Source organism: Chrysemys picta, chromosome 2 (genome assembly GCF_011386835.1).
Source record: "Chrysemys picta bellii isolate R12L10 chromosome 2, ASM1138683v2, whole genome shotgun sequence".
NCBI classification, from domain to species: Eukaryota; Metazoa; Chordata; order Testudines; family Emydidae; genus Chrysemys; species Chrysemys picta.
In genome coordinates, this window is record NC_088792.1 from 211,671,225 (window position 1) to 211,815,403 (window position 144,179).

The 144,179-nt window shown below is 43.8% G+C and overlaps 2 protein-coding genes and 1 long non-coding RNA gene across 4 annotated transcripts; 2 read left to right on the forward strand and 1 right to left on the reverse strand.

Annotated features, from left to right (window-relative positions):
- The first annotated feature begins 20,215 nt into the window (after positions 1 to 20,215).
- LOC135972063 (uncharacterized) lies at positions 20,216 to 26,031 on the forward strand. Its single transcript, XM_042854853.2, has 2 exons — positions 20,216 to 21,080; positions 24,204 to 26,031. Exons 1-2 carry the CDS (start codon positions 20,552 to 20,554, stop codon positions 24,716 to 24,718), a joined length of 1,044 nt encoding a protein of 347 aa, XP_042710787.2. The 5' UTR covers positions 20,216 to 20,551; the 3' UTR covers positions 24,719 to 26,031.
- Positions 26,032 to 32,111: 6,080 nt separating this feature from the next.
- LOC135981155 (uncharacterized) lies at positions 32,112 to 81,670 on the reverse strand. Of its 2 annotated transcripts, none has more exons than XR_010598118.1 (5): positions 81,578 to 81,649; positions 63,466 to 63,593; positions 61,771 to 61,922; positions 36,109 to 36,434; positions 32,112 to 34,014 (listed from the first exon to the last, which is right to left on the reverse strand). It is a non-coding gene; the product is annotated as an uncharacterized LOC135981155 (long non-coding RNA). The 2 variants fall into 2 exon arrangements; XR_010598117.1 differs by having other exon boundaries at positions 32,113 to 34,014; positions 63,466 to 63,571; positions 81,578 to 81,670.
- Positions 70,212 to 72,294, forward strand: LOC135981154 (uncharacterized). Its single transcript, XM_065582426.1, has 2 exons — positions 70,212 to 70,705; positions 71,690 to 72,294. The coding sequence occupies exons 1-2, from the start codon at positions 70,303 to 70,305 to the stop codon at positions 72,163 to 72,165; spliced, it is 879 nt and encodes a 292-aa protein (XP_065438498.1). The 5' UTR covers positions 70,212 to 70,302; the 3' UTR covers positions 72,166 to 72,294.
- Positions 81,671 to 144,179: the final 62,509 nt, after the last annotated feature.

Genomic DNA, 144,179 nt, shown 5'->3' on the forward strand with positions numbered 1-144,179 from the left:
CTCTGTTCTTAATGTGTGTGTTAATGTGTGTCTGCCCTCGCCAAAGGGATGTGGTTCTGCCACTTTGAAGGTACTTCCAAGAAACATTAAGAGACAATGGGAATGCATTTACATTAAAAGTAAACTAAACTAAAAAGGAGAGAAGCTAACCACTGAGCATCATGGCAGGGGGAGGAGATTGCAGGAACCAGTCAGTTTGCATTTTAGCAAACACCAGAAGAGGGAGAAACCAGCATGAAACTTCCTTCACCACGAGACTCCATGTATCCTTCCTTACAGCTTGAATGAGCTTTACTTTGGGGGAGGGATAACCTTCAGAAGAATCCATTTCAAAGGTCACTGGACTATAAAAGAGAGGGCCGACGAACCCCGAGTTATCTTTCACCTATAAAGACAAAGAAACCAAGTACTTTGGACTTTGTGGGAGATCCTGACCATGGGGGTGGTCAGCCATTTTGCTGGAAAGTAGTGTGGTAAGAATCTTACCTTGAACCTTTTGTTAAGTCTTAGTCTCTAGAAAGTATCAGAGGGGTAGCCGTGTTAGTCTGAATCTGTAAAAAGCAACAGAGGGTCCTGTGGCACCTTTAAGACTAACAGAAGTATTGGGAGCATAAGCTTTCGTGGGTAAGAACCTCACTTCTTCAGATGCAAGTACTGATTACTTGCATCTGAAGAAGTGAGGTTCTTACCCACGAAAGCTTATGCTCCCAATACTTCTGTTAGTCTGAAAGGTGCCACAGGACCCTCTGTTGCTTTTTACAGTCTCTAGAAAGTGTTTTTCACGTTTATTTGCTTGTAACTGTTGGGTGTGTTTTGTTATAGTGTTATTGTCTGTTAAAATATGTATATATTAAATCCAATATGTAGTTTGTAAATATATAGCAGCAATCCAAGATGGAGTTTGAACTGCCATCTTGTGACCGCCATCTTGTTGTTTACTGTTATCATGGCCCAGTCATAACTGGATCCAACTGGTTTTTCTCGCCACTGGCAACGCCAAGGACAATTTTACCTCAGACTGTTTCTCGCATTTGCTGGGACTGTACCATATTTTCCTGCCATTAAAGGCATGAAGGGACTGAACCCACTGAAAAGTGGCGCAGTCCATCCCAGTGACTGTCCATGAGTGGTTCAGGCCTTCACAGCACCAGTGTATCGTTGAAGGGCACCACCGTTCCTGAAGTGAAGAGAAAGGGAAGAAGACGTTCCATCTTACCTGCTCCTGTTCCTGGATACAACACTACCAGAGGGTTGCGGTTCACTTCTTCCTCCCTGAGACATCGAGGGACTCTCCAGTGCTCCTCCTGTGCGGGTTCCAATTACCCAACGAGTGTAGGTCCTGGATTTCACCGCCGCCATAGACGTGCTGACAAAATAGTGAGATAAATAGGGTTTTCTCAGTTGGGGGGTTATATGTGTTATTGCCAGGGTGATTTGTATTTTGAGCCTGAGCTTCATGCTCCTGTTTTAAGGCTGCTGTTTCACTGTTTTTGTATTGCTTACCTAGTTACAGTTCATTTACATTTACCCCTTTCCCTGATTTTGTCAATTTATCCCCCCCAATACACTTACCTGTTGTTTTTACCTTTACCTATTGCCAGTTTTTATTATTTGCACTACACATAGGGAAGAGGGAGGGAGACCAGGTACACCAGCCACCGGTGACAGACACGGCAGAGGGTGGGTCTGCTCTTCTAAGTAAAAGGGGCTTGTTTTACATCTTGATACCTACCTTATTATACATCTAGAGTTACCTTGGCTCCCCTTTGAGCTCACATAACCATTTCTATCTCTAGCCTTTATACCGGAATTCACTTAAAATCCTAACTCCTTTTGTTAATGAACTTGTTTTATTTTTAAACTGAACCACACCAATGCTGAGCTTGAACTGAAGTGATTGTTAATGCCAGTTAAAGTGATAAACTGTGTATTTTGTCTCTTTAGAGGAGCAAACGAACATTTCAATTACTCTGAAGGGCCCTGAAAAGGGCTGGGCACTGCAGAGCACACGGTTCTGGGAAAATTCAGGACAGGAGGGGTGTTCGGGTCATCTTGCTAGATCTAACCAAGGCTAGTGGAGGCCAGAGCATAGCTGTGGTGTAACAAGCAGGCTGCTGGAGTCAGAGTTGCTGGTCCAGAGCTACTTATTACATGTACATTCAGTGCATGCTGGTATGCTGGCAGGGAGCACCCAGACAAGGAAGCTATACCAGCACAGCATTTTAAGGCACCCAGGGTTACAAGGCAGGTGATGACAGAACCCCTCACTGGTCTGAATTGCACCCCAGACTGTGACACTGCCAATTTACCTTTCAGTTGGATAATACATGTTGAATATCCTACTATAAGCTTTCCTGGTGTCTCTTGAACACCGTTGAGAATTAGCATGTTTCACACCAGAGGTGGCTGCCTTTCTGAGGTGGATGACGTGAGCCATCTGTGTAGCTTGTATATTAGCTTTAGGGTCTGGTCCTGAGATATGCACTTGCAATGCTCATTAACTTCATTGAGAGTTGCAGGTGCTTAGCACCTTTTCTGATCAGTCCTTAAGCTGTACTTTGAGATGGAAGGTGCTATATAAAATGTATTAATTTGTGTGTGGAACAAATCCATTGAAATAAAGGAAAAGTCTGTGTAAAAATCTATGGCAGGATATAGTCCAAAGTTTGTAAAGCACCTTGAGAGTTTCCTCTCTGAAGAGTATCAGAGGGGTAGCCGTGTTAGTCTGAATCTGTAAACAGCAACAGAGGGTCCTGTGGCACCTTTAAGACTAACAGAAGTATTGGGAGCATAAGCTTTCGTGGGTAAGAACCTCACTTCTTCAGATGCAAGTAATGGAAATCTCCAGAGGCAGGTATAAATCAGTATGGAGATAACAAGGTTAGTTCAATCAGGGAGGATGAGGTGCTCTGCTAGCAGTTGAGGTGTGAACACCAAGGGAGGAGAAACTGCTTCTGTAGTTGGATAGCCATTCACAGTCTTTGTTTAATCCTGATCTGATGGTGTCAAATTTGCAAATGAACTGGAGCTCAGCAGTTTCTCTTTGGAGTCTGGTCCTGAAGTTTTTTTTGCTGTAAGATGGCTACCTTTACATCTGCTATTGTGTGGCCTGGGAGGTTCAGAGGGCTTAGAATAGAAATTGTAGGCACAGACACTGTGATGGAAACCCTGAGGAATGGACACTGGGACTGACTAAGTGAGGAGAATGGGACTGAGACAAAGGCAAGGAGTGGGGAAGAGGCAGGACTGGGACAGGGGCAGGTTGGAGAAGAATGGGCAGAAGGGGTCATGCTTGTAGGGAATGGACAGGAGAATCTGTGCCCACTAGCGCACACACCCCTCCAGAGCCTAGAATGGAGACCAAGATTCCTGAGTCTCACCATTCCCCTGCTATCAATAAATATTTGTGAAACCCACTGGCAAAGTGTCCCGTCCCCCTCTAGTGTGTTCGCATAAAGTATTACAACCTACTACTGCTATCAGTTACTCCGTTAGCTGTACCAGACATCTGGGTGGTGGATCTAATGGTCCCAAGCCTACTGATGACCCATGTGGATGTCAATATGATGACACATGATGAAATTTGTATTTTTTCTTTTTTTCCACACACACAAACTATGTTAAAAGAATGTTATTAAGGTTGCGAAGTCAAGCATCCAAAAATTAGGAAACACCAGAATTAAGGTTGTGTGTGAGCATTATGATAAACTGTTTAATTACATGATCACATTCTATTTTCCCACAGGATCCCTTCCTGATTCAGTGCACAGGATGCACCTGCTCTGGGAATGAATTGGGGTTGTGTAGTGAAAGAAGGCTGTGCTCTGTAGTACCCCCTACTTTATTTGTTGCTGAAATGTGAAAGCATGTAGTGAATGAGGCAAGGGACTGAAGGAAGAGAAGGGAGAATCTCATGGTTATGACAATTGAATGCTGCTCTGGAAAATTAGATTCTATCCCTGCCTCTGCCAGATTGTTCTATTTGATGTTGGGCAAGTCACTTAGCACCAGACTTTTCACAGGTGGTAACTGATTGTGTGTTCCTCATTTTCTGGGCGCCAATTTGAGATCCCAAGCGCTCACACCGGAGCTGTGCTTTGAACATATAAAATGCTATCTTTCTGTGCCTCAGTTGCCCCTCTGTAAAATGGGGATAATACCATCCCCCCTTCCCAACCTCGCCGGGGTGTTGGGAAGATAAATTAATTAATATCTGTGAAGCACTCAGCTACTGTAATGATAAGTACAATAGAAAAGCCCAGGCGTAAATAAATTCTGTCTTCAGAGCAAGATTTAAATAGTGTGCAGTAAATAAAATATGGGGCCACACACCGAACAACAAGAAGAAAACAAAATATGGAATAGCTGCTCAGTAATAGAGCACGGTACATTCTGTGCACTGAATGACCCTAGGGTCCTGTGGAAAAATAAACGTAATCATGTAGTTACAGACTGTTTCATAATGTATACACAGAAGTGCGGACAAGTTTAGGTTGCACAGGTGCTTTAACTGGCATTTCCTATCTTTTGAGTGCTTGACTCTGCATCTTTAATAATGGTCTTTTAATATGTGTGTCTGTGTACTTCAGTAATGTGCCGTATGTTGTGGGGGTGGGGGAGAGAAAGGATCTAGAATGCAAACGGCAATTTCTGTATCCAAGTGCAGTTCATCAGTCCTGTAAAAGTTGTGCCATCCCATTTCTACTGAAAACATATTCAAATGCAATGAACATACTTCTAAAGTTATGTCAATATAAGGCAACCTTAATACAGGTGATATCTACAAGCATCACAATGAAAGAAAAATATGGGGAATTTAAGAGACAAGGGGGGAAAAAACAGAAAATGATGAACACAAATCCATGCAACCTGAAAAGGGAAATCATGAAATAGCTTGCAAAAAGTATGCCAATGAAGTACTAATCTAGCCAGGCACAGGGCTGAGAGAAGCTATTGAACAATTTCATTATGTCATCCTTTTCAAAGGGAGAAGAATCCTGCTTTCCTATTTCATGATAATTGTATGAAGAAATGTGGGTGGAAGCCCAATTCATTTCAGAGGTTGATGAATTATTTACTAATTAAGGAGAAGAGCAGAGAATAGTGTATGCTATATTACTTTCATATGAATGTTCCTTTTATTATATTATTTATACACAAGAAAATGTTGCTTTTATTAACTAAGAGGTTAATCACTGGAATGGGTTGCTTTGCATTCTTTGCAATCACATACACTGGCAAATCGGCTAATTTTATGTGAAGAAAATAACCAGGCAATTTTTTGAATACTTATCTGTACGGTGCAGTTTAATATCATTTGCACTGTATAAAATGAATAAACCAGCTGGCCTGACATTTTGGCAGTTGCACGGCATATTGTAGGATGACAGACTCTCAGGTTCAGGAGCTGCTTCAGGGCTTGGATGAATTGCAGAGGTGACAAAACTGAGTGGAAGAAGGTGAGCTGAAGGGATGGTGACTTACTGCAGCTCCAGCCGGACTGGTTAAGGAGCAATCTTGAGGATGACCTCAAAGAAGGCCACCCAGTTGTCCTCCCAACTTATAGTGGAATCGCGCAGTGGCACTGCATATTACTGGGTGAAATCAAAATTACTTGACTGTGTGTCATAAACCCAAGTAGTGCAACAGCCAAAGAAAATTCGTCATGTCCTCAATGGGTAAGGACTTGAACTTCTGGAGAGGAAGAATTTGAGTTCTGTCCTGATTGCTGCTATGATGTCCTGTGTGGCCTAAGTGCACAGTGTAGTGATAACCACGAAGCTGGCCACAGAATATTAAATGTTAATGACAGATTAATTAAAATGACAATCCCTTTATAAGTTACTCTGCTGTGAGGTTGCTCAACCAAGCACATTCATAGAATATTAGGGTTGGAAGAGACCTCAGGAGGTCATCTAGTCCAATCCCCTGCTCAAAGCAGGACCAACACCAACTAAATCATCCCAGCCAGGGCTTTGTCAAGCCGGGCCTTAAAAACCTCTAAGGGTGGAGATTCCACCACCTCCCTAGGTTACCCGCTCCAGTGCTTCACATTCAGTTGTTTACACTTTCTTCAGACATCAACATCTAGTAGAATCAGCGCTGTCCACACAGGATCAGAATAGTGGAATTGTGTGCCAGAAGGATAATAATTTTTTATTTGGAATCTCTACACATCTACCCAAACTACAAAAGAGCCTGTACCATAACAGTGCATACCATTTAGAAGTGCATTGGTTTTTCTTTCATTCAGATTGTTACAAAACATATGTTCCCTAACCAGAAACACCTACCTCTATTATATATGTATACATAAAAAGGAATCCCTTTCTATAAATGAGTCTGTTTAGATTCCCCTCATGTGCAAACCTCCCATTCTCCCCCCATTCATGTGAAGCCGTAGATATATGTAAACTCCTGTCACCAGACATTAAAAAGGAATAAATTCCTTCAGAACAAGGCTTGGGTTGATGATGTAATAAACCATTTAATGATTTGTATAGATTTCATGAAAATGTATCATTGCCTATCCGATTTTTTTGAAGTAAAGGGTTTTGTTTAGGTAGAATTAATACAGTTTTTGAAATGTTAATGGGATTTTTGCTTTAATCGTAACCACCTGGGATTTTATTAGATAGAGACAAGCCCAGCCAGCCAGAGTACATCATATCTTCACAACAAAGAGCACAAGCCAGCCAAATGGAGCCTTATGACTGCAGTTTATAGAAGCTCTGGGAACTATCTGGGCTCCACAGCTAGGGAGGCTGTTTCTTGATTTTGAGGAGTAAGTAGCATCTCTAGCATAATCATTCCACAGACTCCCCCTTTCTGGAGCACCATAGCCCAGTCCATTACTCTGTCCAGCATGATCATCATCTATGCAAAGCCAGCTCTTGAGAATGTTATCAGGGACTCAGATTAACTTGATCAGGAAAACCCCAATATCCAAAGGCAGTGGATGCATTATTTAGGTTCTATAGCCTGAGTTTATTGACCTTTCCCTTAGGTTGGCAGCTCTGTTCCAAAGTTCAGCCACGGAAAAGTAGCAAAGGGCTCTACGGTCCAAAGGTTAAAATCCAACCTGTCTAAAATGTGCAAATTAAAGGGAAAGGCTGGGGAACCCAAGCAAAACCAACACGATGGTAGTGGAAGAGAGGTCTTCTCTGCACTTCCCCAGTGATCGTGAGAAGACTTGCTCTATTGCATTTATGGGTTATTGAGCTTTTAATTGTTATGAGAGCTGGTTGGAAGATGGAATTTCCATTCTATGGGAATATGACATTTTGGGGGGAAAAATCATTCCAAGTTGCAACAAAAAGTCAATTTTTGAAAATTCTCAAGTAATGAAAATTCAAAAATATGTTGATTCAGAAACATTGAAACATTTTGATATTGTGAAGTTATTTTGATAATGTCAAAACATAATATATTATGTAATACAATGTTAAAATATTAGATCAAAGTTGAAACAAAATGAATTGAAGTATTTGTATCTTTCTGAAATGAAGTGTTTCAACATCATAACAAAAGAAGAAAATCCAAATAATTTGTTTAAACTTTTTCCTGTCTAAAACTTCATTGAAATTAACAGGGTCATGTGAAATGTTCTGTTTTCAACAAAACTTCATTTTCAAATGGAAAATTGTTCTGTCAAAAAAAAAAAAACTGACCAACTCTAAGCATTATTTTGTTTAAAATCTAACCCAGAAGCCTCCATCCCCTCTACATGGTGCTACATAGGGGAATGATTCCAGGCTGTGTGGGGTATAGAACACCCCCAAAAATAAGCACTGTAAAGTGCAGATAACAGGGAGGTCATCTGCAGGTCCCCCACAGCTGCAGATCACTTCCACAAAGCTTTTCTCTGGTTTGATTTGGGGCATCAGTAGCAGCAGTTTATTGTTTGAGTCCAGACTCCTGACCCACACATTGAAGATTGCTGGATTTCTTCTACACCACAGTTACACGTAGCTCATCTTAATGTTTACCTTTTTAGCATCTAAAAGAAATAATACTTTGCAATTAAATATCACTCTTCAGAGAACAGCAACAGAGGGTCCTGTGGCACCTTTAAGACTAACAGAAGTATTGGGAGCATAAGCTTTCGTGGGTAAGAACCTCACTTCTTCAGATGCAAGTAATGGAAATCTCCAGAGGCAGGTACGAATCAGTATGGAGATAACGAGGTTAGTTCAATCAGGGAGGATGAGGTGCTCTGCTAGCAGTTGAGGTGTGAACACCAAGGGAGGAGAAACTGCTTCTGTAGTTGGCTAGCCATTCACAGTCTTTGTTTAATCCTGATCTGATGGTGTCAAATTTGCAAATGAACTGGAGCTCAGCAGTTTCTCTTTGGAATCTGGTCCTGAAGTTTTTTTGCTGTAAGATGGCTACCTTTACATCTGCTATTGTGTGGCCTGGGAGGTTCAAGTGTTCTCCTACAGGTTTTTGTATATTGCCATTCCTGATATCTGACTTGTGTCCATTTATCCTCTTGCGTAGTGACTGTCCAGTTTGGCCAATGTACATAGCAGAGGGGCATTGCTGGCATATGATGGCATATATAACATTGGTGGACGTGCAGGTGAATGAGCCGGTGATGTTGTAGCTGATCTGGTTAGGTCCTGTGATGGTGTTGCTGGTGTAGATATGTGGGCAGAGTTGGCATGGAGGTTTGTTGCATGGGTTGGTTCCTGAGTTAGAGTTGTTATGGTGCAGTGTGTGGTTTCTGGTGAGAACCCCAATCCCAGTCCCAGTTGTCCCCCTCCTGTTTCCTCATCTGATCTGCCACTCTCTCCCACCCAGCCTCCATTTGCACTTCCTGCCCTCCACACATTCTCCATCCCCACTTAGTCTCAGTCCCAATTTTCCGCCGAAGGATCCTTGTCCAGTCTACTTGTCCCAGGCTCTTTTTCCAGACAGTCCTACTTCTACCCCTGCACCTCGGCTCCTTGTCAGGTATGTTTCCCCTTCTCCCCTCTGCCAAATTTCAAGTCCCTGCTCCAAAGCAGGGAGGCTCTTGAGTTTTTCATAGAAAAAGTCACAAGAATGTTTTACTTGGGCAAAACAACTTATTTTCTCCTAGCCTTATTCTAGAAAATGGCGGAACTGAAATTCAAAAAAAAATATTCAGCCTAAAGCAGACATCCAGCATGGAAAAATTCAACCCAAACATTTAAAGTTTGTCAAGGTTATAAGTAGGGCTGTCGATTAATCACAGTTAACTCACACAATTAACTCAAAAAAGGTAATCACAATTAAAAAAATTCATTGCAATTAATCACACTTTTAAATGCACTGTTAAACAATAGAATACCATCAGAGATCCAGTAACCACCCCAAACATACCAAGAAATCTGTCATCAATAGCCAGGCACTCAGAAACCACAGAATATGCTCTGAGGAGAAAGTCAGGGATACACATTTTAACACTTAAAACGCCTTCACCAAACAAGGACACTTCATCAGAGAAGTAGATCTCATCACGGAATGGGCCACCCAAATACTCCAAGAGAACCTGCTTCAATACAGAGGGAAAAAAGCCTTTGACTGTACACCCCTAGTTGTCACCTGCCACCCTACACTGGAACCCATAGGAGGTTTCTTTAAACAATTATTTCTTTAAGGATGTAGTTGCCATCATCTTTTCTGAACTCCCTCTTCCGAACTTCAAACAATCCGCCAACGTCACCAAGCTCATCATCAGAAGCAAGCTCCACACAGACCAGGACACACCAACTCAAAGCAGCACCAGACCCTGCCAGAACAACTGATGCAAAACCTGTAGACATCTCTCTGCTGCTATGATGATCAGTATCCCCCACAACATGGGTCCTTCACATGCTTATCACAACATGTGGTGTACCTTGTCCAGTGCACTAAATGCCCAGTAACAACTATGTGGGTGAAACCAGACAATCACTATGCTCTCAGATGAACTCATATACAAAAATGATAAAAGATTAAAAACACCCTATCACCTGTGGGCAAACACTTTTCACAAAACAATCAGTCCATATCTGACCTTGCAGTCCTTGTCCTCAAAGGAAACTGCACAACTTCTTCAAAAGACAAGTCTTGGAGCTTAAATTCATAACTTTGCTAGACACTAAAAATCATGGTCTTAATAAAGACACTCCATTTGTGGCTTATAACAGCAATCTGTAACCCACTAACCCCCCCTTTTTTGTCCTATGACAGGAGAGATGTTAACTGCCACATCACCTCTCTTACAATATGTGTTAACTACTTATGCTAAACAATCTGTTCCACCTTGTATTTAGCTGTGACACTTTGAGTACCTTTTCCAGGCCTGAAGAAGAGCTTGGTGTAGCTGGAAAGTTTGTCTGTTTCACAAACAGAAGCTGGTCCAATAAAAGATATTACCTCACCATCAGGAAGCAAATTTGCAACAGAATGTCACAACACTCATATAACATTTTTGCTGGCTATAATACCACGTTAGGGAACTTCAATGGTCCTGTATCAGCGCAAGTCTGCACATTTCAAGAGATGTAGTAAAAACCCTATGTTTTCAGAACCAGTCAATGGAGCCTCTGGAATATCTAGTTGCAAATTCCCTTGATTTTGAGACTCTACAGGCAACAAGACTGATCTCAGCTTTCACTTTTTTTTTTTTTTTTTAAAGATATGTCTAGTCCTTTTTGTTGTCAAGAACCTTGTCAGTGTAAACGGGGCATTAGGACTGAAGGTTTGTGGCTGTGATTTCCCCTAAAAATAATGGATTATTAATGGGTACCCACAAGAGCCTAGAACTGGCCTTGGGCACCCAAGAAAATCCACAGGCATGGTTTTCTTGATTTGGGGTATGAGAGATTCAAGGCAAATTCTCAAAAAATGAAAACTGAAATTCTCACTTAATAACATGATTCCAGGAGCAGGGCTTTAAGAAAGACACCAAATATTGCAAGATTCAGCAGAGTTAGCAACACCGCGAGGAGTCAGTTTTAGTCTGGGGGGGTCCCAGAAAATTATTTTGCAAGCCCAGCGTAACATGTGAAGGCCAGCTCTGGATTGGGTCCAAGAAAACAAATTGTAGAAGGTGTCATATAGTCACTCAGATTAGAAATAATTAAACCAAGTTGTACACTGGGTGGCAAGATGCACTTTTTCCATGTATTAAAAAGGAAAGGGGGCATTATCTTTCAGTGCTACCTGTGATAGGACATTATTCTTAAACAGTCAGATTTTCAATTGCCAAATGCTGTAAAAAGCCACTGAAGAATTGGTCTCAGCCCTCCATTCAGCAATTATGGGGATGCAGAATAAGGTAAGCATGATATAAAATTTTATATTTGCTCTGTCAATAGTTAATTGCAGTAATCATTTTGATCCCACAGCACACAACATCAGTTTCCAATCTCACTCATTAGGCAAGACAGCCTTGTTTGTTATGGTTCCATATATTTAATGTGAGTAGAACCAGACGGTGTGCTGAAGGAAGAGTCTTTCTGAGCACTCAACTAGTTGGACACATTTAGTTATCTCCTCTTTTCCCACATAAAAGGATAGTGGCATCATTAATATCAAAGCACAAATAAAATGATTATTTTCAAAATAAAAAATGACATTGTGAGAGATTATTTACCCTGAACCCTTAATAGGAGAGAAAAACGGATATTAAAAGCTACATTGTTAATGGGTATGTGGCCCCCCCAAAATACTTGGACCTAATACCCAATGAATCAAAGTTATATACCCAGCAGACAAGCAAAATCTTTGGTCAAAGAATTTAGAGGTATTAATTAGCTAACAGAGGGAGTCCATGCAGACTCATGAATGTAATAGGAGAAACCTCTGAAAACCAAGAAACAGAAATTAATTGAAAAATGTTATATAAGTGCTACAGAATTCATACAAAGTATATCCTGTTTGATATCAAAATCCATGTATAAGCAAATTCCAGGGCCAGAAGTCTAAATTGTATTCTGTTTTGATGATTAATCATGGAAAGGAGAAGAATTTCCCAATATGCTTTTCCTGTAATTAACTCACCTGTCAAAATAATTGGAATCCCTTAACATGTAGTGGACATAGTACAAAAAAAGGGGGGGGGGGTCGGGAGCTACTGGATGAAGCTTAAATGATGGCTCACTTTGTTTAGACAATCATGCGAGATAATCTCTTCTGAACTGGATTTCTCTTTACTGGGTTCCTAACTGGGACAAGAGAGACAGTTTCAGAGAACACCAACAGACAGCATTTTATTTAAACAGCTTATTCTTTAAAAGGCCCTATTTGTAGCTAAAGGAAACACCTCAGGCTCTCTCTCTCTCCTTAATTCACACACCAACTGCCTGGTCTTGCTTTCTTTTCCTCTGCAGAGATTTATGCAAAATAGTCTTATTAGTTAAGGAAGAGGATGTCATTCTGAAGATGCTTCATCTAGATGAATGAGCAGGGGACTGCAAATCAGGAACTCCTGCATTCTAATTCCAGCTCTGTCACTTGATCACTGTGTTGCCCTGGGCAAGTTACTTAGCATCTCTGCCTCAGTTTCCTCATCTGTAAAATGCAGATACTAACTCCTGCTTGTCTCACAAAGACACTAAGAGGGTTTGTTGGCATAGTATGCAATGCTTTGAAGATGTTAGGTGTTAGCAGTAGACACTAAACATTTGGGATGCTTTTCTGATGAACTTCTACTGAGATTTATTTCCCAACAGTTTCCTAGTTACTGTAATTCCTTCTCCACACACAATCTCCTAACACACAGCAGCCCTCTCTGCTGCAGTAGTGTTTCTAGCTCTGGAATGATTGAACACACTCACACTGGGGAGCTTGTTTTCAGCATCTGTTTTAATAATATTAATAAGAGTCCTGGAGTCACATGTTTTTTTCCTGACACTATAATTTTGCCACAAAGGCAAATATGGATTCTCCCACTACCTAGGCTGCCCATCTGAATGTGACTTTCTTTTGTGCTGGAAGTACTCACTCCATATGACCATGGTTGTGTCCTAGTCACCATGGTCCCCTGGCCCAATCTTCTGCAGAGTTTCATAAATGTCCTGCACTGCAGACCAAACCAAATTTAAGAGAGGCTCACTGATGTCTTAGGTTTGTCCACTCAAGTGACTGCAACATTAAATTGGAAGCCTTTTCTCCATTTTCGCAACCACTGAGTGACGCTGGTTTGGTCTCCTGACAAATCAAATGGTTGAATGATACTTAAACCCAGTCCTTATTGCCAGTGCAGTAAGTAGAGATGAAGTCCATGAACCAGGAGAGTAAAGCTGGCTGTACACCATTATGCACCCCCTAGACTCTGGGCTAGGCTAGGCATTGGCATAGCCCTTGGTGTAAGTTAGAGCAGCCCTGGAGCTGCTCTAAATACACCTGTTGCCATCAGCTCCTTATGGAGCCATTCTTCATCCCAGAGTAGCCAGAAGTTAGAGCCATCCATCCATACACCAGTCTCACCTCAACCATCCCACTATGCTGCAAGGGGACATGGTTTAGGGCTAGGCTGTTCTTTTGGACCTATGCTGCCCAGGAAACCCCCTGAATTAACTAGGGGAATTCCCATTTGGGGGTCATCTAGCTGAGTTATAGCCCCAGTATGATGCTCACACAGCATAAATGGGCTGGAACATGGGCCAGGATCAGGGCTGTAGTGTCCATAGCTCAGGAAAGACTTGATGAGCATGCACAGAGCCCCAGGCTTTTTCAGCGTCTGCTGCATTGTCTTTGTCTGATTGCAGCCTTTAGTGCAAACTGAGTGTGGCTGAGGCAGGGAGGAAAATTGTTGTTGAGTTAGGGATCGGGTTACAAGAGCAATACTCTGTAGCTGCAGACTGCTCCCTTACCTTATCAGATTTTCAGCAGCTGCTTTGCTGCGCCCTGGCGCTCACGGAGAGTCGATAACAATACTTTTAAAAAACCACAAACATTCTTAGGACCACCCTCTTGCAAGAAAGCGGTCTCCTTGCTGTCTCTTCTCCAGTTGGCTACCCCTTCCGCCCCTTCCTTTCTCTGTCAGGTCCGGAATACACTGTATGGCAAAATACACAATATATATTGAGAGTTTTCAGGTCCCAAATGAGAGGCTACTGGTGCTCCAGTACTAATAACTAACAGCTAAACACAGGGAGATTTTGGGAGAAGACAACTTTTCTTGGAACCGATTCAAACTTTTGAAAAAGTACCAGGCATGGTTTTAGTTCAGATCAAGGATCCATTTGACCATCAGAGAGTGGGAGGAGCTAGAGTACAATACAGTCATAGATTTATCATTTTCAGTGGCAAGTTGTATTGGCATCTCCTTTTATGTCCTGCCAAATTTTGCCAAATTAAAAAGTTGACTCAGCAATTATTAATTTGTATATGTGCATTAATTACAGCAATGAAACCTTTAGTCATTTCAGCTGCTAAAATCCTTCTGGGCATGGATTTGGATTAGAAGAAAGAGGATCCATGAAAAGATGAAACAGAAATAGGGCCATAGGGAAAATTCATAGAGGAATACTAATTCCTTTTGGACACACACTGGAAGAAAGTTTACTTAAAGATCCAACAAACAGACCACTAGAGCTCAGGCAGGGGATGGGAAAATGAAACACATCATATGCGCCATGCTTTACTTGCAATGGTAACAAAATATCCACTACTGCATTCCAAGGAATAAAAGGGCATAGTCCCGCAGTTCTTCGGGCAATGTCCCCTTGAATTCAATAGGAACTTCGCCTGAATAAGGGCTGCAAGACTGCAATCCTTCCTCCTCCACATATTGGTTTTCCTTTAGATATACCATTTCAGCTGCATGAATCTGATGAAACCTAATGAATTTCCTTTCAGAAGCAGAGATTTTACTCCTCTGTCGTAGATAAGGGCAGTGGGTCTCAAACTTTTGTGCTGGTGACCCTTTTCACACAACAAGTCTCTGAGTGCAACCCCCGTTATAAATTAAAACCACTATTTTTTATATTAAAAACCATTATAAATGCTGGAGGCGAAGCGGAGTTTGGGGGTGGAGTCTGACAGCTTGTGACCCCCATGTAATAACATCGTGATCCCCCTGAGGTGTCATGAACCCCAGTTCGATAACCCTTGGAGTAGGAGATTCAAAACTGGTTCCTGGCATCGTGGTATCACAACCAATAAAGGCTAAAAAGCCAAAGGGAACTTGTTTTTGAGGGACTAGACAACAATATTTAATAAAAAAAACATATTGTATCTTTTCTTCAGTTATTGTTCTGATTATCTTTTACGATGGCAGTGCCTAGAAGACACCCCAAGTGAGATCACCGCATGGCACTAGGCACTGTACAAAAATTCTGAGAGACGGTCCTTGCCTTAAAGAGCTCACAGTCTACTCTAAACCAACAAGACAGACAAAACAGGCATGAGGGACAAGAGGCACTGACAGGTGAAATGACTTGTCCAAGGTCATAGATATGGTTCATCAGGGCTGAGGTGGAAATAGAGCCCAAGTCTCCTGAGGCCCAGTCCAGCACCACTAGGGCGCTTTTTTTATGAGACCCTCTCCTGAAAGAAACCTGTCTTTCAAACTTAATATTTCTCTTTCACTCTAACCAGACACCTCTTCTCCCACTGGCTGTTGTCAGCTCCACTTTTGGTGAAACCCTGCTCTCACCTTTGCCACTTCTCTCCTTGTCCTCAAGGAGTTAACTATGAGAAATACAATTTAGTACTTCTAAAATTTCCTAGTATGGTACTTGCTTTACTCATAGGACAGGGGTTCTCAAACTGGGGGTCGGGACCCCTCAGGGGGTCACGAGATTATTACATGGGGTTCACGAGCTGTCAGCCTCCACCCCAATTCCCGCTTTGCCTCCAGCATTTATAATGCTGTTAAATATCTAAAAAAGTGTTTTTAATGTATAAAGGGGGGGGGTCGCACTCAGAGGCTTTCTGAGTGAAAGGGGTCACCAGTACAAAAGTCTGAGAACCCTGTCATAGGAACATGAAAATGAACAGACCACTAACAGTAAATGGTTGCTGATTATACCAACCTCTGTATTTTAGGGAACATTTGGAGATATGTGGCATAATCAGAAATAAACAATCCCAAACAATTGCTTTTTTGAGCTATTGCACAGCCTTAGAACCTATGCTCACAGGAGAGCTGGTTTACTAAAATCAGACAACCATAATATGAAAAATATATACAGTATAATTAAAAACAAAGGCACATGACTTTGGGTTAGATAAACATGTAGACATAGCGGGGTTAAGAATAATTAATGGGACCAGCCCCTGCTACTCCTCTCATAGCTTCAGTGCCAGTCTACAGATGGAATAGTACCACAAGTTCTTCCACACTAGGGGTGCAAGAGATTTGAAGCCACTGGATCAGCAGAAGTGCAGATCTGTTGCCCTTCCCCATACTCCGTTCCTTTGTGGTCTTCCATGGCCGATTATACAAGCATAGAAAGTTAATAATTGCTTAGAACATCTCTAGAAAAGGGTTAAAAGTGATTTACTGACTATTATGCACTTCAAATATAGACCACCCTAGGAAAATGGGGAAAAGGTTTCATTTCCTGGACAGCTAGAATAGTGAGGATTAAAATGAACCTCCCCCTAAGGCTGTCTCTCCTACTTCACTCAATTCCAACCAGTTTCCAGTTAGGCCTTGGCTACACTTACCAGCTAGTTCGACGGCTGGAAATCGAAGTTCTGGGTTCGACTTATCGCGTCTAGTCTGGACGCGATAAGTCGAACCCGGAAGTGCTTGCCGTCGACTGCGGTACTCCAGCTCGGCGAGAGGAGTACCGCGGAGTCGACGGGGGAGCCTGCCTGCCGAGTGTGGACCAAGGTAAGTTCGAACTAAGGTACTTCGACTTCAGCTACGTTATTCACGTAGCTGAAGTTGCGTACCTTAGTTCGAATTAGGGGGGTAGTGTAGACCAAGCCTTAGTGAGACAGATTTGTTGTAGGTATAGTCTAGATAGCATGTCCTTTAAGAGATTAAGTAAAACTTGCCTATGGAGGTGTAGATGATACCCTTCTGTGCAAGCAAAGCCCCACTGTGATGCATGGGGATTTACTCCAAGAAAAGACAGGCACTGTCCTCTCTCTGTTTCCCTCTGACCAGCAGAGCTCCACTGGCAGAAGACACAGATGGAAAGTGCTGAAGCAATAAACTGCAATTTTGTACAAACGCCTTGTAATAAGGAGCTTCTCTGATTCTTGTAATCCACTGCTGTGTGATTTCTGCAACCTAAAAAGAATATGCACTATGTATATATAGACAATAACATTAGATCTCTGCCATTCTCTCCATAGGCTGCAATATGTGTGTGTGTGTATATAGCATCTTGTTAGTCTTCTTTTGGTTACTATATATGTAAGTTTTTAAAAGATGGGTTGATTGCTAATTAGACACCTAGTATTGTATAATTCCTGCATTGAAGATATGCAGAGGCTTTGGAGGAATAATCAAATACTTAAATCAGGTGCATCTGATTACTACCCTGATTTAAAGTTAAAAGAAGACTAAAACAACAATAGACCATCCAGCTACAAAGGCATGGTTTAATGGCAAAGAAGGATTTGGACATCATTTGCCTCCCTTAACTGCTGGTAGCATGGCTATTGAGTCAGAAGCAGGTAGCAGTTATCTGATGCCAGTACATCTTTATGCACTGTTCACATTCCATTGCATCATGTCACATTTGATATGGTATAATGCAATGTGACTAATTTAATCAGACGTGAAGTGCACGACAGCAACATGCCAAGGCAGAAAATTTGAAGAAAAAAGCTTTTTGCCAAACCATGGCTGGATTATTTTTCTCAGCTGGAGGGCTCCAGTTTCAGAACTTGGGTTTTTCTATGCTGACCTTCCAGCCAAGGGCATGTGTCAAGGGGGCTCTTAATTCCCAAAGGCAGTGACACAGTATATTAGGTCATAGGAGCTAGAGAGGGCTGCCAACATTATATTTCAAAAATAAGGGACTGTTTTTTTAGCAACCCCACCCCACCCTTCCTCCCAATATTATTAATAAATAAAATAATTAATAAGCAGTACTCACCTACATTCACCAGGGGTATTTCTTGCTGCATTTTGCAGCACTCAGACACTCCTGATCTCGTTGTACAGAGATGAAAAAATAAGGAATGCCTCATGTAGTAAGGGACTGTTGGCAACCCTAGGATCATCAGACATTCACCCACCCTGAGTTCTGGGCCACTATCCTGCACCCACTCCCTCCTCCTCCTCCTCAAGCAGTAACTCCTGGTATGATGCCCTGGTCTCTCACAGAAAAGGAAGTGCAAGAAGCATTTTGCTGCTGAACGCATACATAGCTGAAGTCAAACAACCGAGCAAGCTAGCTGTGGTCTAACATTATTCATTTAAATAGGTCTGCGTTCAATTAGCTGCTTGTGAAATATCACGAGAAGGAACAAACACAAGATTTGCCAGGACAGATGCATTTCTAGCTCAAAGCTTTTTGTTGGTGATTATTAGTGCATGTATCAAAATAACCAGTCTATACCAAAAAGTTTGGCCATAGGAGCCAGTAAGTGTGAACAAATAAACCACACACACATTTTGGATTTTCTCTCAACCTGTGGGTCTGTGTATAACACACCCACACTACTATCTAACACAAAGTGATACTTGTCTTTCTTCTATTCTGGCCTTTGTTTGAACTTCATCAAGGTAGGGCCTGTGCCTTCTTTTCTGCTTCTACAGTGCCTAGCACATTGGGGCACGATGGAAAACCACATGCACACTCTCCCATTCACTCTCTAGGAGGACGTGAAGAGAACAACTGCTCCAGTCTATGTAGTAGCATCTTGAACTTGAACAAATGTATTAGATCAATGTAAAATTATATAATAAAACATTTTTTCCATAGAGAAGTGAGAAAGCACAAAGGTGATTTAAAGCCACATTTGTGCGTCCCCGCCCCTTGAGTTCCTACAGTAAGTGTAAGCGAAGGAATGATCCCACTATTGTGGGGAACTTTCCTGGCTTATACACTACCCCAGTGAAATGGACTTGCAAAAGGATCTGAGTCCTCGCTCCCACTTCCTTTACCTAGAGGCCTGCCTGATCTCAGAGGCTCCCTTTCCACTCTCCTGTGTGGCAGAGTCCTTGTTATCCCAACAAGACTGGGCCCAGGATTCCTGGGGGACTCAACCCCCAACCTTGTCATGGTCACTTAGGGCAGCGGCTAGGGTGTTTTCACTCTGGGGTGTTCTCTCTGCACTGGATGCTTCCCTGACCCACTGCTCATTACATACAGTTCAAAGCAAATACAATTTATTAAACAGCAATCAATTTTAAAACATAAGGAAAAATGGGAAAAGTTAAAGGAAAACACATAACCCCGCTCTGGCACGGGGACATCACAACCAGCGTCTCTGGAATGTCAGGGCAGTCCAGTCTGTTCCTCACAAGTCCCAAGCCCCCTTCTCAGACCCTGGCTGTGCTGCAGGGATGCTGCGGGTCGAACACTTGCTCTGGCCACATGCCCTCAGGCTTTAGATGGCAGGACCCTGTCAGGGTTACGATCTCCTTCCAAGTCTGGCCTGCAGAGCCTCTTGGGTGGGGGCATCTCCCTGTGCTGGGCCCGCAGCCCAGGGTCCCCCTCGCTCACCCCAACTGCTCACTGCACCCAGCTCCAGACTGCTCCAGCTCCAGCTCCAGCTCCAGCTCCACTCTGTGTCAGCACTGCTGCTGCTCTGCCTCCAGCTCCCTGGGCTGCTTCTCTGGCTCTGGTTGCTGCAGATCTCTTCCCAGCACACATCTGCTCTTTGGGCTGCTTCTGTGACTCTACTCCCAGCACTGACCTGCTTCTTGGACTGCTTCTCTGGCTGGCACAGCTCTGCTCCCCAGCCCAGCGTAGGCCCCTGCGTGCTCCTTAGCTCGGCCCCACTCTGTCTGACCCAGGCAATTCCAGGTCACACAGAGGGCAGGACCCTCCTGGCCTCCTGACTAGCCTGCCCATCCTGTCAATCATGCTGACCTGGGGCATTGGCCTCTCCCCATTGCTGTCAGTCTCAGGGTCCTGATTTCCCATCAACCCTTCCCCTTTCTTTTGGTTCTGGAAGCTAGCCAACCAAAATACCCCCCACTGAGTTTTAATAAGGGGACAACAGTCTCATAACTCAGCTGGTACAAAAATTCTGATTCAGGTCCACTGTCTCTTTAAGAACCAAACAGCCTTTTTTTTTTTTTTTTTTTTTGCTGTGCCTTCTTTAAGACCTAGCTTTTTGATCTAACCAACCATGTGATTCAGCCTTACTGGCTGGGCCCCCCTCCTAATCCCCAGGGACTGCCAGCAGCCCTCCCGAGCAGCCTAGCGGATTGTATGCTGCTGGTGTTAATTGCTCACTCAATGATCCAGCTGCAGTGCTAGCTCCTTTCCTGCCCAGCTGCTCCTGGCTGGAGTAGTTGTGGATGGATTATCTCATTTTTCTGGCTCATCCTAGCCCTGAACTGTCTGAAAGGGCTAGGCAGCCCCTTTATTCTTTCCTAAAACAAAGGGAGGGTTGCAGGGAGATTGACCTTTTAGTCACCCCGTCTCACTGGCAGGACTTAAGGTGAATCCTTGAAATGCCCAGAAAGTGCCGTTCCAAGCTTCGGGCTCCGTTAGCATTGCAGCCTGCAACTCCTTTCTTCCCAATAAGTTCAGCTGCTGGAGGAAATGTGTTACCTTTGCTACAATTGGATGGGGCTTCTCATGCAGCTTCTGGAGCAAGGCCTCCACCCTCACGTGGGAGACATAGCCCTCCGAAAGGGCTTACTGCAGCCACAGCCACTATTGCCCCTACGCTGTGTGCTCAGGCTGGGCCTCAGCCAAATGCTAAGGTGGTTCCAAATCCTGAGGCTTCCCCTGTGACCACAGTGTGGCATCCCATGAACTTTCCAAAGTTATTTCCCTCTGATCAGGGAAGTGGGGCACCAGGAGGTCAGATCAAGCAGGTCCCAAGACCCCAGCTAACAGTGGAGGAGCCAGAGTTGGTGACGGAGGATTCAGAGAGGAATGCAGACAACCAACTGCCCTCTGCAGAGGAGGAAGCAGAGCCAGGGCCTTCTAAGAGGCCCACCACCAAGAGGAAGGTGGCAGTATCACCAGGTGATGGTGAGTTGGTGTTTGTCCTAGTGAAGTGGTCATAAGCCTGCTGGCAGTCTATAAGAAAGGAAGTCTGGGGCTCTTTCCTGGGTAGGGTCGTTCTCTTGTTCCTCCAACTTCTTCCCCTAGCCTTCCCCCCTGCACTGAGTGTTGTGGGGTGGGGAGATGGTATGGGCTATATAAAGCAGTGGTTCTCAAACATTTGTACTGGTGACCCCTTTCACATAGCAAGCCTCTGAGTGTGACCCATCTTATAAATTAAAAACACTTTTTTATATATTTAACACCGTTATAATGCTGGAAGCAAAGTGGGTTTGGGGTGGAGGCTGACAGCTCGCAACCCCCCATGTAATAACCTTGTGAGCCCCTGAGGGGTCCCAACCCCCAGTTTGAGAACCCCTGATATAAAGTTTGCTGCCTTGTAGACAGTCGGGGGTACTGTACAAGCAGGATCACAAGTGAAAGCTGAAGTTCCTGGTTCTTTGTTCTTGAATCAGAATTCAAATCTTTCCCAATTTCACCTATAGAAAAGGGATTGACTTGTTATATAATTACAATCATGGTTTTAAGAATACTCTTTTCTGAGACCCTGGCAAAGTTCCCATTCCATGCTGTGTATGACACCCTTAATTTGAACTAGTAACTGGGGTTTGAGGATGTGTAAATGACATATTCCTGCTTGGGTCACCCCAAGTTACACTACACTCCCCTTCCTGTGGCTGTTAGTTCTGAAGAGCTCGGGATGCATCACTCCTTCACCTTTATTTCTGCACAAAATGCCGCTCCATGTCACCCTCCTTACTTCCCTGCATCCCCATCACTGCACACCGTGGCATAGGAATATGCATAGGAAAATGTATTTTTAAACATAACAAATGCTGTTACAATTCATAGAACTGGAAGGGACTTCGAGAGGTCATCTAGTCCAGTTCCCTGCATTTGTGGCAGGACTAATTATCTAGACCATTCCTGACAGGTGTTTGTCTAACCTTAAAAGTCTCCAATGATGGAGATTCCACAACTTCCCTAGGTAATTTATTCCAGTGCTTAACCACCCTGACAGTTAGGAAGTTTTTCCTAATATCCAACTTAAACCTCCCTTGCTGCAATTTAAGCCCATTGCTTCTTGTCCTATCCTCAGAGGTTAAGAAAAACAATTTTTCTTCCTCCTCCTTGTAACAACCTTTTACATACTTGAAAATTGTTATCATGTCCCTTCTCAGTCTTCTCTTTTTCAGACTAAACAAACCCAAATTTTTTCAATCTTCCCTCATAGGTCATGTTTTCTAGACCTTTAATCATTTTTGTTGCTCTTCTCTGGACTCTCTCCCATTTGTCCACATCCTTCCTGAAATGTGGTGCCCAGAACTGGACCTAATACTCCAGTTGAGGTCTAATCAGTGCGGAGTAGAGCGGAAGAATTACTTCTCATGCCTTGCTTACAACACTTCTGATAATACATACCAGAATGATATTTGCTCTTTTTGCAACAGCGTTACACTGTTGATTCATATTTAGCTTGTGATCCACTATGACCCCCAGATCCCTTTCCGCAGTACTCCTTCCTAGGCAGTCATTTCCCATTTTGTAGGTGTGCAACTGATTGTTCCTTCCTAAATGGAGTACTTTGCATTTGTCCTTATTGAATTTCATCCTATTTACTTCAGACCATTTCTCCAGTTTGTCCAGATCATTTTGAATGTTAATCCTATCCTCCGAAGCACTTGCAATTCAGTCTCAGTTCCCTGGCTGAAATATGTGCAAATGTAAAACTAGAATCATGAGACTTTTAAAACAACTTTTGCCCTTGAGTAAGGAACTGGGAACCCATTGCAGCCTCTCTGAGAGGAATCACAAGAGGCAGCCACTGAGGTTGGGGAGTTATCATTGGCAGTGACAGTACAGGAAAGGGCTGGATGTCATCCCGCCCAGCAGGTGCACAAGACCTGTTAGGTTTGCATCTGTCCAGTGCTATTAAAGAAAAGATATGGAAGGAAGTATGTATTGATTCCCCACCCCCATGTTTAAGGGTTCTCCTCTCATGGAGCCCCAGTGTTGCTGTGTAGGAGGAGACTGCAGGAAGCCTCCCATCCCCATGCCTCATCTCCAGCAGGTTGTAAGCCTTTTGAGAGCACAAGAGCAACATAGGCACAAGGCAACTGGTGCACTGTATGACCTTGCTGAAATATGCACATATTTTACAAGGGCATCCAGAACAAATTCATGGCTCAGCTATGTTGAGCACTTTTGACACAGGTGGTGGTAGTGCTGCTTAAACTATGGGAGATTCTCACAACATCACTATGGTTGCTACATATGACTCCCATTCAGTCAGCCTTCTAGAAGCCTTCTGGCACCAGCAATGCAGAGTCTGCTGGGGAGGATAGACTGAGTTGCTGGGCATTCTGAAGCCTCCATGCACAGATCAGCGAAGGATCCCAGTTCACAGGTCAGCACAGGAGCAACAACTACCAACAAGGGAAGAACTCCAGGGGGAAGAAGGGGGAGGAAATAAATGCAGAGAAAGATAGTTGAATTGCAAAGTGAGAATTCTGAAAGAAGTAAATAAATATGAGACACCACTGCCCCCACCTGTCAGGCTGCTGAACTCAAGTGTGAAATGAAGCATTGAGTCTGGCTCAGGAAGGTATTGGGTTAAATTTTATTCCTCTCAAACTTTCATGCCTCTGCTCTTCCACTTTCAGCCCCAGTCAAAACCAGTAAGCACTTTAATGCTGCAAGGAAAGCTCCTGTAATATGTGTGATTAGATGGGGTCAGGGAATAGCAGAAATCTCTTGAGTCTGTTCTCACTAGACTTCCAGCTCTAGTTCTAGGCCAATCATTTCAAATCAACTGATCTCTGTATTGTTATGAGAGAGGCAGGAAGGATTGCCTAGTGGGTAGGGTAAGAGACCGGGATTCAGGAAACCTGAGTTGAATTTCTGGCTCAGCCACAGATTTCCTATGGGAAAACTACTTTACTGTCTCAAAGGACTGTGAAGAGCATAAAATTAATCAATGATTCTGCGATGTTCAGATACTATGGAGATAAGGGCCATATACATTGAGAAACAAATTTGCTTTTAAAGAAAAAAAAAGTATGGGTTATGCATCTGACTCTGTGTCTTTAGTTTGCAGATTTAGAAACAAGTTGTATCCTGGGCTGGAATTGCCAAGTTACACCACAGTTACTCTCCGAGACAACAGTGACGAAGACTTTGAGGGACCCTCTAGGACTCCTTTGTCTGTTGAGACTGGAAACATTGTGAAAATGCTGGCAGATTCTACCAATTTTTCACCACTACTTAAACCCAGATGTGGAGCCAGGGGCAGTACTAGGCCATGCTCGTCTACAAAAGAAGACCACATCCCCTTACAGCTCACACTTGGTCGGAAAGGAGCACAAGTCTCAGATCAGGAGGAGCGTTCAAGCCCCCTGAAGGGAGAGGAATGTCTTCCCCGGGACATAGATTGTGACAGCAGTGTCCCAGATACTAGGGCTACTAGCTTCTTGGCATCTGTTGCCAATGAGTGGGTTCCAAGGGGGCTTGCATTGGAGTATTTACTGACTCCATTAAATACTCTAAAGAAATATTCCTCTCAGAATTTCAACCAGCAGGTAGAAAACTATTTTAAGAGGGTATAAGAGTCCTGAGAGACTCAATGAAACCAAACCTGTTAGAAATGCAAACTCCAGTTTGCATGTTTACAACTTGTAACAAAACAGACTTCTGTTTATAGTAGAGCAAGAATGGTTCAGATAACTTCAAGCCAGTAAATATCAAGTATAAAACTTACTCTTGGACTGGCAAGCAGTTCTAGAAACAGGAAACAATAGGCTTGCTGCATTCTTGAGAGGCTGAACATTCGTAGTACTGATATTGCATTAAAAATTGGAGAAAGGGTGTTTCAGTCCAATTTGGGGTGACTATAATCCCTTTTGAAAGCCTAGAGATGTACTAAGATAGGACTCCTACAGAAAAATATGAGAAAATGTGTCATAGAAGCCAGTGGTTTCTAATACCCACTACTTGTTAGATCAGCTAAACTCAAAACCTGTTTACATATCAGTAATTCTCTTTGCTGGCTGCTGATTTTGGTTTTTGGATCCAGGTTTCTAAGTTCTATTCCCAGTGTTACAGATATTTGGCTAGCTCACAATGATGTCTTTATATATGCAGCCACAGATTGTTATGTGCACAACATGAGACAGCTAGAGCACCTTGTCTACTTAATCCCTTCAACAGTATTAAAAAAGCTCCCAGTCACCGGTAAAAACTGCAGTGCAATTGAGAGTGTTCACGTTGCCTTTTTTTCAGAATACTTTTTTCAATTCTCTCATCCTGTTTTTGCGACACTGTGTGTGGTAGAATGCAAATCAAAATGTGAATGCCTCAGACTGGAACATTTCCTTTACTTAGCCACTGGCAAACCAGTTTTTTAAAAAAAGGATTATGATTCCTGGATTTTGGATTCAGATATAGCCCAGCCTGATCATGTGAACACAATTTCTGAAAATAAATTCCTAGAGAGCGGGATCTTCAGGAGACAGATTAATCATCTTTTCTGTGCCTATTGGTATTTGGAAATGCCTCTTGTTGGCATGATGTCAGGCACTCTCTAGCCTATTTTGGCTATGTCCTCTTAGTGAAGCTAAATAAATGAGCTATTACCAGTGGAACAGATTTTCAGTTTCCAAGATAATATTGGAGACATTTAAAAGAAACAAGGTGGAGTTTGGAAATAAAAAGGGAAAAAAACCCTTAGTCTTTTGAAGTAAAGTTTTGCTTAGTGCTGGATTTCCCTCTGACCCTACAGCTAGAGAATTGTGTGTATTCCTATACAGTTATTATTGACTATCTGATTTGAGTAGCACCTGTTGTAAACCTCCATTTGTGTAATGATTTCACATGTTTGTGTTACATTATTTGACAAGTTACATAAAAAGTTAACAATCTTTACAAGCAAATGAAGTAGTTTTGCAGCTTCATTTCTTAGAATAATATTTTGGTCTTGCTCCTATTATTATTATTTATTACTGTAGTGCCTAGGAGTTCCAATCAGGGTCAAGGCTCCACTGTTTTAGGCACCCTACAGACAGAAAAAGAGACAAACTATGCCCCAAAGAGCTTATATTTCCAGTTATTTGTTTTGTTTAGAGGCCTTTGCACAATGACTGAACACTAATGCCCTGACGCAGTAAGCGCTTAAGCACATGCTTAACTTTAAGCACCAGAATAGGCTCCTTGACTTAAACTGAACAACTTGTGCTTAAAATAAAGCATGTACTTAAGTACCTTACTGAATCAGGGCTTTAGCCTCTAGTCCTGCAGAGATTTATACACGTGCTGAACTGAGTAGTTCTACTGAAGTCAGTGTGTTAAGCTCAGCACGTATGTAAGCCTTTGCTGGACTGCTGCCTTAGTGAGACTGTATGGAGTCTTCAAGCTGAGGTCTTTATAGAGAACTGCTAAATGGGTCAAATCACTGTCACTTTGATCTATTTATTTTAAGGAATGGTGAACACTATTGGCTCCTAGTTTTGTCTCCTTGTTTCAGAATATTTCTTCTTCTTTCCAGTGGTTCTTTCTAGCTGAGCATTCATAAAAAGCACAAGAGCAAGGGTTTCATTGGCATATTCGTAAACACAGTGGATAACTCTCCTACGACTTCCCTTATGCTAACGTCGACTTTGTCTTGTGAGTCCCTGCTGCATTGCAATTCATAACCGCAGGTGATGGTTGGTTTGTTTTTTGTTTTTGTGGTAGTGGGATTCCTCTTTCTGTCCCTTTTTAGTGTCCTCTTTACCCTTCCTTCCAAGCATTTCTGTACTCCCCATACCCTTGTTTCTGCTTTCCTCCAATGTCTCTGCTGTCCTCTCTCTCACTGTTTCACCATCAAAAGGGAAAGTGATGCTTGGAGAAGGAAGAGAACCTCAAGTTACTTGTCCTCTGCAGCTACGGGCTTAAGTGCTGCATAGGTCAGCGGGGCCAATTAACTGCTGTTTACTTTCACTTCACAGTCCCATTTTTCCAGAAATGGTGGTGGGAGACATTTTATTCTGGAGCAAACCACAAAACTGGACTCCCCAGAACACACTTCAGTTTGTGTATGCATGTACACAACAAAGAGTGCTGGTAAATTAAGGGGAGTGGTTCCAGTTGAATTTATGACATAGTGTCCTGGCTGCTCATACATACCAATCCAGCCCTGGGCTAGTGCAGGGTTGTAATAGCAACCTCTGCAGTCAATGGATACGAACTCCAGCCCGTCGACAGGGAACAGCCCTTGGAACTTTGTTCCATTTTATGTGACTGAGGTTTGCAAAAAGGACCATTCTCCTATGAGCACTCTACAGTGCTGCCAACTCACATATTAGAAGTTTTACTGGCCCTGGATCATGGAGTCATGTGATTACGTGAGAATCCCAACTTTCATAGAATATCAGGGTTGGAAGGGACCTCAGGAGGTCATCTAGTCCAACCCTCTGCTCAAAGCAGGACCAATCCCCAACTTAATCATCCCAGCCACGGCTTTGTCAAGCCTGACCTTAAAAACCTCTAAGGAAGGCAATTCCACCACCTCCCTAGGTAACCCATTCCAGTGTTTCACCACCCTCCTAGTGAAAAAGTTTTTCCTAATATCCAACCTAAACCTCCCCCACTGCAACTTGAGACCATTACTCCTTGTTCTGTCATCTGGTAAAACTGAGAACAGTCTAGATCCATCCTCTTTGGAACCCCCTTTCAGGTAGTTGAAAGTAGCTATCAAATCTCCCCTCAATCTTCTCTTCTGCAGACTAAATAATCCCAGTTCCCTCAGCCTCTCCTCGTAAGTCATGTGCTCCAGCCCCCTAATCATTTTTGTTGCCCTCCCCTGGACTCTTTCCAATATTTCCACATCCTTCTTGTAGTGTGGGGCCCAAAACTGGACACAGTACTCCAGCTGAGGCCTCACCAATGCCGAATAGAGGGGAATGATCACGTCCCTCTATCTGCTGGCAATGCTCCTACTTATACAGCCCAAAATGCCGTTAGTCTTCTTGGCAACAAGGGCACACTGTTGACTCTCATCCAGCTTCTCGTCACCCCTATGTCCTTTTCTGCAGAACTGCTGCCTACCTACTCGGTCCCTAGTCTGTAGCAGTGCATGGGATTCTTCCATCCTAAGTGCAGGACTCTGCACTTGTCCTTGTTGAACCTAATCAGATTTCTTTTGGCCCAATCCTCAATTTGTCTAGGTCCCTCTGTATCCTATCCCTACCCTCCAGCATATCTACCATTCCTCCCAGTTTAGTATCATCTGCAAACTTGCTGAGGGTGCAAACCACGCCATCCTCCAGATCATTAATGAAGATATTGAACAAAACCGGCCCCAGGACTGACCCTTGGGGCACTCCGCTTGATACCGGCTGCCAAATAGACATGGAGCCATTGATCACTACCCGTTGAGCCTGATGTTCTAGCCAGCTTTCTATCCACCTTTTGGTCCATTCATCCAGCCCATACTTCTTTAACTTGCTGGCAAGAATACTGTGGGAGACCATATCAAAAGCTTTGCTCAAGTCAAGGAATAACACCTCTACTGCTTTCCCCTCATCCACAGAGCCAGTTATCTCATCATAGAAGGCAATTAGGCTAGTCAGGCATGACTTGCCCTGGGTGAATCCATGTGACTGTTTGATCACTTTCCTCTCCTCTAAGTGTTTCAAAATTGATTTCTTGAGGACCTGCTCCATGATTTTTCCAGGGATTGAGGTGAGGCTGACTAGCCTGTAGTTCCCCAGATCCTCCTTCTTCCCCTTTTTAAAGATGGGTACTACATTAGCCTTTTTCCAGTCATCCGGGCCCTCCCCCAATCGCCATGAGTTTTCAAAGATAATGGCCAATGGCTCTGCAATCACATCCACCAACTCCTTTAGCACTCTCAGATGCAGTGCATCCGGCCCCATGGACTTGTGCTCATCCAGCTTTTCTAAATAGTCCTGAACCACTACTTTCTTCACAAAGGGCTGGTCACCTCCTCCCATACTGTGCTGCTCAGTGCAGTAGTCTGGGAGCTGACCTTGTTCGTGAAGACAGTGGCAAAAAAAGCATTGACTACATTAGCTTTTTCCACATCCTCTGTCACTAGGTTGTCACCCCCATTCAGTAAGGGGCCCACCCTTCCCTTGACCTTCTTCTTGTTGCTCTTAACATCCCTTGTTAGCTGCAACTCCAAGTGTGATTTGGCCTTCCTGATTTCACTCCTGCATGCCTGAGCAATATTTTTATACTCCATGGTCATTTGTCCAATCTTCCACTTCTTGTAAGCTTCTTTTTTGTGTGTAAAATCAGCAAGGATTTCACTGTTAAGCCAAGCTGGTCGCCTGCCATATTTACTATTCTTTCTACACATTGGGATGGTTTGTTCCTGCATCCTCAATAAGGATTCTTTAAAATACAGCCAGCTCTCCTGGACTCCTTTCCCCCTCACGTTATTCTCTCAGGGATCCTGCCCATCTGTTCCCTGAGGGAGTCAGTCTGCTTTCTGAAGTCCAGGGTCCGTATTCTGCTGCTGTCCTTTCTTCCTTGTGTCAGGATCCTGAACTCGACCATCTCATGGTCACTGCCTGCCAGGTTCCCATCCACTTTTGCTTCCCCTACTAATTCTTCCCTGTTTGTGAGCCACAGGTCAAGAAGCTCTGCCCCTAGTTGGTTCCTCCAGCACTTGCACCAGGAAATTGTCCCCTACACTTTCCAAAAACTTCCTGGATTGTCTGTGCACCACTGTATTGCTCTCCCAGCAGATATCCAGGTGATTGAAGTCCCCCATGAGAACCAGGGCCTGTTTCCTTTGTCTCGTCCGGTTTCCCTTCCCATAGAACTGTTCTGAGCAGTAGCCAGGGCAGCTTTGGAATCTGCTGCTCTTCTCCTACTAGAGCAGTGATTGGCCGAAGCACAAAGAAGGGGTGAAGAGGAGGACCCCACTCAGCCTGGTCTCCTTATGCCCTGGATTCTCCCTTTTGGGGAACACAGAAAATAAGGGTAGCACTGAGATTTTTATACAGACCCTGCAGAAACTTTAGGGCTTAATCTTATATGGTGCTGGGCACTGCTGTGATGTGCTGAGTGCCTTCAATTGCATCAGGAGTTGAGGCTGCTCATTTTGGATCTGTTTTCTACCATCAGTGATATTGCTGTTGCCTGTTGTAGTAGACCAGGCTTAGGTTTTTCACCCCTATGTCTAAAGGTCTGGTCTGAAATCTTGCTTGCAGTGGGGTTTCATCACTCTCTCTCATCTATGTATTTATAAAGTCTCCATCATCCTGGTATCATGAAACAGTGCTGAATATGCTGGAGCCCAGTCTACACTAGTGCTTACACCAGTGCTAGCAGTTCTCTGTGGAAAATAGCAATGAAATGTTGTAGCATAGATAAAGCCATATTGATTCTCTCAGGCTGTGCCATGTTGCATCATCACATTGGTTCTACCAAAGTTGTGGCCTGGCCTAAGCATTCCTGTCAATAACTGCTGAATGGGGGACAAAGAAAGAGGTAGCATGTGGGAATGAGCCTCCTGGCTGGAGGAGCAATGGTAAAAAGGACTGTGTGTGTTAGGCAGTATTACATTTTAAAGATATTTTCAGCCCATCTCTACTAAAAGTGAGCAACGGAGAGCCTCAAAAGCTTTGTTTTGGATGTTTCACTGAACGTTGACCAAATGATCCCAGCTTCTCTGCTAGGTAAAAATGGATTGTCGACTTCTTCAGAACAGAATCTCCTCCATGGGAGTTCTAGAATTTCCTTCTTTTGGTCTGAAGATTCCATGAAAACAGCCTCCCTTAGGCAAACCTAGCAGTGCTCCTTCTCGTCCTGCCATAGCTTAGATATGCAGAGATATGTCTGTGGTTTATTTTATTTATTTTTTAAATGAGGATAGGGAGAAGGGAGAGAGTTAGCCCAAGCCAGTGAAACTCTGATGGTAGCAGAGCCGTTCCCTGGGTATGGCAAATCGGGGCAACCGCACCCGGTCCCGTGCTTCAGTGTGCATGTGGCAGGCGCTAGGCCGGCCCGGGGGTGAGCCTGGGGGGGCCAGGCTGGCCCGGGGGGGGGAGGGGGATGGTGGTAACGGTTGGGAGGTTGTCAGGGGGCCTGGCACCGGCAGCGGGGGTCAGGCCCGCATTCACCGGCGGGAAGTGTGTGTTGTATTTCTTTTTCTTGTGCAACATCATGGGGCTCGGACTCAGTCTCTGGCAGTTACCACAGCCCTCCCTGCTCCGCCCCGCTGGCTCCCAGCATCACACCGGCACCAGCATCCTAGCGCCGTTGGAACATGCCAGCGCCAGGCTGACTCCATCCATTGTCCTTCCGCCCCACACCCCTCCCTTTCCTGGGACCCCCCAGCACAAGTGCCACCCTGTGACTCTCCATCATCCCTTGACCCCCCCAGCACTGCTGTCCCCTCCCCACACCAGATTTCACCTGTATAAAAAATGTTAAGGGGGATCCATACAGGCTGATTGTCCTGGGCCCCACACCCCCCCAAGGATGGCCCTGGATGTTAGTTTGCAATCTGTTTAGGAGAGGGCTGTCTTTTTTTTTTTTTTGTTCTGATTGTAGAGTGCCTAGCACAAAGGGGCCCTGATCTGTGCTTGGGGCCCTAAGGCGCCACAGTAATACAAATGATAAATAATATTCAGATCCAGATTTCCCAGCTCAGAAAAAAGTATGGTTCAACCTTTTAGGGAAAGGTTCAAGAAAGTTTTATCCAAACCAGCTTGTTCATCCCTACTAAAAGCAAATGTGAAGAGCCTGTGGCAAAGTGATAGTTGAAGTGCTACAAATAGCATTGTACTCTCTTCTCCCCAAAATAATTCTATTGTTCTTACAAATCTGCAGCATTCCAGCTGTGAGATGACAAGAGCCCTGACAACTGCAAGAGCCGAATCATAACAGAAATGTTCTTGTTCTCTGAATTATCTTACACAGCTAAATTTAATACTTTTTTTTTTGTTTTTCATTCTGGCAGACGTTTAAGTTGCAAATTAGAAATGTATTGCATTAGCCTTCAAGCCTTGCAAATGCTGTCAAAGGCTGACTGTAATGATGTGACTTTGATATCAAACAGATTATTGCTTATGTACAGCGGCACTTACAAACATGTGCATACTTGTAAGTCTTGGCCTTTGTGCAGCTATGCAGCCAGCAGGTCATTAATGTACAGTACAAACAGGACAGAACCCGGTGGAACTCAGAATAGAAATGGCTGAAAGGAAGAGTCAGAGTTTCCAATAATCACTTTCAGTTGGCAGAATTGTGATTGGAACCATGTGACCGTTTCAGGCAATGGACCACAGGCAGCCAATTTATTACATATGGCAATATGATTAATGGTATCAAATGCTTAAAAAAAATTCAAGAATATGACAGCAGCCAATTGCACGGTGTCCAAGACAGTGCAAATCTGTTCCATGAATTTAAAGTCAGGCAGATGAGGTTAAATGAAAGAGGGACAGAAGCCAAGACAATGATTACAAAGTAAGTTGTTTCAAAAAGCCGAATGTTTTAAATGAGTTCATGAGCAACAGTCTCCGTTCTCTTCAATGTTACAGCCCTAATGAATACAGTCTGGAGCAAGTTTCTGCCTTTTACTCTGTTCAAACCCTGTTCTGCATTACAAAGAGCAGTGAATGGTTTCCAACAAAGCCTCCAGGCCCAGAGCAAGCAGCAGGTTTAAGGGATAGAGTAGAGTAGAACTGGTCGGGGTTTTTCCATCTGGAAAAATGTCGATTTGCCAAAACCAAAACTTTTCACTGGAATGTACCAGTTCTGAAAAAGGTTTCATAGATCCAGCATGGCATTTTTGAGAGAGAAAGAACAGGCAACAGCTCAACAGTTATGGATGTGGGAGACCCAAGTTCAAGTCTCTGCTGTGCCCGTTTCCCAACCAGCCCTAGAATGAAGCATCATTTTGATGCAGGCTGTTTCTTTCCTTACAGCTAGCCATATAACAAACACCCCCACCCCATCCATGCACACTCACATTCATATTCATGTGCCAATGACTACATTAATACAGTGTTATCGCTGTACAGTTAAAACACAAACATTCAGTAAATGCAAAAATTAAGGTTCCAACAATACCATTCACTTGCATTGGAGGTCTTGTAATTTTTATGTGCATATCATGCACTGAGCTCCATTATTAGCCTGGAAAATGTTAGAGGATACTACCTATGTGCAATGCTGCCAAGCTACTATAGCTGTTGGAATCGATAATTTAGAGGTCATTAAACATCTTGTTTTGAATTTATTTCCCTTATTTTGCTAAAAGTAAAAGAAGGGCGGAGGTGGGAAGGGAAAGACTGCCTGTGCTTAATAAAGTTAGAATTATTATAATATCCATATTATTTTGATGTTATTTACACTTCATTATTATTAATTATAATACAGTAGCACTTAGAAGCACCAGAGAGCAGGGCCTTATTGTACAGATACATAGTAAGAGATGGTCCCGCCTCTAAAGAGCTAACAAGCCAAATAAACAAGACAGACAAAGGGTGGGAAGTATTATTATTCTCATTGAAATCAATCAGTTACACACCTAACTACCTTTGAAGATCTCGGGCTAAGTGACTTGTCCAAGATCATACAAGATGACTGTGACAGAGCTGGAAACTGAGTCCACATCTTGAGTCCCAACTTTGTCTTTCTTCTTATTTCATCGAGGAAAATTGTGATGGAGAGGGTATGGGTTTCCTGCTGCTGCTATTGTTAAACTAGAATCTGTTTTCCCTAAGATGGGTAATAGCACATGTATGTACATTAGGCCAAATCCCAAGAGCTACCAAACTCCTGAAGCTCCTGTCGAAGTCAATGGGAATTGCAGCTGTTCAACACCTCTCAGAGTTGACCCAATTGTGCTTATGATAGCTTCACGATTGAAGAAGGCAGGAACTTCCTTTAAAACAAACAACCAAAAAAACCCCCCCTTAATTTGCAGATTATTGCAAAATACAGTAAAAATGAAAGAGAAACCCTAAGCATCTAACCCCAAAACCACTGAAGTCAACAGAAAGGACCCCCATTAACTTCAGAGTCCTTTGGATCAAACCCTAAAATAATAAAATCTGCAATGTTTTGCATGCACGTAGCTTTATCCTAGTTCTGTTAAGGCAGGGGCTTTTGCGGGGAAACTCTTGCCTTGAACAAGACATTTACAAACTCCCTTGTGTAAACTGTTTGAGCAGCAGCCTCTGTTACTGGTCAAGGTTGGGCAGGAGAATCTTCAGTGACAGCAAGAAGGAACAGGTCTTCTTTAGGCTGTGCTTCTAAATAAAATAGCAGGTGCCTAGAAATTACTTTTCTGATTGCTTCATTTTTAAAACCTCACTCTCTTGCCATACCAACCACAAGGCTGTATTGCCACAGCCCTTATTGATCCATGCAAGGAAGTAAAAGGGAATACGTTCCTTTTTTCTCCCTTTTTTGGCCTGGACAGATTGCAACTCTAGCCAAGGTGGAGAGAGCAGAGAGTCATTTGAAACTCCTTGCTATGAGAAAATGGGTTATGGGGGAGGTGCTGAGAGGTGGAAAGTGGGAGGAGTCCTGGCTCTACTCTCCTAATCCTATTTGATGGTCAGTATAGCTGGTCTGGTGCACAAGGGGCATGAAGAGGGTAAGCTAACTTCTCCTCAAAGGAAGGGGGACTCTGAGTCACAATCATTCTCTGCTCTGCTTGGGTGGTGCAGATGCTAGAGCTGGCTGAAAGTAGTTTGATGGAACAGTTTTCCATCAAAATGCAGTTTTATCAAAATTGAAACATTCTGATGCAGGAAAAGGCCAAAGAGTTCATTTCATTTTGTTAGTGTCAACAGGCAGATGTGGAGTTTTATATTATTTTAACACGAATATTTTAATAAGTCAAGATGAAACATTTGGTGGTCCCATATTAAAAATAATTCTGCTTTTCATTCTGATTCAGAACATTCTCCTCCTCCCACCCAACCCCCCCCAAACCCATGAGTTTCCCACAGAATGGGAATTCCAGTTCCTGAACAGTTCTAACAGCTACACGCTGCCCCGTACTCAGCACAGCTTGTAAAGTAACAATCAGTCCAAAGGTGCTAGTCCTCAACAAGCATGACAGACATAATTTTCAAACTTGGGGGCCAACTGTTAGGCATCTAAATAAAAATGGCCATATTTTCAGAGGCGCAAGGCTCCCATTGACTTCAAATATGGAGTACTCAAGTTGGATGAAAACTTGTTCTCTTTTATTTATAGAAAGGTAAAATTAAATGCACATATCTTGAGCACCGCAGTACTATTGACAATGGTGCAGGCTGGTTGTTAATACCCAAGACTCCTCTGATAGAGTGTTATACACTGAAGATGCAGAACTGGTGGTCATAAGTAGAGATGTTTTTATATACATCAGTCTGCATACTTCCATTGACTTTCAGCACTTCTGATTAAGTACAATGGCACACCTTATATGTGCAAGTATTTTTTTAACAGTATATAGCAACCTCTGTTCAAATTACCACAAAACTCTTGGCTAATAATAATGTCGGCTGCACTAGGTGACCCTCATACAGACAGAAAGGGAGAAACAAAATGTAGCACAAAGACAGAACAAAATAGAAGAGCTGGCTTGGAACTCTGATCCTTAGGCACTCTTCGTGTGTTACAGTAACAAAGAGTGTGACTTGTGAGGATCACGGACCTACTCGTGTACTCCAAAATTCCAGCAATAATTTCTACTGAACCCTACAGCATGTGGAGTCCTTTTGCTTTTCAGGTCATACAAGTGATATATGGAGTACAGACTCTAGAAAAAAATTGGAATTTTAAAGAACTCCAGTGATTCATCCCTTCCAAGATTATGACTGATATATCGCCTGTGTAAAATGATCATGTTTTACACAAAAGGGTCTTTGTTATACATTCGTTAGCAACATGTGAGCCAGTTTAGGGAACAAAACTTTTCTTCTATAAAAACAAACAAACAAAAAAAGACATGATACAGTGGTTGCCAATACTAATGACTTACCTCAGCCTATCACCTTCAGTCCAGTAGCTAAGCATGCGAGTTTCCAGTATTACTCTCTTCTTCAGCAATTTAATGTCTGTGTTTGCATAGCGTGCTCCTGGCCGTGTGCACTCACCCACTGCCCAAGGGTTAACAAGAAGATGCGGATCACAAATATATTAAAATAATGGGGAGGGTTTGATTTTAATTCTCAAGGACCAGGATGTGCAGAATTAAGGATTCTCACTTCATTTTTAGCGTACCATTGACTTTAGGAGGTTTCGGAGCAGGCAGTGTATATCTAGAAAAATGGTGTCAATTAATCATCAGCCCACTCAGACCTAAAGCTGTGGTAGGAAAAGAAAAAAAAAATCAGAATTTTTCTATTTTTCTTCAATTATTTTTGTTAAAATGAAAAACAACAACACCTACATGACTGGTTGAAAAACTGAAAAAGCATTTTTCATTATTATTATTTAAATATTTCCTGTTTTGGACAATATTTAATTTTGACACATTTTATGATCAAAAGGCAGCAAGAATAATCTAGTATTGCATCTCAGATTCAATGTTTTAAGCAACATCTTTCAAAAAAATTATTTTCAGGTCCTTGGTAACTAAACAATATGCATTGGGGAACCAAGTATTTTGCTAAACAGATTCTCAAAGGAAGCTACATGGGATTCACATATTTGAGGCACACTTAACTCTTGCAATGTCTTTTAAAGAGTTATTACTTGTACTGTCTAATGCCACAGTTGATTCTGTTGCCTTCTATAAGGCGTTTGGTACCACACAACATTTTGATTAAAAAATTAGAACGATATAAAATTAACACGGCACACATCAAATGGATTAAAAACTGGCCAATTGTTAGATCTCAAAATGTCATTGTAAACAGAGAACTGTCATTAAGGCGGTGTGTTTCCAGTGGAGTCCCACAGAGATCAGTTCTTGGCCCTACATTATTTAACATTTTTATCAATGACCTGGAAGAAATAATAAAATCATTACTGATAAAGTTTGCAGATGACACAAAAATTGGGGGACTGGTAAATAATGAAGAGGACAAGTCACTGATTCAGAGCAATCTGGATTGCTTGGGAAACTGGGTGCAAGCAAACAATGTGTGTTTTAATACAACTAAATGTAAATGTATACATCTAGGAACTAAGAACATAGGCCAGACTCACAGAATGAGGGACTTTTATCCTGGGAAGCAGTGACTCTGAAAAATATTTGCAGGTCGTGGTGGATAATCTGATGAATGTGAGCTCGCAATGTGACACTATAGCCAAAAAAGTAGCTAATAAAATCCTGGGATGCATAAACTGGGAATCTCAAGTAGGAGAGGTTATTTTATCTGTATTTGGCATTGGTGTGACCACCGCTAGACTGCTGTATCCAGTTCTGTTGCCCAAAAGTCAAGAAGGATGTTGATAAAATGGAGAGGGTTCAGAGAAGAGCCATGAGAATGATTGAAGGATTAGAAAACATGGCTCATAGTGATTGATCTCCTTGAGTCTATCTATTTAGCGTAACAAAGAGACAGTTAAGGAGTGACTTGATTACAGTCTATAATTATCTATCTGGGGAACAAATATTCAATAATGGGCTCTTTAGTCTAGCAGAAAAAGGTATAACATGATCCAATGGCTGGAAGTTGAAGGTAGACAAATTCAGACTGGGAATAAGGTGTAAATTTTTACCAGTGAGAGTAATTAAACACTGGAACAACTTATCAAGGGTCATGGTAGGTTCTCTATCACTGACAATTTTTAAATCAAGAGTGGTTGGTTTTTGTTAAAATACACTCTAGAATTATTTTATGGAAGGTCTATGGCCTGCGTTATACAGTCAAACTAGATGATCACAATGGTCCCTTCTGACTTTGGAATCTATGAATATGAATTCCAAACAAATTTTAAAAGACAAGGGGTAAAATTTCAAAGGTAACTGAGGCACTCAAGTCCCATTTTCAGTGAAACATACTCCCCTAAGTCACTTAGGTGCTTTTGAAAATTTAACACAAGATCCATGACCCAACATGTTTAGACTGTCTGTAAAGTTTAGACCTAAGGCAAAGCAATCCAATGGCCACACCTGGAGAGCGGTGACTAGGACAGCAGAAAATGAGAGAGGGGGGGACAGCCCCAGGGGCATCATTGCCCCGAATGAATAAGAGGCAGAAACTGGTGGCAAATTTAATTTCATATTAGTTTTAAAATTTTAATTTAATGTATGAGGAAATGAATTACACAAGAATGGAAAATTAGTTGGTAAACCTGGCAGAATAAATAGTTTTTAAAGGTTTGAGATTTGAACAGACAGAATAGAGATGGCTTAATGTTTAAATGTGGATACAAGAGTACTCACTGTGCCCTCAAAAAAAAAAACCCTGGGTTTGTCTGGACAAAGTGGGTAATAGCGTATGCAAACAATAGTTAGGTGAACAGCTAACTGACTTACATGTGTAAATGCTGGTCTGCTTCTTGCACACACGAGATTATCTTAATATGAGCAGCCATAGCACTGAATATCTGGGTTCTGAAAGTTTAAGTAAAACCCTATAAATCATTCCGTAATGGAAAGTGTTTGTTTTACAGTAAAGGGTTTTTAGTTTACAAACGTATTATCACAGCAAATGACTTTATCATTAACAAGGGGGAAAGTAAGTAATGAGACAATGTATACAAGATGAAAAATTTCATACCGTGGTAAGTTGCCTAGGAAATTCTTTCATGAATGCTCTCTGTGTGATATTTCTATAGTATAATAGATTCTAGCTGTTCTTTCTAATAATTCTGAGTTTCAGGGTGAGATGTTATTTCTCTTTTGAAAGTAATATAATCACTGGTGCTAGCACAAAATTTCTGGTGTGTTTTTGTGCATCTTTAACACTTCTTTGGATGAAAGTGAAACTTATATTATTTAGAGCAGTTCAGAGAACTACGTTCCTTGTTCAGTGGTGCTTCTTGCTAGAAGTCCTCATGAAAAGCTAGCCAATCTAAAGGCACAAAATATACTAAATATTTTATGTTTGAAGAAGGGATGGGTCAGAAAATCTTACAAATATTAGTGTCTTTGCTCAAAGGTGTATTTTAAATGTCCAAGGTCAACTTGGGTACATGCCTACCCAGGACCCATATTTATAACTTAACTGGAAGTCCAAAGTGAGAAGTCGAGGTGCTTGTGGGGAGCAGTGGTAAGGTGGGGCCAGTTTAGTGCAATAACAAACAATAATAATAAGGCAGGTGTTTTGACTGGGTTCAGTCTTTACTTTTTAAGCTTGTTTTCACAGGGCTGTAGATTCACCGAACAACTGAGAGATCATATGGCTTTTCAGTGCTCCCTTCATTCCCTCTGCTTTCCAAAAGGGAGAATCCTGCACCAGCTCAGGAGGAGTTTCACCCCTACTGCTCAGCGCTTCAGCCAACTGCAGCCCCCTTGAAGTTCTGAGGGAGGGAGGGGAGCAGTAAGCCCTGCCTTCCACATGGCTGCTACAGCTGCTGCGTGGAGTGATACTGTACCTACTCATTTCTGGTCTGAGTTTGCCAATCTCCAGTAACAATTAAACTCATACTGACATAAGGAAAAAGGAAGGTGGTAGTTAACTCAAACCAGTTCCTGATCCCTTCCTTCCATATCCTCTGAAGTCCATTACTTTTACCTGGGATGTTTCTGTGTCCCTTTCACTGTAGGGCTAGCCCTTGTATATGCCAAGTTGGACCCTGCACTTCTGGAATCAGCTCCCCTCTGTCAGTTTTTCCTTTGAACACACACCTAAGAGTGCCTTTCCCCATCTGTTGGCATATGATACCTGGCTATCTGCCCCCCAACTTGCCACCTATCACTTAATACACAGCCACAACCACACATACACAAGTCTCAGCAGTGACAGATATCCCAATTCAACTGCCTTCTACCAGCTGTTGAAGGCTCCCCAGGAAAAAGCACCCTCATCTGTCTCCAAAATGACAAAGATCTATGTGCCCTTACCTCAGAAACGCAGACCGTTTCTTACACCCCAGGAGCCAAATTTCTTGCTTCCTTTCTTCTAGTGTACCCTGCTATTTGTAAATGTGTCCCTAAGGCCTCCGTCATCTTACTTTGCACATTCCAAGGCTGGCCTGTCTCACTTTAACATATGGTTGTCTCGGATATATTGGAGACGTTGGTTTCCAGCTGAAGAGTATTCATAACCCGCAAAAACAACAAGGAGTCTGGTGGCACCTTAAAGACTAACAGATTTATTTGGGCATAAGCTTTCGTGGGTAAAAACCTCACTTCTTCAGATGCATAGAGTGAAAGTTACAGATGCAGGCATTATATACTGACACATGGAGAGCAGGGAGTTACTATTTGGACTCTCTCCTCAGACCCTACGCTACCAGCACTCCCAGCTATCTTCGAGACACCACCGACTTCCTGAGGAAACTACAATGCATTGGTGTTCTTCCTGAAATCACCATTCTGGCCACCATGGATGTAGAAGCACTTTACACCAATATTCCACATGAGGATGGACTACAAGCTTTCAGGAACAGTATCCCTGATGAGGCCACAGCAAGCCTGGTGGCTGAGCTTTGTGACTTTGTCCTCCCCCACAACCACTTCAGATTTGGGGACAACTTATACCTTCAAGTCAGTGGCACTGCTATGGGTACCCGCATGGCCCCACAGTATGCCAACACTTTTATGGCTGACTTAGAACAACGCTTCCTCAGCTCTCGTCCCCTAGTGCCCTTCCTCTACTTGCACTACATTGATGACATCTTCATCATATGGACCCACGGAAAGGAGGCCCTTGAAGAATTCCACCTGGACTTCAACAATTTCCACCCCACCATCAACCTCAGCCTGGACCAGTCCACACAAGAGATCCACTTCCTGGACATTACAGTGCAAATAAGTGGTGGTCACATAAACACCACCCTATACCGGAAACCTACTGACCGCTATACGTACCTACATGCCTCCAGCTTCCATCCAAGACACATCACACGATCCATTGTCTACAGTCAAGCCCTTAGATACAACCGAATTTGCTCCAACCCCTCAGACAGAGACAAACACCTACAAGATCTTTATCAAGCATTCGTAAAACTACAATACCCACCTGTTGAAGTGAGGAAACAGATTGACAGAGCAAGACGGGTACCCAGAAATCACCTACTACAGGACAGGCCCACCAAGGACAATAACAGAACACCACTGGCCATCACATACAGCCCCCAGCTAAAACCTCTCCAGTGCATTATCCACGATCTACAACCTATCCTGGAAAATGATCCCTCACTCTCACAGACCTTGGGAGGCAGGCCAGTCCTCGCTTACAGACAACCCCCCAACCTGAAGCAAATACTCACCAGCAACTACACACCACAGAAACACCAACCCAGGAATCAATCCCTGTAGCAAACTTCGTTGCCTACTCTGTCCCCATATCTACTCTGGCGACACCATCAGAGGACCCAACCACATCAGCCATACCATCAAGGGCTCATTCACTGCACATCCACATCCATGGTTATATATGCCATCATGTGCCAGCAATGCCCCTCTGCCATGTACATTGGCCAAACCGGACAGTCCCTCCGCAAAAGAATAAATGGACACAAATCGGACATCAGGAATGGTAACATACATAAGCCAGTAAGTGAACACTTCAGTCTCCCTGGTCATTCTATTACAGATTTAAAAGTCACTATCATTGAACAAAAAAACTTCAGAAGCAAACTTCAAAGAGAAACAGCAAAACTAAAATTCATTTGCAAATTTAACACCATTAATTGGGCTTGAATAGGGACTGGGAGTGGCTGGCTCATTACAGAAGCAGCTTTTCCTCTCCTGGAATTGACACCTCCTCATCTATTATTGGGAGTGGACTACATCCACCCTGATTGAATTGGCCCTGTCAACGCTGGTTCTCCACTTGTGAAGTAACTCCCTGCTCTCCATGTGTCAGTATATAATGCCTGCATCTGTAACTTTCACTCTATGCATCTGAAGAAGTGAGGTTTTTACCCACGAAAGCTTATGCCCAAATAAATCTGTTAGTCTTTAAGGTGCCACCAGACTCCTTGTTGTTTTTGTAGATACAGACTAACACGTCTACCTCCTGATACATAAAAATAAACGCAGAAGCTACTGCGGGTTATGTATCAGCAAACTTTATCTAGGTCCTACGTCATTATTAGCCAAATCACAAAACTGGGAGTTCATTACTGTATAGTAGTTCATCACCTTATGATTTTATCCGTTCATTTGAACTTATTTTCAGCTGTTCCTGGCAATACACCATACCTCGATAAGTATGAAAAAAACCCCACCAAGCCTCCCTACTATTATGAGCACTCATTAAGAAGCAAAACAATCTCTGATAAATTGTGTCAGGGATTTTAAGGAATAGATGATTATCTGCTTCAACACCATTAAAGCTACCAGTAAAAAAAAAAATAAAAAAATTCACCCCTCCCCCCAGAACAAACACATTTAATTACATAGCAGATGAACAGATGCACCTTGGGAGAAATGTATTTAAAAACAGAGTTACGGTCACATTCCTCAGGAGTGGTGGGTTTTGTGGTCTAAGGAACAAGTCTGAAATACTTAGATTCAGTTCCCAGAAGGATCAACTTAGGCCTTCATCACCCTTAGGTAAATAAATCAAGGTTCATTAATTTTGTTCCGTGTGTGAGAATTACAGGTGAGTCCTAAAATGACAAGGCTCTGTCTACTCCATGGGTGAAACCCTGGCCCCATTTTAAACCAATGGGAGAATGGGAGCTTTGCCATTGGCCGCGGGCCAGATTTTACCCTGTGTGGGCATTAAGGATCCCACAACAGATTAAGAGTCAGGATTACCCCTGGTGTTCTTGATCAATACACTTTCCTCTACATTCAGCCATGCAGAAGGCCATATGCTGCTGGTTGTCATTCCACCCCAGATGTGGCTGCATTTCAGTGGTGGTCTGTACCTTTCAAATGAAGCCTGTCTGAAGCCACTGTTCAAGAGACCAGCAAAAATCAGTTGCCGAGGAAAGGTTGGATATTTTTTAAACAAAATTATAATGAAAAAAAATTAGGGATAATTTAAAATGGGTTTAAATATAAAAATCAACATTGAAGCACAGTTTAAATCTAATTAAACACTTAAGACTGGGGATGGAGTATTGGAAGTTGCCCTTAGTGAAGGCCATGCTGCAGTTTGTAAAGTACTCTGGGATGAAAGGTACTACATAAAAGCAAGATATTACTGTAAAAATCTCCATTAAACCTATTCATTGAAATATGCCTGTGGATTCCTGGCACAGAAGGTTTTTTTATGAGAGTCATTCTGCTGTGAGAAATGCATCAGTAGCCTCTATCTTGCAGGGGTTTGTCCCCATTTTAAATTATATAAATGCATTGCAAAAAGGCAGCAAAGGTTTACAGTACTTCACAAGTAGCAGATAGGAGGAATAAGGCCATGAGCCAGTGTCCCTACACTACACAGATCATGCTGTGACCCAAAGTGCCACCTTTGTGTTGTTAATGAATACATCAGCTCAGATGTGTTAAGAACACCTCCTTGAACTTTTGCTTACAAAGCTCAAACTAAACTGAACTTTCATGAAGATCAAAACAATTCCATTCACTTTTCCCCCATATTCTGTTTTTCAATTGGACTAATCCTACTCCTATTATAGTCAATGGGAGTTTTGCCACTGTCTTCAACAGAGCACAACTTGCCCGATTAGTTGTAATTTTTGCATGTTGCTGCAATTCCTTGCTCTACCCAGAACAAGAAAATACTCAGAAAAAGACTGTTCTTACTGTAATTCAGCCCAATAGGAGCAGGAGTACTTGGAATCCCAAGAGACAGCCTATTATGGTAAGATGTCCATCCTAATTTTCAGGTCCACGAGATTCCGATAAGGTGAGGCACTTTTTGGTGCCTAACTCAAACTTACAGAAGCCTCAAACATTTCTACGCCAATGGAAAATGAACATTTCTAGGTTAAGGCCACAGATGAGTAATACCAAATTCATGCTTTATTCCATACCACACCATTATTAAATAATGTGAATTAAATACTGATGTCTAGCTGTAAACAATTTAAACATTACAGTAGCATTATAGTGTTCTGAAACTTGTATTTGTGCATTATAGAAGTGAAAAGTATTATTATATGTGACTCCAGCTCACAAACTACAGATGTGGATAAGTTTTGGATTCTCAACTCCTTAGCCCAAGGTTTGGTCGATCTCTGATTATTGTACAGTTAAAGAAGTCTGTTATGTGTTAATAAATTATGCAAATTTTGAGCATGAGCCAGAGACCTCTGAAGTCAATGATAAGACTCTTTCCATGAACATCCATGGTTTTTGAATCAGACCTTTTCCCAGTAATGGTGCTCTAGGATGTACGTAAGCTCACCCTCCCCTTTTTTTCTGGAAAAGAAGATTTTCTAATATTGATCCACTTGCAATGACCAGTGTAGCATAATCACAGTGATAACATTTCCAAATCACTCCTCTTCGCAAAGTACTTTGGAAGCTGCCATATATATATTATATCTCCTCTCTAGGGCTAGTTACTACTAGCTCAATCTTCTTTTTCCCTTTTCTGTTACCTCCGACACTAGCAACAACAAATAATCACTTAGAGAGGCAATTTCCCTGTAGACTGGCAGGATGTCTAAAATATGAAACATTAAGACATAGAAAATAGCACTAATAAAACAAAGTTGCTTTGGCTTTCCTTAAAAATGTCAGTAACTTACATTGGTAACAATGTGCTAAGGAAAGCTCTTTTCTGCTAATAGAGTTTATATGTACGTGGCAGGGTTGGGGAGAGGGACAGGAAGGTTGTACAACATTCTTTCACTTATTTTCATGATGAGTTACTAACAGACTGTTAGACTGGGCAACAACTAACCGCTGCTTCTACTAGGGAGCAGACATTGAGTCTGTGGTAGAACAAAAAGGAAGAACTAAAAAATATGAAGCTTTATTTTGGCACAACCATACCACTCCTTGCAAAGTCTCTGCTGTTTTCTTCCCAAAGACAACTGCTAGAACAACATTAGACAGGGCCCAAGATCAGTACTGAAGGCCGGGGTGTCAACTCCCACCAGATTCCCCCCTCTTCTTCCAAACTAAGAAAGTTGATGGAACATCTGCTTAGATTATGTATTGTGGCAGAGCTATTGGGAAAGCTTCAGCCTGGTTCTAAGGATTGCGTCTTCATGACTCTGCAGAGCAGTTTTGCTTTGGGTTAATAAAAAATGCCACTTTTTATAATGATTTATAGTCAATGTAAAACTTGCATCATAACTGTAATAGGCTAATCAGAATTGAACAGTTTAATGTTCTTCACCTGTCTATGTAAAATTTTTTATAACTATGGAACATTTAACGGAGGCCTAAAAACTCCACATGAACTAAAAAGGAGGATGGTTCAGCAGTCAGTCAGAATCCCAGTTAATGCATAGAGAAGATATAAAGAATTCAGATTCTGGGATTTAGAAGTGCTGCAAGAGTCAGTAACTGAAGAATTTTAGGACTGCAGGAAACAGGAAGAATTTGAGGAAATGGACTGGAAGATTCAAACGCAGACCTGCCTGGTCCATAGGTACTGGAATGAAGGTTGCTTGCGGTGTTGGTGCACCCCCTGGCTTGAAGTGGTTTCCATCATATACAGGGTTTACAGTTTGGTTCAATGGCTCTTAGCACTCCCGCTATAAAAATTGTTCCAGAGCCCCTGCCCTAGTCCTGCAATAGGGTCCATGCAGGTGAACCCTTGCACCTGTGTGGAATTCAATTGGGCTCAGTGAGGATAGGTGTAGGCAGACCTGATATCAGAATGGTTAGGGAGGACGGTCAGCCATTTCAAATAAATTAATGCAGGACCTCCATACAGCTGCAAAACCTTTGCTGATTATCAGCCGGTAAGTAATGAGTGATCAGACTGACCACTCCAACCTGCAGAACCCTTGTACTCCACCTCCTAGCTGTGTAGGATACAGAATTCTGTCTAGCACTCTCTGCAACTGACTTTGCGCATGGCCTGGAAAACCCTAAGATCACCCAGGAGTAGAGTGGAAATGTGAACAAAGTGTGACAGGACACAAATGAGATCATGGATAGACCAGAAGATGAGCTGGTGCTGCCTCATCCCATAATTGCTATGCACATTATAGTCAATTTTCCCCTTTAGATTTTTTTAAAAAATCCAAAATAAGTAATTAATCAATAACATCAATAATGAATGGAAAAGTGCACAGTGAAGCTAAACATGTAAAGTCTTCTGTTACCCTTCTGCCAGGTGTTGGTACAAAAAGGGCCAGGTTCAATTTTCTAGATATTCCTTTTCAACAACTTAGCACCACCAGCTCAAGCCTCCACCTAGAAACTAAGGAAGATTAACTTACCCTCTGGGCACCCTTGATAGGTAATGCTTCCCCCAACACAAGCACTGGAAGCATTGTACAAGACAAAGGAAATGTTATCTGGAGAGAAAAGGGAACTGTCGCAGGGCAAGTAAACCCCATCACCCTGGGGGTGGGGTAAGGACGTGGCAGCCCCACGGTTAAATCAATATGGCTGGGCTCAACCTCAGGGCTGCGTAGCCCAATGGCCTGTGTCACTAGGGCTCCCCTTATCTGTGGGGAAGTGTGGCCTGATGCCCAGAGTCACAAGGACTCCCCTGGACTTCAGGGAAGCATGGCCTACTGGCCAAAGTCAGCGGGATTCCCCTTGGTGATAGGGAAGTGTAGCCCAATGGCCAAAATCAGTGGGACTCCCCTGGGCTGCTGGGAAGGGCAATCCAATGGCCAAAGTCAACAGAGCTCCCCCGTTAAAGATCCTTAAAATGCTGATCTGACAATCAAGTCAATAGGGCTCCCCTGGACTGCAGGGAAGCATGGCCTAATGGCCAGAGTCAGTGGGACTCCCCTTGGCTGCAGGGAAGTGCAGCGGAATGGCCAAAGTCAATAGAAGGGGGTTTGGTGGGGCAGCTGGGTAGGGGGACCTGGGCCCTCCCTACTCCACCGGGTCCCAGCCCAGGGCCCTGGTAGTAGCAAAGCCACGAAGTCGGTGGGGAATCCGCCCGTAATACACCAACTGCTGCAGGACACTGGCTAGTCCCTCCTTGGGCTACTTCCTACCTTGACTCCTGCAGTTGAAGTTGGGATGTCCCCAGAGTCTCCGAGGGTGGTGCAGTCCTAGGTAGCAGCAATGTCTCTGGGGTGTCTGCCAGTGCCTGTCTGGATCTCTGCATCCCCCACTCTCGTGGCCTGAGCTTCCAACTGCTCCTCAGCTGGAGCCAGAGAGGTGCATCCTTCCTCCTCAGCAGCCAGCCCAGACTAAGCTAGGCTTCTCCCTTTTATACTGCAGCAACAGTTGGAGCATTCCCAGCAGGGTTGGGGTGTGTGGCTTCTGCTGCTAAGAGCGCTGCATAAACCCCTTCCACTTCAGTGTGGGGCAAGTAAACCCCATCACAAGGACACAGAATAAACTTGAGAAAGGCAGTAATAATCAATAATATCTTTATAGATCTATTAAGTGAAAGGCTCCTCTCCCCAGGGTGTCTTGGCAATAGTCTTAAACTCAGTCCTATTCTCACAGCATGGGTTTCAATAGGGCAGTTTGTTCTTGCAATAGTCCTCTTTTCCCTACTCCCCTGCACCCCCACGCACTATTTATTGTTCAGGATTTGCAGAGAGTCCAGAGTTCAGGAAAGTCCATCTCCAGCTCCTAAGGGAAGTAACCCAGCTGTTCTGATTACAGCTTTATTGATTGGTGGGGAGGTGGGCCTTCACTAGAGTTCCTCCCACTATGTTGCTGTTCTCTGTGCTGTCACACACCTCAAAATCACTTCTTCACAAACTCTTCAGTGAGGCATCAGTGGCGTATAGGAACCTGACCAGAGTCCTTACTATTTGGGATGCTCTCCCACCAGGATTGGAGGAAGCAAGCTTTCTTCTTTCTTTCTCATCTCTGGCTTGTGACCCAGCTCCACAGCCCATCAGTGGAAGACTGAGCCTTTGGTCAGGGTGACCTCTCACCTCAGGGCATATTTGGTGCAGTTCTTGGGTACTTTCATTTCCCAACAGGGATAACAACATTTCATTATCGCATACTTAGAAAAACAACTGAACTTTGACCAAAATACCCCAAAGGGTCACATAACAGGAATGCAAATGAGGCTTGACCCATTAGGTCATTTCCCCCTTGTTCACCAACAGATGCCGGCAGAGACCTCTGTCCTGGATGGAACTTCTGTCTAGCTGGAGTTCTCGAGCAACTCTGGGCTTCTCTTCGGTCATTCACCAACAGGTGTTAGCCCCCCACATTCTAGGGCTTCAGACTATAGGGCTTAAACTTCAAGGATAGAGTTATTTAAAAAGGTTCAGAGCAGACTGTTAGAGGAGGAGAGAAGAGGAGGACAGGGAATGTGAGTAAAGAAAAGGCAGCAGGCAGTTCCAACTTGCCTTTTTTCTCCCCTTCAAAACATTTTTTTCTTATCCAAATTTGTGCAGATTTTAGGGTACTCATTAATCTGAAAAACAAGTATCACTTCCAGACCATTAGTGCCAGAGTGGACTGAAATACCAGCCAACTTGGGCTAATAGTGCCAGGGTCATTCAAAATACCAAGTGCCACATGCTATTAAGTGCCAGGGTGATTTGACAGAACATCCTGTCCAGGCTATTAATTCCAAATTGCAAATACCTCCTCAGCAGTTGATGTATAAATCAGCCAGCTATTTTAATTTTACAAAAGAAGTGTGATTATTGTTGCTCATGTGAAGGGGTGGTACTGGTAAAGAAAGAGACTTCTGATAATTTGATTGCATTTAAGTGCTATTGTTCCTGATTCCAAGTGGGATTATTGTTGATTATCAGTGAAAAAGTCATATTGTGCACCCTGATGGCCTTTGAAAAGTCTTGAATTTCTGCGAATTTCGTAAGATCCACCTCTACTGCAGGAGGAAACATAGTATGGTGCACATTTCCTACAGACTCTTCAGTGGAGTAGAGCACTATTCAGCAGTCTCCCCAGGAGCTCTACAAAACCTATTTCAATGTTCCAGCCACTGCTTAGGCATGGAAAGGACAGGAAGGTTGTACATGGTTTGCAAAATCAACTTATGTAACACCATGCCCCTGGATGGGTCATCGGCAGTGTAAATTGAATATGGGACCTCAGGATCTCCAAGCGTGAGCCTCTACTGCCTGAGCTAAAAGACTCACCCTTGTTAGGCAAGGCAGTAGCAGGTTCATCAACTCGCCGTGTGGCCCAGCAACAAGTAGAGGCGGACAGAGCGCCACATTGAGTGGCTGTGGGTTACACTTGCAAAAGCAAATGAGGAGGTTAACTCAGCCATCGTTTGGTCTCCATATAGAGTTGTGTTGTCCTGTAAAGTTGTGATACAAGCATTGAATGTAGAGAAGAAAAGTTGTTGTCCAGGGATGAATGAACTGATTCATGTAACATAAGAACTGGCCTGAATATTCATCCAAAACACCTATCCTATCACACCCAACTGTTTTGAGGTTTTAAAATATTAGGTTTATTTAAAAAAAAACATTTTTTCATTGTTATACTCTTCTGACCTTCCTAGTTCTGCAAGAAGCAGACACAAAAGTGCTAGACTACAAAAAGGGAGGTTGGTTCCTGTGGAATTTCAAGCCTTGCTCCAAAAAAGCAGTATCACCAATTTCGAGAGAGAATTTGTCCCTTTTTAGATTTCTCATCCAGTTTTGCAGAGAGTACAGATATCTCAGAGAAGGTTCTGATAAACGTCTGAACCTTAAAGTGCTTTTTCTGGGCTGAACCTGTGAATCATCTGAGGTTAGCTCATCACCAGCACTGAAAAATGTCATAGACCTGAGCCTGGAGCTGTCCCATGTGGCCAGGAGACCTCTGGGCACTGTAAAGAAAGAGTCAAGTATACAGTGTAACAGGATAGATGAAAATACAGAGCCCCATTAGTGGACTCCGAATGGATTCAGCAATTAATAGGCAGACAACTGGCCTGGAAGCATCATGGAATGCTACTTTAGTTTTGGTGGATTGAGAGTTAATGGTGCCAGATCCAATCTAACCAGAGGGCCCAAAACTAGTCAAAGACTGTCACAATAAGTGCTCATAACTCTTAAACATTTCTATCTGATTCTGATACATAAACTTTCTCCAGTACACAGGCTCAACATAGCACAAACACACAAAACAGGCAAGCCCTCATATAAAGTAGAACCACATTAATCAACACATTTTCCTACAACAAAAAATTGTAGCCACTTCCCACTTTTTAACAAAGATGTAATGCCAGACAGTGTTGTATTTAATGCACTTATATTACTAAGAATTTAGTTTTACAAAATAGGCAACAAGTCCACTTAGCATTTTATGTATTATCAAGTAATTAAAACTGAACTACAATTATCTTCTCAAAATACATAGAATATATTTTGAGAGATATTATCCTTGCTTGTGTATTTGTTTACATATCTGCCAAGCTCTATAATATGCAATGGTGCTCCCAGTTATTAGTGAGGTTCTGTTGTGCCGCATACCAGAACCCACTTTCAAATACTTAGATGTAATAAACACATTTCCAAAAACACAGAATCACCACTGCAAACAGCCAAATAACTCCAGCAGTGCTATTCAAAAAAGAAAAAAGAAACACACAACACGCCAAAAGCAAATAGAATGTATGAAAAAACAGCATCAATGTTCCCAAACAAAAATTCTCACACAACAGGTGTAAAAAAACAGCATCGATTTCCTCTTCAAAAACCCATCATGGAAGTTTTGAATATATTAGTTACATTTTGTACTGTGGTAGCTTTCACAAGCCCCATAGGGATAGATACCATACCAACACATGAGTACACATATTCCCTAACCCAAAGAGCTTAAAATCTAAGGTCCCAATCCTGCATTTGATTTTGCATGGGCTCAGTTACAAGACTGGGGCCTAGTTTAAGAAAAGATGCAAGTTACTAATAAATTCATGTATTTATATGGGCTAGCTAATTGTGACTGAGATCTAATCTCACTCATGGTTGAAAATGGTTTGGTCCTGTACACACAAGGAGATAAAATATTTTCAATATCAATTGAGAGGGAGTAAAAACAATGGTCAGTTTCCTAGGGTAGATGGTCCCTGAGAGAACAAACTTCAAAACTGATGCTTGCTATTTTTCTTATGTGATCTCCATAAGAAGTAATGCATTTGTTTTAAGGGAACATAAGTAAACGCATGTATTCTGACTGATACTAAGAAGTGTTCTACGTTTACAAATTTGAGGCTCTCAGAACTGAGATGGTACACTGTGACCTTCAAAAGCTTCTGATAGAACCAGAAGGAATACAGGTAGCAAACCTTTGTAGCATGAGCCAAAGTCACTGTTACTAATCCTTAAAATGCTGATCTGACATCAGCTTAAAACATCAGAGGAACTATGACACATCTTCATAGTAACACGTGATATTGTGTTGGTTTCAGTTATGAAATTCAAATATAGCATGATGAGGCTATGCTTCTTGGGAGTTACACGTATGTGTACGCGCACACACAGACTCATACAGCTTATTAATAGAATAGAGGGAGAATAGTAATGTAAAGGCTAATCCAGGCAAACTTGCTGAATTCATTTAAAGTAGAGGATATGTTTACCTGCCTTTTCGAATAGCAGGAGACCTGGGGAAAGTGAATCTCCCTTGATCTAGAAGAGGTGAGGCACCAAACGTAGCCCTCAGGCTTGCTGCACAGAAAGAAGTCTCAGCCTCTTCAAGAGCACTCTCCTTGCATCCTTTCTAGGATTCCTCAGGGTCCCCACAGAGGAAGGTGACAGAAGATGGGCATGCTGGGTGCAGACATGGGGCAGCTCCACATTAAGGGGGTAGGGCAGGAAGGACACATCCTTCCCCCTCTAGACCATAAATGAAAATGCTAATACAGGTAGGGGCTATTTGTTTTGTTGAGCCCTCTCCATGGTAGGATACCCCCTTAAGGGAGAATGTGACGGGGTGCACTCACCCCGCACTGGATGGGGGAGGCTTAACCCTATACGGTGGGCTGAGGAAGCCATGCCCCTCAGCTCTACTGGGCATAATCCAAATGCACTAGTATAAAAGGGAGCAGCTCAGCTGGGACTGAGTGACAGAGGGGAAGGACACTCAATGCAGGCTCCAGACGAGGAGCAGCCGAAGACCAAGGCCATGGGAGCCGGAGATGCCGCAACCCAGGCAAATGCCAGGATACCCATGGAGGCCCTGCAGAGTCCGGAGTTGCTGGGGACAGCGCAGACCGGGTAACCTGGAGAGTGGTGGCCCCTTCCCTGCCAACAGTGGGCTGTGGCCACTAGGCCATACCGCCCTGCTGACTGGGGCAAATACATTGACTTTGGCTACAGAGACATAAGTGCGGGTGCACTCACGCTGCACTGGACAGGGCACACGTGCCCTGTGACAGACACCTTTGGGCTGCCACTGACTGAGGAACTAAAGAGCCAGCACTATGCACACAGAGCTAGTGCAGATCCACAGACATTCAGTGGATCATAGATTCATAGATTTTATGACCCATTATGGCCTCCTTGAGTTTCACCAAGTGAGTATCGCATGAAGCATATAATACACCTCTATCCTGATATAACGCTGTCCTTGGGAGCCAAAAAATCTTACCGCGTTATAGGTGAAACCGCGTTATATCGAAGTTGCTTTGATCTGCCAGAGTGTGCAGCCCCCCCCCCAGCACTGCTTTACCGCATTATATCCGAATTCGTGTTATATTGGGTCGCGTTATATTGGGGTAGAGATGTATATGGATGAGCTAGAGATTATTGTTTATAATACTGAGAAATCTTTCTTGTTTGGAAGCAATCTGCAGGGACTTTACTAGAGCTTTGGGTAAATGTGGCTCCTAGCACCTGGAAAGGTGAAGGAAGAGAATGAGTGTTTCTGATTTCCGTTGCATGCAGGCAATTTTTCTGGCATGGCACTTTTTTTGGAAGGTCTGTAGATGCTTTTAGTAACGTGTAGAGGTTAATAGTGCTGCATAGACGAATACTGTACAAGTTGAGGTTTTATAGTGGCTTATGTTTATTAACAAATGTGGATGATATTTTATACCCACAGAGAGAATTTTCATCTGATGATTAGACACTCACCAATTATTGGCACCAATGAAACCAGTACAAAGTGCCCTGGCTGGTGAGAAAAATCAATATACAGTATTTTTAGCCTAACGTATCAAAATAAAACTAACAATCAATCAAACAAATATGTATAATTCAAGGAATAAATCATACATATAAACCTAAGGGCAGAATTTGGCGCTTAAATTTGAAATAATTTAAGCCCAAAATGGGAGAAATCCCTGCAGCAGAGGATGAATAACAAGCACTCTTAGTAGTAAAAAGGTTGTAAATGCTTTTCCCTAACTGTTTACATATAGCATTGGGCTTCTCGCAACCTCCTTGGAATTGCGCTTGGGCACACTAAGGGCCAAATTCATGCAGTCCCTGACTCCGTCCTTATTTAAAGCAAATGCTCAATGAAGTACACCTCTACCCCGATATAACGTGACCCGATATAACACAAATTTGGATATAACACAGTAAAGCAGTGCTCCGGGGGGGGGGGGCGGGGCTGCGCACTCCGGCGGATCAAAGCAAGTTCGATATAACACGGTTTCACCTATAATGTGGTAAGAATTTTTGGCTCCCGAGGACAGCATTATATCGGGGTAGAGGTGTAATTTCTTACCAAAGTCTCTTAGAAAGTTGGATTGAGTAATGTCTGAAGAATTTGGCTTTCAGTTGATGCACTTGTCAATAAAAATAAACGAGGCCAGTAGCATATACTTTTAAGAAATAAACTTCACTTATTGTTCTGGGGTTTAATTGAAAAAACAAAAAGTCTTTTGCAAAAAACTTTACTTTCATATGTGAAACAACCTCTAAGGCTCATCAGATGGCAACATTCTTTGCCATCCTCCTGTCTCTCACTTTGCATCCATCTCTGGTGACATGGTGAATTTTTTATCCCCGGGGCCAGCTTGTTAGCTGGACGCATGGCTGTTCATCATAGCCTAATAACAAATCCTGTAGGGCTACTCTAGACCCAGTATGAGATATTTATGTTGTGGCTTGCATGTTGTATAAAACACTATGCACTTCTGAAAGCATAAAGTAGAGTTAAAAAAAGAAGCAAATTTCATACAGCACTAAATAAAATAAATTATAGGCCCCAGATGATCTCATAAATCCTAAGGCAGAGTTCAGATGCAGTAATTAATTATCCCAACATGGAATTCATAATGATCAACTATTAACATGTGCATGGGGGACTGGCTGTCTCAGGATTTGGTAATGGGATAGGAGACTTTCACCTCTAGGTTGCTGATTTGAATCTGACCCAGATCTCTTGAGACTGAAGGCTGCTAGCATGTGTTGTTTGTTCTGTAGCGTATGTGAAATGAGATGAGGTTCTAAGCCTGGTTCCTAGTAGATATACATCTCCACCCCACAGACACCGTAACTAACACAAGTTACCTTCCCTTTCCTATTGGTCATCTCAGGTTACAGGCCAAAGAGTGATAGACTGTACTATCTTCTCACCCCTAGAGGTGGTCTTCCCAGGACAAGTACCTATAAGAAAGTACCACTAGCAATGCAGTGGCAATTAAAATAAACTGGGGAAGCCTATGACTGATTGATTGGCGATCCCTTGATTCGAGGATTACCTGTACCATGGATTTACATATGGATCCTGAGATGGGTCAGGAGTCCGATCCTGGAACTGCAAATCTGCCCGCAGTAGGTGCAGACATTTTGTGGCAGGCCAGCGGCCTGCTGGGAGAAAGTTATTTCTTTTTCCTTCCTCCTCTCTCTCTTTTCAGCTCTGAGGTCAAGGCACTTCTCCTCGAAGAGGGCCACTGCCTGATGGAGGATATGGCGCCATTGGGGTCAGTTGGTGGTTTGCTCTTCCCAGCTTGTGATGTCCACATCAGTTTTCTTAAGATACGCTTTCAGTGTGTCTTTGTAGCATTTCCTCTGCCCACCCTGGGATCTCTGACCATGGGTGAGCTGAGAGTAGAGGACTTCTTTTGGGAGGCGAGAGTCTGGCATCCACACACAATGTCCAGTCAAGTGAAGTTGGTGCATGAGGATCATTGCTGGTGACGTTGGCTTCAGTGAGGATGCTGGCGTTAGTGCAATGATCTTGCCACTTGACATGAAGGATCTTCCGGAGGCATTGTTGGTGGTACCTCTCCAAACTCTTGAGGTGCTGTCGATAGGTCAGCCAGGTTTTGCATCCATAGAGGAGTGTAGGAACAGTTATTTTATAGACCTGGATCTTGGTGTCCTGCCATAGGTCACGGTCCGTGAAAATGCATCGGAGCAATTTTCTAAAGGAAGCACTTGCACACTGGATCCTGTGCTGGATCTCGCTGTCGATTTTTGCATTTTGAGAAAGTTGGCTACCGAGGTAGCAAAGTGCTCAACTGCCTCCAAAGTCTGACCCTTGATGGTGATTTGTGGTGAGTCATGTGCAAGGCCTGAAGCAGGTTGATAGAGCACTTTAGTCTTCTCAATATTGAGTGAGAGTCCTAGGCTTCGGTAAACTTGTGCAAGAAAATCCAGTGTGGACTGAAGGTCATTCTCAGTGTGTGCAAGGAGGACGACACAATTATCAGCATACTGAAGATTAATGGATGCCCTGAAGACTTTAGGCTTTGAGTGGAGATGTCGAAGAGTAAAGAGCCGCCCATCCATTCTCTATTGAATATCAACTCCACTAGGGAGGTGATCTTTAACGAGGACCAAAATGACCGCTAAATAGATGGAAACCAGGGTTGGGGCAATAACGTATTCTTGCTTAACCCCAGTTTTGATGATGAAAGGTTCTGTCTCAAGGCCATTATAGAGAACCATGGCAGTCATCTGATCATGGAGAAGCCTTAGGACCTTAATAAATTTTGGAGGGTAGCCAAATCTGGCCAACATCTTCCACAGGGCTTTGCAACTGACAAAGTCAAAGGCCTTTGTCAAACTGATGAAAGCCATATACAGGTCCTGATTTTGCTCCCCAGACTTTTCCTGGATTTGGCAGGCAACAAATATCATGTTGGTTGTCCCGCAGGATGGTCTAAACTGCACTGAGATTCTGGCAATATTTCCTCAGCAAGGAGAAGTAATTGATTTAAGAGGATATGGGCAAAAATTTTCCCTGCTGTAGATAGCAAGGCAATGCCTCGATAATTTCCACACTCTGACTTATTGCCTTTATTAAAGATTGTAAAAATGTTAGCGTTTCTCAAGTCTTCTGGAATCTTCTCATTATACCAGATATGAAGAAAAAGTTTGTGGAGCTTCCCTACCAGTTCTTCACCTCCAAACTTGTAGGTTGTTTAGGGGAAGCTTATATCTGCAGCTGTTTAGGCTGTATATAATTACTAAATTTATTTAAAGGAACACATAATAAATTATATAAAGAATGGGAGGCTGAGGAAGTGCTTACATTCAAGTGTGTAAATGTTGACTGATCCAAACCCTTCAGAGGGTTCTCCAAATCTGAACAACTCCAGTTTGCTCAACCCCTAGTGTCAAGCAGAAGTAGCGTAAGACAAATTGCTATGGGACATTTTCTCTAGTACGAATAAAACATGGCCAAATATGTATAGTTGGGGATAATCCTGCACTGTCAGGAAGAGGAACTAGGTGATTTAATAGGTTTTTCCTTCGTTAACTTTATGACTTAGGTTATATGGCTCCTGTCTGTTTTCACAAAGGAGTGAAAAATCAGATATGCTAGTAGCTTGCACAACTATTAACACAGTACCCTCCCATTTATTCAAAAGGCCTTGGGGACAACCCAAACTTTTGGATAACTGAGCATTTGGTTAAATGGAGGTACTCTTTTGAGCTGCAGTTTCACACGGATATAGAAATACAGGAAATAAGGGGAGTAATACTGATATTTCCTTAATACTGTACTTGATACTTTATTACAAGTAAAAACACCCAACTTTACTGAGTTTAATAAAACACCAAAATTGTATTAAAAGCACCGTGGGCATAATTTAATTCTGAATATTATATCTTCTTTAAAAAACTGAATAATCACAGTCTGTTGTGATTGAGATCTCTTTTTGCACAGCCTTCTGAGGCAGTTGATGCAATAGAACTGCTATACAAATACAAAACCATTGATTAGCACTAATACTGACATTACCCTGCCAGACATTTGTTGCTGCTGAAACAGGATTAGGCCCAGTAACTGCAGATAACCACTCAGAACCGCTATACAAATACACAACCATTGATAGTGTTAACAGGTGCTAAGAGACTAATTGAGACCTTATTAGCAGGTGATTATTTAACACGAGGAACACACTGTGGATTCAGATAACTAGGGTTTTTGGATAAAGAAAATTCGGATAACTAGAATTATACTGTATTTGTTTACACTTCATTGTATTCCAGAGAAAGGTTTTAATTATACTGAGAGATTGAAGCAGGGACTTGACAGGAAAACTCTATTGTAATACACAGAACACAAAAAAAACGGCACTTTTCAGCACCCCCCCAAGTCAACATGTTTATAAAAGCAATAAAGCAGTGGAGTATTATGATCGGATTAAGCACAATGGTTAATCTAGATCACATGCTCTGAAGAAATCCCTTAATTTCTGGGAAATGGGGATTTTGAACCAAATTCCACACAGTATTTGATCATTAAATCCATCCATTTCAAGACTTTGGCATTACGTACTGTATCAAATTCATCCTTGTGAATGAGAAAGATGTTTGACTATAATTTACAAGACATCTTTATGCATTATAATATTGACCATAGATGTCAATACGTATAGAGTACAGTATTCTTAACTATTAGTGACTTTTCAGAATTCAATGCAAAAATTTTTATGGCAAGAAACAAATATAAGGCTATATCTTGTGGTTTATGGAAATCTAACAGAGAATAATAAAAATGAGGATAACCCCACAACCTATTTTCAGTTATATCCAATGGTTTGTTACCCCCCAAAAATAAGTATATCAACTGTTTAACAATTACACAAACAATTGTAAAGTATTTTAAGAATATATTTACATTTTAAATTTTCCTTTATTTTTTCAGTTTTAATTAAAAGAAAACCAGGAAGTAATTAATTATTCCCAATCAAATTTTTAACCTTTCACTGCTCTTCTGGGTGTGTTTTTTAAATCCAAATGAATTTTCCATTTATAACTATAAGAATGAATGTGAGAATATACTGGACATTTATGCAAACTTTTTAGGGGTGCTTCCCCATGTCCAAGGTATACATATGCACATTGCCTCTTTAATATTAGAGTTTCTCTACTTCCTTCCAATTACATTTACATCTTAAGCGGTTGATAACAAAAACCTTCATGTATATAGCTCTTTTCATCCCAAGGATCCCAAATGCAATATGTATTCTAAATGCAGCCACCTCTCTTCTGGTGGAACAGGACAACCTTTTAACAATTCACAGAAGCACTACCCAACAGAATGGGACAGAAGGTTAAGAAGAGAATGAAGTGATTTCAGGAGGAATTTAAATAATCATACTATAATTGGAAGTCTAACACCCTTATCTTTGTGGAAAACGTGATGGGATCTTTAATGACTACATGGGTGCAGAAGAATCTCGTGTCTTCATCACTTGGGATATTAAAGAACAACAACAAAAATTAAAAAAAACTAAGCTGACATAGGACCAGAGGGAATCTGCACCAACAGGGGGATAGATTAGACACTCTAATATGTCTTTTCCATTTCTAATTTCTATAATGGAGTAATCTTGATTTTTACATTGATCTGAAAGACCTCACCTTCAACAACACAGTGCTCTCAGTGGTTCTGATTGTTCATGAAGAGAGCCACCTGAGGAATCATCAGTCCCATTCCATGTAGCATCCCTCCTTTGCTTAGAGGTCTCCAAGTACTGACCAGGCCAGACATGTCTTAGTTTGTGAAAGCTAATGAGATCACACAGCCCAAGAGGGTAAGGATTCAAGTCCCATCCACAATGTCAGATTACTTCCCAAAATTCCTTGGATTTCTGCTTGGTGCTCTTGTCTTCTATTTCTTTCTCTCTTTGTGGGAAGAGAAACACACATTGCTTCCTCTACATCATACATTTGTGTGGTAGTAATGAATTCCTCATTATTCCCTAAGGGTACTGACTCACTCACTTGCATCTGAAGCGATGTAAACTGGAATTTGTATCTTTGTGAAGGTCAGCTGCAGTGCACATGAACAGGTCAGAATGCTAATGAATATCAGAGATATGCTGGCAGTACAAATGTGAATGCAGAATCAGAATACTTTGTGGCTGTCAGGATATTGTATTGCTTGCTAGATTGGACAACAGGAGGATAGCAGCTAGCCATTTAAAAGGTTCCAATCAATGAGAAGAAGCTTGCCTATATAATGGAAAATCCTCAATGTCTGTCAGAGGGAAGTGTATAGCTATTTAAAAAAATCTTTGCTTGCCAATTCCCAGAAAATTCCTTGTCACCTTTCATATTTCACAAATCCACTGGAGAAACAGAGATAATGTACTGGTGTTTAACAAGTCATAGAATCACAGAAATTAGAGACATTCACAACCTATTAGGTCATTTCATCCGGCTGCTGGATTATCCTCTGGGCAAAGCATACAAGGCTACAATCTAGTTATAAACAGCGTCTACCCCTTCTTTTTGGGAGATTAATCCACAGTCTAATCATGGATGGAGAATTACACTAATCTGGGATGGAGAATTACACTATATTCAGCCCCGGGACCATGAGCAAAAGTATTTGTAGATGAGGAACGAGTGACAGATTTAAGGTTTAACAGCTGTCTTGCAAACCATCACTTCCTAACTGAACACAGCATTCACTTCTAGTTCTAGTAACTTGTGAGATCAGACCTTTAAAGTCATATCATTCTAAATTGCATCTTTCTTTTTTCTCTGTTTGAATTCTCATGCTAGTTTAGAAGTTAGTCTTTTGTAATGAGCATTCTAGAAATCAGTGCTTTGTACCATAAAAACTATAAACATTAACCTCTTTCACAAGCTTTCAGCTGCTAAAATCATGTAGCAATTGAAATGGAGAAAAGATAGCAAATTGGCAGAGTGATTTAATTTTAAGGTCCAATATCTGACAAAATTCTAGAATTAGAAAAACTTTGGCTGTCCAGTACAAAATACTTTCACTGTTATTAGTAAAGAACCAGTAAAGAACAAAGCTGCACAACCCTAATACACACTAAAATCTCCCCAAAACATACTGTAGCCTTATAGATGGATGGGTATATTTTGATTAATCTTTTACACTGCTCTGGTTAAAGATTTGGTCTCCTGAGGGCTACAGAATCAGGAATATTATTAGTATTAAGAGACCCTAGAAGCACACAAGAAACAATTCCAGTTTATTACAAATTACTTTGTTAACAAATTCAGTAAGCAGAGAAACAATCTCACAAATACTAAAATACAATAGCAGACAGAGAATGCAGAGAGTTTAGTCCTATGACCAGCATCACTCACATTTCCTGCTGGGGGACCCTGGAAAGTCAATCATTTTTGCCCTCCTCCTCGTTACCCATGGTGGTTGTTCTGCTATCTCCCTGTGCCTTTCTTCCCCCAGCACATACACTGGGCAACAACTTTTATCTGAGTTATGCTTATACCTCCTAAGGCTCATACATATACATAGGGAAAAAGGGGTTGACATCCTTATTTGCACTTCCACACCCCATAAACTTTGAGGTGCTCCACTTTTCATAGGTTATCCTCTTAGTTCCCCTTAGCATCTATGAAGACAAGTCCCAGTGGTAACCTGCAGTTACTGCAGAATTTCTCATGACCATACAATCTGGTGTCTTGCAATCTAGACAAGTACATTCTGACATTTTCACAAACATCACTCATTGGCACATTCTTTACAATAAATTGTAACTTTACTGGTACAGGGTTATTCCTGGGTAACCTACTTCTGTCAACGATCCTTAGGCCTAAAACCTAGTATGGCTAAGCTGAAATATTACAGGCCTCAATCTGTAGGTCTTGCATTATAGCCTTACTTTGCTTATATACCTAATACACACTCATCACTCATACATGCTGTTAACCTTACACTCTGAAGATACTATCCTACTTAAATCTATCCATCACACATGAATTAATTTACTTAACCACAACAATAAATCCTCTATTCGATGATTAAATGAAATAATTGGCTACAATCCATCCCCTCCCTCCCAACTGCATACACAGCACAAAACAAGAACACAAGACAACCATGCTAATACCACTGCACCAAAACAAAATATCAGAGAAAATAAGGATTTCGATCACTGCTAATATCTTTTCTTTTCAGGACACCTTCTTTATACTGATTTTTCTTGGCTCAGTTTCATCCCTCTACTCCTATTTATAAGCTATTGGGCCATACTTCATATTTCCTCTCCCATACTCCCAAATATCTGTTGACAGTTGTCACATCCCCTACTTAGTCACATTCCTCTCCTTTGTTTTTCCTGTTAGAGACCAGTATTAAAACAGCAGTTAATGAACTCAGCCTTTTTTGAATAATCATTAATTAAACTCCCTCCCTATTTCTTACTCTCTAGTCTTTCATTCTCTTTCCCCTCACCTGATATATTTGTGGGGAAGCTGTTTTTGTTCCTTTTGGACCCACTGGACCAGATTCTGATCTTCACTGCACTGATGTAAATTGGAAATGTCATTTCTATGCTGTTGTACAATCCATGGAGTTTGCAGTACTGGCAATTCTCACTCACCTCCCTACAACAATAGAGTTTAAAATTAAAACATTTGGTTTTGAACAGTTTATATTCTGAAATATGAGCAAAGTTACAAATGTAGCCAGTGGTCATGAAACTGCCCTTTTATAAATTTTGCCAGAGGATTTAATTCAATGACCTGTGAATTCTGTACATTACTATTTCGTTTTGTTTTTATTTTACTGCCCCTTAATTCCACCAAGTGTCCTTTTACTCTCATAAAAGAAGACAGGATCAAAAATGAGAAACTGAACCCTATTCATTATACCCTTTATCATTTTAAATATCTCAGTCAAATTCCCTCCTATTCTTCCAGACTCTTGGCTAAATAATCCTAGTTTATGTAGACTCTTGGGTATACATCATGCTGTACCTTGGTATCTCCAACCATCTTCATTCTCTTGACCTATTTCTTTCTCCATTATACCTTTCTGAAGGTGAAGTGGCCAAAATTAAAGAGAGTGCTCCAAATCCTGGTTTATCATTTTTCATAGAACAGACCCGACTCCGTTTTTGGCAGTGAAAACCAGTAGTAACCACAGTGAAGTCAATAAAGTTACACTAGTGTGCGAAAGGCTGGTATAAAGAAGCAGAGAGGCAGACTTAACGTCATTCTAAAATATTTTTATGTACTGTTTTCTTTTCCTTTTTTTAAATGTGCAAAACATGTTTGTGTGTGTAAATCAGGCTGCATACTGAATAGATATCTTAATTGAATGATCCACAATGGTTCCTTATTGTTATCAGCAATCCACACCAACTTGCTGTCTAATTTTGTCTTTCCTAACTACTTCTAAGGTGCTTATTGCCTTGGTATCCAAGTGTATCCATTTTAGGGTGCCCAGACAGCAAATGTGAAAAATCGGGACAGGGGTAGGGGGATAATAGGAGCCTATATAAGAAAAAGACCCAAAAAGCGGGACTGTCCCTATAAAATTGGGACATCTGGTCACCCTAATCCATTTGCCTCAAAACAATTATTAAATATCAGCAGTTCTAATACCAGTTCTAATACCTGGGGTCCCCCAATACTAATTAAGGCCCAAATGGATCATGTAAACATATACATAATTTTACTCACGTGAGTAGCCTCAAAGTCAGAGGGGCAATTCACACAAGTAAAATTATGCATATGCCTAAGTGTTAGTAGAATAGGGGTCTAATTTACTAATACCCCCCACTCTTTGGCTTACTGAGATCACCAGAGAGAACAAGATCCTCTAACGTGAATTGTAGTCTGGGCTCCATTTTGGGGCAAGAGAGCATAGAGTGGTTGATCCTGCAGCCCCTACTACACACGAGTAAGGCAGAACTGGTGCCTAAATCTTTGAAGAAGTGTTTGCTGCTGCTGCTCTAATATTAAAAGAATGAGTGGTTTTTCCTGATGCTGCTGTTGCTGTGAGACTGTGACTTTCCGCCTGCAAACAAACACAGGGGCAATGTGACTGTGTACAATGAAGTGTTTCCCTTTGTATACCTGCAGAACAATGCTGTTTTGAAACACTATTTTAGAATTAAGAAAAACACAAGTTACACAGTCCTACCCTCTTTCAGAGCATTAAAAATGCAACATCTTCAGAGGCTTTCCCATTCTCTGTTATCTTTCCTCAATGGTCTTGTTAGTAGTTTCTTCTCTTGTCCAGAAGTCTTCTAAAGCAGGAAGAGAATTATTCTGCTCACAAATAGGTGCAAGAGGAATATAAACAGAGCAGTGCATGTTATATAAAACTAGGGGAAGAAAAAAGCATCTTAGGTAAATACCAAGCTACTTATTTTATGATTTTTAAATGTCATTCTTTTGTCCAATATTGACTTTTTTATATGGAAGATAAATTATAGATCCTGCAGCACTTGTGAGACTATGGCTCTCTTGCTTTGACACAGCTGGTCAAGTTAAGAATTGAAGTCATAGTAATTAGTTATGAGTTTCTTAGTACCGAGGAGCCAGACCAGGACGAGAAAACTTTGTGAGGTTACCGCTCAGGGGGGAAGGCAAAACTCCTGGGAAAGAACCAGACTGTCCGGTAAAGGAGTACCCTACAGCATCTGGATCTTGTTGCTACAAATAGATGTTTCTTAGGGCACCTGCTTGCAAGACAGAAATACAATATACAACCTCTGGCTCTCATCCTCTCTCAAACAACTTATTTTTGAGGTCAAAATATTTGAAAATACATGGTATAGTGAAGGGAGGATCTTCAACAGAATCTCAGTCATAGTACCTTCAACTCTAACCTTGGAAATCAGTGGTGTGTGTGTACAGTCACTGAACTAATAGGTGGAGGATAATAAGAGGAAGCAATAGAATCAGAAAGTGGGTCACAGGGAAGGAATTAACTGATATAACCGCACAGCAAAGTTCTAGGAATCATGTAGAAGAGCAAGTGTCGGAAGGCAAGGGAAGAAGGAGAAGAGAAGCTTCAGGGAGGATGTGGTGGGTAGAAAGAAAGGGCTTGTCTATATAGTCCATTAATCTGCACTGGAGGGGAAGTAAATTCTAGCGTGTTGCATACTAACTGGCCCATGTGGACCCAGCAAACACTATTGTGCACTAGAATTCATGCCCCTCTACATGGTGCATTACTCTGCATTAGACAGCCCAGAAAATCAATGGACCTAATTGTTTCAGAACCCAATTGTCTCAGACATTCAGGTTTTCAGTAGTACAATGAACATGTAATTATGTTCCTATTGTTATGCCATTTGGTAATTCTGTGATGCACAAATCCTTAGTCCTCTCTTTAGAAATGCCCTGTAATTTTGATTTTGCCACCATAAATGGAAGCTGGAAACTAAATTTCAAGAATAATTCAAATAGAAGAAGCTTTTGTAATCTTGAGGTTAAGACACTAATCTAAGACTCACAAAATCTGGGTTTCATTCCCCTTCTCTTCCTTGGGCAAGTCATTTATCTCGGTGTCTCAGTTTCCCACTTGTAAAATGGGAAAAACATTACTTTCTTTAGCTGTTTTGTCTATTTAGACTGTAATCTCCATGATGCTGGGACTTTTTCTTGCTATGTGTATGAACAGCACCTAGCAGGTAAGGCCCCAATGTTGGCCAGAGCCTCTAGTTGCCACTGTAAATCAACATAAATGGAAGTTGAATGTTTTAAATTGGTAGTTAGACCTAAACAAATTAAGTTGGATTGGGTTTGGAGAGGCACTCCAAATTTTGGTTCCTTATCCAAACACTATCCAAAATATTCACATTTTCTGAGTATGCCATACTGATTAGAATTCTTGTGAGGAATCCAATATTTCTATTTTTGGTCCTGAATTATACTAGGATATTCAAAGGCATGTGAAAAAAGATTAATAATGTGGGAAAAACTTAGGTGAACTTTGCCCACAAGTAAGGGTTGGTTCAGGTTAAGCTTTGCTGAAGTTTTGGGATGATGCTTTTTAAAAATGGAATCAATTTAGCCGTTCCTCTTAGGACTGTAGTTAAGAAAAGAAAAGAAAAAGCTTAACAGTTATTATTAAAACACTTCCCCTATAGATTTTTTTTAAATTTATCCCTAAATAATGCCACCCCTTCTCTAACAATAGCTATATTTAACAATAACTTTGTTTCACTACTAAATTCAGGTAGAGCTCATTGAAAAGTTTTGGGGGTGGCAATCCTGAAAACACGGTTGATTATTTTCTCTTTTTCAACAAAATTTGAAATGTTAAGGGAAAAATTATTTTAAAAATGAAAATTTGGAAAATTTTGACTGGCTCTAATTTTGGGATAGTTTTAAAGTATGTACTTGTTTTATTACCTAGCTGATATTTTAAAAAATGAGACAATGCTCAGCTAGAAGCTGTGTTCTACTGTCCTGCAGATCAGATAAACAGTGCCCTTAAAAAGGCTGCACATTGCACAGTAGATATTTATTTCAATTATCAGGATAGTCTCTGTATTGGGGAAGCTATGGACAATAAGGAGATTGTCAGAATAGGAGGAAACCCTCTCAATATCAGCCGTGTCCAGTGAGGTCCCTCTCGTAACACATTGTGTCTGGGATGGAAGGCTTTCTCCCTCAACTTCCTAAATGCCCTTCTACACAGCACAGGATGAAGGGACGGGAAAGGACATAGCTTCAAGAGTAGTTCTTAAGCATGATGCTGTTACCATACCAGGGCATGTGAATAGAAACTACCAGGATGTGTCAAAAATCCCTTCCCCTCTGCATGTTAAAGTGGAGGATGACAAATCTAGAAACACGTTTGACTTTGAGGTTTCTAAGGTGTTGTTACTACAGCTGGTCAAAAAATAGAAAAAACGGTTCTGAAAAATTTCAAAAACTTTGAAGTCATTTTCCAGGGTTTGAAAAGGAACAACATTTCTGGGCATATGAAATATTTCAAAATTCGAACATTATCAAATATGAAAATGTTTTCAGTTTTTGGTTTTCCTTTTCCTTCTTCCATTTTCCTCTTTCTGTTTTGTCACTAAAAAGGGGAGGAAAAGGGGGGAAAAAGGAGGTAAGCCAGGCAACACCATAATCTGAAAATCATGCTACATTTTTCATTTTCTAATTTAATCAAAACAGAAAAAGACCCAAATCCCAGAAAATTTCAGAAAAAAACTTTTTCAAGAAAACTTCCAAATTACAAGAAATGGCCACTTTTCAAAGAAAAAAAATGGTTTGAAACATTTTGGCCAGCTCTAGTTGTTAATAAATGGGAAAAAAGAATTTTTGAAATGTGGGTTTTGAGCTGAGTGTCCGATTAGTTTAGTATAGCTACCAGCTTACTTGGTAGTTACACATTCTTTTCAAATTCAAGATTTTCAGAGGCTCTGGGCAGCCACAATTCCAAGTGATATCCATGGGAGCTGGGAGTACTCAGCACCCCTGAAAATCAGAAGAAATATATTAGGCATATATTGCCTGTGAGGTTTTCAATTAGTTTAATGTGTTTTACATTTATCTCCAAACTTCAGTAATTCACCCCTCCTATAATCTATTGATGTTTCCTAGATAGTGACTTTCCCTTTTCCATCAAGATGCTTATTCGGATTGGTATGTGCATGTATAGAACATCCTACTCTCCCGATGTAATCTGTACCTCTGTGTGTAGAGAGTAAGTAGCTACAGTATGTAAAATATTACCCTTGAAGGCTGGAACTCATCATTATGATGGAGGCCCAGCAGGTAGCAGAATGAACAGCCACTGGCCCATGAATTAGGAGCCTGGAGTGTCATACAGCTTTGTTGATACCCCAGAGGGAGGGAAAAAAAGCCTTGGTAGACTAAATCTACAGGTCTCAGAATTCCACATCACTGGAGCACAAGCCTCCCCCCCACCCCCTTTTTGCTGCTTCATTAGCCGCCTGCTGAAGGACAACTGTTGCAGGCAGAAAATGAACATTTCGTAAGGGGGTGACAAACTACACAGCTCATTTCTCTACTGCACTATGTGGGATTGTCTTTTGTTTGTTTGTTTTTTAAAAGCCTTAGACTTGGGCAGAATATAATTTTTGAGGAAATACAACCACGCGGTGAAATAACTGATTTATATATTCAAGAGTAAACACTCAGGGCCGCCAGGTTGAACACGCTTCAATTGCTGTGTCAGGATGGGAACTGGGTTGTTTGGATGTCAAAAGCACAAAAGACACATCAAATCTTTCTGCGTATGTGGAAACAAGATCTTGCATGTGATATGCATACAGAGTAGGGCTGCAAGAATCAGACAAATGGATTGAGTCACCTGTAAGACAAGCATTTGCAGATTACATATTGTGTTCAATTACAACATGGTTCTGGAAATTGTATAAATTATTGCAGTGTCAAGTCAGAGGAAGGTTACATATAGCCTTCTCAATTGGATTTATAGGCTTATTTTTGTGTATATTTTTAACAAAAACCCAGACATTTTGCTTTATCAAATTCCACATATTAAATGTATTCTTATTTAATTGCTGACACTGTCACTGTAATTGCTTCAAACCAAGGAACTTACAGTGGAAGTCCCTGATCCTGCAGACAATCAGTAGGGTCAGATACTTAAGTTAATAATGTACGTAAGTGATTGCAGGGTCAGGGTCTAAGAACCTGATCCTGCAAACACTTAACCCCAAGGGTCACTTCTATTAGGAGCCCCGTTGAAGTCAGTGGAACTCTTCACCATGAGTGAAGATTCTAAAGTGGTAGCAATCCACAAACCAAAGATCTTTTAATTACGCCCTTCTGCATATTTTACATGGAAATAGGCAAATATGAGTCTAAGGATTTTCTTGCCTTAACCAAACCAGGATTTCCATTATTTCACACACTTCTCTTTAACTTCACAAACTTCTTTGAACTCTAATTATCCCAAGTCCACAATTATTGGACATGTCAGTGCCCCCTTGTGATAGACGTTGCATTGGCATATAGTAAATGACAATCCCTGCCCCAAATGTTTATCAAGTACAAATATTTGCTTCAGGGTTAAAGTTTTTCATTCACTCATCTATGGGCTTCTTCCCATAACTCCAGAGTCTGCCTCTCTCTGTTGAACCTAGAGCCTTCAAATGAGCTAGAAAGGGTCCAAACACATGACCTTGTTTTCCCTTCATCAATATGACTCAAGGTTCTTTTTTCTTGCTATTATTAGAAATGTTTCTCAGATTTGCCAGTATAGGACAAGGTCCCATTGCATCTTTACCGTTTTTAAAATGACAAACTGCATTGAACTGCCAGTAAGCAGGCACTTCCTAGATCAATCACAACCACTTCTCTAATCTAAAGGAACTCAGAACACCATCCCCACCCAACCACTTAGACATGAGGTATCTCTCCTCCAAACTTTTATCCAGGAAACTGTATGGACAAACATGATGGACCATGGAGTGAATCCTAAAGGTCAACAAATTCTGACTCTGGTGAGGGGAATGACTACATGGGTCATGGACCCTTCATCAAAAATGCCCTACAGTCAGCCTTAAATCTTGGCACTTTTAGTCAGAGTGCCTTGGCAGACCTCAGCTTTCGAGAGGGTATGTAAAAGGGAGGCACTGTCTGAAGTAGCCAGAATCCAGACCACATAGGGTTTAATAGATTAAAATAACTTGAATTGCACTCAGAAGCACATAGGAAACCAGTACTCACACAGAGTTTAGGCTTAGTGTGCTTGTCATGGCTCGCTCAGCTAAGCAAGCGGAAAGCCATGTTGTGCACTAGCTGAAGGCTCTGAGCAGTTTCCAAGGATGCTCCCTAAATAGAGGGCATTACTAAGATAATCTAACCTAGAAGCGACACGACAAACCAAGCATGTGGCTCATGGCCCAGGGAAGGCTGATTTTCTCTTTGGAGATATTTGTGTGTTACTCTTTCTTATTTTTTAAAAATCCACATGCTGACATTATTTCTGTGTGAGCCTCTTACTTTATTTTGAAACATGCCACCTCCGCTTTTTTTTTTTTTTTTGGATAGGCACATATCTAACAGGCTGAGTATGTTATTGGCTTTAACTCCAGATGCATAAAGTATGGTGTGTTTTAATTTTCCAAGCTGCAACTTATCAAAGAAAAGGAGTGGAATATAAAGCAAAAGACAGCCCATAATAAAATCTGCCTCTGATTAGATTAGAAGTACAAAGATATTGGCAAACACAGCAGGTCCAAAACTCCTAGTAGTCATCACAGAGGTAAAAAAGTCACCCTCAGAGCCTTATTTTAGCCAATGCAGGGTGAAGGCCACCATTACCATGAAATAGTATTGCTGCTTTTTAAAATATCTTCTGATTGTTGTCAAGCTGTCATGGTATTTGTTCCCTCAAATCACAATGCAAACTAATCATGGCACACCACCAAATCATGATCTAGTAACACTGCCAGTCTCAGGCCTGGTCTACACTAGGTGTTTATGTCGAAGTTAGCGCCGTTACATCGAATTAACCCTGCACCCGTCCACACCGCGAAGCTATTTAGTTCGACATAGAGGTCTCTTAAATTCGACTTCTGTACTCCTCCCCAACGAGGGGAGTAGCGCTAAATTCGACATGGCCATGTCGAATTAGGCTAGGTGTGGATGGAAATCGACGCTAATAGCTCCGGGAGCTATCCCAGAGTGCACCACTCTGTTGACGCTCTGGACAGCAGTCCGAGCTCGGATGCTCTGACCAGCCACACAGGAAAAGCCCCGGGAAAATTTGAATTGCTTTTCCTGTCTGGGCAGTTTGAATCTCATTTCCTGTCTGGACATCGTGGCGAGCTCAGCAGCACTGGCAACGATGCAGAGCTCTCCAGCAGTGATGGCCGTTCAATCTCAGAATAGAAAGAGGGCCCCAGCATGGACTGATCAGGAAGTCTTGGATCTGATCGCTGTGTGGGGCGATGAGTCCGTGCTTTCCGAGCTGCGATCCAAAAGACGGAATGCAAAGATTTACGAGAAGATCTCTAAAGACATGTCAGAGAGAGGATACAGCCGGGATGCAACGCAGTGCCGCGTGAAAATCAAGGAGCTGAGACAAGGCTACCAGAAGACCAAAGAGGCAAACGGACGCTCCGGATCCCATCCCCAGACATCCCGTTTCTACGAGGCACTGCATTCCATCCTAGGTGCGGCCGCCACCACTACCCCACCACTGACCGTGGACTCTGAGGATGGGATATTGTCCACGCCCGGTTCCTCGGACATGTTAACGGACGGGGAAGATGAGGAAGGAGATGAGGAGGACGAGGCAGTCGACAGCGCTTACAACGCTGATTTCCCCGACAGCCAGGATCTCTTCATCACCCTTACAGAGATCCCCTACCAACCGTCCCCAGCCGTTCACCCGGACACAGAATCTGGGGAAGGATCAGCCAGTAAGTGTTTTAAACATCTAAACATTTATTTTTAACAGAACAGGAATATTAAGAATAACAACAATGGGTTTCTCATGATTAGTTTGCCCTAAGCGCTTAACGTTTCAGTCCTGGGCAGTGCAACTATTGAAAAAAAATCTAACAATGTCCGGTTTAGCATGATTGTCCTGCCCAAGCCGCTCTACTGTTTAGTCCCTGCCAGTGCAGCTACAGTAAAATGCGGTCTATATGTCCGGGGATAGAGCAGAAATCCTCCTGGGACATCTCGAGGAAGCTCTCCTGGAGGTAATTGGAAAGCCGTTGCATCAGGTTCCTGGGGAGAGCGGCCTTATTGGGTCCTCCATAGTATGAAACGTTTCCGCGCCACGAGACAATCAAGTACTCAGGGATCATTGCCCTGCAGAGCAGGACGGCATACGGCCCTGGTCTTTGGAGGCTTTCTCGAAGCATTCTTTCTTTCTCACTGTCTGAGATCCTCATCAGGGTGATGTCGCTCATGGTGACCTGCTTTGAATTAGGTAGGGGAATGTTAGTGTTGGGACTGCTTGCCCGTTCCTTTACAGAACTGTAACCGCTGGTTTGCAGCCACGCGGTGGAGGTGGGAGAGGGGCAGCATACAGGGATCTTTCCCGGGGACAGCCGCGAGGGGGTGGGACAGGGGCAGAGTTCCTGCTTGCCGGATTGCTGGCAGCAGGGACTGGCATTGCTTTCAATATGAAAGGAGGCCAGTGCTACTATTAAAGTTTTAAGCTGCCACATGTCTACGGCTTACCATGTCTGCCTGCTACACAAATTCCGGTGTGCTGCCCCGCTTCTCAGATCTGCAATGCAAGACCCCAGGCACTGAATGCGAAGGCCGAGAATTCGACCTTGTCCTGAGTGCGCATGTGATAGGTGCTGTGCATGGTCTTGTTCACAGAGAAAGACTATGTTCTTTGTTCACAACTACATTTATCTTTCACTCCCTTTTTCCCATTCCCACAGCCACATCTGCGACTGTCTCACAACCTAGCCTGGCATCACACTCCCAGAGGCTAGCGCAGATTAGGCGTAGGAAGAAGAGGACACGGGAGGACATGTTCTCGGAACTTATGGGCTGCTCCCGAGCCCAGGCAGCACAGCAGACCCAGTGGCGGGAGAACTTGTCCCAAATGCACCAAGCACACATGGAACGGGAGGAGAGGTGGCGGCAGGAAGACCAGCAGGCGACTCAAACGCTGCTTAAACTAATGAGGGAGCAAACGGACACGCTCCGGCGCCTTGTGGATGTTCTGCAGCAATGGAGGCAGGAGGACAGAGCCCCGCTGCAGTCTATCTGTAACCGCCCTCCCCCGCCACCAAGTCCCATACCCCCCTCACCCAAAGTGCAAAGAAGGAGGGGCGGCAGAGTCCATGCAAACTCTCACTCCACCCCTGCAGACAGCTCTAGTAGTAGAAGGCTCTCATTCCCCAAAATTTGACAAGTTCTTTCCTTCCCGCCTCACACAAGCCCCCGTCCAAGTTTCACCTCCCAGTTTCATGTGTAGTTGATAATAAAAAATACGTTTCTGTTAATTACTGTTTCCATCATGTTCTTTTGGAGGAGGGGGGGAAGGGGGTTGGTAATTGGACAGGACAGTCACCTTTAGCAGGGTACATAGGCGGGGGCAGGTCCAGCAGCAGGGCACATACACAGTGCAGTCACTAGTTACCCTGGTCATTCTGGGAGGTGGTTTTCATGTTCTGTGGTGGGGGGTGGGTTGCTCTGTGACTTTGTGGCGGGGGAGGGCAGTTACAGGTCTTATGCGGCGGTCCTTATCCTGGATCACAGAGCCACGCAGCAGGGGATCTGTAACCGTCCTCCCCCTGCCACAAAGTCACATAGCCCCCCCATACACACAGTCCCGATCAGGAGGGGTGACAGGCTCCGTTGAAACAACCAGTCCACCACAGCGGAGCCTGTCAATCCTGGAGTTTAGAAGCGTCATTTGCGTCACTACACTACACCCGCTCCCCACCACAGTCTGCGTCCCAGGTTTAAAACATTCCCGTGAAAACAGTAATAAAGAAAACGGTGTTCATTAACAAAGTAGAAGTGATTTTATTTCTAAACGTGTGTTGGAAGGGGGTGAAGGGGGTATGTAACTGGAGAGGATAGTTAACATTAACTGGGTAAAGAAACGGGGGCAGTTTCAGCTTCTCTGTACACAAACTTAAAAGTCACAGGTTACCCTGCTCACTCAGGAACCTAGCTTTCAAAGCCTCCCGGATGCACAGCGCGTAATCAGAAGCCAGGCTATTTGCCTCAACCTCCCAACCAGCCATAAAGGTCTCCCCCTTGCTCTCACAGAGATTGTGGAGCACACAGCAAGCTGCTATAACAATGGGGATATTGGTTTCGCTGAGATCACAGCGAGTCAGTAAGCTTCTCCATCTCCCCTTGAGATGGCCAAAAGCACACTCCACCACCATTCTGCACTTGCTCAGACAGTAGTTGAAGAGTTCTTTTTCCACTGTCCAGGGCGCCAGTATAGGGCTTCATGAGCCAGGGCATTAGCGGGTAGGCTGGGTCCCCGAGGATGACTATAGGCATCTCCACATCCCCAAGAGTTATTTTGTGGTCCGGGAAGAAGTACCTTCCTGCAGCCGTCTAAACAGACCAGAGTTCCTGAAAACACGAGCGTCATGAACCTTGCCCGGCCATCCGACGTAGATGTTCGTAAAACGTCCCCTGTGGTCCACCAGTGCTTGCAGCACCATGGAAAAGTAGCCCTTTCTGTTAATGTACTGGCTGGCCTGGTGCTCCGGTGCCAGGATAGGGATGTGAATTCCATCTATGGCCCCACCGCAGTTTGGGAATCCCATCGCTGCGGAGCCATCTATGATCACCTCCACGTTTCCCAGGGTCACTACCTTTGACAGCAGTACATCAACGATTGCCTTGGCTACTTGCATCACAACAACCCCCACAGTAGATTTGCCCACGCCAAAGTGGTTCGCGACTGACCGGTAGCTGTCTGGCGTTGCAAGCTTCCAGAGGGCTATGGCCACTCGCTTCTGGACAGTCAGGGCTGCTCGCATCTGGGTGTCATTGTGCTTCAGGGCAGGGGACAGCAACTCACGAAGTTCAAGGAAAGTTCCCTTCAGCATGTGAAAGTTTCGCAGCCACTGGGATTCATCCCAGACCTGCAGCACTATGCGGTCCCACCAGTCAGTGCTTGTTTCCCGGGCCCAGAATCGCCGTTCCACAACATCCACATGACCCATTGCCACCGTGATGTCCTCGGCGCTGGGTCCCGTGCTTTCTGACAGGTCTGTGCTACTCTCAGACTGCAGGCTCTCACCGCGGTGCCGTAGCCTCCTCGCCTGACTTATCTGCATCTGCCTCTGGGAAAGGTGGATGATAAGCTGCGAGGCGTTGAGAACGGCCACAACTGCAGCGATGGTCGCAGCGGGCTCCATGCTCGCAGTGCTGTGGCGTCCGCGCTGTCACTGACTAGAAAAGTGCGTGAACTGATTTCCCGCCGGCGCTTTCAGGGAGGGAGGGCGGGAGTGATGGATGGATGACGACAGTTACCCAAAAGCACCCTCTACACATTTTTTTACCCAGAAGGCATTGGCGGCTCCACCCAGAATTCCAATGGGCAGCGGGGACTGCGGGAACTGTGGGATAGCTGCCCACAGTGCACCGCTTCCAATGTCGACGCTTTCCCCATTAGTGTGGACTCACAAAGTCGAATTACTGTCCTTAGTGTGGACACACACGTTCGAATTTGCAATATCGATTCCAAAAATTCGATTTAAGTAAAATCAAACTACTCTCGTAGTGTAGTCATACCCTCAGGAAGAATTTTGGAATAACTGGGTCATGAGCCCTGGGATAGACGCATCAAAATCATCATGGGTGACAAAACCACTGGGGTCCTTCAGTCCTGAGGTGACCACATATTAAGCTTTGCAGTTGATCTCATGCTTTTCTTGGCCAATAACCTTTGCTCTGTTCTCCATTCACTACTCCATATTTGTAAGTACAGTCCATTTTCCAGTATTATCAGCACTTTTAGCTTATTCCCAGTCTTCAAGTTTCTTACCTTGTCTTGCTCTCTCTTCTCTTGGCTTTTCAATGTAACCCTTCCATTCTATATTAGACTTAACTCTGCCTAGTAATAATAATAGGGTGACCATATTTTCCCAAAGGGAAAACAGGACACCGCATGGCGCAGGCCAAGGCCTCCTGCAAGAAGACCAGCCTGAGCCCTCCTCCCTCCTGTCCACACAGGACTGGCCCAAGGCCCCTGTCCCCCCTGCACGTGGGACTGGCCCAAGCCGCTCGCCTCAGGCCCCCCCACCCCTATCCCCACACAAGGCTGGCCTCACTGCTTGCCCAAGCCTCCGCCCCCCCCCCCGCCCCGCACGGGGCTGGCATCGCCGCTCGCCGCTCCCCTCTCCCCACCCCGCTGATCAAGTTGGAAAGCGCAAATGGGACAAATGCCCAGTTTTGCAAAAAAAAAAGTCGGGACAGCTGTCCTGGCCAAAACAGGACGTATGGTCACCCTAAATAATAATACTATAACACAGTAAGAGTGGATGGGAAGCCCTGTTCAACTGAGTTAACCATTTGAGCAACATTATCTGATGGTTGTAGGTCAATGAAATGGATAAGAACTGGAGCTTGATGAAATTTTTCGCACTAAACTTTTTCAGACAAAAATGCAGATATAGTGACACAAGGATTTCATAAATTTGTGTCAATTTCACCAAATTATTTTTTTACTGAAATGAAACAAAAAAAAATTAAATTAAAAAAACCTTCATTTCGATATTTTCAAAATAAAAATGTTTCAATTTATCAGCTCAAAATGATCGTTTCAAAGTTTCTTTTAATTTTATCAAAAAGACAATCAAAACATTAAAAATTGCTCAAAATCAAAATGAAACCTTTTGTTTCAGGTTGAACAAAATATTTAGTTCGACCCAAAACAATTTTTCTTCTGATTTTTCAGAATTGCCAGTGAACCAAATAAATAAATAAATCCTTTATTTACCCAGCTCTAATAGGAACTGAGCAGGTCTGAACAATATGCACATTGCATTTTCAATGCAGCATAATAGAATCCCCACTCCCGAAAATTCAGAATTCGGGACAGGAAACTAGAGTAGATGTTAAGAGCCAGACAACATGGATAAGTGAACCTCAAAGGCCTAGGAAGAACGGCGTGGTTCACATAACCCCAATGTTAGATTGCTATCCAAACCTTTTGAGGTCCATTATTGCAGCCTTCCAATAGGTCACTCATTCTCTCTCTTTGCCAACACGCCAGGAGCAATTAGGCTCTCCCTTCCCTTCCCTTTCACTGACCCTTCAATAGTCCCACAACACTCCCTTCCACTCCATAATCTTCTAATAGGCCTCTCTCTTTTAAAACCTGTACTGTAGTCAGCCTCTTTGACAGCCTCCCTGGTGCCACACCCCACAAATATACTTCACTTAGAGATTCCCTAGTCATTAAGTACCCCAGAGTGCATTGCATGTAACACTGATTAGGACACTGCCCGAGATGGCAGAAGGTCTGGATTATTTGTTATCTGAACCAGAGAATAAGCATCTCGAACATGTAAGGATCGCAATAGAGAAAAGTTCTGATTAAACAAAGGAAATTAAAACACAATCCCCAAACCCTACTTTATTTGGAAAGTGAGCTCCATAACCACTTACTCACCAATGATAGCACTTGGCTATGAAGATAGGTTGAAAGTCTCATCCAATTTCCTTATATTTGTTAGTGGTGTTGTGGCAGGTGAGGTGAGGCGTTTATGGGGACAACCCTTGGATGAGTTGCATAGGCCTAGGGATACTCCTCTGAGCACTGTTTTATCAAATGTACATTTTATTGCTGTTAAGTGCTACTGGTTCCTTTGACTGATTAATATAGGTATAAGGTAGGATGGCATCCAATGGTATCATTCATGTCTATATTTTTATGCACTTCTGTTATGTATATATCTCCTCCCTCCCACAAACTGCAATAATGTGATCTCTTTTCCTCAATTTTTAGATGTGCAAGAAGGATGCTCTGTGCATCATAAGGAATCCCAAAGCAGCATTTTAGACATGAAATGGAAAGTTCCTTTTGTCAGTCTGTCTGCCTATCCCCCTTGTCATCTGGATTAAGAAAGCAAAGGTGCGTGTTGCATATTTTTAAATAATTCAGCTGTTTTCCAAAGGACTAGAACTTTATTAATTTTTTAGTAATGGCAATAGAAAAGTATTGTTAATATCTCATTTGAGGAAAAGAGATACTGCTGAGCAGGCATCTTGCTTGGGAAGATATGGTAAGTAGTAAATAAACATGTATTTATTTATTGAAATCTGACAATCATTATATAGACTAAAGTATATGCTGCTTTGGAAACCTCCCTTCTATGTTAAGAAATATACCTTACAATGTTTTTATTTGCTTTGAGTATGATCTTCTAGATTGTGGGAGAAGAGGAATTTCTTCCATCGCAGTTGCAAAGATTTATCAGTATTTATCAGGGACTCCATGGTTATTAGGCAAAAGGAACAGATCAGAGTGAAGCCACTTCTCCAGATGTCTTGTAAATTGATATTTTTCCTCATAGCAATCACTCCAGCACCCCTCCCCTGAAACATACATATACAGGCACCAGAGATTTTGGGTACCTCAGTTTCTGGCTGTCCATATTGAGACACCTTAAAAAGGCCCAAATTCTCAAAGGGTAGGTGCTCAGCACTTACCAGAAATTTGGCCCCTTTAAGGTTTGACAAGATAAACACCTACAAATTGAGACATCTGAAATCACTGCCCGCTTCTGAAAAATTAGGCCATCATGGGTAGTAGTTATCCTAAATGGCAAAGGGATCTTTCCAACCCTGCTGTGTATGATTTTATGATAAATATAATAACCTGCCATTCCAATCACTGTTTTTCTCCTGGGTGCAGAATTATACATTATAGCAGTTAAACATGATGTATCTTCATCAAAAAGAAGATTTTAGTTTAGGATTTATTAAGTTTAACGTGTAATTCCGCTTCCCCCTTGCTGTGCCAATTTTCAGTACTATCTCTAATACTAATGAATGGACCAGCAGATGTCACTGTAGCTCTGTTCATTCATCTTTCCTTTTGATGAAATTCCAGTTATTTTCTTTTGGTCTCAGCCGATCAGCTTCCTTATTTAACCATTGTCTTTTCACAGCTTAATGCATCATAATATTTGTAATTCATGTCCTCTGTCATTGCATTTTGAAGCTGACATACATCTTAAACAAAATGCAAGCCGAGGAGTAACACTGAAATACTGACACTATGTCCGTAGGATGGAATCCAAAAGACAACACTATGGAGGGGAGTGATAGGCAGTATAAACAAAGAACCGGGGTGGTCAGTGAAGGGCTTTGTTGTTAGAGATGTTAGAGTTCAGAGTGAGATCTAGATCCAGATCCAAACTTCCCTAGAGGCCACGTATGTTGTGATTCAGGCCCAGCCCTAGTTCTTACAGTCTGATTTTCTGCGTTTAAAAAAAAAAATAAAATGTAACAGTGACAAGAGAAAAAAATTTGCTTGTGTGTCCCACTACCTTCAAGCAGTTCAGGAAGTTGTTCTCCGCTAGATTGATAATAGCAACATAGATGCAGTAGTCAGGCTGGTTAGACCACATGTTTGTCATGGAGGGGAAGTTCTTGGGCTACACGGGGAATTGACACTGTCTCATATTCACCAAGCCATGAAATAACTTTTGAGCCTCTTGGAGGTAAGGAAGAGGGTACTGGCTTAGTCAGCTGGCTACAGGATGTGGATGGGAGCCACGCCTATAGAGGGAGACATGGTGCAGAAAGCAAGTTCTGACCCCTCAGACAAAAGGAGAAGAAATAATTTAGAGTGGGTTGCATGTGTAGTCGTGTGGGCCAAGAAGGGGAAAAAAAACATGCTCTGATGCTACGAGTGATGATTGTAAGAAGTGTAGTAAGAGGAGGCCCTGAGATATAAACCTTGGTATCAGAGGCCTAGTGTGAGGCCTGAGGCCTAAACTAAAGTAATGGTCAAGACTTTGCTAACATAAAGCAAAGTTAAGCTGTGAGCCAGAGGCAGGCCCTGCTCACAGAAGCTGGCAGGAAAAGGGCTGATGTTGCATAAATATATATTCACCTAGCAAAGTTAAAGTACAGAACACACTATACTGGAACATTCCACAGATAACATGGAACAGGCCGACCCATCCCAATGACAGGGGCAAAAGGGTAAAATGATGGATAGAGTTGTTTTGATCGAACCAACATGTACAAGGTGAGAGGCGGCACCTTACCACATAGAGGGGTTGTACCTTGCTGCGTAGAGAGGTTGCACCTCAATACGTCAGGAGTGATGTGTAACTTGTTTGTATCTGTGTATAAGAATGCATCCCTGAGTGGATATCTTTGTCCAGCCGAGGGGGCAGTGGAAAGTCCTGCCACTGACTGAGCTGAGTCCATTGCCGAGCGGCACTTTCTAGTAGTATGCCCGGTAGACTAAGTAATCTATGGGGAACTGAAATTGTGTCAGGGTCGCAATAAACCTGGCCGAGGTGCCTTCGTACCTTACTAGACTCTGTGGTTATTGGGGGTTCTCATCGGGTTTGCTGTGTCAGCTATCTGCGCAGAGCTGGGGCAGCACACAGAGGGAACACACGCCCGCAGTTGAGTGATATCAACAGGAGAAAGCAGAGCACCACACCGGTAGCATCTGACAACACTCAGCTTCAGTGAGCAGGGCCTGCCTCTGGCTCACAGCTTAACTTTGCTTTATGTTAGCAAAGTCTTGACCATTACTTTAGTTTAGGTCTCAGGCCTCATACTGGGCCTCTGATACCAAGGTTTATATCTCAGGGCCTCCTCTTACTGTTTTATTTTAGTGCATGGTGATATCACTATTTTAATAGTAGCTGGATACTACTTGTGTCTTGAATATATGATGAATATCTGGACTTAAACTGACAACCCTGAGATCTCCTTTAGCTTCACTGAAATGCCACTGCTTCTGACCAAAAAAAGTTCTCCTGTAGCTTCATTGGTAAGCTGAAGCTAAAGGAAAACTTTGTTTTGGTCAGAATCAGTTGCATTTCAGTCCTCCAGTCACTAGTGGGTGACACATTAAGTATTTCCTCCACACCAAACGGAATATAACCATTAGTACACCAACATGTGGATCTATTCCATTGGAGCTCATACTTGGCAGACATATAATTTCTGTGGATATGTAATAACAAATCAGACTCACAATAGGGATTATTGAGCCACTATTGGGTACTGCTTTAATTCCTCCAGCCGCTAGAGACAATATCATTGAAAATATCAGATAGCTGTGCACCTCAGTTTAATTGCAGTTCAGTGGAAGATGATGTATATTGTGAAATTATTTAGTAAATACAACTGAAGAACTATGATCTAGATCTGAATATGTCCAAAAATAGTTGGTGGCAAGATCCAAGATTTGGGTTTAGCTTATTATAGAAATATTAGCCTGTTGCAACATTTAGATCAGGAGCCAACATTCAAAGGTTGGGAGTATTTTGGAGTTGTTTTTCAGGTTAATTTTTAGTATTAGAAGACATGCTCTCCATATTATGCTAAACTTGTGACATGGCATCATTATCACATTATAACAAGGTACAATTAATGCATCTCACACTCTGCAACTTTCTGTGACCACAAACCTAATTGTTTCTTGAGGCTCATGGTAATGTGGCCTCTGACTCATAATAAAAGTCACGTGACAAGTCACGTGAGATGGAAAATGATGAAGATTTCTTCCCAGAGATTTTTAAATGGTAAGAGTCATGGATTTTGACTGGAAGTAGTTCCCCAATAGCAGAGACTGGCAAATTTCAAAAAGTTTGGTGATAAATATTTGGGTGCTTCTCTGTGGCCTAGCCAAGCCTCATCTGAAGGTTATCCAAAACACTATACAGACCTATTGTTACATAGCTAGTAGTTTCTGGTCCTAGCTAAATCCAGAATGTACAGAAGTACATGAAAATTAAAACAAGATGAACAAGCACCTGTCCTGGCAAAAAACAAACTTCTTTCTTCCCTTTTCTCCCAAAAGACTGACCAAGTTTTTTGGAACTTCAAATGAAAATAAAATTTGCCCTTTTCTGGAGTGAAAATTCAGGACTCTTTTGAAGTCATCTGCACCAGTATGAACATTCATCCCTGGCTAATAGCTTGCTGCGTAAATTTGAAACGATATCACAGATTCTCTACCACATCTAGCCTACACTGTGTAACTGTGACAGGGTGCACTCACCTCTCATGAGCGCCTCCTGTCAGCTGGGTGCAATCCTGCACTCTTTCCTTTCTCTGTTCCCACCACTGTCTGTTGGCTGTTTCCCTCGCCAGGTGGGTCTTCAATTGCTCACCCCTTCAGCTAGTCAAAATTCATGAAGGAATCCCTTTGGGGTAACAGTCCACCAAATGGTTAGACGTCTCCAGAGTCGTAAGCACCACCTATGGGCCTATTTAAATTCTAGCCCCTTTCTTGGGCTTCTAGTACTGAGTCTTATCCCCTTCTTGGGGCATAGGCCGCTTTCCCAGTGGCCAGTGCGTGGATCTGGGCCCACCCACTAATCCAGGTCCCAATTGAGGGACCCTACAAATAGCAGCCACATGTAGCTGTCTTTAATAGCTGCTGCAGCATTCCCTGGGCTGCTTCCCACTCTGTCCCACCACCTTCTGGGGCTCTCTGTCTGTTCCATGTCTGAGCAGGGTCTTTGCCAGGAGAGTTTCTCAGTCTTGGTACTGATTTCTCAGGGTTCCCTGGCCCAGACCTCTCTGTCCAGAGAGCTTCACAGTCCTACCCCTGCTTGAGTAGGGTCTCTCTCAAGCCTCTTTACCTGCAGAGTTTCACAACCTTCTAATCCTCCTTCGTTCTTCTGGTCTCAGCCAGCAACTGACCTGCTTTAGCCCTGCAGCTCCTTTTAACTGAGCCTGCTGTGCTCTGATTGGCTGCAAGGAAGCAGCCTTTCTAGGCAGGCCTGGAGGACCCACCTCTGCTGCTCTTTCCCTGGGGTGGGGTAGGACCACAAAGCATCCAGCAGGGGGCCTGGTACACCCCATCACAGTAACAAACTCCTTGATTCTCTGCATGCTTTAGCCCTGACCCTGGTTAAAGCAGTCTGCAGGGTGCTGTAACATGTATTGACTGGCAATGGTGCCTAAACTAGGAATTGCTGGAGCACCTAGCATTCCAGCCATTCCCCTTTCCACCCCAATACACCCACATTTTACCTTTTGTACTTGGGAACTGTAGGGAGGGAGGTGTAAGTGCTGGTGAAGCAGGCACTAGACTCATTGAAGAGTCCTTCATGCTGGGAGAATCCCAAGGTAGGAGTTTGCCTCTGCTCCTCCCCAAGCAGCGAAGGGCAGAGAATCTGCCTCAGTGTTTTAATATGAAATCACTCCATGAGAACATAATTCACTGCTTGTTGCATAGGCAGTGCTTTGAAGATGCGGCTCTAGCTGGAGCTGGGACTCTCGAGCCTCTCCCTCCAGACTTGTGAGCCTGAGCTCCAGCCCAAGCCAGAATGTCTACATGGCTAGTTTTAGTTCGTCAGCACAAGTCTGTTGACTTAGGCTGGGAGGCTCACTCACAGATGCAGTGTAGACATACTCTAAAACACATTAATAGATCCTGGAGTTTTCCACAACTCCGGTGCCCCATTACCATCTCATCTGTTTGAGAAAGACAGATAGCTGGTTTTAATTAGAGCAAATCCCAAATAAAGCATACACCAGCAGAAAACTTGTGCATGTTGTATACTTGATCAGACATTGCTGGGCAATAATATAAAAGGAAAATCTACATTCCTACACTCTTAGCTGGGGATTTTATTGAAATCATATTACCAATATAAATAGCATAAAGCACTTTACTTTATTAATACCTACTATATCAGGTATCACACATTCATTGCAAAAGGCAAAAGAATAATGCATGCCTTCATTCTGACATTGACACAGATATTGAACAACATGTCCTGCTCTTCATTTTCTTCTCTTTGTTGCAGGATGGGAGGGAAGGGGCGGGGTGCGATGTTTGTTTGGTGGTGGTGACACCGGCTCACTGTATATGGTGACAACAAAGTTGGCATGAAAAACCAAAATAATGTCTGCACAACAGGCCAAATCCAGATAGTAAGCCATTGTCTGAATGCCGGGGAATTGCCAAATTCTGTTGCATAGCTGGGAAGAAGAGGTAAGATGTGAGGACCCTGGGCAAGTGATTTGTGGAGAACAGCTGAGAGATGGCGGGGATGCTGATTTGTGCCTGCTGACCCCAGGACTACCATGGGCTTGTTCGTCCCCTTGCTCATTTTAGGGTATCCCTCAGGGTTCTCCTGGCTTGTATCCCTGGTGCCATGGGCCTTGTAGCAGCCATGGGATAACTGAAACATATGAACTCCACAGTCACCTCTCCTGCCACGTCTGGTATACCACCTCTATCCCTACTCCTCCACCCTTCAAGCACTGCAGGCTCCTTCAGGGGAAGTGCAGAGCCAGTGTAGCCAGCTCTGCTCCTGTTACAGAGGCTCCGTGGGTCAAGAATATTTCCAGGATTGAGAGAGCAGCCTGATGGCCCCTTTACCACCACTGTACACAAGCATAGCTGGCACAAAGCAGTCAAAGCACAGGAGTAATTTCCCTCCTCAGGCAAGGGGAGGGAGAATTGTGTATGTGCGTGTGTGTCTGTAAATGAAGAGGGCCAAGTACTTCATCTCTTATGGAATTTAGGTTTCCCCTGAATATGAAACCCAGTAGCTGCCCTTGATAGGATGAAAATAGAGCGGCCCACTTTATAAAGCACTGAAGTAAAACTCCTACACTGGCTTTGATATGGCTGACTCTTATCTTTTTAAGCATTGTGGGCTTGGTATTGCTTATTGATGGCAAGCCAGTTTGAGAGGCTGCTGTTTATCCATGATGGACAATCCATACTAGAAAAGAAAGATTATATTAAACCGCTTTATTAGTGGATCATAGTGTGGAGGTTACCTGGCACAATCCTAAACTAAAGCAGAGCAGATTTTAAAAAATATTCTCATAGCTTCATAAGAAGCTGGGGAAGCTGCATGGTCATGGGGAGACAGAGTGGTCTAGTGACAAGGGCACTCGACTGGGCAAGGACTGGCTTCTATGCCTGGCAGTGCTACTAACTCACAGTGTGACCTTGGCCAAGTCACTCAATCCTTGTTTCCCTCATTCTCTCACCCATGGTCTCAGATGCCATCTGATGGTCCAGGAACATCTACATCGAGCACATCACCGGCCACCGACAGTACCAGGAGGCGTGAGCCAGAGTGACATCGTTCTCCCACTACGAGAAAGGGACCAAGTGACCTTCTCCATTGGATCATATAAACTGAAACCATAAACTCCCTGAACATTAAATCTCACCAAATGAGGGTCAATCCAGCCTCATCATCATATCCACTCATTATAATCCACACCCGAACATAGCAACTTTATGAACTCCATACCCTCATATCTCAATATCTATACTTTGACCCATCAACCTTTTACCCCCAATCGGGGATATTGCAGATTATGTATTCCTCATGCCACTTTATCTTAAACCAAACTTTGCACCCTCGATAATCTGTATGTTATTCCCTGATAACCAGAAACTTCTATGCTCAAACTCTGTTCACTATTTTATTTTAACATCATCTTAATAAAATTTTTAAACACCTCTCAGAATTTAGATGGTAAAGTCTTTAAGGGAGGGACTGTCTCCTACTAGGTGTTTGTATAGCACCCAGCACAATAGGACACTGATCTTGATGGGGTCTCTAGGTGCTACTGCAACACCATTAAGGATTGCAAGTTCTATTGATTTAAACAAAACAAACAAATGCTTCTTTACGTCTGTCATTTGGCTGACAAATTGGACTGTGGCACATCAAAATCGAGTTGCATTACAAAAACAAAGTGATTTGTAGTGACATAAGATATGACTGGTGCAACCTGATGTGATGCAACGTGAAGTGTTGCAGCAAGATGCACAGTCAGACCCATGGTGGGGGTAAAACCTAAAGCACTTTTATAACACCCAGCTGCCAGATAGTTGACCTGGATAATTATAAATTTGCCCCCCAACACTTGGATGGCCTCAATCACTGTAGTGTCTTCCTAATTTGAAAATACAGTAGTTATTAGTGCCATCAGAAAATAAGTAGACTTGGGAAGTCTGTAACTAGTGTAAGCAGGGTCTGAATGAACTCTCCCCTGATATCTAGCTGGGAGGAGGAGAGACTTCAGGAGCAAACTGTATTTACACACCTACTCTGCTTAGATATCCAGCAGACAGAGCGGTGTTGCTCAAAGTGATCAACTTTGGCTGGTGTTGGGTTACAAATCACTTTAGTACTGAATGCAGGGGTAGTGAAATGCTTTTATCAATATTGTTGTCTTTATTGTATGAATAAAGGGGAGCAGAACTGTACTTAACCTGTCTGAAATGAAGGGGTCATCCTCAGCTGAAAAGACCTTGTTAAGCAGGGGCTCGAAGCCAGAGCCCTGTGAAAGTAAAAGGGGGTGGATACAGGTGTCTGAGCCAGGAGATGTAGCCCCTCCTAAGTGTCCCCTGTCTGATTTAACCTGTTTCTCCCCACTGTTCAAAGATAGAGCTAAACAGGATTCATTAGGAGGCTCTTGTTATGTTAAGTACTCAATGAGAGCTAAAATCACTTGTGGTGGGGCAGTATTTCTGCCCAGCCCAATGAGATCTAAAAATCACCAAGACACTGACCTGCAGAGGTCACAGCAGAGAGGCAGGTGGCAGCAGGAGGTGACTGATGGGTAGCCAGTAGGAGCGACCGGAAAAGGTGGCCAGCAGTTTGACTGTGGGAGGTGCAGCAGCTGGGAGGGCGGCCAGGCGGCAAGGAACAGCGGCTGGCGAAGCTGCCAGCCAAAACAAGTGCTCAGATGGCGGAGCAAGCCAGGTGTCTTCTTCTCCAGATGGGAGGTGAACTCACACAGATGCACCTCTGAACCCTGGGGCCTCACTGACCAAGGACAACCACTGTGAGTGGGGTATGGTGAGGGAGCAGAGGGGGACACAGTAAAAGAACTTTTGGTTGTAGAACATAAGGCCAGGGCCGGCTCTAGGATTTTTGCCGCCCCAAGCAAAAAAAATTTTGGCTGCCCCCCACACACCCCTGCCTCCCCAGCTCTGGGCTCCCCCCCCCCACCAGTGCTGACTCCACCCGCTCCCCCCTCGCCTCCAGCCGGTCCGGCGCTGGCAGGGTTGGAGTAAGCAGCGGGGCTCCCGGGCCACGCCTCAGCCCAGGGTCCTTCCAACCAGGGCTCCTGCCTCCAGGAGCAGCCGGGATCCAGGAGGGCAGACCTGGGGGACCGCCCCCCAGGGGACTGAGGAGCTGGGGCAGTGTAGCCCCAGAGGGAGCGGAGCCCCGGAGAGCGGGACGCAGGCCCCACATGGCAGCGCCCCGGGCACCGGTCCCCACTATGGCCCCGCTGCTGCTCCTGGCCACTCTGCCACAGTCCCTAGGCGGCTCAGGCCGCTTCACCCAGCCCCGGCTGCGGCACTGGGGCACGGCCGCCCTGCAGCACCTGCAGGCAGCTCCCCCAACCCGAGTGTCCCATGCTTGGAGCCCGCTCAACCCAGCCACAAGGTGCGGGCGCTGCTCCGCGACACGAACCACAGCGGTCCCAGGGCGCCCCCCCGCGCTGCTGCTGGCAGGGCTGGCTCTAGGCTTTTGCCACCCTAAGCAAAAACAAAAAATGATGGCCGGAATGCTGCCCCTGAAAATGTGCCGCCCCAAGCACATGCTTGGTTTGCTGGTGCCTAGAGCCGGCCCTGCATAAGGCAGAAGGCTCTGCCCCATGTACTCTGGGGTAGGTTTCCTGCTCCCAGTTTTAGATTTATGAATCTTGCTTGTGGCATTTTCCCTAATTAATATCGGGTGACTTCCTTCCCTCTCAGAGGTGCCCAGGGGTGGGGACTAATTTTCCCAGGTTACTGGGTGGAATCTCGAGCCAGTTCTGTGTTGTATTGTTGAAGGGGATCCCCTAGATATTGAACCCAGCCCTGGTTACTGCTGGCTCCACCTGGCAGAAGGGTTACAGTAGCTATGATAATTTAGGATTTGTAGAGAGCTTGTTAATATGCAGTGTTATAGTATATAGAAGGAGTGATAACCTCTATATCAGGGGTCTCAAACATGCGGCCCGCGGGCCATTTCCTGCGGCCTGCCATAGGCGCCAACTCCACTGGCAGCCAAGTTCCCCTCACACCCCGCCCCTCCCAGCGCACCACGTCCCCGCTCCTCTGCCTACCTCCCAGCGCTTCCCACCGCCAAACAGCTGTTTGGTGGTGCTTAGGACTTTTAGGAGGGAGAGGGGAGGAGCGGGGACCTGGTGTGCTCAGGGGAGGATGCAGAGAAGAGGCGGGGCCGTGGCTGGGATTTGGGGAAGGGGTTGGAATAGGGGCAGGGAGGGGTTGGAATGGGGGTGGGGAAAGGGTGGGAAGAGGCAGGGCATGGAAGATGTCGTTAGCTGGATCAACAAACCATAACCCTCCTCTGGCCTTGCTGCTGCCAGCTCCCACACACATGCTCTGGGGAGGAAGGCAGGCAAGCAGGAGCTGCTGTTTAAGGCAGGGCTTACAGTCACTCTCGCTCTGAGGGTGGGGACGTCTGCTGCGTGCATTTCAATGACGTTTACCCAGGTCAAACTGCCCAAGCTTGACAAACAGCCTTGCAGCTCCTCGCTCCCGACCAAGCCATTAGCCTCCTCTTCCTGCATCCCCAATCCTCCCCTCCAGCTATACCCCGACTCACACCAACCCTCGGCCAGCCCCTTCGCCACTCTTCAAATCTCCCCTCCCTCAAATCCATCCCTATTGATCCCATGTGCAGTGTGAAATGCTGGGGGAGAAGGGAGCCGGGAAAGCAGCAGCAGCCAGTCATTGGGAAAAGCCCAGCTACAGGGCTTTTTTTATTAAAACCCCTCTTCGCATTACAGTTTTTAAAAAGTTAATACAATTGACTTTTAATAGCATACAAAATTAAGACCTATATTAGTCTTAATTTTTTTCATTGTTGACTATACTTTTGTATCGTTGTATGAAAAGGTTTCAGTGATGCGGCCCTCGGGCCAATGTACTAGTCCTTATGTGGCCCTCGTGGTGATTTGAGTTTGAGATCCCTGCTCTATATGTATATTGCCTAACACACTACGTTACACTTTTTCCAACTGTTATTTTAAAGAATTCCAGTGCCCCTTTAGTTTGTTCCAAAGCCTTGAAATTTAGCAGCAAGATAATCCTGGGGTCAGCAAGGTGCCTTTTGCAGTCCCTGTGAATCCTGTCCAGATTTGGCCAGGTTATAAACTGTTCAAAGTCACCATTTCCAGTCTGTGTCAGGCTCAAGAGAACCTGCTAGAACCTCGCTGCTAAGTCTCAGAATGTTCCATCTGCACAGAACATTTTCTGCCCTTACTGAGTCTCTTCACGTGCTCGTCAGCATTCTGAGGCAGGTGTGCAGAACCACAGGTGCCCTTTAATTCCTGTGTGGCAATATCACCCCTGCAAAAAATCCAAACATCTGCCTGCCTAGAGCTGGAGAGTTAGAAATGAAAAGACTTCTCCCTCTTCCTTTAAAACATGCCTCCCTGTTGCTGTTTATCACCATTTGATACCCCCATTGCCAGATCACTTTGGGTGTGTATATGTTCACTCATGGCTGGGTGCCTCCTGCTGGCCACATCTGGGGGATTAGCACCACTCAGGTCTGATGGCCCTTCCTTTAGTCACTTGCCCTGTTGTCTCTCTCTATGGACTCAAGGTACTCCCTCTTCCTGGCTTGGTTCTTTCTTTCATAGTCCTCTCCTTCCAGGGTATCAAAGTCCCACCAGACAATCTGTCTCAGGCAGTCTTCCAGTCCATTGCCTAGACTGTGTCACTTCCCCAGGGGCTTATAAGGGAACCCAGGTCCACCCACTACTCCAGGGTCCAGCCCAGGGACCCAACAACCAGCAGCTAAGGTCTGCAGTGTCACAAACCTTGGTGCTGTTTCCTTGGGTTGCTTCTGAGTTTGCCTCTGTCAGGCTCCTTCTCTACCCTCCTCTGGATGTGCCCTTCCCCCAGAGCCTCTATTCTCCCTGATTTCTTCATTTCTCTTTAAGTCCTGATAGTGACCACAGCCCCCTTGTTATGCTCTGCTGCTGGGCTTTATAGCAGCTTAGCCTGTCCAAGTGGGCTTCATTACCAGTTAAAGTTTGTAAGCCCTGAATCTCCTCCAGGTGCAGCTCGTCACAGGGTTAATTGACCCTCTCTCTCCACTCAGGCCTTGCATGGGGTAGGTACACCAAACCAGTCTACAACAGGGGTTCTCAATTTTTTTCTTTCTGAGTCCCCCCAAACATGCTATAAAAACTCCATGGTCTGCCTGTGCTCCAATAACTGGTTTTCTGAATATAAAAGCCAGGGTTTAGCGTTAATAGGTAGCAAGTAGGGCAGTTGCTCAGGGCCCCATGCACAGAGGCCCCATGCACCATGAAGCTAAGTTGCTCGGGCTTCTGCTTCAGACCCAGGTGGCGGGGCTCAGAGCCCCAGGCTTCAACCCCATGCAGTGGGACTTCGGCTTTCTGTCCTGGGCCCAGCTAGTCTAACACTGGTCCTGCTTGGCAGACCCCCAAACCTGCTTGTGGACCCACAGTAGGCTCTGGACCCCTGGTTGAGAACCACTGGTCTACAACACAGTGGGGACTCCCAGCCTGGGTAGACACTAACACTAGGTCTGCTCAAGTGAGATTGGTAAAAATTGCAATGTGGACATTGTGGCATAACCAGCAGTAGCCACCCAAGTATGGACTCAGAAGGCGGGGCAGGCTTTTGTTAGTGGGCTAGCCGCTGCCACCACCCAAGTCATGACATCCGCACTGTTATATTTAGTGCACTAGCTCAAGAGAGAGTGTGTTTGACTATCTGGGCTGAGCAGCATGCTCCCAGCTACAGTGCAGACATGCCCTTTCAGTCTTCCAGCCCAGAGGAAGTTAGTTCCTCCAGCACTTCCCCCTCCTGAGCTGCCACAGACCCTCCTGTGTGACACTGAGGGGACAGCACATGGAGATAATGGATGGGCTAGAGGAGGAGAGGAGAGAGAGCACCTCCCGGAGCGAGGGACGTGGTTAAGGAAAGTCTGGGATAATGGGGGAAGAGCAGAGGACAGGGGTTTGAATGTGTGGGAGGACTTTTTATAGGGGAGCCTGTGTAACAAGACCCATGTGTGCAGAATGGGAGGGGAGGGCCTGCAAGTGAGAGCAGATTCTGGGGAAGGTGGATGTGTCAATGCATTTGCTTGAGTTTTTGAGAGGAGCCTTTGGGGTGGGAAGCAATAAAGTATGGCAGGAGATGTTACGTTGTTGTTTATTGTAGCACCCAAAGGTCCCAGTGAGGACCGAGGCCCCATTGTGATAAACACAATGTGGGGTGTGAGGAAAAAAGCATGCACTCCTGTAGTGAAAGACTGTATCATCATTAGAGCTGGCTGAAAGATTTCAGATTCCAAAGTTTTTTGACCAACAAGTTTGTGTTTTGTTTTTTGCACAACGTCCCTATTTTTCAATCCATTCTAGTCATAATGCATACACTCTAGGGGGCCCAAGTTAAGGTTGCACAGGCAACCCTAATTCTGCCACAGCCTACCTATTGAGTGCTTAACTTTCCAACCTTAATGTATATTTTTGGACAGAATATAAATATACATTACATGTGAGGAGGATAGTCATATGATCAGTTGCATTCACTGTGTAACGTGCCTCTCTCATCTGTGCATTGCCCACTGATTCATTTCACCCTGCACTACATATAACCGTTCCAAAAAGGGTTTTTTTTTTAAATCAACCTGCCCCCCAATGTCTAGGTCATGCTCTTTTTTGTGTGTATGTAACAGCCAGGACCAACTGCTCCTGAGAACAATGTGAGTAAGATACTTCATGAAGAGGAAAAAATATTTCCTGAATTGGAGGATGTGCTAGTTCCTCAACTATTATTGTTTAATATTTATATTATAGTAGTTCCAAGAGGCTCCATTCAGGATCAGGGCTCACTGGTTCTAAGAACTCCACAGAAACTCAGAGACATGGTCCCTACCCCAAGGCCAAGGAGCATATAATCTAAAATGAAAAAGATAAAACTCACCAGACAGAAGGGGGAGAAGGAGGAAAGCAGCCCATTTTAGGATTAAAGCTGCTGGTCTATTCCAAATGTATAAGGCCAGCTACCCAAAAAGCATGCTGGGAAAGGTTTATATAGCAGTGATCACATACTGGGGAATTTCAGTAGTGACTCGCTATTTATAAAGAAAGAAATTCTTATTGCTTTTGAGACAAGGCATTTGCTTGAAAGACATCCTAGGCTTACCAGGTTGGAGCCTGGGCCCAGATCTACAAAGGGACTTAGAGGCCCAGTTCTAGGCACCACTGCAATCTACAAAACCCCTGCTCTAAGCCTGTAGGAGCCTAGACTCACTCCCTGCCTAAATTTTTGCTGTAAAAGTCCCCAAGGTGCTTAAGTGTCTGCCTGTGCACTTGCTCCGAGGACTGCTGTCTCACTCTAGGCACTCAGAAACCTATTTCCCACTTCACCCAGTCTTAAACCAGGTGAAGGCAGGCATTGATCTGCCTATCTCACCTGCAGGGAACTCATCAGGGATGTGGGAGACTATAATTCAATTCCCCCTCCGCCTCATGAGAAGTGGGGGTTTCACCTTTCAGTGGAGTACCCCAACCACTGAACTATTGGACATTCAATCTCTCCAGTAGAACCTGTTCCACTTTGCATAATTTAATATTAATTGGGCCAGAGAGGGGGTGAGTGACTGTTATCCAGAAGTTGGAGCACTTAGCTGAGAGATGGGAATCCCTCTTCAGATCCCTTCTCCTCATCAGGCAGAGGGGGGAACTGAACTGGGGTCTCCTATATCCCAAGTGAGTTCCCTAAGGTTATATGGGTGTCTTCTTTTTCTTCTCCTCCTGTCTGCTCCCCTTCCCTGGCCATTTTGTGTGACGTTCATAGATTCCAATGCCAGAAGGGACCATTGTGATCATCTTGTTTGACCTCCTGTGTAACCCAGGCCATAGAACTTCCCCAGAAGAATTCCTAGAGCAGATCTTTTAGAAAGACATCCACTGTTGATTTAAAAATGATCAGGGATGGAGAATCCACCATGACCCTTGGTAAATTGTTCCAATGGTTAATTACTTTCATTGTTAAAAATGTACACCTCATTTCCAGTCTGAATTTGTCTAGCTTCATCTCCCAGCCATTGGATCATGTTCTACGTCTCTCTGCTAGCCTGAGGAGCCCTTTATTAAATATTTATGAGTTAGGCATGTGCCGCTGCCGTTCTTGCAAGAAATGGCTTAGCAGCTTGACTTCAGGAGAGGGTTCACAGCTCTGGATCCCATGCAGAGATAGTCACCTTCCTCCCACCCAAACTCACTGAGAGGAGTGGGGCTTAGGGCATGATCCCTTCTTCACTGTCTACCATTGGCTAGCTTAGGCAGCTCTCTGTCTAGTGTGCTGGCTCTCATGGATCCCATTATCAATCACCTATCCATTGTATAGAGTGCCTGTGTGCCTAAACCAGAGTTTGTGGATTCCATTGGGTGGTTAAGTGCCTAAAAAGTTAGGCATTGCAACACTTACATCCCTTTGTGGAATTGGGCCCTGGTACGATGGGTTTTTTTTTATTGATTGTTTTATTAGTATTATGTTTCACTGGAAACTGCTCAGGTGCCATCAAGGAGACTGTGGCAATATTACCAGCAGCTAAAGGTTGAGGTTGCTAATTACCTCTCCTTGTAGCTTAGTCAAAGGGACACTTCTCTTTTGGTAGTGGTGGTTTGTCTCTAGAATCCACAGATTCCCTGAAATCTATGTGGATCCACTAGAGGCATAGGGTCACCCATGCAGAAATCTTGGGCCTCTGCTCTGGGCTCCCCTATTCTGCCTCCTCTTCTGCATCAGAGTAGCTCCAGTGGAGATGGACTGCTAGGGTCTCCCCCACTCAAACTTTCCCTGGAGGCCCTGTGAGTTACACAAATGGAAGGGAGTGGTGGTGGTGGTGGTGTGTGGGGAAGGAGGGTTGGTTTCACAATTGTCAGTGCAGCCTCAGGCTATATGTGCTTTTTGGCAAGTTTCTTATAGGGCTTGAGGGGGGTGATAGAATCCCCCCCTCCAGCACCCCCCGCCGATCCACCTTTAGCCTGCCTAAGTATTGATCTTCACTCCCCATATTATTTCTAGAACCATGGAGGGCTCTGAGTTGTTGGGGGATGCAGCTGGGGGGTGGGAGGAAGCTACTTAAGCAATGACCTTCCCCCCTCTTGTAGAGGACAGTTGCCACCTATGGTTCCTTTGAAAGATGAGCTCTGTACTGCTACACTTTGTCTCAGTATTTCCATCTGAGAAATGGAAGACAATTACCTTCTTTGCAAGGGTGTTTGTGCAGCACATTAGTATCTCCAGGTAGAAAGTGCTATAGATACATTATTATTTCTGTGATGAAGAAGCAGGCTGTTAGGGATGAATAAATAATTTGGATTCAGTGAAAAATGTATCAAACCCTTTTTGAGGATCAAAAATGTGGATAACCTTTCCCTCCTTGTGGTTTTTTGTTGTTGCATTTCATTTATTTGTTTTCTTCTCCGTTTTTAATGCCTCTGCACTTGTTGACTCCAGTCAAGTTCAGGAGATGAAGTCCTGAAATAAAATGGGTGATGAAAGCTATTTTGGTGGTACTTCCAGCCTGCTCAGGAATAGAAATTACCATAAATAAAGCTGCCAGGCTATTGCCGTAGACTTAAGAATTTCTGATTGTTTGGGATTGTGTCCAAATTGTGGGTGTGCCTCCAAACCCAAACTGAAACATTTTGTCGTTTGCTCATCACTAGTGGCTATTTCTTGGTATCTACAGAAAGTTTTCTGTCCCCAAAGGCTTTATTTAGCTGAATGTAGGGAGAAGTCCCCCAATGGGTACTTGGTATAAAAAAATGAGTATATTTAAAAATGTCCGGGTTACAGCCAAATCTCGTTGTGCAGCAACCATAGAACTAATGTCATATTTTTATTATTGTATCTATTAGTATTGTGATAGCCCCTAAGAGCCCCAGTTATAGGTCAGGGCTATGGTGTTAAGCCCTGGTCAAACTCATAGCAAAGAGATGATCCTGGCCACAAAGAGCTTACAGTGTAAGTAAGGGTCAAATCCTGCAGTCCTGACCCAACCCCTTGTCATTCCCATTCTCGTGTAGCTCACGTTGATTTCCAGGGGAGTTCCGCGCACGCTTCTTAGAAGACAATCTGTCCCTCACGCCTCCTAACTCAGGCAAAACTCCCTTTCAGTTCATTAATAATTATGCAGCAGTGCAATCAGAGTTTGCATCGTGATGTCAATTTACCATGGACACAGAAATATTGAAGCGAAATCAGTCTGTAATATGGGAGTATTGGGCCAATAGGAAGAGACATTCAGATTTCATGAATCGATATTATACTTAATATTAAAATGCATAAAAAATAAGGGAGGCATTTCTCTTGCTACAGATGACAAATATAAAGTCTTTTGTACCCTGCAGTCTATCTGTACAGGTGGGGCTGCCAGCAGAGTGGCTGCACAGGGGAGATTCTGGGTGTCATGAAGAGCTCTCCACACTGTCCTCATTTACTCTAGAATGGAGACTTGTGATGGGATGGGGCATTGTGGGCCAGAGGAGGGTCCACTGACTTCAAGATTGCACAGAACCCTAACACTTTGTGTATGTGGTTCTGAGATTCTGTATTGACTGGAATGGCAGTTGCGAGGAACTAAAATGCAGCCCTGTGTCTTGAACCTGAGTTGATGGCCAATGCCCGTGGACTTCCCCTACAATAAATCCTGGTCACTTTGCCTTTATGTGGATGCAATGCCTTCACATTGGCCCTAAATCAGCAGAAATGAAAGAGCGGACCTGGTGTTGTCAGCATCAGTTGCACAAGCTGGAGAGGAGACGTTACAACCAGGCAACGAGGCACCATAAATTGTTCATTTTAATTAATATTGAATTAAAGAATGACTTAAAATAAATTAATTTAAAGAAGTCGTCACTGCAATTAATACGCTGTTGCTTTATGTAATGAATACAGGAGGACACAATGAATATATATAATGAATACAGTGCCCTTGGTGTCCTTATAGCATGATGGATCAGAAATAGGATTTTCTTTTCTATGCTGTAGCCAATAAAAAAAAAGTATAGTCATAAAGTACAGCTTTACAGTATTATACATTTCAATTGGACTATTGGTACCTAGGCGGGAGAATGTTTTGGTAGTAAGCTATTTTATGAATGGTGAATTTTTACAATTTTATGATGTACCTAAATAAATATTCATCAATCAAGCAGTAATCTGATTGCTTGACAGTCTTGCCTGTGTTCTGAAGTAAAACAAAGCAGGATATTGTGTGGTAATCTAGTGTAGGTTTTTTCTATAGTGCCCATCACCATATTGTCTGAGCTCTCCTACAATATGGGACCTGATTCTGCAATCCTTACTCAATGATTTGAAGTGAATAGGACAGTTTGAGTAACAAGTGATGCATAACATGAGCTGAAGAATCAAGCCCACAGTAAGTAACCAACAGTAATGCCATTGAAACAATGGTAATTTCATGGCAAGGTATGTTAAAGCTGTAAGATTAGAACCTGGCATGCAGCGAAGTTGCCTTACTGTTATATGCACATGTGTAGATATTTGTGTGTACCCAGTAGCACAGACCAGCAATGATCAGAAACTGTGCTTCTGACAGGTATTTCCATGACCTTTCCAGAAGGAAATGGAGAGTCAGTCTCACCTCACTTGCACTGTATTGATAGCAAAGTCAATACGACGCTGGTGTCATCTCTGATTCCTCACCTTCCTCCTCCCCAAACATCCAAGCTCTCTAAGTCTAATGTGGTCAATTATTTTCCTAGCGTGTCTTAAAACAAAAATATTTGTAAATACCTGAAATAGCAACACCGAAGAGCAGTATGTATTTTCCTCAGAGTTTAATTAGGATGTGTACAACATGGTTAAACGTCATAATTATGTCATTACTAAAGAAATTATGTCATTAACATAGCAAATACTACACACATTTACACTAATTGCATCATTAAGCCAATTACTCTTTAATTATATAAATAACTGACAATGAAAACTACATGGAAAGGGCCTAAAACAAGTGAGACAAACAGCAAAGAAAATCACAATAAAGGATTGAGGACCTGATTTCCCCCTCAGACCCGTATAAACCAGAAATAACTCCACTGAAGTCAGTAGAGCTCCCCTTGTTTTAAACCATAAATGAGAGGAAAAATAAGGCCAAAAATCTCCTCACTAATGCACAGCGGAGCTATACTGGGGTGATGCCACACTGTGCCTATGCACTGATGAGTAAATTCTTAGGGGGTCATTCTTCCTTGGATAAGCATGCTCAGCCCCCATGAATAGCTCACAATTATAGTAGTATTGTTGTCAATGTGAGTTAATATATAGAGAGTATCAAGTGTACAATAGATCTGAGAACTTCCTGATTGTTTTGGGATTAACTAATTGCCATAGAGCCAAAATTCAAAACTAGATGCCTACATTGCAAATGGATATATGCTCATTTTGGAGGGCTTGTAAGATCTTTCTGTCCTAGTCATGACTGAATGTTGCTGTCCATATCCCCATACACTAGAGATGGGCCAAAGTGATCATGTGTTGGTTCTGATTTTAATGAAACCTCAGTGGTTCTATTCTACCTTTTCAATGGCAAAACCAAAGTCACCTGTGGGTTTTGTTTTGGATTCAAGGAACATGGAATATTATATACTTTCTAAGTTTCCATTGCTCACTTGTGTCATTATCAAGCTAAAATCACAAACTTCTTTTTGCCTGCAAATAACTGTTGTCCTCCTTCCATTATGAGGAAAATAAAATAATGGTTAAATGCAAACATCTTATTCAACATTACAACCCTGTATGCTCAATAGTAACATGCAGCTAACCAGCCTCCAGTGTCAGCAAAATTCATATGGAAGCTTGCAATAAACTGTCTTCCAGTAGTGCCAAAATACATGTAGGAGTGTGCAGGAAACCAACACACAGTATTACACGTGGGAACATACAGCAAATGAAACCCGAGTACAGCCAAAATAAACATAGAAGTTGGCATAAAAACAGCACCAGGCAAATATGTCAGTTGGAGAAACACTGGTGACACTCTTCACTAATATTAAAGGCCTGATTCTCTTCTCAGACCCGAGCAACTCGAGATGAACAATGGACTAAGACCCATGTAAAACTGCTTAATAAGGAGAATCAGGGGCCACAAGTATAATGTCCTTTCTTCCCCCCCAAATCCACTGTGCACCAACTCAAGACCAACATTTTGTTTAGAAGAAACAAGAACTAAAGAACAGATAGCAGATGGTATTATTATACCAAAACAACCCAAGTTCCTGTTGGAGAGAGTCTGATAGTGCTCGCAGTTGAAAAGTAGTAAGTGAGAAAGACACAGAGCCCATTATGGAGGGCAGGCAATTCCTCTTTCTTGCATGCCTGATTGATGAAATGACAACAACAGAAACAAAAGATGGCTGCAGATGTGTAGCGAGTTAGCAGAGACAGGCTGAAATACCTCTGTACCAGACTTGCACAGCTGTACATATGCCACCGCTGATCCATCAGCTCAGCATGCCCTACGTGATGACTGATCAATCTACTCATGCCGATTGCTTGAAGTTAATAGTGGCGTATAGTAAGGGAGAGAAAATTCACAGTATAGTTAGGAAATGCTTCTGTTTCCTTTTTAGTGTTTTTCTTTTCTTCTCCATTCCTCACCTCTCAGGATATAGCCCTACGATTTATATTGGGGAAAGTCTGCACTGCAGCTGGGAGATGTCATTTCCAACTCAGGTAGACATATGAACACTAGCCATGCTCAAATGTGGTCATGGCGACACAGGCCACGGCTTGGGGCAGCCACCCGAGTACAACCCCATCTGAGACCCTAGGTCTGTATTCGGGTGACTAGCCCAAGCTGTTATTTTACTGTGCTAGCTCGAGTAGAACTAGCACGTGTACATCTACCTGAGCTGGGAATGATACCATCTAGCTACAGTATTACTGGAGGGGCAAAGCCTCAGGCAAAACTCCCCCCTGCGCCAATTCCTGAGCTCTCACAACTCATTTACATGAATGGTGCTCAGTAGGTTGTTAATCAGTTCACAAAATTTGGCCCATTAACTTCAATGAGAGTTTTAACTGAGTAATGAATGAAGACTGCAATGATCTGATTTATTACTGTAGGATACTGCAGATTTCTTATAATGAGTGCTTGTTTCAAATAAAAATGAAAGATGATCAGGTGTTGAAATATGAGAACTACCATGGATAATGAGGCAACCTGATCTACCAGCTTTCTAAAAAAAAGTTTTTTGGGGGTGATTTCTACTCAAAGAATATGCCTGAAAATAACTTCTTGGAGGCTGGGCATTCGATAGAGATCACCAGATAACAATCGGAGTAGAAGTACTTGGACACTGGTATTACAACCTTCAAATCACCGTGTGAATGGACTACATTTGTGCTATGTCCCATTCCCATTTATACTCATGATACTCAGGAACACAGACTCGGCATTCGTTCAGTGTTGACTATTGGGAGTTTTGTTATTACGTTTGCTTCCCATCCTCTTCTTCTCCTGGTTCCAGCAGCAGTACCATAAAAAGGAAAATATCAGAAAGCCCAAGTGGTTAAAATTAAGGTGACTAGATGTCCCAATTTTATAGGGACAGTTCTGATATTTGGGGCTTTTTTTTATATGGGCTCCTATTACCTCCCACCCCTTGTCCCGATTTTTCACACTTGCTATCTGCTCACCCTAGTCAAAATAGAAAAGATATAAGATTTTTTTTTTTGGCCCTCACAAGCTATGTACTAAAGGCAGTGCTCATCACCTATTGGGAGCTGACTTGTTGAGTTTTGGACCATTTCTATAGGATACAGTGGTATTTTTAATACTATGCTATCCTGCAGTAATGGTCTAAAAGTCCACCTTAGGAAAGCTACAACAATTCTACACTCAATTATGTACCAAATTCCGATTGACATCAATGGGAATTCCATGCACAGTACAAGCGTTGACGGTGTCCATTCTAAATCTGCAAGTTTTATTTCCTTTTGTACATGTATTTAATCCATCTGCAAACTTTTCAACGGATAGCATAATACGAGTCTCTCTCTGGGAACTCAAAGGTATGTGTGTTCAATAGCAGAGAATAAACATAAGATTTTATTACAAAATGCCACTGCTGCTCCTGGCATGAGTAATTTGTGCACCTGCATTTTTAAAATGTTTCAAATTTCTTTCCCTTGTGAATTCAGTGGTAACACACATTATCTTCCCTGCTGCCACAATGTGGTATTTGCAGAGTGTGTCACGTCAACCCTTGTTATCCAGAAGCCATTGTTTTCATAGCAAATAGCAACAGAAAGTGACAATGGTTCACTCCAGACCTGGGGAATACCGTATGGCCCAGTAACGGATGGAGCCAGAGTAAGGAGTAGGATCTAAAATCCAAACCTCTGTTGGGTATGGGGAAGAACATTGAGGGCCAAATTAAGATAGAGGGATTAGGAGTAAAAGTAATGTGCATCTTTCATCAGTGTCTTCCTCTTAGAACAGGCTTACCTTTGCAATACACCCAGCATCTGCTGGCTTAGGGAATGAGAAACTGGGTCTGGAGATTGAAATCCACTCTTGTGTCCCAGTGCACAGTACTAACTATGGGACCAGTCCAATCTGTAGATGTCATTAAATGTGGAGGCCTGAATAATTAGTACTGTGCTTTAAATACACTGTCTCTTTCAGAACCCATGGGGCTGACTGAGGTTTGGAGAGAGTATGGGAATTAGGAACGTTTAGTTAGTTTAGGCTTAGTAATTTAATTTTTAATAGTTGTTCTTCAGGTGCCTACCATCAGCTCCATATGTACAATTTTTAAATAAAAATTTCCCCTGTGTTCCCTATAATCTCCCTGAAATGTTCCTTGATTCTTTCTAAAGTCTCTTATTGAAATATGTAAAGTGTATAATTCCAAGCAATCTTATGTATTTGTACATCTTAAAGTCATATTATCGTCTAAAAGTCATATATTGCACAATTCTCTCATTTACAGTGGGTCTTAGAGGAAAAAATGATACAGATCTTATGTTATACTGACTTGATCATTAGAGACTATCTCCAAGGGCAATGTCAGACAGATAACTTCACAGGGTATTTATTTATTTCATATTGCAAATGGAGACAGAGAAATTCTGCTGATGAAATTACTGTGTAGGAAATCTTCATTTTTTTGGGGTAAGGCTGGAATGACAAAATAGTGCAATATGACACAATATTTTCAAAGCCTCAAGTGACACGTGCACATAGAGAAAATGAGATTTGAGTGCTCATGTGAATGAACCCACAGTTGCACATAGATGCACATGACATTTTAAATGGTGCAAATATGTGCATCCATGTATGCCTGACTCTCTGTGCACTATGCAAACATAAGGGGGAGACTGGCTGCCTTTGTAGTTATTATTGCACATCTGCCTGCCTCTCCTCTCATCTGTACCTGATTACGAGGTCCATAACTCATTTACAAATCCACATTTACCTCCATCCCCCATAAAAGCCTGATGCTCTCTTTCTCTGTTTATTATTTCTCTGTAAATTACTAATATCAGAAAGGGTGAACCTGTAACCTTCCTCTACCCTTTTCCAGTGTGTCCCTCTTTTGTGTCTTTGTCATACATTTTGGTCTTGCAGAGCTGGAATGAATATCCTCATTGTCAGAGTACTGGAGTGTCAGGCAGGGGAGGAGATGGTGAAGAGGCAGTCCGGAAGTTTCAGAATGGCAGCAAAAGCTGGGCTGAACAATATAGCACCAGGGATAGAGCTATACCACCCCCACCTTCTTTTTTAAAAGCCATTGTAAGGACAGTTAGGAGGCAAGTCCCATTGAAAAGATTTGGCAGGCCTTGGCACGGGGTGCTGGGAAGGTACGGTCCCCACCTCCATTTCACTACAAACGCTTTCTAAAGACCTTGTTGTGAATAATTTCGTTTATTAAGGTTTACCATGATTCTGTTTCCACACAAGCTCCCCTTTAATAGTTCAAAGGCTACTTAGTGTTGGTTACATCCAAAATATAAATATAAACATATACACCTCTCTAGTCTATATCCTAGCTACAATCCAGTTATAAGCATTGGCCAAAGACTCACAACTGGTTCGGGCCCGGGAGACACCGTCCCATCATGGCGTAGCTCCAGAGAGCTAAAGAAAAGCTCTGACAAAGAACCCCTAGAAAACCTTGCTTTTTCATACACTGTAACAAACACGTGATGTCATTGCTGATTATTGGACCTTAGTTAAAGTCAGCTGAAGCTGTTTAGAGCTGTACTCTGCTCTCTCCAAGGTTTTCCCCCTTTTCTCACTTTGCCATATTTTCCTCTAGCTACTGGGCAAAATATTTTTAACCACATCTGGTGCCCAATTAACCATGATTTCTTTCTTTCTGTTGCTTAACCCAAGCCTTAAATAAGATAACACTCATATTTCCAGGGTCACTACAAGTTTAACACAAACAATCCTCCTTTCTCATGAGTTCATTCTGTTTGATCACATGCATTGGGCCTACCACTCATGCTAAGATTCAAATCCAATTGAACACTTTGGTTCACCCAAGTCTAATGTGGGCCTATATTCCTACAGACCATGCAAAAGTGGTTGCCCTGCAACTGTTGGAAGTAGACAGAGGCACAGAAGCTTGGAGAGGAAGCAATCTGGTGAATGACCAGCAACCCCTTCCTATACAAAGACCCCTTGTAGGACAAAAGTTTTGAAAGCTTGCATGGATGCTCAGCCCCTTATGCGTGTGTATTACAGGGAGCAAGTAGGAGATTGGTAGTGGACGACAGTGAGCAGAACGTGCATGCAGAAGAATGTGTATGCATGGGCTGGATTTTGGATGCAGTGCCAAATGGCACCTATTCTGAGAACTGCCTGGCCCCTCCAAGTCTATATGGGCATTCATTAGTTAACCATGGTTCTGGCAGGTGCAAGTGGAGAAGGTTTCCAATGAGACTTCAGTTAGCTGCTGCTCTTGCTGCCCAGGCAAAACAGAGAAGATAGCTGAGTAATGGGGGTGCTTGTGGGAGAAAGGGACATGCAGGGATTTTGAGGAAGACCCAAGAATAAGCAGCAACGCTGCATCTGTTTGGTCTTAGGAGGGCATGGGAAAGAAAAGAGAGAGAGAGAGGACACAACTGGAGTTAGCCTCCTCATCCCTGCTGCCTGGCATGCTTTGCACTGGATGGTTTGGGGTATGCCACAACAGTTACCACATGTTAGGTGGACAGAGCTGGCTACTCAACCCTGGAGTGTCTGAAAATGATCCTCTCATGACCTGCAGAGTGGCGAGGCAATCTGAAGCCTCATTTCAAAATTCCTGAGCTGTGCACACAATCAAATCACTTGTGTGCTCCTAGTCCTTGGGCCTGCTGGTTTTAGGTCTGTCTGACCCTGCCTGGGCACTCCCATAGGGCACACAAAAGCAAGTGCACATGGACTGGACTGATTGACAGTTTGGCGCAATGGGCACATCTGCTAGTGGTGGTGACATTTTCAAAGCCACACCAGGCTACAGTAGGAAGCAGGTGCAGTTACAGTGCAGCTCAGCAGAGTCAGGGCACGGGATGTTCCCCCAGCTCTTCAATCGCAGTGCTCAGCTTCTAGTCGCACTGGCGCTGACCAAGGAACAGCTATGCCCAAGGCCACCAGGAAGTGCAGAATACAGCCCCAGATATTGACAGAATCAGAAGGAAAGATAAAGGGAAGGAAGTAGCTGAGAATGAAAGTGGCCACTGGGTGAAAAAGGAGGTATCCCCTGGAGGAAGCACATCTCAGGGAGAAGCTTACACACCAAATGGCTACTAAATACCTACAGACTTAACCATCATCCCACAATCCTGGAATACATTTGCAGGCCTGACATCAGCCCACAGCAGGATGTGGTTGTCTCTGCTACCCTTGCATAATAGAAAAGGCCCTAGAATGACAAAACCATTCAATAACCAACCTTAAACAGGGAACCACCATTGACAAAACAGAAGTTTAATCTTCAATGTCTGTGAAGAAAGAAGAAGACACAGTTGCACAGTAATGAAGTAAAACACAGAAAGAGAGAAGCAGGAGAAAAGCATATGAGAGAAATCAAGGTACTTACCTTCCTACTTAGCAAGAGAGGGCTGCATATGGGATGGGCCTGAAGAGTAGGGTTACCAGATAGCAACTGTGAAAAAACAGGACAGGGGGTGGGGGTGGGGGAATAGGCGCCTATATAAGAAAACGTCCCAAAAAATGGGACTGTCCCTTTAAAAACGGGACATCTGGTCACCCTACTGAAGAGCAACTCCCAGCAAGAAAATGCCCAGGAGGCACAAATACCTGGCTCTGTGGATGCAAACACCTAACTTAGTGGTGCAAATCCTTTGAAAATGTAGCCCTGACCCACAGAACTGAAATAATACTCAGGCTGAGAGCTCTGCTGCCCAGGGGCTACTCATAGAGTACCAGTGTGAGTAAGAGTGGCAAAATGTGGCTGATAAATACACTCAGAGAATCAGTCGTGCTCAATTAGGGTGACCAGATGTCCTGATTTTATAGGGACAATCCCGATTTTGGGGTCTTTTTCTTATATAGGTTCCTATTACCCCCACCCCCATCCCAATCCACAGTATAAAAAATGTGTTGAATAATTCTGAATAGCAAATAAGTTTGAAGAAAGCATAATCTGCCCTCAGATATTCCACAAGCAGAAAAGTAGGCTGAATTAATCAGATTAATTATTCATTGCAAATAATTCACTCAGCTCCACCACTGAAGTCAACAGCAAAACTGCCATTGACTACAATAGGATCAGGATTTAGCCCCGAGTCCATTCCCTTCTGCCCAAAACTGGCCAATTTCCCTTTGCTGCAGATATGGGCAATCTTCATTCACTGTAGTTTCTGAGGGACAGACGCTAGAGACCGTCCAAGCAGAGGTGTGTGTAACTCAGCAGTTTTACTTCACAAATATTTACTTCAGTTTCAATCCATGTGGGATTACATGTCCCAAATTCAGCTCTGAGTTTTATGTTCAAATGAACCCAAACTCTCAATGTGAAATATAGTCAAAACCCATCTGGCTTTCATGTGGTTTTGCATTAGAACCATGCAGAACTATGAATTTTGCATGATTCTGATGCAAAAGCATAAACCGACTGACATTCTCTGATAAAGTCTGGGACCCTTTTGGCAAACAAGGTGTAAACTTTTTGACCTTATTACAAAACCCCAAAGTAGATGATCTTGGCATGGTGCTGGTTTCATTGCAGACACTGTGCACAGCTGTGCAAATGAACACACAGAATATTTGGGGTACGGGTCACAAAAATCACCACATTCTTTGTAGACCACAAAGGTCTTTCAGTGTGACTGTACACTTGCATTTTTCCAATTATTCGTCTGAGAAATGTAATTATAACCTAAGCCATACCCTCAGATTAATTACATCAACCTAATTTTTGTTTATTTAATTGCTTCTGGTTATCCAGGCCAATCCAGTTCTCCAGAACACATGAAAAGAGAATTGGCTTTTCTACAGATCTCCTTCACTTACACAATCCCAATGTAAAAACAAACTGCCTATTTTTATGGGGGGGGGGGTAATAAACAGGAAAGGAAATGTAATTGGAGGTGGCAAGAACATAGTCTCGGTGCATCTCTGTTTTGCTTCAGCCCTCAGGGGATTTAAAGGCCACAAATGATGTAGGTCTTCTTCTTGAACCACTGTGAACTTTGTCTGCTAGGGTTTAGTATCGCTAAATGTATATTAACGTCAAAGATTGTTTGCATGGATTATTTATAAGGCATTCACTTCAAATTAGTGCTGCCTAAAATGTGTGAGTTCATAACGTGCCAAAAGCAGATGCAGTCTGCTGTAAATGAGAGAGTAAGCAGCTCCATATATTTAAAATGGCTCTGTGCAGATCAATAATGGAAACATTAACTATGGTACTGTTTTAGAAGCAATTCTTTACTTTGGAGATGTATTTATTCCACATTAATGATACCTTAAGTAAAATGATAAAACACATATAAGGATGCATTTTCAAAGTGGTGCACAGGGATTTATGCTTGTTGTTAATGCTACTTCTTCATGCACTCTAAGTCTTTACACAGCTCTTTGAGCATTTACCCCAGAGCATCCAGGATCCAGGCAGGCCTAGCTGTTAGCTTTCTTAAGTTGTAAGAGGGACTTGAGAAATCAAGTGGCCAGATTCTCTGGTGCAGTGTGGCTGCTTTCCAGTGCAGCACCTGCAGATTCTAGCCATAAGAGCCAATGTACCAGCCCTCAGAGGATCAGCCTCGGTACACATGGGAACCTCTGGTGATGTAGAGCCTCCTATACCACTGCCTTTCTGCTGCCAGCACTAGGGCCCTGGCAAGAGAAACACTCCCTGTGAGTGTTTTTGGCCCCTGCCAGTGGGCAGTGTAAATTAGAGGAACCTGAAGCTGCTTTTACCAGCCCCACAGTACCAGCCTTTCATACATAGGCCATAGAGAGTAGGTGTGTGCCAAAGTGAGTTTTGAACCACGCGACCTCCCAGCACCCAGGATCTGGACTGAGGTGTCTGTTTTTCCAGCTTGATGTCAAGTAAAGTAAAAGTACATATCGCTTAGAGGACTGGGACACTGAGTAGAGCTGGTCATGGATCTGGTCTCCCTCCCCATGATAATTACTCATGCAGAAGACTAAGTAGTATGCCTGAGGCCAGAGCAGGACCGTACCGGCTTAAATGTCAGACTGTTCCCCTTGGCTTAGAAGTTTCCCTGGTGAGCTCAATTATGGTCTTCCGCAGGGAGGAATTTTAGAGCGGTGGGGAATGGCAGGAGCAGGGCAGAAAACTGCTTGCCATGGCTTTTCCACACTGCATCTGTGCAGAGCCAAGAGCTGGCATATGACCTAAACTTTCTTCTTGCTGAGGCACATCAAGGTTTTGGGCCTGAAATCACAAAAACCATTTCAGAGCATTAACTTTCCTTTCTGCCGAGTAAGTGGGATGGGTCTTGGCACTGAGGCACAGGAAGATCTGCATTGTCTATGACATCTGCTTAAAAGAATATCTTTCCAATCATCAGCACATAAATCTAGCGGAAAAAGTTATAGTTAGTTATAGAGTTCTAGTTCTATCTATGCTGCCTTTAAACTATAGATCCAGCTGTGATTTCAGCTCCGCATGCTTCTCCAGTCCAACCATTGACTGAACCATCTGTAAAATAATAATAAACAAAGTTCAGGGTGCGTCCCCTACAGAGTACTAACACAGCAGCTGGGAGGAATCAAATGGCCTGCTTGGTGCCTCCATACTCAGGAACCTTCTCTGAAATAATGTATGGAGAACCAATTTCAGTACCTTTAATGTTAGCTTGGTATGCATCTATGCTGTGCCTTCCAGTTTGCTATTCATCCTCAAGAAAAAGATTTCAAGATCTCTCTCTCTCTCTTTCATTTTCTATCCCCTTCCTGCTCTCTAACAATCTCTCATCCTGTTTTTTGCCCCTCATTCTTTCTCTTCCCCTTCTTCAAGTTTCTATCTATTCTATCCTATTCTATCTATCTTCTGTCATGCACCTCACTGTGGCATCTGAAAGCCCCGTTTCTGTTTCCTCTTTCCCCATCTCCCCCCCTCATTTTCCTCCTCACCTTGTTGCTCTCTCTTTTTCTTTCCCCATCCTTCAATTTTTTTTTCTTGAGCCTGATGAGGATTTAATGGAGATTGCAGCTCAGGTAACATGGCATTCTTGTTTGTTTTTCATGCATTTATTACTGTTAAGCTCATATCACTCACCTTTCCATGGAAGTCTCGAGGGTTAATTGATATAACCAGCTCCTCCTTTTGTTCGGCTGTTAATCATCAAGCACAACAGTGACTATTTGATTATCTTTCACCTCAGAGTCCATACCCGGGTGACCTAAAACAAGAGGGCTGTGTTCCTTCAGGGCTACATACAGCATCAAGAGCAAAATCCTGAGCCCCTCCTCAGAGAGCCGGAGTGCCCTGAACTCCCAATGACTTCAGCGGGAGTTACGAGCCCTCAGCACCTTGGAGGAGCCATTCAGCACCTTGCAGGATGGCACTTACTACTCCAGGCATTGCTACATTAGGCAATTAATAAAGATGATTACACCTCAGAAGCTAAAAATGGTATATTACTGTGCTGTACTTCACTTATATTACCCTCATGGCAAATGAGTCACAGAGACACTGCCATGTGAATTTGAGGAGTAACTCTTTTTGCTAATTAATGGTATCAATATGTTCATGGTGATACCAATATAATTATCCCAGTGGATAATACTGATCTAAAACAACAAAGATTAACTCTTTGCATATCCCTGGCAGGGGAAGTATATTTAGAACTATGTGAAACTTTCATAACAAAGCCTAAAAGGGCTTGAAGGTATTTAAGCTCCTAACTCCCACTGTGAGTTAGGCACCTAAATGCTTTTGAGGACCCAGGCCTTTGTTACAATCCCAAAGTTTGGGCCAGGCTCACATGTGTTTTGGTGAATGTGGGACGAGTTTTAGCTGACTTTGGAGTGACTTATGGTTTTATCATTCAAATGGTAACCATTCGAAGTCCGTTGTTCCTGCAATGAGCTGCTATAAGGGGGGTTGGGATGTGTTTTGCTGTGGTTCTAAGGAACCCGAATCTCAGAGCAAATCTCAAGAGTTGCCAAACACAAGCGAAGGAAAACAGGAGTAAAAAACAAACACTGGAACCGCAGCAAATGGAATCCAGTGGGTTTTGTGCACCTCTGCTAAACATGGTATCAAGAAAAACAACAACCTGTAATGGAGCAGTTATCCGCTCTCGAGCAATTGAGGGGCTCTAAAAGAACCGTCCGGAGTTACTGGGGCACAGTCTCACCTGGTGTAAATTGGCATAAGAACCAGTATTTTAACATAAAGAAGAGCTATAAAATGCATACACAAACCACAGAGCAAGGAACTAACAAGGTGTGCACACAACTAAAGTATAACACATGACTTTTTACCATTGTTATCTCAACCTTCCCATACTCACCTCCCTTGCCAGTCCTCCAGCTACCACTCTATGGGCTTGATCCTATCAGCCCTTGGTCACCTGAGCAGTCTATACTCACAAGATTAGTCCTGTTCACTGGGAGTGTTTGGTGAGTAAGCACTAGTCACACGAGCAAGGGCTGTGAGGAAGGGGTCCTCTTGTTTGCATTTCCTTACTGTGTCATGGCTAATGTAGGATGCCATCCTCTCTGGTGCTGAATGTCTCCTGAGAGATCCTGAATACTCTCAAACCTCATTCAACTCGAAGGGAGCTGAGGGTGCTCAGCACCTGCAGAAGCTGCTTAGCATCCTGCTGGAGTGGGCAAACTTTTTGGTCTGAGGGCCACATCAGGTTTCCGGAATTGTATGGAGGGCTGGTTAGGGGAGGCTGTGCCTCCCAAAACAGCCAGGCGTGGCCCAGCCCCTACCCCCCATCTGACCCCCCCCCCCGCTTCTCTCCCCCTGACAGCCTCCTGGGACTCCTGTCCCATCCAACCCCCCCCGTCCCCTGACGGCCCCCCCAGAATCCCTGCCCCATCCATCTCTCCCTGTCCCCTGACTGTCCCCAGACCCCCTGCCCCTGACTGCCCCATGCCGCCCGATCCAACCCCCCCTCCTTCCTGACTGTCCCCCCGGGACCCCTGCCCCATCCAACCACCCCTTCTCCCTGACCACCCCCAGAACCCCTACCCCTGACTGCCCCCCACCGCCCCATCCAACCCCCCCTCTCCTTCCTGACTGCCCCCCGGGACCCCTGCCCCCATTCAACCCCCCTGTTCCCTGCCCTCTGACCGCCCTGACCCCTATCCGCACCCCGGACCACCCCCTGAACTTCCCTGCTCTTTATCCAACTCCCTTTGCTCCCTGCCCCCTTACTGCGCTGCCTGGAGCACTGGTGGCTGGTGGCGCGGCTCAGAGCACCAGGACAGGCAGCCATGCTGCCTGGCTGGAGCCAGCCACGCCACCGTGCAGCACAGAGCACCATGTCAGGCTGCGGGTCTGCAGCTGCACTGCCCGGCAAGAGCTCACAGTCCCGCTGCCCAGAGCATTGCGCCGGCAGCGCAGTGAGCTGAGGCTCAGGGCCGGCTTTAGGCCGATTCCCCCGATTCCCTGGAATTGGGCCCCGCGCCCAGCCAGAGCGTGGCAAGCCCGCGGCCCCGCTCCCCCGACCGGAGCTCCAAAGCCCCGCGGCCCCACTCCCCGGGCTGAAGCTCCAAAGGCCCGCGGCCCCACTCCCCGGGCCGGAGCGCGGCAATCCAAAGTGCTGCCGAAGACTTGGAGCGTTGCCCGGTGAGTATAAGCCCCACGAACTGGGCCCCGCACTTGCTAAAGCTGGCCCTGCTGAGGCTGCAGGGGAGGGGAAACAGACGGGGTCAGGGGAGGGGCCGGGGGCTAGCCTCCCGGGCCAGGAGCTCAGGGGCCAGGCAGGAGGGTCCCGCAGGCCGGATGTGGCCCGCGGGTCGTAGTTTGCCCACCTCTGCCTTAAACTGTCAGCTCATTAGAGTTCCTGTTTGTCATTTGCCCGTGAAGCACTCTGCACCCTTAAACTTCTGATGAAACGATAAAAATAAGCCAAACAACAAGGTGAAGTAGTTGCAATCACTATGTGAAGGGACTGAATTCAGGGTTTTTCTCCGTGGAAGTGCTTCTATGTAACTGCATGATCTTATTTTCATTACCCTCACCCTCCTGTCTGCCTTCTCTCCTTTCGGCTCTTGCATGTCGTATTCAGGCAGACCCCTGCACCTGTGCAGAGCCTCACTGACTTCAACAGGGGTCCAGCTTTGCAAAACACAGTGTCAGACTGGGGACTTTGTCACACTCTATGTTGCCTCCCATTTCAAGTTAGATTGGAAACTCTTCAGAGGGGAACAGTGTCTACTGGTGTGTGCGTATTGCACCTGGCACAACGATATCCTGATCTAGCTTAGGGCTTTTGGGTACTATCACAATACAAATAATAATAATAATTATTATTCTTTAATAATAATAATTATAATAATATTTATATTATATATATATAAATATATATAATAATAATTATTATTATTTGTCTTATTCTTCTTCTTATTATTAAAGAGTGAAAATTCTTAACTCATCTCATCAGGTCTCAGTATTTCAATGTATTAATGTACAAGATCAAGCCCTTTTCAGGGGACTATCACCTGTAATGTAGGGGAGGGATAGCTCTGTGGTTTGAGCATTGGCCTGTTAAACCCAGGATTGTGAGTTCAATCCTTGAGAGGGCCATTTAGGAATCTGGGGCAAAAAAAACCTGTCAGGGACAATACTTGGTCCTGCTAGTGAAGGTAGGGGACTGGACTCAATGACCTTTCAAGGTCTCTTCCAGTTCTATGAGATAGGTATATCTCCATATATTTACCTGGGCGCAATGGTGAGTTGAGTATAAATTGTTAGCTTGGAGTTCCCTCATTTACTTTTAATTTAATTGAAGCCTTGGTTACAGGTTATGCTTTTCAGGTTAATCGCTTCTGTGTCTGTACAAAGCAACTACAATGATTTGATCTAGAGATCATCTGTGGTGCATAACAATAACCAGGACGTGAGACAGTTTAACAAAGGACTCTGCATGCTACAACACCTTAGCACAAAGGTGTGACTTAAAGGTAATGTGGCAGGTTTAATTCAGAATTTCCTTGCTTTCCTAGGATTAACTCTCGACCTGAATGGTATAACTTGCATTGACATTGTTTCCTTTTTGTTTTGACATCATAATTGAGTCTAATCTCCACAGACTTGCACTGCACTCTTACTTCACATTGTAATCTCACCATGCAATTTTACCCTAACAGCACTATAGTGGGGTCTTCTCCAAGGCATTCACTGAAATCATTTTTCCATCGTAACATCGCCTCATAATAGCTTTGTAACAGGGTCTCTGAAGATCTGCACTGAAATAATGTGGCCATCTTAATCTCACATTCTAATGACCTCACAATGCCATAAAGCAATTACTATTACAAATTCTAAATGATCTTAAGAAGGAACTTCTGTGCTGGCTCATTAGCTAACATATTTTGCTGTGTCCAATCCCTCATCTAAATATATCATCCTTACTGGAGAGCTACAGCTTTTTAAAAGTCCAAAGCTGGGGAAGGGGCTAATATTTTTTATGTACACATGACATTTTTGTCTTTTTCATTGTAAACGACCTACTGAGAATCTGTTATAACTGCACATTTTTGTTAGCGATAGGAAGGCCTGGAAGTGTCCAGATCTGGATGTTGCCTAAGGTTAGACTTTAGCATTGGGATATTTATCTGAATCCCAACATTAGCAAGAGTTTGGAACTTGCCTCTAAACCAGTGGTTCCCAAGCTTGTTCTGCTGCTTCTACAGGGAAAGCCCCTGGTGGGCCAGGCCGGTTTGTTTACCGGCCATGTCCACAGGTTTGGTGGATCGCGGCTCCCAGTGGCCGTGGTTCGCTGCTTCAAGCCAATGGGAGCTGCTGGAAGTGGCAGCCAGTACGTCCCTCGGCCCATGCCACTTCCAGCAGTAAACAAACCAGCCCGGCCCGCCAGGGGCTTTCCTTGCACAAGCAGCAGAACAAGTTTGGGAACCACTGCTCTAAACCAAAATAGCAGTAATATGCCACTCTTCATTCCTGTCATCTGAGAGAGGACTCATATCTCTATACTGCTAAATACCCCAATTTCCCCAGTGAGACACTGGCTAGCCATTTCACCCCACTGCCTCTTTGGGGCTGGTAGATTGGGCCCCCACCCCATTACATAAGAACATAAGAATGGCCATACTGGGGACCAAAGGTCCATCTAGTCCAGTTTCCTGTCTTCCGACAGTGGCCAATGCCAGGTGCCCCAGAGGGAATGGACAGAACAGGTAATCATCAAGTGATCCATCCCCTGTCGCCCATTCCCAGCTTCTGGCAAACAGAGGCTAGGGACACCATCCCTGCCCATCCTGGCTAATAGCCATTGATGGACCTATCCTCCATGAATTTATCTAGTTCTTTTTTGAACTAGATAAATAGAATTTTCAATAGGATTGTCCCGGAGGCAATAGCCAGCCCAATTCTCCTTCCTCTCTATACATCAAAAGCAGCAAGTGGGGGAGGGAATGAGGGCTACTACACACTTAGCCCTGCCCTTTGCAATCATAAATCTCAGAACACCTTGATTCCCTAGGAAGCACACAATAAGACTACTTTTTTTTCTGCACCCAGGAAAGAGCTGCTTTCTAGCCCAAATTGTGTGTTAGAGCAATTCTCTGTTGAGAGCATCAATTAGCCCTAGGTTATGGGGGGGGGGGGCAATAAGAAGTGCCAGACCAATTCCAGCTCCATCTCTGTGACTTGCATCTCTATTTTCTCTAGCACCCTACCTGTGTGTTTAGTCTGATGATATTATGCTGACGTGTTTGTCACAAATGAAGCTAGTGAATAGGTGGAATGCCATGTCACTGCATAGGCCCAAACCTACCAGTTGTAGAGAACTTTCAAGCAGCATGCTAGCCATGTAACTTCTTGAGTTCAGAGATGTACTCCTGAGAACATGTTCATTATTTTAATTGAAGTCTTCATTGTTGGCTGACTGCCAAGTGGCCTACCAGATGTCTCTCTCTTTACTGTGGTTGAAGCAGATTATGATGTTCCAGTTCATTTTTCCTTCACTGACAGCTTGGTTCCAAAAATGCGCCAGACTTTAAAGGCAACATTTTTAAAAGTCAGGTCCACTCACAACAATAAACCAATGACAGGGCATACAGCTACCACAAAAGCTTCTGCTAGTTAAGTAACTTGATGTTGCTAATTCTTGTGATTTTTGTCATGAGTCATGCAATACTTGGTGTTTTTCATAAAGCTCCAGCTCCCAGAGTCAGGTGAATACATCAGAATCTAAGCTCTTAATTTCAAAAAGAAAGTTCTAGCCCTTGTGGTTGCAGAGAAAAGCTTGAAAACATGAATTCAAAAAACTCAATGACCAGAAGGCAAATAAAAAGAACGCCAAATGTATTATTTTTTGAAGTACTGTGATTTTCAAACCAAACTCATGATGTTTGGGGGCCTGACATGATTTTGTAACACCCGAAGTTAGCACTGCTTTGTAACTACACAGGCAAAAGACAGACTTCTATCTAACTACAGGCCTGCCTAGGTGCCTTGGTGTGTTGTGCACAACCGCAGTAATTGCATTCACAAACACTTTATGTGTGTACATACTTGCACACAGACCTCAAGCCTTCAGCTGTGAAAATTTGGACCTATTTGTTTTTCCTGTTGCTGCTGTTTTTTCTTGAAAAGGGTGAAGCACAGGGCACAGAGTACTTTTAAGATTAATGACCTTCAAAAAGTTTGCAGGTTTGTTCAATAAGCATCTTGATGGGTGAATGCTTTTCCAAAATGCTGAGCATCTCTCTCTAATACCCTCCACAGACCCATCTCCCATCTTCCTCCTACCCACCCCAGAAACCTCCACCCAGCTGCCAAATCTCCTCCCTTCAGCCCTCTAATAAGCCTCATCTCTTTCCTTTTCTTGCATCAGTCCAACAGGCTCCATCTGCCTCCTACCAGTAATTTCACTCCTCTTTGAATACTTGGTTATGGGACTGAGTAGGCTTGGCAGTTGTTTTGCTGAGCTCTGGTTAGCAATGAGTGCACAAGTCATACTGGAGATGTGTACCCCAAAGAATAGTGCCTATCCAAAACATTTAGAGTACAGTACAAAGACCTCTCTCTCTCTCTGGCTACCTCTTTGTCTCTGAGCGTTACTGATATCCTCCAACATAGCCCTCAGAGATTTAAGCCTGCTTTTTGTGTGGGTTGTATCCCGTGTTTAAAGCTCAAGTGGCCCATTTAAAAGGATGACACTCTTGGTCCATTTTATCATTTACTATAGCACAGAAATAGAAAAAAAATGAATCACAAACAAATAGCAATTTTGAACATATAAGAATTTAGGATGGTCCATGTGCTTCATGAGATCAGTCACTAGTCTGTGTGTCTCTGGGTGGTTCCACTGCTATATTATTTATCCAGGTTTGTTTTATCCTAGGTGATGGTGCTAATCCTGTTATTCACCAGAGCTATGGCCTTTTCAACAAAACAGAGCCCTAATGATTAGACAAACCCCCCACAGCCAGTTCATATGAAGCAGTAGGTTTGGTGTAGGGTGACCAGACAGCAAGTGTGAAAAATCGGGACGGGGGTGGGGGGGCAATAGGAGCCTATATAAGAAAAAGACCCAAAAACCGGGACTGTCCCTATAAAACCGGGACATCTGGTCACCCTAGTTTGGTGTATTAAGCAAGGAGTTTGCATAGGAGGAGGCTGCACTTTGTTAATAAACTTCATTGTTTGAACAATTTTACTAGTTTGAAGACCCTTGTACTGATGATTTATTTGGAAGTTCTGGGTATATTAACTTTTGTTAAGAACTTAGACTAAAAACTTTATGGGGAATGCTACATACACTCCAAAGACCAACAAGAGAATGTAAGTTAGATGTGATTAGTATGAAGAAAGTTACATTTATTACACTCTTATGTATAATTGATCATATGAAAGGCCTTTTGTAACTATAAAAGAGACAGCACATTAAATTGTTTTACCCTGAGGATTATACAAATTTGTGGATTGGAACACCAGCCTATTGGTTTCATAGCTATGGTAAATCATTAAGATGCTCTATTTTAATCATAAATCATTGTATCTATTTATTACTAATCAGATAGCTCCTCCCAGCCTCTGCTTTGCTTCATCCATTTGAGCCAATCAACCCACAAGTTGGTGGCACTAGCTCTGATAAAGAGAGGCGGTATATATATAATATGCATGGCACATAATATGAATTATATTGTCCTAGACATGTTGTGTGATGGCTGATAGCTCTTCACAGCAGTATGTACTGAGTTCTGAAGCTGACTAGAGGCATGCCTGGTTAATAAGGTGATTCATGGTCCAAGGTAGTTCAGTCAGGAATAATTTAGTACTTGCTATAGTGGATCAGAGATGTAGTCTGAGGGTAGAGAGGTCATGAACCTATATTTATCTGATAAAGTCTTGAAGTGTTGGCTGATTTCTTCCTGTAGTACTCTCATCCAACGTCAACTGAAAAAATAGTTCAAAGAATCTTTTGACTCACAAGTAAGAAAATGTAGAAGGAAAAGCAACCTTCTATCTTATCTATCCTACTGGACCTGGATTCTTCAAGGATTATCCAAGGTTCCAAGCACAGTCAGTTGGCTTTCATGGAGCATTTTCAAAGTGGCATATTTATGTAGTCTAACGGTTAGTCACCAAGCGTAAAACAAACAACACAGTAATATGGATTTGGCTACCGAATGGTTCCTTCTAGTATATATTGCTAATATAGAGAAAATCAAATGGTAGCTGCCATACAATTTTCCTGAACTACTGAAGGTAATATATTATTCAGACTTTGACACCATTTCTTCAATTAGCAGTGGTGTTATAAACCAGTACCATTCTGTTTTAAGTCTTGCATATCTCTTGCTCATGTTGTTCAGAGTCAGAGAGCTGAGTAAACACCACTTTTAGAGGGGAAAATATCTTTGAAGGAACTGTATATGAAGGGTAGTGCTATACTGTTGTGGGCAAAATAAGGACGACAAAATCCAAACCACTCAAAAGTCAGTATTTTCACTTTGTGAACTTGAAAATGGACTCCACTACCATGAAAAATTTGGCTTGGATATGTGAATTTTTAAAGTGAAATACAGCCATTTTCAGTCAAAAAGGATCTGCTCTGAATGAAAACAGGTCTATTGGTATTCATATTTTTTGCCTTCCTTTGTTACAAGAGAAGCTATTTTCTGGAAATGGTTGCTCATAGCAAGATTCTGGGGTTGAGGTGTGCAAAATGAAGTGGCAAGAATGTAGTGCAACAGAAGTTGGGTATTTCGCCTCAGTCTACGGAAGTTAGTGATAGAACAGTGGTGTTTCTCTTTAAGCTAAGAAATACAGCAGACTCAGTCTACAGAGGAAATCTGTCATGTGACTTACTTTATTGCTGTATCTTTGTGCTCAGTAAGTTGCCACTTAGCTTCGGTAGCTGTTTTTGACTGACGTTGTTATTTGCCTTGTATATTTCAGAACACTGCTTCATAGTTAGCCTGGGAAACAGAAAACACATAGCTGGTTAAAAAAATGTGAAGAGGTGGGAATTTGATAAAATATGAAATGCCACTTCTTTTTTCATCACTTCTTTACCATGCTCTCCAATTTCTCTTGGTTTTTATTTCTGTAACTTTACTGGTTGGACAAATCTTCCTGCAGTTGGAATATTAAGGCAACAGCACTGAATGTGAATGGACTTTGAAATATTTAGAAGGCTCCCCCAAACACCCTACCAAAGTATAGGAACTTGGATTTTGCCCTACTGACTCAGACCACTGATATATAACACAAATAACAAATAACACACACAGCCAATTGTGCAGTATTTTGTATGGGGTTGAAAGAGGGGCGGGGAAAGTTTAGTTCCTGATTCCCTTTGTGGCCCAGCCCTCCTGGTAATTTACTCACAATTCATTCATCTCTTCCAAACCTTCATTGGAATTAATATACCCTTTCATCCCAATGAGAGTTTCTGAGGTCATCCAATCATCTGCCTAGGTATTTACATGACAAACATCGCTGAAATATCAGAGCACTTTATACCATTAATGATCAGCCCTCACAACACCCCTGTAAGATAGAGAAGTAACATTTCCCTATTATACAGATGGGGAACTGAGGCACAGAGAGGCTGAGTGACTTGCTGGAGGTCACACAAGATATATGTGATGGAGCCAGCCAGGAATCAGAGCCACATCTCCTGAATTTCAGTCCAGAGTCCAAACCACAAGGCCACTCTATTGTGATGGACGGCAATGCATGCAATGAACATGTACTCCTGAGCTGATAGATGCTGTGTGTGATGGTGCAAATCTCATTGCCTCTTCTGCAGCCACAGAGAGGCTGGCCCCCAGCAGTGGGAAGGAGGCGGTCAAATTTTGGGAGAGCTGCTCTCTGAGGACAAGTTGGGGAGGGTATGGATGGACTGGGTGTGGGGTAGAGCCGGAAGATGTGTTACTGCGTGGGTCCTCTTGTCCTTCATTGCCAAGGAAGTGGCCATATGCTATTCCTGCTACTGGAATCCTCCCTCCTTCTGTGCATAGGCCCAGCATCCTACCTGGCTACATGAGGTAGGTACATCCTCCCCTTAGGCTGGAGGCAGGATCCTTTAGCAGTGGGCGGGCTTCTCCGCCCGCCCACTTCCCAGAACCCAATATGTACATGAGGTAGGTGCTGGGCTTAGGCCTGATTGTCACATCCTGTATGTCATTTCCTGATTGTATAAAAATTATTTAAAAAACTGCCATCAGACCATGAACACAGTTTGTTGTCCTGGTGGTTTGAGTGGCAAGATGGGGAGACGTACTTTTGCAATCTTTGCCTTTTAAATGCATAGGTTCTTCAGTGTCTATTGACTTTGTCGCAACTTTGGTGTCATTGCTTCTTTGTACCTGCCACTGTGTTGTGAAGAGAAAACAACAACCCGCAATCTATTTTTAAAGCCGGTGCAGGAGAAATAAAGAGTGAGATATAAAGAGTGATATGTTCCAAATTGCAGCCTGCCTTGGCTGTTGGTCTGGTTATCAAAATATACAATCTGTGTAGTACTACACTGACTCGTGTAAACCTGGAAATAAGTAGCTGGGGGTAAATGGATGCAACGGCTATTAAAAATCCCAACTGCTTTTAAGCCAAGTGTGTCAGTCTTAGCAGAGACAACTTTGATAGGGATAGGAAACCAGATCAGTAACTCTGGATTTGCACCAAAGTGACTGAGATCAGAATCTGCTATTCAGTGAATAAGGGAGTGTCTACACTTGGAGCTGGGGTTATGATTTCCAGCATGAGGAGACATACTTGCACTAGTTGTCATCGAGATAGTGTGCTAAAAATAGTAGTGTAGTCATGATAGGAGAGGCAGTGGTGAATGGCAGGAGGGGATAGTGGCCCTGAGTACAAACCCCATGAGTACAGCCTTGAGTGGCTGCCATGGCTACATTATCATTTTTAGCATGCTAGCTTGGTGAGAGTTAGTGCTGGTGTGTCTCCTCCAGCTGGGAATCACACTCCTAGCTCCAAATGTAAACACACCCTTAACTTTACACAACCTGGCACAGTGCAAGTAGAGTGCAAAATAGCTTGGAGGCCTTAAAACCCTTAGACAGAATTGATCTTACCCAGGAGCCGTGAATCAAGGCCAGTTGTTGCACAGAATGAAGCACAATCTCCGTCAACGCTTAAAATAACATACAATTATCAATACCACTGTCAGGAAGCACCTTAAATCCTACTCAGCCAGCAACAATTGTATTGGGATAGCACCTGAATACTGTGTTCTGCATTTTCTTTCCGAGACAGGAAACGTGTGGATATGCTGCCAACGCTGGGATTTGGGCATACTCTTGATGAATAAAGAGGGTGGCATGATGCCTCCTGAGGCTTGGAATGCAGGGCAACAAGTCTGCTCCAAAATAAATGTCATGTACGATATATTTATAAGGTTAGTTGGGTTTACTTATGTTGTCAAGGTGCTGCCTCATGGAGATGTTGAAACATTTAGGACCCTATAGCTAAGCGGTGCTGTTTCCAAGTCTTTAGGCAGCTTCATTCTGACAGTGTGATAGGTAACCAGAAGTAATCTTTGTATTAGGAACTAAGGGTATGTCTACACTACGAAATTAGGTCGAATGTATAGAAGCCGGTTTTATAGAAATCGTTTTTATACAGTCGATTGTGTGTGTCCCCACATAAAATGCTCTAAGTGCATTAAGTCGGTGGACCATGTCCACAGTACTGAGGCTAGCGTCGACTTCTGGAGCGTTACACTGTGGGTAGCTATCCCACAGTTCCCGTAGTCTCCGCCGCCCATTGGAATTCTGGGTTGAAATCCCAATGCCCGATGAGGCAAAAACAGTGTCGCGGGGGATTCTGGGTACATGTCGTCAGGCCCCCTTCCCTCCCTGAGAGCAACGTCAGACAATTGTTTCGCGCCTTTTTTCCTGGGTTACGTGTGCAGACGACATACCATGGCAAGCATGGAGCCCACTCAGCTCAGCTCAGCTCACCATCACCATATGTCATCTGGGTGCCGGCAGACGTGGGACTGCATTGCTACACAGCAGCAGCTCCTTGCCTTTTGGCAGTAGATGGTGTATTACGATTGGTATCCATCAACATCATACTCCTCAGTGAGTTCGGTCAGAGGTGCCTGAGCAGAAATGTTTTGTCTCCTGGAGACTCAGTCCTGCCGGCAGTCCTATTGCACCGTCTTGACAATGATGGCAAGCAATCGTAATGCAGCATCTTCTGCCAAGCACCCAGAAGATGCTGATGGCTATCAGTCATGCTGCACCGTCTGCTGCCAGCCTAAGATGTAAAAGATAGATGGACCAGATTTGTTTCTGTATTCATTTGCTTCCCCCTCCCTCCGGGAAATCAACAGCCTGCTAAATCCAGGGTTTTGAGTTCAATCTTTGGGGGGGCCATTCTGTGTGACAGTTGTTTGTGTTTCTCCCTGATGCACAGCCACCTTTGTTGATTTTAATTCCCTGTAAGTCATGTCGTCACTCGCCCCTCCCTCCCTCCATCAGACAATAGTTTTGCGCCTTTTTTCAGCCCAGACGCCATAGCACTGGGATCATGGAGCCCGCTCAGATCACCGCGGCAATTATGAGCACTATGAACACCACATGCATTGTCTTGGACTATATGCAGAGCCAGAACATGCCAAAGCAAAACCAGACGAGGAGGCGATTGCAGCACGGCGACGAGAGTGATGAAGAAATTGACATGGACATAGACCTCTCACAAAGTACGGGCCCCAGCAATGTGCAAATCATGGTGTTACTGGGGCAGGTTCATGCCGTGGAACGCCGATTCTGGGCCTGGGAAACAAGCACAGGCTGGTGGGACGACATCGTGTTGCAGGTGTGGGACGATTCCCAGTGGCTGCGAAACTTTCGCATGCGTAAGAGCACTTTCATGGAACTTTGTGACTTGCTTTCCCCTGCCCTGAAGCGCCAGAATACCAGGATGAAAACAGCCCTCACAGTTGAGAAGCGAGTGGCGATAGCCCTGTGGAGGCTTGCAACGCCAGACAGCTACCAGTCACTCGGGAATCAATTTGGAGTGGGCAAATCTACTGTGGGGGCTGCTGTGATCCAAGTAGCTAACGCAATCAAAGACCTGCTGATATCAAGGGTAGTGACTCTGGGAAACGTGCAGGTCATAGTGGATGGCTTTGCTGCAATGGGATTCCCTAACTGTGGTGGCGCGATAGACGGAACCCATATCCCTATCTTGTCACCGGAGCACCAAGCCACCGAGTACATAAACCGAAAAGGGTACTTTTCAATGCAGCTGCAAGCCCTGGTGGATCACAAGGGACATTTCACTAACATCAATGTGGGATGGCCGGGAAAGGTGCACGATGCTCGCGTCTTCAGGAACTCTGGTCTGTTTCAAAAGCTGGAGGAAGGGACTTTCTTCCCGGACCAGAAAATAACCGTTGGGGATGTTAAAATGCCTATAGTTATCCTTGGGGATCCAGCCTACCCCTTAATGCCATGGCTCATGAAGCCGTACACAGGCAGCCTGGACAGTAGTCAGGACCTGTTCAACTATAGGCTGAGCAAGTGCAGAATGGTGGTAGAATGTGCATTTGAACGTTTAAAAGCACGCTGGTGCAGTTTACTGACTCGGATAGACCTCAGCGAAACCAATATCCCCATTGTTATTGCTGCTTGCTGTGCGCTCCACAATATCTGTGAGAGTAAGGGGGAGACATTTATGGCGGGGTGGGAGGTTGAGGCAAATCGCCTGGCCGCTGATTACATGCAGCCAGACACCAGGGCGGTTAGAAGAGTGGCAGGGCGCGGTGCGCATCAGAGAAGCTTTGAAAACCAGTTTTGTGACTGGCCAGGCTATGGTGTGAAACTTCTGTTTGTTTCTCCTTGATGAACTCCCCCGCTCCCGCCCCCCCCCCCGGTTCACTCTATTTCCCTGTAAACTAAGCACCCTCCCCTCCCCCCTTCGAGCACCGCTTGCAGAGGCAATAAAGTCATTGTTACTTCACATTCATGCAGTCTTTATTAATTCATCACACAACTAGGGGGATAACTGCCAAGGTAGCCCAGGAGGGGTGAGGGAGGAGTGAAGGATAAGAACACACTGCAGTTTAAAACTTTAAAACTTTAACTCTTATTGAAGAGCCTTCTGATGCTTGGGCAATCATCTGGGGTGGAGTGGCTGGGTGGCCCCCCCACCGCGTTCTTGGGCATCTGGGTGAGGAGGGTATGGAACTTGGGGAGGAGGGCTGTTGGTTACACAGGAGCTGTAGCGGCAGTCTCTGCTCCTGCTGCCTTTCCTGCAGCTCAACCATACGCTGGAGCATCGACTCTTGCCTTCTCTCAGCAATCTGACGCCACCTATCCTCTTGAGCCCGCCACTTCTCTCTTCACCCCGCGATTCAGCCCGCCACCTCTCCTCTCGTTCATATTGTGCTTTTCTGCACTCTGACATTGACTGCCTCCACTCATTCTGCTGTGCTCTGTCAGTGTGGGAAGACATCTGGAGCTCCGAGAACATGTCATCCTGAGTCCGCCGTTTTCTCCTTCTAATCTTCACTAGCCTCTGCGAAGGAGAAACATTTGCAGCTGGTGGAGGAGAAGGGAGAGGTGGTTAAAAAAGACACATTTTAGAGAACAATGGGTACACTCTTTCACGTTAAATTTTGCTGTTCACATTACACAGCACATGTGCTTTTGTTACAAGGCCGCATTTTTCCTCTTATATTGAGGGCCTGCTGGTTTGGTGTGAGAGATCACTCACGCAGTGCCAGGCAACAGAATTCGGCTTGCAGGCAGCCATGGTAAGCCACAGTCTTTTGGCTTTTTTAACCTTCATAACATGTGGGAATGGTTTCAAACAGCAGCGCCCTCATTTCCCATAACAAGCACCCGTTGGGTTGACCATTTAAAATGGGTTTGCATTGTAAAAGGAGGGGCTGTGGTTTCCGTGTTAACATGTAGCACAAACCCAACTAACCCCCCTCTCCCCCCCACATCCAATTCTCTGGGATGATCACTTCACCCCTCCCCCCCACCACGTGGCTAATAGCGGGGAATATTTCTGTTCAGCCGAGCAGGAACAGGCACCTCTGAATGTCCCCTTAATAAAATCACCCCATTTCAACCAGATGACCGTGAATGATATCACTCTCCTGAGGATAACAAAGAGAGATAAGGAATGGATGTTGTCTGCATGCCAGCAAACACCGGGACCATACGCTGCCATACTTTGTTATGCAATGATTCTAGACTACGTGCTACTGGCCTGGCGTGGTAAAGTGTCCTACCATGGCGGACGGGATAAGGCAGCCCTCCCCAGAAACCTTTTGCAAAGGCTTTGGGAGTACATGAAGGAGAGCTTTCTGGAGATGTCCCTGGAGGATTTCCGCTCCATCCCCATACACGTTAACAGACTTTTCCAGTAGCTGTACTGGCCACGATTGCCAGGGCAAATTAATCATTAATCATTAAACACGCTTGCTTTTAAATCCATGTGTAATATTTATAAAGGTACACTCACCAGAGGTCCCTTGTGCACCCTCAGGGTCTGGGAGCATGCCTTGGGTGAGTTCGGGGGTTACTGGTTCCAGGTCTAGGGTGATAAACATATCCTGGCTGTTGGGGAAACCGGTTTCTCTGCTTCCTTGCTGTGAGCTATCTTTATTGTCTTCATCATCATCTTCCTCATACCCCGAACCCGCTTCCCTGTTGCGTGCTTCTCCATTGATGGAGTCAAAGCACACAGTTGGGGTAGTGGTGGCTGCACCCCCTAGCATGGCATGCAGTTCCGTGTAGAAGCGGCATGTCTGCGGCTCTGCCCCGGACCTTCCATTTGCCTCTCTGGCTTTGTGGTAGGCTTGCCTTAGCTCCTTAATTTTCACGCGGCACTGCTGTGCATCCCTGTTATGGCCTCTGTCCTTCATGGCCTTTGAGACTTTTTCTAATATTTTGCCATTTCGTTTACTGCTACGGAGTTCAGCTAGCACTGATTCATCTCCCCATATGGCGAGCAGATCTCATACCTCCCGTTCGGTCCATGCTGGAGCTCTTTTGTGATTCTGGGACTCCATCATGGTTACCTGTGCTGATGAGCTCTGCGTGGTCACCTGTGCTCTCCACGCTGGGCAAACAGGAAATGAAATTCAAAAGTTCGCGGTGCTTTTCCTGTCTACCTGGTCAGTGCATCTGAGTTGAGAGTGTTTTCCAGAGCAGTCACAATGAAGCACTCTGCGATAGCTCCCGGTGGCCAATACCATCGAATTCTGTCCACACTACCCCAAATCCAACCCAGAAAGGCCGATTTCAGCGCTAATCCCCTCGTTGGAGGTGGAGTAAAGAAACTGGTTTAAAGGGCTCTTTAAGTCGAAAAAAAGGGCTTCGTCGTGTGGACGTGTCCAGGCTTAATTCGATTTAACGCTGCTAAATTTGACCTAAACTCATAGTGTAGACCAGGCTCAGACTATATTTTCAACTGGAGGAACAATATAACATATAGGTAATTGATTATATTAGCAATATAGATGTGTGAAAGCCATCCATTTTAGCTCTGGATCTAGTCCCAGATTTCAAATACCTAAAAAGTCTGGGGAATTCATTGGCATTTGATCCAGCCATTATAAAGACAGGGGCTATATGCAAAATCCAAGTCTGGATCAATGGTCAGAGCCCAGACATCCCCAAACTTTGAGGGCATTTACATCTGGGATGATGGATTTGAGTGCCTCTCTAATTAAAGATAATGGGTATGAATCTGTGGCCCTTACTCCCATGAATAGCTCCACTGAAGTAAATGAGATGTGGTAAGGAGGTGCAATCACCCAAGATAATGGGGCCGATGATGATCTCACATGGTTCTATGTAATGATATTTAGAGCTTGTTGGACAGTTTCAATGAAATGTCATGCTTTTTTCCCTTTTACTGACCTGGTGTAGCATTCGTAGTTATTCTATTAATCATTTTTCTGATGGAATTAGAAATTACCCATCAAAATTAACCTGGGGCAGGGAATTGCAATGGAGCTCAGGAGATGCCATCTCTTGTCAAACTGTAAAGTATAGAAGTTGTTAAAATAAGCCAGGTGATGGGTCCAAAAAGTACTAATTTATGCTACTTTGAACATCAATCTAGCCCTTTTAACATACTTCCTCCAATTAAGCTGTTCAGGCCACATATCTAAATAGCTGTCTGCACAGGCTGCCAATTGATTAATTCCCTAATGGTGGATTGAAACTACTGTTTTTGTTTCTTAATCTCGCTTTGCTCCATTAATGGCAAATCATTCATAAAACCAAATCTTTGAATAAATAAACTCACAGGAGTATGGAGCGACAGATTGCATATGGATTTACTGAAGAATGATTTTTGATTGTTCTAAATGAGTTATCGTTATTTTGTTTTCTTATTTTTGTGCTGTCCCAGGAATGTGCTAGGCAATTTCCTGTCCCCTGGCTTACAATTTTAAGTCCCTGTCCTACAAACTGTTCAGGAGTCTGCCCACACAGAAGCCCAATTGGTAGATTTCTGTAGCAGTGTGGGGGGCCAGGATTGGAGCCTAAGTAGACAACTATCTACCTATCTGCCTGCAGGATCGGAGCCTATGTAGTAGACAATCTGGCCTAGCTAGCTGTCAGTCTCTGTACTTATATGACCCTCATCATCACAGTATCTGCGCATCTATGCATGAAGAGGGACAAGGCTTACAGAAGCAGTGGCATGACTGGGAGAATTATAGCGTGCGTTTTATTACTTATGAGATATATATTCTTAATTTTGCAAAGATGTTGCATTTAGTTTAATCCCAGCTTTCTGAGGGCTGCAGGGATTATAAAACACTTTGGAGTAGTGTGTTTTAAGGAAGGATTTTAGAGGACAAAGACTGGAGCCTGGCAGATGAAATCGGGGACTGAGTTCCATGCATAGGAGCTGACAAAGAAGAATAAGTAATAGCGAGAGTAAGAAACAATGGATCACTGTAGAATATTTCATATTCCTGGGATTGCAGAGGCAAGGATCACATTCGCTAGCTCCTTCCCACAGAGTAAGAAGAAGCATCTCTTTGAAGCCCATCACTCAGCTTGGCATCTCAGGATTCGGAACTGCATGTGATAACAAAAACAAAATAATGGATGTAATAACTTCATTAATTCAAGAATTAGAAGAGCTGAGACATGGACCCTTAAGAACATAAGAATGACCATACTGGGTCAGATCAAAGGCCCATCTAGCCCAGTAGCCTGTCTTTCAACAGTGATCAATGCCAGGTGCCCCAGAAGGAATAAACAGAACAGGTATTCATCAAGTGATCCATCCCCTGTCGCTCATTCCCAGCTTCTGGCAAACAGAGGCTAGGGACACCATCCCTGCCCATCTTGACTAATAACCATTGATTTACCTATCCTCCATGAATTTGTCTAGTTCTTTTTTGAACCCTGTTATAGTCTTGGCCTTCACAACGTCCTCTGGCAAAGAGTTCCACAGGTTGACTATGCATTGTGTGAAGAAATACTTCCTTTTGTTTGTTTTAAACCTGCTGCCTATTAATTTCATTTGATGACCCCTAGTTCTTGTATTATGAGAAGGAGTAAATAACACTTCCTTATTTACTTTCTCTACACAAGTCACGATTTTATAGACCTTTATCATATCCCCCCTTAGTTGTCCCTTTTCCAAGCTAAAAAGTCCCGATCTTATTCATCTCTCCTCATACAGAAGCCGTTCCATACCCCTAATAATTTTTGTTGGCCTTTTCTGAACCTTTTACAATTCCAATATATCTTTTTTGAGATGGGGTGACCACATCTGTATTCAGTATTCAAGATGTGAGCATACCATGAATTTACATAGAGGCAATATGATTTTTTTCTGTCTTATTATCGATCCCTTTCTTAATGATGCCCAACATTCTGTTCGCTTTTTTGACTGCCGCTGCACATTGGATGTTTTCAGAGACGTATCCACAATGACTCCAAGATCTCTTTCTTGAGTGGTAACAGCTAATTTAGACCCCATCATTTTATATGTATAGTTGGGATTATGTTTTCCAATGTGTAATACTTTGCATTTATCAACATTGAATTTCATCTGCCATTTTGTTGCCCAGTCACCCAGTTCTGAGAGATCCTTTTGTAGCTCTTCGCAGTCTGCCTGGGACTTATCTTGAGTAGTTTTGTATCATCTGCAAATTTTGCCACCTTACTTTTTACCCCTTTTTCCAAATCATATATGAATATGTTGAATAGGACTGGCCCCAGTACAGACCCCTGGGGGACACCACTATTTACCGCTCTCCATTCTGAAAACTGACCATTTATTCCTACCCTTTGTTTCCTATCTTTTAACCAGTTACCAGGCCACGAGAGGGCCTTCCCTCTTATCCCATGACAGCTTACTTTGCTTAAGAGCCTTTGGTGAGGGACTTTGTCAAAGGCTTTTTGAAAATTTAAGTACACTATATCCATGGATTTCCCCTTGTCCACATGCTTGTTGACCCCCTAAAAGAATTCTAGCAGATTGGTGAGGCGTGATTTCCCTTTACAAAAAACATGTTGACTCTTCCCCAACAAATTATGTTCATCTATATGTCTGACAATGTTGTTCTTTACTATAGTTTCAACCAGTTTGCCCGTAACTGATGTCAGGCTTACCGGCCTGCAATTGCCAGTGTCACCTCTGGAGCCCTTTTTAAAAATTGGCGTCACGTTAGCTATCCTCCAGTCATTCGGTACAGAAGCTGATTTAAATTATTTTTTTACAGACTACAGTTAGTAGTTCTGCAATTTCACATTTGAGTTCCTTCAGAACTCTTGCGTGGATACCATCTGGTCCTAGTAACTTATTACTGTTTAGTTTATCAATTTGTTCCAAAACCTCCTCTAATGACCCCTCAATCTGGGACAGTTCCTCAAATTTGTCACCTAAAAAGAATGGCTCAGGTTTGGGAATCTCCCTCACATCCTCAGCCATGAATACCGATGCAAAGAATTCATTTACTTTCTCCGCAATGACCTTATCATCCTTGAGTGCTCCTTTAGCATCTCGATCGTCCAGTGGCCCAACTGGTTATTTAGCAGACTTCCTGCTTATGATGTACTTAAACATTTTTTTGCTGTTGTTTTTTGAATTTTTGGCTAGCTGGTCTTCAAATTCTTTTTTGGCCTTCCTAATTACATTGTTAATACTTCATTTGCCAGAGTGTATGCTCCTTTCTATTTTCCTCACTAGGATTTAACTTCCACTTTTTAAAGGATGTCTTTTTGCCTCTCATTGCTTCTTTTACTTTGTTGTTTAGCCACGGTGGCACTTTTTTGGTTCTCTTACTATGTTTTTTTTTAATTTGGGGTCTACATTTAGTCTGAGCCTCTATTTTGGTGTCTTTAAAATGTTTCCGTGCACCTTGCAGGGATTTCACTTTTGGTATTGTATCTTTTAATGTCTGTTTAACTAACTTCCTCATTTTTGTGTAGTTCCCCTTTCTGAAATTAAATGCTGCAGTGTTGGGCGGCTGTGGTGTCTTCCCCGCCACAGGGATATTAAATTTAATTATATTATGGTCACTATCACCAAGGTGTCCAGCTATATTCACCTCTTGGACCAGATCCTGTGCTCCACCTAGGACTAAATCAAGAATTGCCTCTCCTCTTGTGGGTTCCAGGACTAGCTGCTCCAAGAAGCAGTCATTTAAGATGTCAATAAACTTTATCTCTGCATCCTGTCCTGAGGCGACCTGTACTCAGTCAATATGGGGGTAGTTGAAATCCCCCATTATTACTGATATTTTTATAGCCCCTCTAATCTGCCTGAGCATTTCACAGTCACTATCACTATCCTGGTCAGGTAGTAAGTAATATATCCTTACTAATACTCTTATTATTAGAGCATGGAATTACTATCCATAGAGATTCTATGGTACCGTTTGGTTCATTTAAGATTTTTACTTCATTTGAGTCTACGCTTTCTTTCACATATAGTGCTATTCCCACACCAGCACAATCTGTCCTTCTGATATATTTTGTACCCTTGTATTAATGTGACCCATTGATTATCCTCATTCCACCAAGTTTCTGTTATGCCTATTATATCACTATCCTCATTTAATACAAAGCACTCTAGTTCACCATGTTATTATTTAGACTTCTAGCATTGGTATTTGACTCTCTCATCAGATCTTACCTGTGTTTTATCATCTTCCATCCTCTCCTCCTTACTTGGACATAGAGCAGGGGTCGGCAACCTTCCGCACATGGCCCATCAGGGTAATCCTCTGGCGGGCCGCGAGACATTTTGTTTACATTGATCGTCCACAGGCAAGGCCCCCCACAGCTCCCAGTGGCCGTGGTTCGCCGCCCACAGCTATTGGAAGCTGCAAGGAGCTGTGCCTCCGGACGGTCAATGTAAACAAAATATCTCATGGCCCACTAGCGAATTACCCTGATGGCCTGTGCTGAGGGTTGCCGACACCTGGCATAGAGAATCTCCATTAATAGATCCTCTCCTAAGGGATGTCTCTGACTGAACCACGTGTTCCTCCACACCTGTCAGCTTTCCCCCAGCCTTTAGTTTAAAAACTGCTCTATGACCTTTTTAATTTTAAGTGCCAGCAATCTGGTTTCATTTTGGTTGCGATTGAGCCCATCCTTCCTGTATAGGCTCCCCCTTTCCTAAAAGTTTGCCCAGTTCCTAATAAATCTAAACTCCTCCTCTCTACACCATCGTCTCATCCACGCATTGAGACCCTGCAGTTCTACCTGGCCCGGTGCGTGGAATTGGAAGCATTTCAGAGAATGCTACCATGGAGGTCCTGGACTTCAATCTCTTACCTAGCAGCCTAAATTTGGCCTCCAGGACCTCTCTCCTTTCCTTCCATATGTCATTGGTACCTACATGTTCCACAATCACCGGCTCCTCCCCAGCACTACACATAAGTCTGTCTAGATGTCTCAAGAGATCTGCAACCTTCACATCAGGCAGGCAAGTCACCATGCGGTTCTCCCGGTCATTGCAAACCCAGTGTGACAAAGTTCCTCCTGTGCCTGGGTGGGTCCTTCGCTTATTGGCGGATTTGCTCGCCTCAGAGATTCACAGCAGGCCTCAGTTGGGCCACTTTTGCTAGTGGCTCAAACCTGCCGTTCACTCAGCTAACCTCATCACTGGCCAGCATGGGGAAATGGAAGGAGAACAATCCACACAGTCTCTGCTGATCCACCTAGTGAGTCGGGGGACAGGCCAGGGACCTTCCCCTCTGGTGGGACCCACAGTCCAGGTCAATTTCTCCTGTATCCAATAGGGAATTGAGGGGATAGGGGGAAAATGGGCCCGCCCTCTACTCTGGGTTCCAGTCCAGGGCCCTGTGGATCACAGCTGTCTACACTGTTCCATGTAACACCTGTGTGACAGCTACAACTCCCTGGGCTACTTCCCCATGGCCTCCTCCCAACACCTTCTTTATCCTCACTACAGGACCTTCCTCCTGATGCCAGATGGCATTTGTACTCCTCAGTCCTCCAGCAGCACACCCTCTCACTCTCAGCTCCTTGCACGCCCCTCACTGACTGAAGTGAGGTCCTTTTTAAACCAGGTGCCATGATTAGCCTGCCTGTCTTAATGGATTCTAGCAGCTCCTTAATTGGCTCCAGGTGTCCTAATTAGCCTGCCTGCCTTAATTGGTTCCAGCAAGTTCCTGATTGTTCTGGAACTGCCCCTGTTACCTTACCCAGGGAAAAGGGACCTGCTTAATCTGGGGCTAGTATATCTGCCTTCTATCACTCTCCTGTAGCCATCTGGCCTGACCCTGTCACACCAGCTATCTATGTTTGTAATGATCGAATCACCCATTACTAATACCTGTCTCTTCCTAATAGCTGGAGTTCCCTCCCTTCAGCCAGATGACCCAGATAAGATACTCTGTAAACCATCCATTGGTGTCTAGGTTTCACTTTCACACACTTACCTTCATCATCTTTCCCTTTGTTGGGTTGGGCATCATCACAAAGGATTTGGTACATGGATGGAAGTACATCAGCCATATCCGATAACATTTCTGTGGCCACGTACTATTTTGTACAATAGGAAGGGAACAATGAAAGCTGAACTAAGGTTGTTGCCCAATATTTCTTTGGGCACTATGCATCATAGCTAAGGCCCTACCAAATTCATGGCCACGAAAAACACGTCATGGACCATGAAATCTGGTCACCCTCATGAAATCTGGTCTTTTGTGTGCTTTTCATAGAATCATAGAATATCAGGGTTGGAAGGGACCTCAGGAGGTCATCTAGTCCAACCCCCAGCTCAAAGCAGGACCAATCCCCTAATTTTACCCTATACTATACAGATTTCATGGGGGGAGACCAGCGTTTCTCAAAGTGAGGGTCATGACCCAAAAGGGAGTTGCAGGGGGGGGTCACAAGGTTATTTTAGGGGGGTCACGGTATTGCCACCCTTACCTCTGCACTGCCTTCAGAGCTGGGCTGCTGGAGAGTAGCAGATGTTGGCCAGGCACTCAGCTCTAAAGGCAGCGTCCCGCCAGCAGCAGCACAGAAGTAAGGGTGGAAATACCATTACCTTCATCCTTACTTCTGCCCTGCTGCTGGCGGTGGCTCTGCCTTCAGAGCTGGGCTCCCGACCAGCAGCCGTCACTTTCCAGCTGCCCAGCTCTGAAGGTAGCACCGCCACCAGCAGTAGTGCAGAAGTAAGGGTAGCAGTACCGCAACCCCCCCTACAATAGCCTTGCAACCCCCCACACAACTCCTTTTTGGATCAGGACCCCTGCAATTACAACACCATGACATTTCAGATTTAAATTGCTGAAATCATGAAATTTGCAAAATTTAAAAATCCTATGACCGTGAAATTGACCAAAATGGACCGTGAATTTGGTAGGGCCCTAGTCATAGCTCATCAAGGAGAAGAAATGTTTAACTAGATACCATCCCAGTTAGCCCCTTTGTTTTAGTAATAATTTATGAGATTTAGAAACATTCAGCCCTGGACGACGTGAAATCAATTTTCAAAACCAGAGGCCCACGTCAAGGTGCAAATGCGTTTCCTTCATTCCTGCTCCAACAACTGTGATTGTGTGTGGACTGGGCGAATGTGCATGTCACCTTGCAAAGGTGGATCCATGCCATAATCTATGTGCCTCCACCTCCAATCCTGGGGCTGGCTGGCGGCTAGCTTAATCTTGGTGCAACTTAGAACAGCTTCAGGGCTGCTCTAAAATGTGCCAGATTTTAGCAGTCCTCTAAGAGCAGCCCTTACCCTTTCCTGGCACGCATCTGAAATGCCACCTGTGCCGGAGGGGGCTGGGAGAGTGGCGTAGAGCTGGCTATCTTGGTTTTAAACCAGCTGAGAGTCACTCATGCTAGGAGAGATGTCAGCTGCCTCATCACTGCAGGTTTAAATCTCCTTTGTACTTCTGGAGTGATGCAAAGGGGACACACACAGGCGAAAATCTGGCCCGATGTTACTTTTAAAGCAGTCTTTTATCAGCTTTGAGCCAATTTGTTTAATTCTTGTTTTTGATATTGTACATACACTCTGGGAATGCTCTAATTAGCCCCTCATACAAATCACCATTCAATAATCGCTGTGAGAACACACACACACACATATGGGCTTGTACCTGTGCAAGGATCACCAGCCTCCACGTCAGCAAATTTGTCTCCAAGATCAAAATTTGAAGGTCACCTGTCATTAGCTAAACCTCTAGCTGTACTTTTCATAAACCAGGCTGCAGCAGAGGTTAGCTTCCAAATCCAAATGATCTTATATTCATAATAATAATAATAATAATACTTAGCACTTATATTGCGCCTTTCATCTGAGGAACTCAAAGTGCTTTCCAAAGCACAATACAGACTGTAGACATGAGCACTAATTATTAATTTCTGTATTGTTCCTTTCCCCTATTGATTTATTACCCTATAGACACTGACATGGGGAAACGATACAATATATAATCTTTTCAGTTGCTCGGTTCATCATATTGAATCTGAGATTAGTATATCCGAAATACAAACATTGCACACCCAGAAATGATGGGTCTGCAGCTAGAAATGATCTTTTATCTTGGCCCTGATCCTGCAATGAGCTCTGCATGGTTTAACCCTTTGAAGTCATGGACTCCAACTGGCTTCCGTGGTGGCACAAGGGCCTGCCCACACAGAGCTTATTGCAAGACCAGGGCCTTACATTGTAAGCTCTTTGAGCAGGGGTTTCACCTATCTCTGTTTGCACAGCACCTAGCACAATGGGGCCCCAATCCCACTCAAGACCTCTGGACACTACTGTACTATAAACACTAATGACTAATGTTAACAATGATAACACATGTGAAAAGCCCCTCAGACGATTAGAACTAATGGGAAACCTGCTGGGAATGAAGGCGACGTGGGTGAGGGAGGTATGTCGTATTTAAAACATACTTCTGATTTTCTGCTTGTCTTTTTATCTCGATTACTTGTGCTACTCTCCATTACAGGAAATCAGAGATTAAATCACATTATCCTTCTGCAAGGGCAAAATTCATGGCATAAGTGGTGAAAATCCATTAACTTTAGTAGAGTTACATTTACTCATTCCAGAGTTGAACCTGGCCCCTATGGGTTTATGCTCTAAATATAACCCACAAGCAATGGTTAGCTAGGTTTTGGTTGTACTCTGAAATTTAGTCCAGTGTTGCAGATAAGTACTTTATTGTAGACAGAGAGCATTTAGCATCAGCACCAAAGCTTAGCCTCACTTCAGAACCATTTTTTTTGCTTCCACCTCTTCTTCCTCCACACCCTCATCCTCTATTTTTGGCCACTTTGCTTGTCTAGGGTGTTATTGTTTACAGCCTATCTCCTACTGTTTTAGCACAGCTGGTTAAATTACACGGCACACCGTGATGCCCACAGCCATGTTATCTTGGGCTGAGATGGCCTTGTCAAATCTTATAAGCAAAGTTAAAATTGGATCTGGTTAGTATTTGGACAGAGGCCCTGGAAGGAAAACCTCAAGTGCTACAAGAGATGGCATTGGTGTTGCAATCGGTGGCATTCTTCCCTCTGAGTCCAGTGGCACAAAAGGCTTAACCAATGCCCTAGTATGCTATTTCATGTCAGTGAACTGCTGCTGGTGCCATCGTTTCGATGATGGGTAAATTCAATGTGAATCTGACTCAAACTGTAGAAAAATTCTTGTTCCACTCAGCTCTAATTTTCCTGTCACCCTTCATCCATGTAGATCCTGGTACAGACTGCGGAACATGCTTTTCTGAGCACTATTGTCCTTCAATTCAGTTTAGTATGAATGCTCTTGTAATTCACAATATATTCCTTCATGAAACAATATGGAAGCCCTCTGGTGTCCAATTTAACACCTATAAATTTGCATATGTAATCTCTAACCTACTGTCCAGCTACTGTGTTTGCCTTCTATTTTAAAAGATCTAATGTTGTATATTGGTCAAAAACTCAATGTAGTTTTATTCTTGCAGGGGCAAATCCTGGGGTCTGTACACAGCCTGAGTACATGGGCTGTGCCCAGGGCTGCTACAAGGACCACTAAGGAAGGATTCCTTCACACAGAGCAGGCCGCAGAGTAGCAGTGGAGCTGTTCCACAGCCTCTACTGCAGTCCTATAGCTGAAATACCCCCTCTCCACCCATGGCCTATGACCTCTCTTTCTTCCCAGGTCAGGTGGTGGTTTGGCTAGTGGGTCCATGCGGTTGTAGATCCACTGGCCCAACTCCTTCTTGTCCTCTGGCCTACCTCAACCCCTGTTCCTTGCACAGGGTGTTTGCTACACAAATCCAGCTCCACTGTGCCAGTGGAACCAGCTCCCACCAGTGCTGCAGTGCTGAGAATCTCCTGTGGCTGTGGGGGATAAGAATTCGTCCATCTATGTTATCACTGTATTACCAGCGCTTGGTGTTATGTTTCACAAATACTCTGCACCGAGTGCAGGTGTTTAATCACCTCTTCCCACTGAAAAACCAGCCAAGGGGCTATTCCCTTTCCCTTCATGCCTGTGCACTAGATCATTATTGGAGGGACTGTTCATGAGTGATAGGCTGCTAACACAGGGCCAAGACTGAGTAACTAGACTGAACAGTGAGGACCTCACCATGTGTAAGGTGGAGGAATCTGCTCTCAGGCTGAAGTACCATTTTAACAGCCTCGGGATCAGCACAGGCTCCGTGATGCTAGCATCTGTCCTCTCTAGAGGCTCTATGTAATGGATCCATGCAGGTAGAGTCACCAGCCCAAATAGCTCCTACACTCAGCTATTCATGAAGCCGGGCTCTGTGGTAGTCACTGAAATTCCGTCCCTCTCTGGAACACTCTGCTCTCATCGAGGGGCAGGCGGTAGAGGAGGATTCGCCCAGAGAGCATGGCATGGTCTTTGCAAAATGTTAAAAGAGGGCCTGGTCCATTTCAAAATAAAACAGAGAAAACACCAAACTAAAATGAAGAGATTGCTCTGTGAACGATGAGTCTCTAACCAAAATACAGCCCTTCTACACAGCCCCGGCAGAGCCAAAGGGTTTACAGTCAGAGAGTGAATATTATGCAGACAGTGGTAGCCCTTTAAGAAAACTAGGAACTTTGGGGGGGGGGGAATGCATTTAACTTGCTTCATTGAGTGCATGGCAGAATTATGCAGTGGTGAGTCGTCACATCATCTCCACATGGCAACCTAGTGCTTCATATAGCTTCCTTGTAGGTAAACTGAGGATAATAATATTTACCCACCGCACAGAGACATGGAAAGGGGACGTGAATTAAATGTTTGTGGAGCACGTAGAGATACTGAGATGAAAAGTGCCATATAAATGCAAAATGTTGTTATTCTATTGGCTAGACGCTATACATGCAGAGCCTAAACAATGGAACTGCCCAAGACTAAAATCCCAACTGTCCTTGAGGAAAAGAATTAATTGTACCTTTGAAACACTACGGACAATGTGTTTTTGTTATGTTAAAGACAGGGACAGTGATTCAGGGCTGCACCTATGTTCTCAGCTATGTTTATATGAAATATAAATTAAAAATAATTGTATTATATATAACCTGTATTGTTACACTCATAATGGATATCACACATATCCCTCTCTGCTCTCTGTTCCAGGCAAAGAATCTTAGAGAAACTATAGCAGTATTTTTCTTTTAGGTGTAACAATCTGTCAGTATCAAATTCTCTTAGTCAGTAGGGAGCATATAGTGTTGATTTACTGAAAATCTGGGATTATGTCTGCTCTGTGGTGAGTGTAGATTTAAGAGGGGAGAGGTAAGGGGTCTCCAAAAGGTGAAGAAAAACACAAATGAAACCTAGCAAGGAAAAAATAGCTTGACAGTTAAGATACAGTACAGTAACCATCAAGTCTTCTTGAAGGAAAACCCTAGCACATAGGAATGCTCCAAGCACTGCATACTGTATATTTTACAACCCATTAAATTACACCACTGAAAATGTATAAATGAGGGAGCAATCCTTCAGCATTTTTGGGGGGAGAGGTGTTAATACTTCCATTTCCCAACACATAAACATTGTCAGCAATGTGGAAGAATATGGAGCAGGCTTTTAGGAATAGGAATTAAAAAGCGCTAGAAAATACTGTGTAAATGGTTCTCTGGATTGATAAGGAGATGTGAGGCTGGATCCTGCAGAGCGCTAGGCCCCACGAAGTCCCACTGACTTTACTAGAAGTTAAGGGCACACACCGCCTCTTGGAAGTACTCAGCACCTTGCTAAAATAAAGAACAAGGCCTCTAATCCAGCCCATGCTATTAATGGCTGAAAGTTGTAACAAGCTAATGGCTGTTTGGTGATCTATAAGGAAAAGTTTTGTAGTGTCAATCCATTTCCTAGTGCAACGGTGCCTCCTATATCACAAAAGCTCCACTACCTAGGGCACTAATTGACTCCTTTACTGGCAACCTCAGCTAAGAGACGATGGAGACTTGACTGCATTTGCAGCCTAGTTGTGGTCCTCCTGGTGCAGAGCAGATGCACAGGGGTGGGGACGCTTGCATTGCCGCTGTCTGTGCTATAACCATTCTGGGGATAAATAAAAGACTTCAGACTCCAGGCTGCCAATCTGTCACCTTTCAGTAGCACCAACGTTACTACCAAATCAATTTTAAAAAATCCAAATATCATACTGATAGCAACTGCACAGACAAAATATAAGCAATAAAACCCACACTGTAAACCTCTAACGTGCAGATACACTACTGCGAATTCATATTTCGCTCTATTTTAACTAACTAGGACATGTGATATGTTTCCTGAAAGAAACTATTTCTTCTCAGTTATCAAATACTGGAAAATGTCATGGGATTTATTACATTTCAAAAGAGGCTGCTTTCTCTTTAAAAAGAAAGGAGCTACTTGGTCTGCTGTCCTTATCAGCCATGGACTTCCCAGCAAGGTGCTGTTAGTGCCTGATTAAACCTCATTCCAATCCCTGTCCCCCCTGTTAACCCAGAAGATATCCCCTGAGAGTGGCAGCTCTTATTCATTTTAATTGTCAAGGATCTCACTCTGATGGCTAGTTTTCTTGTTTCTCAAGGACTGGAATGGAAATCCATCTGATCACATGAACAATCTGGGTGTTCTGACAGCTCTGAAATATGAATATGGAGATGGCATTGTGCTCTGCACAGACTCCCGAAACCCCAACAGTAAATTATGATCTGCCACTAAAACAATTTCAGGGCACAGTGCAAGTCACATAAAGCTCATTTTCATAATGGAACACATATTATTCATAAATCAGGCCAAACAGGGAAAAAGTGAAAAATAGATTTCATCATCTGGTATCTTCATTAAACCTCACTCCCCCATGTGCACGCACCTTTTTCTTTTGTGACTCCTTTTCTGTAAACTAAAAGTGAGGACTATCGACAAAACAGAAGGGAACTCTTTGTGCTACCACAGTGTTTATGGAGTCTTCCTGTGTCCTATAACTGTAAAGCCAAATCTCCAACCAATAGTGTGTACAGAGGAAGTATTCATGTCAGGAATACACTAAGACCCATACTAGGATATGCAGGAGAAAAGGGCTCATACCCAGCAGGAGTAAAGCTAGTAACTAAGCTGAGAAAACCCTGATGCACAATCCGTATGCAGGGACATGGCAGCAGTCACCCCAAAACGTTCAGGCTGTATGCACACAATAACTACTACATCCCATGCTAAAAAGAGACCTGAAAGATGAGCTGGGTCTGGCACCCTGAGACAGGTCTGTAAATCATTAACAGTACCCCTGGCTGTGAAGGAGATGGCATTCCCTACTCCACCACAAGATCTAGAGGAACAGTGTCTATATGTAGGCACAGGGTGGGGGTATGCCCAAATGACCCTAACTGGCCCAGGGCATCTCGTGAACACACTTTCAGTCCACACTTGTCTGTACAGCCACGAGACCATTTGGGGATAAGTTCAGTCAGCAGAGACAGTTCAGCAACATGATGGTGATCCCAGCCCAAGCTTTGCTCAACGCTTCGAAATGTGCAGATGCACTCCACACAGGCACCCGGACACAGAACATATCCACTGCCAAACAGGGAGGCCGAGAAGGGCCTACATACCATAGCCAGCCAACAGCTTTGGGCACCTGACAAAGGAGTCCAGTGACAGCAGTAATTTACAGAGTATATACTACAATTGATTTACTTTAAAGTAGTGCCCAGAGAGTTCAGTCAGGATCGTGACCTGTAAAGGTGTGTACTAGCCCTTTAAGGGACAGCCTGAAGCCCATAGTTGGAACACTCTGGGATGTAATCAAGGAGGCCCTGACCTACCCAAGGACTGGGCTATATAAACAGGAAGAGGAAGGTGGGGTTGGCTGGGCTTGCAGTGTGTGGTGATTATTTTCTGTCGGGCTCTGGGAAACCAGCCTAACTCAAGGCTTTGTTTTGGAACTTTAAGTTTGGGAGCTGAACAGGGTTCTGAGGTGAGGACCTCATGAACTGTTTAGCTCTAAGGGCTTCATCCAACACCCATTGACACTGATGGAAAGATTCCTAAGATGACAAGCAGAAAAGGCTGCAAATAGAGAAGTCGGAGAACTACACTCACATAGAGGAAGGCAGTGTTGCCTACTGGATAGAGTACTGGCATGGAAGGCAGGAGACCTGGGGTCTATTTCCAGCCCTGCCACTGGTGTGCTGTGTGACCTTACACAAGTCACTCCACCTCCCTCCTTCTCAGTTTCCCCATCTGTAAAATGGGGACAATGATACTCACCTCCTATGTAAAGCCCACTGCCTCCTATGTAGTATCACTAACGTAACACCTAATGCTTATGTTGCTGTTCACATTTTTACAAAGTACTGTACAAACAATATCTAATTTGGTGATTCTTAATGTCCACACCCATTAGTCAAAGGCTTGTTTTGTATACGTGTACAGTAGTTTCTCTACAGAATCCTAGCAAGTGTTCCCTAGACCCATGCACAGATGTAAGCAGAGTCAGGATGAGCTCTACCCTGACATCTGGTGGTGAATTATGGCAAGTGTGGAAAAGACCTCCAGGGGCTGATCTTGTTTGCATAGGCACACCCACTCGCCTGGCAGGAAACAACAGCAACTCAAAGTGGTTACTTTGGCTGGTGTGGGATCCCCAGTTTCTCTGTTATTGGGGCAGGAAGAATAAAGTTTTGTTACCCTGATTCTGTGAATCAAGGCCAGTGAACCTGTTGTATGACAGAAGGACTGAGTGAGTCCTTCACCATTACCTAAGTAGCACTTGCTTGACAAGGGGCATGGGTTACAAAACCCAGTGAATAGAGAGAGGATGGGGACAGGTATTTGTACCTGATGGTATGGGCCCCTCTCTGAGGGGTTGAAACACCAATTGCACCACCTCCTCTCTCCACTGTTGAATATCAGAGCTAACTTTGATTCCATTAGAAGTCTAGTTACAGACTGCTGAGCTGAATTCACTTTGGGCCAGTGGTACACTAGCACTGGGGCTCCCCTGAGCTGAAATTGCTAAGAGCTGAAACCACAAAAGAGCTGAGATCACTGAGGCTGTGTTAACTAGTGGGGAAGCCTGAAGCTATATTGCTAAGCAGCTGGTGGAGCAGCTAGCAGAGTGGAGCCTCACAGGGGCGGTTGGAGCAGAGCTGAGCGACTCACAGGTCGGTGAGCAGGGCAGAGCGGCTGGAGAAGCAGAGCGGAGCCTTGTGGGAGTGGCCCAAGGAACGGCTGAAGTGGAGCAAAGCTGAGCGGAGCAGCTGCCAGAGCAGTTCGTGGACGGTGGGAGCGGTTCACGGAACAGCTGGTGGAGTGGAGCAGCTCGTGGAGAAGGCTGTGGCGGAACCCCACGGAAAGGCAGCCGGTCGGCCTTGGATCACGTAAGGTGCCCCTTAACACCCTGCGTGCCTTCGCCCCCCCCCCCCCCCGCTTGAACTCTGGGGCTGCACTGACCAGGGACAGAGACTTTGGGGGGTTGTTGGACTTTTGGGACTTTGGTGATCCTTGGGTTGCTGGTTTCAAGAACCAAAGGGAAAGGACACAGCCCAATTTGCTGGGGTGAGTTTTTTGCTCATGAAGCCTGTTTGTGGTGTTTTTCCAATTTAATGCTGATGTCGTTTACCTCATGTTATTAAACATTTTCTGTTACACTCAGACTCCGTGCTTGCGAGAGGGGAAGTATTGCCTCTTAGAGGCGCCCAGGGGGTGGTATGTAATTGTCCCAGGTCACTGGGAGGGGGCTCGAGCCGGTTTTGCATTGTGTTATTGAAACGGAACCCCTAGATACAGAACCCGGCCCTTGTTGCTGCCAACTTAGATGGGCAGAAGGGTTACACAGAGAAGAACCTCCCCACATGGATCAAGGACTCAGCTGCCTAGATGACATTATCTCCCTTCCTCTCTCCCTGGCATCTCTATGTGGTGTGGGTCTGTGCTGAGGGAGCAGGTGGGGCTTGGATGGGCTCTGGGCAGGGCTGCTGGGATGGCAATGGTGATGGGGCTGGGTGCGGGAGCACATCATCTTCCCTCTGGACCTGAGGAAATTAGTCAGAAAATATAATGTAGCTTAGGGCTTTTCTGCATAGATGCTATTGGGAGTCCCAGAGGCAGCCACAGCTGGGAGGAATCTTTGGTAATGAGGCCTCAATAGAGCCAGTAGGTGGAGGGGTCTTCCAGGGGCCAGAGCAGGTGTCTCTGTGCAAGGCTTCCACACAGAATACCTTGGGCCTCCCCCTGACTGTCAAGGATCTGCTGAAGAACCATCAAGTTTGGGATGGGACCTGCAGAAAAGGCCACAGGGAGCAAATGCTGCCTTCCCAATGACGTGATGCTGGGGCTCTCTGTGAGGGGAATCTCACAGTGATTTCCTCCCTCAGAGGCCTCTCCCACATCGTTTTCCAGCCAGTATTTGTACCATAGCTCTCCAAACCAAGAAGGAGCTAAAGAAAGGGGTGGGGGAATAAATTGTTTAAATAACTGAAATTCTTATGTGAAAAAAACAAAGTGAGCAAAGTTCACTAACCTTTATTTAATGAGCTTTCATCCTGAGACATATAACAATCCAGGGAAGCATGTATCTGAAACCTTTAAGAACAGAGAGCATTTCCCTCAACTAGAGAATGGGTGCTGCTGCTGCTGCTGCTCCCTTCCCTCTACTGCCTGACATCGCTTTTTTTTTAAAGGGAAACAATCCCACCACTGATTGTTTGGGTGCCAATAAACTAATCAATTGCAAACCAAAACCTGTGCATGTTAGAAAGAATATTTTAAAAGCACTTTTCAAAGACATTTTGGATTTTAATTTTTCATTGATTCATCCATAGGTGTGACTTTTTTTTAGGGCAAATCTGAGATCTTGACTGAAATTTTTCTGTGCGGCACGGATTGGGAGTGACTGAATTCCTCTACCATTTGGTGATCTGTGTGAAACAGGTTAGTGCTCTTACTCCATTTCCAGTTTGACAAGTGTCCACAGCACAAAGGCCCGGATTCGGCAAAGCATGCTCTGAAAGTTAAGCCTGCGCTCCTCTGCTTTGCTGAATAGGAGCCAAAATTATCACCAGCATATTCACCCAACTATGTTCAGCTCGGCCGTCTCTGCAGAGATTAAAGATTGCATGAGACATAAAGAATAAATTTCCCTTTTAGATGTTTTTCTGGAAGAGCCTTTTGGCAGGGTGGTATAAAGGAAGCCTGCACTGCTGCTACAAATGATGTGCCTGCTTTGTATGTAAACAGTGGCCTTCAGGCTCCAGTCTATCAATCCAGCACCTTTGAGGATTCAAATTTATTTTTATGAAGTGAGAGTTGTAGCAACATTTCTCTGCTTTGGGGATAATTCTATATTTTTACTGTGTAAATGTGCCCAGTGAATATTGCTTGCAGTGTTGATGTAGCCATGTTGGTTCCAGGATATTAGAGAGACAAGATGGGTGAGGTGATAGCTTTTATTGGACCAACTTCTGTTGGTGAGAGAGACAAGCTTTCAAGAAGTTGGTCCAATAAAAGATATTACCTCACATAGCTTGTCTCTCTAGTGAATATGTCCAGGGAAAGACTCAGTAAGAAATTTTCATACAAGCCCATCTCCAATAGGATGAACACTAGGAGCAAATGGGATGACATTTTAAAAGAGAATATTTAGGCTGAAAATCAGGAAAATGTTCCTAACAGTTTGGGCTCTTAGACAGTAGAATAGTCTTCCAAAGGAAGCAGTCGAAACACTTGACGCATTTGAAATTGGACTAGACAGAGCACTGGAAAATGTACTGCAGGGAGTAATCATGTCCTGGAAGTGGGGTGGGCCTTTTGGATATTTGATTTCTATGATTCTGTTAAGTCCTCAAGAGAGAGAGAAATGTTAGAAAAGAAAATATTAGGAATCACCCTGGGGAACATTGAATCCTGCAGCCCTCATCTCACATTGACTTCACTAGTAGTTAAAGTCCAACCCAAAGCTCTTAGATGTGTGTAAGTGGAAAGAACATAACAAGCAACAAATACACAGCCTTGAAACAGGACTGCTTCCTATCACAATATATTAATAGAGAAGCAGAGGGGGAAACACTTTCAACTTCTGACTAACAGAGAACATGAGAGTGCTTGTCGAAACAAATGACTGAAAAGAAAAGAAACCTGAGCTCGGGCCGCATCTGCAGTTCCTTTAAATACATACAGCATATTCCTTCCCTCTCCTGTCTCATCTATCAAGTCCACATCTGTCAATGTGTAACCCAGGATTATTTTATAGAAAGCTTTGCTGTTCACTTTTTGGTTCCTTTGTGTTGCAGAGGTGTCATGACAATACATGGTTTTAAAAACTACGAAAGGCAATACCCCAAACAGAACATTATTTGTCTTCTAGATGAGTGGTGTCTGCTTTAACCCTCGGTACTGTCGCCTTAGTCTGATTCTAATCTCAGTTATTCCAGTGGAGTGAGACTAATGTAACTGAGATCAGAATTAGGTCCTTATTGTTCCCTCTCTTACTGTTCTCTCTGGTTTTCTCCTTCTGTATGTGATGTAATATATAGTCACAAATATTTTTTGGCTCTCTAATTTTTTTCTCATTTCCAGTCACACGCAAAACTGTTCTGTTCTGGACAAAACAATTGTGAGCTGAATGGCCTGAGAACCAGTCTCTGATGAGGCAGTTTTCCTGAATATGTACAGACAAAGGAAATGATTTCCTTACCAAAAGAAATCACTTCAAAGCTCTCAGACCAGACCCTGCTCCAGCTCAGGTTTCCTTTCTGTTCAACAGTTTGGACAACAGCTCTCCCGAAGAATCATACTCCTCGTGCCTGGTTTGAATTTAAGCTGACTCTGAGCAGAGGGGAAGGAACTCACAAACCATCCGCTCCTTTCCTGCCCTCCCTCCCCACCCCCCCGCCACATACACTCTTTCTCCTCTCCCCGCATTGTCATTTTTTTTGACTATTTGTGCAGTTCTCGGGTTTACGTCTCCAATCTGCAGTGCTCTAGTCTGTGCTGTTGCCACCTTAGAAGCCATTTCACAAGCATGTGTTGATCTGAGACCTCTCCTGTCTTAAAACGCGGTCTCAGTCAAAAAGTGTCCCTGGTTAGTCATGCTCCCCCTATCACTGTCTTTTGTGAAGGTGAGGCAGAGGACAACAGCCCTCACGAGGATGAAATTGATTGAGAATGATTTTGCATGACAACTGCTGAGGATCCAATATCTTTCTGTTGGTGTTGCTTACAGAGACAGCAATAGCTGGAACCTACCCAATGCCTATGTAATGGCCCATCTTCAGTACGTGCCAGATTCTTTTTTGTGGGACAGCTTGGGCACATCCCATCTATTAATGTGAGACCCTTGTGTCAAACTGTGATCTATTTATGCCTGTCTCCTGAGCATAGTCCCTCTCTTTTATTCCTGGATGTCATCTCTAACTAGAGATAGGCCAGCCTACTCGAGGAGGAGACAGATGGCAGTGCATCAGAGACATCCTTTCACCCTTGGAGAACTTGGGGTGTGGCTACTCTAATACTAGGGGCTGGATTGTGCCTTGCAGCCATCACCCCATGTCTGGAGAAATGTGGAGCCACACTACCCCAGCAAAAACGCAGTGAGGCATTGTAAGGTATATTGTGTCCCGGGGACACCAGCAGGGAGCGTTCCCAGCACTCGTGAGTGGAACTGCAACAGCGGCTGTCCCACGCAGTAGAAGATGTGGGGCAGGGGAGTCCTACTCCAATCTCCACACGTTCAAGCCCCCTGGTAGCAGGACTGGGGGTGGATTTGGGGCAGCAGAAAGGGAACACAGCTCCCTGAACAGTATGGTGTTCAGCTCTTCAGGGACTCCCTGTTGAGTAGCATGCAGGAGGATGAGGGTAGAACAGGGCTGGGCCACAACCAGAGGATCTGCCACTGTGTTGATCCTCTGGTCCTTTGCCCCATCAGGAGAGTGTGTTGTGGCTTTGCAGGCCTACTTCACCTCAGTCCCCCCCCGGAGACACACAGTGTACTGCCTGCTGCTCACACTGGGTGCTGATCCTTAGCTATGGTCCACAGTTAGTTGTCTGTGCAAGAATCAACATTTATTTTTCACTCCTTGATAATGCTGTACAGCACTGCTGTGGTGCTGAACACTCAGCACCTCTGTA

Excerpts from the sequence above, each read along its gene's own strand:
- LOC135972063 (XM_042854853.2), top strand. The coding sequence starts at position 20,552 with ATGCCCAGAAAGTGCCGTTCCAAGCTTCGGGCTCCGTTAGCATTGCAG. Across the intron at positions 21,081-24,203 it reads GGCAGTATCACCAGGTGATG|TTTGCAGATTTAGAAACAAG; the intron begins GTGAGTTGGTGT and ends CTGTGTCTTTAG.
- LOC135981154 (XM_065582426.1), top strand. The coding sequence starts at position 70,303 with ATGTCAGAGAGAGGATACAGCCGGGATGCAACGCAGTGCCGCGTGAAA. Across the intron at positions 70,706-71,689 it reads ATCTGGGGAAGGATCAGCCA|CCACATCTGCGACTGTCTCA; the intron begins GTAAGTGTTTTA and ends CCATTCCCACAG.